The 144,179-nt window shown below is 34.5% G+C and overlaps 9 protein-coding genes and 3 non-coding genes across 23 annotated transcripts in view; 4 read left to right on the top strand and 8 right to left on the bottom strand.

Moving 5' to 3' along the window:
* Positions 1–33,641: 33,641 nt before the first annotated feature.
* Positions 33,642–34,401, bottom strand: LOC122301838 (TIR-only protein-like). Its single transcript, XM_043113208.1, has 2 exons — positions 33,899–34,401; positions 33,642–33,729 (listed from the first exon to the last, which is right to left on the bottom strand). The coding sequence occupies exons 1-2, from the start codon at positions 34,399–34,401 to the stop codon at positions 33,642–33,644; spliced, it is 591 nt and encodes a 196-aa protein (XP_042969142.1).
* An 18,398-nt stretch (positions 34,402–52,799) lies between these two features.
* On the bottom strand, positions 52,800–53,532 carry LOC122301837 (TIR-only protein-like). The gene is made up of 2 exons (XM_043113207.1): positions 53,033–53,532; positions 52,800–52,887 (listed from the first exon to the last, which is right to left on the bottom strand). Exons 1-2 carry the CDS (start codon positions 53,530–53,532, stop codon positions 52,800–52,802), a joined length of 588 nt encoding a protein of 195 aa, XP_042969141.1.
* Positions 53,533–62,136: 8,604 nt separating this feature from the next.
* On the top strand, positions 62,137–65,682 carry LOC122300621 (MDIS1-interacting receptor like kinase 2-like). Its single transcript, XM_043111408.1, has 2 exons — positions 62,137–64,974; positions 65,190–65,682. Exons 1-2 carry the CDS (start codon positions 62,316–62,318, stop codon positions 65,570–65,572), a joined length of 3,042 nt encoding a protein of 1,013 aa, XP_042967342.1. The 5' UTR covers positions 62,137–62,315; the 3' UTR covers positions 65,573–65,682.
* A 638-nt stretch (positions 65,683–66,320) lies between these two features.
* Positions 66,321–66,402, bottom strand: TRNAS-AGA. Its single transcript has one exon. It is a non-coding gene; the product is annotated as a tRNA-Ser (tRNA).
* Positions 66,403–66,798: 396 nt separating this feature from the next.
* On the top strand, positions 66,799–72,308 carry LOC122300619 (geranylgeranyl transferase type-2 subunit beta 1). 6 transcript variants are annotated; one of them, XM_043111402.1, is made up of 13 exons: positions 66,799–67,130; positions 67,382–67,455; positions 67,599–67,663; positions 67,801–67,846; positions 68,725–68,778; positions 68,885–69,035; positions 69,288–69,404; positions 69,658–69,724; positions 69,825–69,973; positions 70,983–71,116; positions 71,199–71,297; positions 71,483–71,558; positions 72,080–72,308. In XM_043111402.1, exons 5-13 carry the CDS (start codon positions 68,725–68,727, stop codon positions 72,172–72,174), a joined length of 942 nt encoding a protein of 313 aa, XP_042967336.1. In that variant the 5' UTR covers positions 66,799–67,130; positions 67,382–67,455; positions 67,599–67,663; positions 67,801–67,846; the 3' UTR covers positions 72,175–72,308. The 6 variants fall into 6 exon arrangements, with proteins under 6 accessions (XP_042967336.1, XP_042967338.1, XP_042967340.1 ...); XM_043111404.1 differs by lacking the exon at positions 67,599–67,663; XM_043111406.1 differs by lacking the exon at positions 67,801–67,846.
* A 2,771-nt stretch (positions 72,309–75,079) lies between these two features.
* LOC122300618 (beta-amylase 1, chloroplastic-like) lies at positions 75,080–79,545 on the bottom strand. The gene is made up of 4 exons (XM_043111401.1): positions 78,557–79,545; positions 76,547–76,757; positions 76,251–76,361; positions 75,080–76,171 (listed from the first exon to the last, which is right to left on the bottom strand). The coding sequence occupies exons 1-4, from the start codon at positions 79,171–79,173 to the stop codon at positions 75,368–75,370; spliced, it is 1,743 nt and encodes a 580-aa protein (XP_042967335.1). The 5' UTR covers positions 79,174–79,545; the 3' UTR covers positions 75,080–75,367.
* A 14,607-nt stretch (positions 79,546–94,152) lies between these two features.
* LOC122300616 lies at positions 94,153–105,216 on the top strand. 7 transcript variants are annotated; one of them, XM_043111399.1, is made up of 17 exons: positions 94,153–94,412; positions 94,981–95,142; positions 97,158–97,274; positions 97,379–97,463; positions 97,843–97,951; positions 98,093–98,160; positions 98,246–98,371; positions 98,462–98,513; positions 98,586–98,681; positions 98,754–99,402; positions 99,676–99,876; positions 100,002–100,062; positions 100,770–100,883; positions 101,027–101,140; positions 101,237–101,323; positions 102,052–102,126; positions 104,450–104,781. In XM_043111399.1, exons 1-16 carry the CDS (start codon positions 94,288–94,290, stop codon positions 102,076–102,078), a joined length of 2,193 nt encoding a protein of 730 aa, XP_042967333.1. In that variant the 5' UTR covers positions 94,153–94,287; the 3' UTR covers positions 102,079–102,126; positions 104,450–104,781. The 7 variants fall into 7 exon arrangements, 4 of the variants coding, with proteins under 4 accessions (XP_042967333.1, XP_042967332.1, XP_042967331.1 ...); XR_006240050.1 differs by adding exons at positions 104,219–104,327; positions 104,895–105,216 and having other exon boundaries at positions 94,154–94,412; positions 98,462–99,402; positions 104,450–104,481; XM_043111398.1 differs by having other exon boundaries at positions 98,586–99,402.
* LOC122302090 lies at positions 103,684–103,808 on the top strand. The gene has a single exon (XR_006240337.1). It is a non-coding gene; the product is annotated as a U6atac minor spliceosomal RNA (small nuclear RNA).
* Positions 105,217–105,589: 373 nt separating the features above from the next.
* LOC122300617 (golgin subfamily A member 6-like protein 22) lies at positions 105,590–107,686 on the bottom strand. Its single transcript, XM_043111400.1, has 2 exons — positions 107,055–107,686; positions 105,590–105,896 (listed from the first exon to the last, which is right to left on the bottom strand). The coding sequence occupies exons 1-2, from the start codon at positions 107,482–107,484 to the stop codon at positions 105,670–105,672; spliced, it is 657 nt and encodes a 218-aa protein (XP_042967334.1). The 5' UTR covers positions 107,485–107,686; the 3' UTR covers positions 105,590–105,669.
* Positions 107,687–110,331: 2,645 nt separating this feature from the next.
* On the bottom strand, positions 110,332–120,699 carry LOC122300615 (7-hydroxymethyl chlorophyll a reductase, chloroplastic). Its single transcript, XM_043111394.1, has 19 exons — positions 120,525–120,699; positions 120,265–120,370; positions 120,098–120,182; positions 116,988–117,099; positions 115,737–115,821; positions 115,575–115,616; positions 115,356–115,434; positions 114,274–114,325; positions 114,115–114,177; positions 113,511–113,608; positions 113,033–113,068; positions 112,889–112,950; positions 112,196–112,223; positions 111,691–111,770; positions 111,497–111,566; positions 111,354–111,411; positions 111,025–111,089; positions 110,847–110,941; positions 110,332–110,731 (listed from the first exon to the last, which is right to left on the bottom strand). Exons 1-19 carry the CDS (start codon positions 120,682–120,684, stop codon positions 110,641–110,643), a joined length of 1,467 nt encoding a protein of 488 aa, XP_042967328.1. The 5' UTR covers positions 120,685–120,699; the 3' UTR covers positions 110,332–110,640.
* An 8,644-nt stretch (positions 120,700–129,343) lies between these two features.
* Positions 129,344–144,179, bottom strand: part of LOC122300614 (protein BLISTER-like) — a 20,121-nt gene continuing 5,285 nt past the window's right edge. The window contains exons 5-13 of the mRNA XM_043111393.1: positions 143,261–143,326; positions 142,441–142,551; positions 133,595–133,671; positions 132,418–132,485; positions 131,794–131,907; positions 131,157–131,323; positions 130,915–130,983; positions 130,381–130,536; positions 129,344–129,947 (exon numbers count right to left, since the gene is read on the bottom strand). Of these exons, the coding sequence (XP_042967327.1) occupies positions 129,867–129,947; positions 130,381–130,536; positions 130,915–130,983; positions 131,157–131,323; positions 131,794–131,907; positions 132,418–132,485; positions 133,595–133,671; positions 142,441–142,551; positions 143,261–143,326 (909 nt within the window). The 3' untranslated portion in view covers positions 129,344–129,866. The remainder of the gene's footprint in view (positions 129,948–130,380; positions 130,537–130,914; positions 130,984–131,156; positions 131,324–131,793; positions 131,908–132,417; positions 132,486–133,594; positions 133,672–142,440; positions 142,552–143,260; positions 143,327–144,179) is intronic.
* On the bottom strand, positions 142,762–142,896 carry LOC122302072. Its single transcript, XR_006240320.1, has one exon. It is a non-coding gene; the product is annotated as a small nucleolar RNA snoR86 (small nucleolar RNA).

The raw sequence follows: 144,179 nt of genomic DNA, 5'->3' as shown, positions 1-144,179 counted from the left end.
AAAAAAATGAAAAAATAACACAAAAAAAAAAAAAAAACTAATTCCTTCGGGTGATGTATGTTTAAGGATAGGATAGAGAAACTGGTGATGGCCCTCTACGTGCATGAATCCATTAAAGATTAACCAGTTTATCCGCAGAGTGAATATCAATATGAGTGATGAACCACATAATAAATTGTGAAATAAGGGATTGAATTCACCATCCGGCAAAATCATTGGTATTGAAATTTAAACACACTACATTTACATCCTTACGTCTATGTTGAGAATTAAAATCATTTGAAGTCAAGAGAATCAGAAATCTGTTGCTAAATTGTTTGTGACACACAGCCTCTGCATAAATTTGACAGGAAAATCACTTCATGTATTGCTCAGGTGGGGATAATAGACAATAAGAAGATCAGACTCGATCAAGATAACCAACCACACTTTATTAGGACATGACATGAGACAATAAGTAGGAGAGGATATCTAGTGTGGATAGCCCGTTGACCTTGGGGGGAATCAACCTAAAGGGGTGAAACCGAAACCAACACTTTTGCCCTCTGTTTTTCCATATAATATTATATATAGGTAGAGGAGTGGGTTTATGTGTGTGTGTGTGTTGGTTGGATTACCATTCCCCAATTATAGATTAGGTAGCAGGTTCAAATACTACTAACCATAAAGTGTAAAATGAAAAATGGTTTAGGGTAATGCAAAAATGATCCAGCAAGTTAATGCAGAAATGATCCGGCATAGTAATGCAATAAAACAAACGAGTAATGCTAAACATGTTCCATGAACATGTAGAGTAATGAATCTCCCCACATACATGAGATATGGGGGGAGAAATAGCTCTTATTATATTATAAGAGCTATGTTAATCTGGGCCAATCCTAATAATACTAACCTTTTGAAGAAGAAAGTTGTGTATGAAGTACGTTAATGTAAATTTTCTTAAAGGGAGTACCTTCCAATACAGGGTTGAGAAGTCGATTGAGGAATGAAGGAATGAAAACAAGAAGGGTAATCTTCCATATCAACCACATGCTTTACTAATCCCATAAGAGTTCATACCCTAGTGTATGAGCAGCCCCATTAGAATATATATTCTTAGCTGACTTAACATACCAACATACAAAAGAAGAGAGATGTTGTTTCACCTAAAATCCAATCAACCCTGCACTATTAAGCTAACCGATTATTTTGACCAACAATAATCAGAACTTGTGAGGGATTGCTAGTATCAGAAAAATTGTCTCATACCAAGTTGAGAAAAAATGAAAATACCATTTAAAGCAAACCCCACTACAAGATGTTATAGTGGATCATTGCAGCAAATCCCACTATAATTGTGATTATAGTGGAGACATGAGTCTAGAAAAGCAAAGCACATCAACTCAATGTGAATTACGGCACATTGAGGTACTTACAATAAGGGCAATCTTTGCTCCAGAGAACCAGCCTTAGAAGATTGCCCATATTAAAGATGACAACAATCTGGTGCATTGGGAATACTAGTTGGGATCCTATTTGAACTGATTTTAGCTTTACTACATCATGAGAACAAACACTAAAAAACAATTCCACCTTCCAATCAATAGAGTATGGGTTAAAGGAAATTTAACCACGAGTCTGGACTTCACCCATTACCATTATAACAGCACCAACAACATTTCTGTTAAGGGTATGATGCAACCATACACAATATAGGCCCCTAGCCAGAATACCTATAATCTGCATTTCCACATACACTAAGCTATTGTGAGTAGCTGGGCATGTATGCATGCATGTCTGATAGACAAAAAAATCATGTGTGGATTCAAACAATAAGTGTGCGAAGAACCAAAGTGTAATGCTTATCATGAGCCAGCTGGTTAGATACAATCACAAGTGAGTATGTGACACCCTAACTGTATTTATGCTTTTAGACCATAGGTACTTATACTCAAAAAATTAAGCCAATGAGATTGTGTATAATTGGGAAACAAGAGCAATAAAGATCTCAAGGCAAATATAAAGGTTTGGGGCTGCTCACGACACGTCAACATCTTACCTAGTCTTATTCTCCACAACAATCATGTTCTCTGTTCATATGCTTTTTCATTACAAAGAATGTCCAAAAAAAAACTATGTTTTATTCATTGAAGGAGAAAATGATGATGAGTTATCATTTGTGCAATACTATTTATAAATTCCATACAAACTAATTAGCATGCTGAATTAATGGCATTTTAAGCAACTACTTTCATTTATTATAAATCTAAATGCTAAATCTAATACAGGGATATTTTCAGAACAGAGGGTTGTTCTACCATTTCGTTATTGCTAAAAAACAGTGCACCAAAATCTTATTGTTATCCTTCAGCTTTTTTTTCCTGTCTAAATAGCGGGCATATGCAAAAAATATAACTTCAGAAATCTAGATTCGAAGCATCAATAACCACTCAAATCTGTTGTGACAACCATATCATAATATTTTCCCACAAATCGTATACAATCATACAAAAGTTTCTATAATGGTACACAATCATACAACCAATAGATAGAGAACACGGAGGGAGAAGAGAGAGAGGCTTACTGTGTATATCAATTGAGAGAGAGAGGGGACGCACCCACTAATTTCCGGCTGAAGAGAGGGTTCTGGAGTCTAGGGCATGAACATAGATTTAATAGGCAACGTCGGTGAGGTTGCGAGGTGGAGCGGATCCTATGCTCCCTGCGAATTCGCCGCCCGTCTATAGGGAGAGGGCCATGGTGATTATCGGCATGGGGGGATGGTTGGGGAAGAAAGGAAAGGGCGTGCGGGGAAAACAAAGAAAGGGGAAAGGGAAGATGGGTCTTGCGGGGTAACTCTGAGATTATGCCTGGTGTCTATTATTTTTCTATCAATACCGGCCACTTTCAGTCGTCGCAAAAAGCATACATCATCGTGGCAAATAAATAACTACCAACGGATACATTAATGTGAGACCTCAATAACCTTTTGCGATTAAGTCCTTATCATGGCAAAAAAAAAAAAAAAAAATCTACGTTAAAGGATATAACCCATGAGGACCAAGTTTTTATTTTAGTTTTTTTCGCTACTAATACAAGTGGTGGCAAAAAATATATTTGTTAGTGATAAAAACTCCTTTTCCCACTAAATTATTCTCACCGAACTAAGCTCATGATAAAAAGTATGTTTCCTTCCCACGAAGGGTTTTGGAGAGAATTAGTGGATGTTTGCCACCCTCTTGTGTCATGGAGAAAGAATTCGTGGCAAAAACCTCAAATTGTTGTAGTGTCTCTATTGCATTAAATGTCTATAAAAATAGGTCTTTTAGATGGGACATTTTGGTGGATAACTTGGTTTGATTGTATCATGGTACGTGTTATTGCTTTGAAAGTTAGTGTTCAATTTTACAAGTATTACTATTGGTTAGGCTTCACAATATTGAAAAAATCTAGTTGCAAGCACAATTGTGTACTAATATATGCACCAATCTATTGTGATTGGACAAAAAGTAGATTTTATTAAAAATAATATTAATTTAAAATTTAAGTATGAAAGAATCAGTATTAGTACGCAAATTAGTACGCGACTTTGCTTGTATGTAGAAAAACTCCACAATATTTAGTCCAGCTTTGTTAGGCAATAAAATTCTCAAAATTGAATATCTAACTATCATTGTGAATATAGGGTTCCTTATATTACAAATTTCATATGTTACTATCCTTGTCAATGCAAAAAATAACAATCATTGCAAATGCTAGCCTATCTATTTGGTCTAGTCCTTTCCTTGAGTTTTAAGAGTTTTATTTTGTTGTAACTTTATTTCATAGGATTCCGAGATAAAATAAGATGGTTTTAGTTAAACCTTTTATGCCATTTTTTTGTTTTTAATATCATTTATTTTGATCAAATTTCTAAGGCTAGCTTCTTTTGTTTTCTCAACAATTTTTTTTATACTTGCACCTATGTTTTTTGTTATTAATAAAGTTTCAAGTTCTATATATTATAATTTGTTTTCACATCTCAGTAAGCCAAGAAGATTTCTTTGTCTCTTTTCACAATTTTTTTGTATTCTTATTTTTTTGGTGCCTATGCAAGTAAATTTTTCAGGTAAAGAAATCTTCTAGTAAATTTATAATGTTATTTTGCAAATTTTTTTACACTTCTCCTTTTAACTTTTTGTTAACCATTATTTAGCAATTAGAGTTCACTCTAATTGCTAAATGAATCTCTAATGGCTAATTGTGATTGTGAACAAGAAGTTGATAAACCATTGAGTACTAGAAGAGCGAATTGAGCAAATGAAGACTGATATAGAGGACTTCTTCAAGCTTTTATTGGAGGAAAAGTAGGCTTATGCTCAGCTACCAAACAACAATCCCCAAAAGGAATTGCTGCATGATTATGGCCTTCCATTCCCAGTTCTTTCAGGTAAGCTAACCCAAAAGTCTCAATAAACTAATACAAATATCACTAGATGTAACCATTTGATGGCCACTTTCATATCAGAATTGTTTAAATCCAAACGAGTCCATCTATGTCTTAATGGATTATGTCTCAAATATGGTTTCTTTTATCTTTTATCTTAAATTTTGGTTTGAAAGCTGTGATTGTGTAGTTAGATAATTATTTAATTTCTTTATGGTTTCGAATATAATGTAAGATGTGTGTGTGTGTGTGTGTGTGTGTGTGTGTGTTTTTTTTTTGGGTATCCTGCTTCAATACTTTTTTTTTTTTTTGTGATATACTATTTCCAACGAGCTTCTTTTATAAATAAGTGTTTGCGTCAAAACAAATCGCTATAAATAAGTATTTGCGATCATATGACTAGTCATTTTATTTATCACTGCCAGGTTGGAGTTAGAGAGAGAGACGTTATAAAAAATGAGACAATGAATTCTCTCCACATAAAGCAATTGTGATGAAGTTGTTCTACCCAACCCACAATGCCTAGGTGCACTTGGTCTAGATATAATTTTTAAATATAAAGGAGTAGGACAGTCGAACATATCTAAATGAATGTTAAGATTTTCATCTAATGTTTAGAAGCAACAATGTGTTCTATATATTTAGTAGTTTGTAAGTTGTAGATTCTTGGTTCCAATTGGTCCACCCCAATGTATAGCCCAACTACATTAATGTGAATTCCTAACTGGGTTTAGATGGATGAATATGTTTGATTTATTATATTAGCTGAAAATGGTGCTCTTTAATTTGATCCACCATATTCATCAGTGCATATAATGAAAGGTTCCAGGATTTTCTATTATGTTTACTAATTTCTAAGTACTTAATATTGGGTTTTGGATATGTGCAATTGTTTCATGTAGGTGAAAAAGTATTGAAAATTCATAAATTAGGTTATGATTTAAAAGTGTTCCATAATTAAGTGCAATTTAAGGTATTAAAACAAAGTTAATTTATTATTTCATCAGGGTCTTTGGGCATATAAATAATTAGGTATTTCAAGTTATTCACTAAATTGGGCATTTAAATAATTTAGTGATTTAAATAATAATAATTTAGCTCTAGTGTGAAAATGAAACTTTCAATTGGAAAGATACCAACATCTTTAGCCGAAGCGGGGGAAAACAATGTACCAAAAGTCATTTGCAGCTATTTTTTATTGCTACAAATAAGCTCCAGAAATGCTTTCCCAAGCGTTGGAAATGATAGCTTAAATTGTTGCAAATGACTAATTGTAGCGAGTTTTTAGCGTTGCAAAAAAATAAAAGCAACAAAAGAAGCAAGCGCTGCTTTTGATATCAAGTATTTGCAGCGATTTATGAGCATTGAAAAAAGGCTAAAAGCAACAAAAAATGAAAACATTGTTTTTTATGTTCTCTATTTACAACAATTTTGAGCAATTGCAGCGATTTTAGGGCATTGTGAAAAATGTTCAAAGCAACGAAAGAAGCAATTGTTGCTTTTGATATTCCTTATTTGAAGCGCTTTTGGAGTAATTGTAGCAATTTTAGGGCGTTGAAAAAAATTTTAAAAGCAATGAAAAAAGCAATTGTTGCTTTTGATATTTATTATTTGCAGCGCTTTGCAAGTAATTGCATGCAACGATTTTAGAGCATTGAGAAAAGGAGTAAAAGTAACAAAAGAAGTAATTGTTGCTTTTCATATTCCTTATTTGCAACACTTAAGTTAATTGCAGTGATTTTAGAATGTTGCTAAAAATATTAAAAGCAATGAAAAAAACTAACGTTGCTTTTATTGTTATTATTTGCGGCAAAATTTGTGGCTTTTCCAACTATTAATATCGATGAAACAAATATTTTTCTGCGATCCAACTAGGAATGTTGTAAACCATTCCCAGCGTGAAAATGAGTGAATTTACAGCGAAAATATCTCACTACAAATAATAGCTTTTGCAACATTGGTTGGAAATCATTGCAATTGATCAAAAGTGAAAGGATAATAGCGTCGAACATGTGAGGAAATAAGAAACGCTGCAATTGAGATATTGCAACATTTTTTAGTAGTATTTGCAATGATTTTGAGATATTTATAAGTTGTAATTGTAAGTGAAAGATGTTTTATATAACTTAGTTCAATATGACAATACCTTGGGTTGAAATTGGATTTGTTTTGAATTTTATATTTGATTTGTTTTGCTTGGTTTAAGATGATTTTAAAATATTTTAAAATATTCTCTAGATGGAGAAAGGTAAGGAGCATGCATCTCCTATAACATCTCCTACTGCAGATCCATCAACAAATCCATCAACCCAAAGATATTCATTAATTAAAGTTAAAATTAAGTTTTTGAGAATTTTCATGATTGGTTTTGTTCCGTGGGTGATACCAAGACCATTCTATCCACTTGGATCAATGCCTCCTACCGCAAATCCATCAACCAATCTAGCAACTCGGGTGAAGTGAATATTAATGAATAGGGGGGAGATCGGTCCGGTCCGGTCCGGTTCCGGGGGGTTTGATGGACCGGACCGGACCTATTCGGTCCAGGGATTCCCTACCCTGGACCGGACTGGACCGAATCTCAATGGAACCGGGCGGTCCGGTCCCATTCGGGACGGTCCGGTCCGGTTGGTCCAATCGGTCCGACGGGACTCCAAATGGGCCAATGGCCCAATTTTTTTCTTACATCAATTTCAGCCCAACAGTTAAAATCCACTAATAATTTATCTAATTTGAAGCCCAAAATACCAAAAAAATACTTAGAAAGAAAAATAAAAATAACCATTAAAAACATTTATCTATATACAATAAATTTGAATAAAATATTTTACTACCAAATGAAGAAAAATTTCTATATACGTTCCAAACAATTTAAAGATCAATCAATTATAGTATATACTATTTAATATTTATCATATATCTAAAAAAGGAAAGAAAGCTCTTCTAACAAGAGAAAAATATAGCAAAAATCGATTTTCATGTATCTTACTTTACATACATGATACATGGTACATCAAATGATTACAATCTGCATTCTAAAAGGCCAGAAAAATAAAAATCCATTCCCAAGCAATCTGCAAGCATATTTAAAAAATTCAAACCTGCAAGCATATTTAAAAACTAAAAATTAAAAAGTCTTAAAAAAAAGAACTATCAAAGATTAGAAGTTATATTTAATAATTTACATCAAAAGCACTGATGCACAGTGCACTATAACAGACTAACACTAGCATAAATTACGTAAAAAATAAAAAAAGACCAACAGTAGCATCTAAAAGTTAAGTTAACATAATTACATCAAAACAAAATACAAATTATACAATTAGGTAATTGTTTAATCAGTCCCTGACTATTAGCAAATTCCTCACGATCAATTTCTCCATCAAGGTTGAGATCACGATTCACAGATCTGCAGATAAAAAAGTAAAAAACCAAGGCGTTAACCTATTGGTGAACATAATAAAAATCAACCTTTAAACATTAGGTTAGTCTGTTATAAAATAAATCAACTCAGTTGGTGCAGCACTTGAGTTGGTACAAAACAAGATGATATTGGTGAACATAAAATAAATCAACCTTTAGTTAGCCTTTTACACAAGCTGTAACTGAGTCTTTTTACCATGCACTTCTTCAAAGTGCAGCAATTAATGACACAAGGCCTAGATAAGATGGTTTTAGGAGAGGATTAATGACACAAGGCCTTGATATGCACAGAATCACTATAAAACAAGATGTTTATTGAGTTTAACTTGTGAATTTTTCAAGTATTAAAGTCCAAATATAATAGAGAAGCAGATTTTACAAACAAATCACATCTAGAAAGAAATAAAACTGGGAAAAAAAAAATATAGATTTTAAACAGAATTCATATCTTACATCAACATTGGGTTAAGACTCGGTAGCCATTTCATTTGATCCTTCTGCAGAATAAGCCAATTCCCCAACAAGTTCTCCTTCAATCCATAAAAATTTAATACAAAACAAATGAAATAAAGTTAAAATAATATAGAAGATAAAACAAAATATACCACAAAATAAATCAAAGTTAATTGATTACATACCCATATCTATCTGCTTCTCAAATTCCTCCATTTCATCCATTAAAGTCCTAAGGCTTATTGGAGTAGAGGAAGAACGGAGCCAATTTTGTGCACATATGAGAGCCTCAACCATCATCGGATTTAAACTACTTCGGAAAGGGTCAAGTACACGACCCGCAGTGCTGAATGTAGATTCAGAGGCCACAATAGATACCGGTATTGCAAGTACATCGCGTGCAACCTTTGAAAGTATGCGATATCTAACTGAATTCACCTTCCACCAATTTAGTAGGTCAAAATTATCACCTTCATCCTCACATTTTTCAGCTAGATATCTATCAACCTCTGACCTGCTTTCCAAAGAGTCTTCTGACTGTAACTCTTGCTTAAATTGGGCCATCAATGCAGCATGTCTATTCGTAGACTGAGTTGTGGAAGGACTCGCATCTTCACGTGGGGAACTTGTGCGTTGAGGAGAACTCCCTTCTTCATTTTGGATGTATGCCTCATACATGCGGATAAATGCATTTTTCACCTTCCAACTCATATCAATGATTTTTGATTGATCATATGCATACATTTTTCTCAACCCAAAGTCAAGATATCGCATCTTGTAACGAGGATCAAGAACAATCCTAACGTACAACAACATATTCTGATTATCCATATTCTCCCAATACTTTTCAAACTTTCTCTTCATATTTGAGACCATTAATTCCACCACGGGACTTCCTTCTTCACACTCTATGTTAATGGCATTTTTAATATTCACCAACTCCGAAAAAAAGGTATTGCAAGTTACATACTCACCCCCTGAGAAGCGTAAAGTTGCATCCTGAAATAATGCAAGAAACTTCTCAAACAACCGTACCTTATCCCAATCGGATGCATTGGGAGGCCCTAACTTCTTTGACTTTCTTCTAGTTACCACATCACCTTCATCATCGTCATCATCATCATCTCCAATACTACTTAAAAAGCACATATCTTCTTCCTCCAACCGATCAAAAGCTTTTCTAAATTTCCCAGCCCTCTCCAACATAAGATAGGTAGAGTTCCACCTAGTCGGTACATCTAGGCAAACATGACTTTTGCATTTAATCTCTTCCAATGCCACACACTTCTTAAATGTATCCCACCTTTGAGGGGAGGATTTAACATACTTCACAACACCCCTCACCTTCGCAATAGACTCCTCATACTCTTTTAATCCCTCACGCACAATTAAATTTAGAATGTGTGCACAACATCGAACATGCAAGAATTCATGTTCCAAGACCGTATCCCTCCTATACTTGGTTTTTTTTTTTCAAATAAGAAATGGCCCCATTATTAGAACTTGCATTATCAAGAGTGATAGCAAGTATTTTCGGTCGCCCCCAATCATGCAAACACAACTCTATGCCCTTACCAAGTGTATCACCCTTGTGATTTTCAACCAAAGAAAAGGAAAGAATCCTCTTATGTAGCTTCCAGTCATCATCAATAAAATGTGTTGTGAGACACATATAATTAAGATTTTGCATGGATGTCCATGTATCCGTGGTGAGGGAAATTCGTTGCCCTCGAAGAGCACTTTTTAATTTATTTTTTTCACTGATAAACAAATTAAAACAATCCTTCGCAATCGTCCAACGGGATGGAATCCCTACCCACTTAGGGCAAACCACAAGCATAAACTTTCTAAAACCCTCCCCTTCAACAAACCTAAATGGCAACTCATCAACAATAATCATCTCTGTCAAGGCTTGTCGGCAAGCCTCAACACTAAATGAAATGGGCACAAGTTCCCCACCACCACTACCTCCCTCCATTTTCCAACCTAGAGTCGTCTGGGACTTATCTGTATTCTTAAATGGACCTTTCTTACATTGCTTCTCAATGTGATGCTTCATAGACTTTGTACCATTGATCTTTGTATCACACGCATACGAAGCACCACAGTAATTACATGCAGCCCTAGGTTTAGTGGGATCCCCTTTTGATATTCTTGTAAAGTGATCCCAAACCATTGACCTAACTCTACCACTTTGTGACCCACCAATGTTAGATTTATCACTTACATTGGATGGGGGTGGGGGCGGAGGCATACCAAGGCTTTGTATTGACTCTTGCACCTCATTGGTTGAAGTTGACGAATCCATCTAGAAAAATAAACAACCAACAATTAGTGTAATAAGTTTTTCTAGAACAATTGGCTGTCCGTAGCCTGGAAACAACCCTAATATCCACCACTATCCAGCACACAAACAACCCTAATATCCATCCAGGCATCCACATTGGCTTCATCAAAGCCATCTTCAAAAATTGATGAAAAGTACAAGTTTTCCATAAATCTAAGACCTTTCTATCCATAATCTCACATTGGATTAGCCATTTGATTCATCAAAAGGATAATATAAATTTATTTTTATAATAATAATTTTATAAAAAAAATAAGATTTTTCAGTTCGCTCGAGCGGAATGTCAAACGAGAGTCGAGCGCTCAACTCTGCTTGATTTCGCTCGAGCGGAATGTCGAGCAAGAGTCGAGCGCTCAACTCTGCCTGAGTTCGCTCAAGCTGAAAGTCGAGCGAGCGTCGAGCGCTCCACTCTGCCTGGGTTCGCTCGAGCGGCAAGTACGCGAGGCTCGAGCGAACCCATCTGTTTTCCAGAAATGGGCACAAGTCGCCAATGCTCTAAAATCCACAACTATCCAGCACACAAACAAGCCTAATATCCACAACTATCAAGCAAATTAACAAAAATAATAACTAATAGGTAAGATATAAAAATAATAGAGAGAGAGAGAGAGAGAGAGAGAGAGAGAGAGAGGGGCACCTCGTTTGAGATGCGACGGAGGGGCAAGTGGGCAACGGCATAGCGTCGGCAATGGGTTACGGCTTGGAGGGGATGCGCACGGCACGGGGCTAGGGTCTGTAGAATCAAGTGAGCGTCGAGCGTGTTTTTCACTTGAGAGTTGAGAGAGAAAGTGAAGAGTGAAGACTGAAGGAGGAGTGGAGGGAATCGGGGGGGGAGGGGGGGGGAAAGGGAAATTATGTGCTGAAACGGCGCCGTTTCAGCACATAATTTCAGAAAAAAATATATGGGTTGCGTGAAACGGCGCCGTTTCACACAACCCATATAACTTCTCCTAAAATCTAATTCTAAACAATAAAAAAAAATTAATAAGTTGGTAAAAATATATTTAAGTTAGTAAAAATAAAATTAGGTAAACTATTTAATGTGTATTATTTAATTAAATCATTAAAAAAATCACTAGTTAATTGTTAATTTAGTTAATTATTACTAACTTAGAGAGTTTTTTTTTTTTTGTTTTTGAAATTTACTAACTTAGTAATTTACTATTATACTAATACTATTAGTCTATTAGTAATTTAGTATATAGTAAATTAGTAATATTTATTAACTTATTTACTATAGTCTAATAACTAGATAGTCTAGATGTAATAACTAGTAACTAATAATATTAATATGTAATAACACTAGTTAGTAGTTACACTAGTACTAATAGATAATAACTTAAATATATTAATTTAATATATATAACTAATAGTATACTATAATTACTATTATATATATTAGTAATTTACTATATACTAAATTACTAATAGACTATTATACTAATATAGTAATACTATTAGTCTATTAATATATAGTAAATTAGTAATATTTATTAACTTATTTATTATAAGTTTATAAATTATAACTAATAACTAGATGTAAATATCATGTAATACTAATAACTAGTAGTCATTTATTAATATAGACGGTTAGTGATTTAGTCTTAGTCTTAGTAAGTTAGTATAAATATTATTATATTAGTATTATTGTATTAGTATAAAATTATATATATTAATAATTAGTATGATAAATATTAGCCTATTAGGTAAGATAAAAATTATAAATAATTATAGATTATATACAATTATAAATAATTATATACAATTATAAAAATTATAAATAATTATATATAATTATAATTATTATATAAATAATAAAATATATTAATATTCATTCGGTTCGGTTCGGTCCGGTCCGGGGCAAAACCCCCCTAGACCGGAACCGAACCGAAACCTATCGGTCCAGAGAAAATAGGACCGAAACCGACCGGACATTCTACCGGTTCGGTTCGGTCCGGACCGAAACTGCCGGTCCGGTCGGTTTTGCCGGTCCGGACCGGCCGATACTCTCCCCTATTAATGAAGTTCATTTGATTGTTCTAATAATGTCTATACGTTGTGTTGCTTGTTTTCTAATTTGATCTAATACTTACATACGGGATTTTAATGCTTATATTGTGTTTTCAATGCTAGGAAAAATTGTATGCTCAATGAGTTACTTTGATATAATATTTTTTATGTATTGTTAACTGCCTCAAAACACTACCAAAGTGTTGGACTTTAGTGCCATTGAGTTAGGTGTTGCAGTGATTGAGACTCAAGAAGGTGTAAACCATCTTGTTTAACTTGGTCATACTCTCTAAATGTTTCATATTTTATGGCACATTTTGGTTTTATTTTTAACGATTATATTTTGTTCACAGATGCAACTTGGAGTGGATGGAACCCAGCCTGATAATTTGCCTATGATACAATAGTGGATGTAAGTCAGTAAGTTTGATTGAGCCATTTTACCACTTGTGGGCTGTGTCTAAAACTTTTGGGGTTCATGATTTTAGTTCTCTTTTATAGTACCCCTTTGATTATGGAGAAATCTTGGATTTGATATAATTGGCTTGCCTATGTAATCTATTCCATAAATATGAGCTTATTTTGATCTATATAAAGAGTTGGGAGGCTAACATTGATCCCGTTCACCTCTTGAGGCTTGATTCTTAGGAAGTTTTTGTCTTTACCTCTAAAGTATTACAACTGCAGTACAAATATGGCTTTTGTAGGAGTTCTTGAAATGTCATTGCAAACTTTCCTATTTCATATGAAGTTGTTGAATTGTAAGAAAATAACATATTTTTGCAGCCACAATATCTGATCTTTTGATTATGCTATCAATTGAGCATATATAGTTGATTTGGTGATTGAAATATCTTTCAGACTATTTGTGTGTCTATTGTTGTGTGCTGTGATTTCAAACTAGATTTTGGATAGATTCATGGCACTTTTGTACAAAAATAAGAAGAGTAAGAGATGTATTGCCTAGATTTGTGGATCCAGTCGAGCAAGAGATGGGTATATAAAAGCAGATCAAAGTGGATTTTTGTTGGGGAAATCCTTTATTTGTTGTTGTAATTATTTTTTGATGGGTAACTTGAGCTGTTGATGCAAATCACCAACCATTTTGTTGTCAAAATCATTTATTTGATGTTGTAATTATTTGATGGATAACTTCAACTGTTTTATTTTGAAATGTGAATATACAAATATTTTGTCAGAAGATGGATTTCTCCACACCTAATCTATACAAAACATCACTCTTTTGCTATTGAAATTTGTTTTCTAGTTCGGGAGATGATCTTGATGTCATCTTGCTACTTTGTAAAGAACAAGAGGAACTATTTGTATGGATTAAATCTCATGGAGATGCATGATCTGATGGTGATGACACCAAGGATTTAGTGCGCTTAGAGTTATGAAGTTTTATATTGTTTTCTTCACACCAGTTTGCTATCATGGCTTTTACTATATAATTGCAATTGGAAAGAGGTTTGTGTTTAAGCATTTGACGAGTCTTTGGGCAAATAGTCAGCCTATTATAAAGCCACTTTTGGATGGAAGACCTCTTGTAGGTTTGATCTGAAGGGAGAATTACAGGATCCAACATGAGTTCCAATGATAAAGAACTGCCGAAATATGAATGTAAATATATAAATATAATATGATTTATTGAACTAGAAACAAAGGTTGAAAATACTTTTCACAGGTCTCATTTCATTTATGCACCTTAAAGAAGGCATCAACCTTATTGTTCACTATCAAGAACATATATACTAAATAAAGGAACCTAGAATGATACAATTTTGAGTCATGATCAGCAGTCACATTCATTGATACTTTGAATTGCATACAGTTTCAAAAGTAGTGTCCCACATGATCCAAAATACTCAACAAATATTTCTTACAAACGTGTAGTACATATTCTAAGCATTTCTAGAACTACTTGTCTAAAGCACAGATTAAAATGATCAAATTTATACAATAGTCTAAAGCACATATTCGCAGTACATATTAATCGTGATAGTGTCACGTACAAACAATTTAATATATAAATTGCCAAATAGATACGAAGAAATCTGCGTTTACGCCGGATGTCTGCTTGTTGCCTTTGACTATCAAGTTGGTCATTGTGGACTTCCAACTCCCTCTTTACAATCTCTTCCTCTCTTTTTCGAAGCTTGTCCTCCTTCCTTAACATCTGAATTTCTTTCTTAAGGAGTTCTTTTTCTCTATCATCACTACTATCTGCCTATTTGAAATAGTTACAAAGGGGTAACCCCTAATTATAAACAAACAAATGAAAAGTAAAATATCACAATTTTGGGTCAAACCCAAATGCATGTCAAAAAAATTTAAATTGTTTGTACCTTCGTATTGTAATTTGGATACCCAAAGAATGATCACCCCGGATTTCTTCACATATACAATGTTCAAAGTGTAGCGAGGTTCCCATAAGTGCACATTGGGTTGTTCCTCGAAGTTTGATTAACAAGAGAAGATGAAGAAACACACAATGATACCTTTTCTTCAACAAACATGTTGCCAATCTACAGCCTATAAACAATGTGAATAAAACAACCAATCTAGAATACTAAAAAAGTCTGCCAACTTTTTTAAAAAGAAAGAGTCTTTCAATCACTATTTTCTACTGAGGTTTAGAAGTATTTGAGAGAATGCAAAATAACTAGAATAGATGATAGGTTAGCATGTGGGTATTACAAGATTGGATTTGCAGATGCAAAGAAGAAGATCTTATCTAATGCAAAATATAAAAGAACCAGAATATTGGGAAGAAGAGAGAGAGAGGGTATCTCAAACCAAATTAATGATCTTTTGTCATTGTTGTCAAAGAAAAAGAGTTGCTTTTTACGGTAATATAGCTAAAGTTGCACACTGTCATGTGTTTTCAAACATGCATCGGTTTGAAGCCCATTATATATGTAAAAGTCCTTGCAAGTAATAATTGAATGGTTTCTCATGCTTTGAACTTTAATGTGAGGCCCCCAACTCCCACGTACGGATACGTGAAAATCGAGACATCGGGATGATAACAACACGGGTCACACATCCCATCGCTAAGTGCCAAGTATGTGTACATGCAACACGTGTACAATAAAACCATATAGCAGATAATAAAAGTCTTCAACTAAGTACCAGAATTTTGTTTAAATACAAATTCACTTAAAATAAATGTATCAAAATACTACAAGTTTCAACATTATTTCAAATCCAAATTACATAAAATAAAGGCAAGGGAAATATTTTCCAACAATATAAGCAACTTCAACTCAATACTCTGGCGGAGCTGTCTCACTCTGGCGGAGCCGCCTCCTCCTTCTCATTTGCAACAAAGTCTACGATACCAAAGATAGTACCACAGGTAAGTAATAATCCAAACATCCACAAGATTTTTAATATAAATATATTAAAACTCAACAATATGCATGAACAAGATGCCATATGAATATGTGCCAAAAATTCACACTTTTTTCCAAGCACGCCAAAAATCTCATTTTTGGCCCACAATAAATCCTTTAAAACAAAGCCTCGCCATTATCCTAAATAATGGCCCAAAACAAGAAATCTACAATTTTTTCAGAAAATGGTTCACGAAAATCCACTTATCAAAATCCCGTTATTTTTCCATAAAATGGCCCACAAGTAATCCTTTAATCAAACTCACCATTTTCCCATAAAATGGCCCAATAACCAACCATCAGAGAACTGCATGCTAGAATCATAGGTAGGACTCTACCACTATCCCTACTTACCACCATCCCTACGCATGCACCGTAGGCAAGAATCACAGGTGGGACTCAACCATCATTCCTGCTTATCACCATCCCTACAAGTTCGTCTGTAGGCGGGAATCGCAAGCAAGACTCTACCACTATCCCTATGCCGCATGCACCATAGGCAGAACTCTACCACCGTCCCTATTTACCACCATCCCTACAGTACCTCTGACTCAAACCAATTAATCCAATCATTCAAATATACCCAAAAATCATTTCTCACTTGAAAATCTAGTTTTCAAGTTCCAACACATGAACATGCATGCAATTACACGAAAACTCAGCTTTCAATACCTAACACAAGTACATGCGTGCACTATGCAATGCAAATGACAATACACAAATATCCAACATCATCCAAACATAAAAATAACTCCACCCTCAAATCCATCCGACTCCCGACTTCTTGGACTCAGTCCGACATAACCAACCAATTACAAATTATTGTTAAAGAAAAAATATATTTAAATATAAAAAGAAGTTTGAAAAATACCTACAGTGCTATATAATATTTTTTGAAGGATCAAAGGACTGCAAAAGGAAAAGGAAAAGTAACGTAACAGCGTAAAATACATTGTGGCCGTGGATTGTAAAATACCTACTTTTGAATGGGGACGAACCAAGACTTGGGATTGATAGGGAATAGTTTAGAGGTGTTTATGAAGCTAGTGGAAGTGAAAAAAGACCAAAATGGAGTTGAGCTCGTGGGAGTTACTCTAGCGACATATTGGAGCTAGAAATGGGTGAGTTAGGTCGGCAAAAGATCGATGATGAAGTGGTGAATAAGTGGTGGCCGGAGGTGGAATGACAGCGGCATTGGAGTACTTGAACGCCGCAGCTTGGAGGGGCTCATGCGGCTTAAAGGCGGCTCGGATGGGGCTGGGATTTGGTAGGAAGGTTCACCGGCCAGAGGGGAAGAGAATGGGAGGGGCGGTGCACTGCACAGTGGCGAATGGTGGTTGTCTAGGTGGGACGAAGCAGACAGCGGAAGAGTGAGAAAAGAAAGAGTGTGCGTGAGAGAGAGAGAGAGAGAGAGAGAGAGAGAGAGAGAGAGAGAGAGAGAGAGAGAGAGAGAGAGAGAAATGAGGGAAAAAGAAAGAAGAAAAAAAGAAAAAGAAAGAGGAAGAAGAAAAAAGAAAAATAGAAAAAGAAAAGATGGAGAAAAGAAATGAATTTTAGTTCTCACATCTATGGTCCAGAAACTGATCCAACGAAAGTAAGTTTAAAAGCTATAAATTGAATAAATTAATTTAAACACAATACCTTACTAAAATATAATAATTAACTAGTAGAAACTAATAACAAAATTTTAAATCCAAAAATAAACTAAATTAAATTAAATAGTAATTTAAACACAAAATAATAATTAATATTAAAAAAGTACCTCAAAATAAATTTCACAACTAATAAATCCAATTAAAGTTCAATAAATTTAAAATAAAAGAACCAATATTTTAATTAAATTAAAATACTCTTTCAATAAAAACACATGTAAAAATGGGATATTACATTTAATTTGATCATCGTACTATATGGATTTTTTCCTTAAAATGAGAGTGTTTTCAATAAAGTGTTCTTACAAAAGAAAAAAGGAAAAAACCATTCCACATTCAAAAGTGGTGATCAAGATCTTAAAGAAATATCATGATCAGAAGTAAAATCGTCATAAACTAACATAAAAAGGTCATATATATTATAATATGGGTAATATTGCTACTTGGCACCCCATTTGGCAACCATATTTGCATTGCCACCAACCGTCTAGAATATTAAAAAAATACTACAAAATTAACAAGACATGTACTAAAAACTAGGGACACTAAGCCGACAACAAATATTGATACTATCACCACAAACCTTAGCAATTACAATTTCATTTGGAAGTGGGGATAAGATTATGTACTAAAAACTACCTCTTTCAATGTTTCAGATCACACCATCAAGCAACCCAATTAGCAAGGCAAATACAACCCGTAAACAAATTACTTCAAATTATAGACTACTATATCCAGTCTCCAAAATCAAATCCCCAAGGTCCTTTAAAGGTTAAAGCACCACATGATGAAAATATCAGAGGCACAAGAAACATCATAATAATTCACTTAATTTTAATTTAGCATTTTAAATAAATTTTTTTTATTAATTTATTTGAAAAAAAAAATGAAATAAGGATGAACTATGTAATATTCTTCGACAAGAGGAACTAGAAGAAGTAGCAACTATAGCAAGGATGATTTGGCACAGATCGAAGAAATGATTTCATCCTTGGTAAAAATTTTGGGCATCCTACCTTCATCCTCAACAAAGCAAAAGAGAGTTGGCAGGCTTTTAAACATGCTCAGATTCCAAACAAGCCTCAACAGCAATAGATTGCATAGATTCAAAAGACATGGATAAAGCCTTCCTGATCGATCTAGTTTATAAAGTTAATTGGGATGTTGTTATCAATAAAGAGAAGTGAAAGATATATTGGCATATGAGTGACTATTCGTGATGGAGGAGGGCAAGTGATTAGTTCTCTTTGTGCTGCTAGAGCTGTAAGCCATAAGTGCTACACCACTTATGGTTGAGTCCTATGCAATTATGGTGGCAACTAATGTTTGTAAAGACATGGGCATTAATTCCCTCTTATTAGAAGGAGATGCTTTGCATGTTATGAATAATTTGTCAAGCGCAAACTCATATTGTAGCCAAGCATGTTGGTTAATTGATGAGACCAAAGTTTTGCTCAATTCATTTGCTAAATGGTCAGTTAAACACATTGGAAGAGTCAGCAATCAAGCTCCTCATTATATTCTTCTCAAGAAGCAGCTTTATCTCTATAAGAGGATCTTATAGGCATGGAAAAAATTCTATCTTGTATTCAATCGATTGTATCTCAAGAGATGTTATAAGACTTGTTGAGCAATAAAATTATTCCTTTTTTTATAAATAAAAAAAAATTAAAAAAAAAAACTCTTTTATTCATAATGAAAATATTTTAAGTATTTATATATATATAAAAGATAAAATTTTATTGCTCAACAAGTCTTACAACATCTCAAGAGAAACAATTGACTAAATACATGTTGGAATTTTTCTTCCAAACCTATGAAATCCCCTTGAAGAGATAATGCTTTCCGAGCAAGAATATAAGCAGCCTGATTAGCTTCTCTTCCTGTATGAATAACTGACCAAATATGATAAGAATTAAGCAAAGAAATGACATCTTCAATTAACCAACCTGCCTATGACCGGTCTTTGTTCTTCATTTAAAAATTATTCACCACTTATAAGGCATCTTCCTCCAATCTCAATGATTGAATGCCTAAATACTTACAAAAATTTGCAACAACCATAACAGCATAAGATCATTCAGCCACTTGGGGACTTGCATATAAAGTTCTAGGAGCACTAAGAGAACATATCACTTGACCTTGTCCATCCCAAATGATCAGTTCTATGCCAATCTTGTCATTCTCCTTATCAACTGCAGCATTCCAGTTAGCTTTAAAATACTAATCTGGAGGCTTTGTTCATTTCTACTGGATCTATATATGTATGGGTATATATAAATTATATAAGAAATATTAACAAAAAGTCAAAATTTGTAAATAAAGTTATAAGATATCATTATAAGAATATATAATCTATTTTTATATCAAACGGACTAATTAACATTTGAACGACCTGCATGCACCATCTGTAGCTTCCATGCCGATTAAGCTTTTCCAGGAGTGAAGTACTTCATGTTTTGCAATGCATAGTCAGTAAAGTTAATGACACTTGACAGTACCATATATACCATATATATAAACGTATAAAAATGCATGTATTTCCAGGTAAAAAAAAAAAAAAACTATTATATTGCTCTAAAGTACTTGAATGTTTCAAAGAAGAGAAATGATATAGTTGTAAATATATAAGTACCATGCAACACTTTGAAAAAAACAAATAAATACAAAACACACATAAAAAAAATTACACACAACGCTTGCGCACTCCATGACTGTATATAGAATTACTCACTAAAAAATATTATGTTCTTTCACATAATTTCCAAGAAATGAAGTTGACTCCTGGAAAAAAACTCTGATCTTCATAATTATACAAATTTAAATATTTCTCGAATATACTGGATCAAAGTTATTCCAATTATATTAAAAAGACACTGCTACAGGGACCGGAAATATTGACCGAAAATTTTGACAGATCAGTTATACAAATAATCTTCTCCAGCTATTCATATAAAAATAAAATAAAAATAAAAATAAATAAACCATGACTCGATCGGTCACATTTGTAAGTCAAATAGCAACTTCCTTTCTAAATTAAACTAGGTATAGTACATCTATCAAAACCAACATTATCTTTCATTCCACATATGTTTTACTCTTCGTAACAATCATCAATGTTTTTTTAACTTATATATATATATATATATATATATATGTTTTTGGTTTTTTAATTTGGTTTAGAAAAATTCTAGCTATCTACATGTCGGTATGGAGGATGCACATTCCTCACTGTTAATTTATAACTTGGCACACTATGATTTGTAAGAAAAGTTTAAAAATCAAATCTCTTGAGAATCAAATTTTGTCAAATGATGTAGAAGGTATATCATCGTAAGCAGAAGAATTTTTTAATTTATAAACATTTAAATTTATTTTGAATGATCGTTAAGAGGAGGGAAGTAAAGAATGTAAAATACAAATAAGATCACTAGCTTGACATACAGCGATCGATTTTGGGAAGCACTTCGGTCATGTAACCAAGCTTCGATCGGACTTGTTCTTGCTCTTGGTCACAATATTCTAAAGTAGGTACCCCATAAGCCAACGACACATAGATGCGTTTTGTTTTTTTTTTTTTTTTTTTTTTTTTTTTTTTTGATTAAAAGGAGGACGGAACCTCCACCAACTATATATATACCCTCACTTTAAGCAGAGGAAAACTTTTACACAAAAGAAGCCTTTACAGAAGAGAAAGACTTTACAAAAAGCTAACACAAAATATACACTATCATGTGCATCTAAAACAAGCAGTCCCCATAAAGTCAAGTCTCACCAGCCCTCTCGTTATCCTTGGAAGTTGCTTCCATTTTGAGAAGAAAGGTGACTCACCCAAGGCACCCCTTCTAGCCAAAGAATCTGCCACTTGGCTGCCTTCTCTATAGTAGTGTGATATTGTGAAGTCAAAGTGCTGTAAAACAGCCTGTAGTTCTTCTCAGTAATCCCAAAGGTACCAAGCTATGCATTTTTGCTTCCGAGACCAGTTCACAAGTACTAGAGAGTCACACTCAATGTCTATAGCTGTGCGTCCCAGTTGTTGACATAGTTTTACCCCTTCCAGTAAAGCCCTTAGTTCAGCTTCCACGCTTGAGGCATTCCCAAAATGTTTTGAAAAACCATAAACTATTTTTCCCCCACTATCCCTCAGAATACCACCCCCACCAGCTAGTCCTGGGTTGCCGAGGCTGCTTCCATTGACGTTTAGCTTTAGTCTACCAGCAGTCGGCCTCCTCCACTTGATAATCTTCACCTGTTTCTTTTTCACTATCACTATATGAATTCCTAAATTTCTGATCATTTTAGTATCCCAGCTGGTTAAATTCCGGGCTTTGATGATTGTATTGGCTATGGATCCTATCCAGAATTTAATAGCTCCCCATACCTCCATGATGTTTTCAGAAATCCCCTCCATCCTTGCTACACAGCGCCAACTCTATATTTTTCAAATTATTAAACATGGAGTTAATCCCAACAGAAAACCAAGCTGAGTTTTGTGTGAGGCTCTGTTAAACCAGATCTGAACTCTCTCTTTCCAGCTCTGTTGTGTCCGAAAAGGGACTCCCATCTCAGCTGATGCCCTTTTCCAAATATTTACTGCTAGTTCCCCTTTGCCTAGCAGGTGTTCTAAATCTTCATTTTGCCTATCTTTGCAGCAATTGCATGCCGAACAATAGGAATTCCAATATTGCGTGTTTGTTCATCAACACTTAGACAGTTAAAAGCTGCCCTCCACACACATATAGCTATCTTTTTGGGGAGAAATTTATGTCACACCCATTTCGCCCATTCGAATTTCGAGCTCTTTAATCTCACTTCATTCCAAGCTGATTTTGTGGAGAAAGTTCCACTCTTCTCTGTTAACCACACTAGTATGTCCTTTTCATCTTTTAATTTTCCTACAAGATGTATTACTTCATTTGCCGTCTGTCTATCCATCAGTCTTTGTATTCTCTCGTCTTCCCATCTATTTTTGTCTAGTAGGTCTTTTAATCTTGTGTTTGGCTCTTCCACTTGTGACACCATTTCCGAAATAGGACCCCCTGGTAGGAAATTATCAAACCAAAGAGAGATGTTTCCTTCTCGTACTTTCCACCTTGATTTAGCCAGAACTTCTTTAATTCCTTCCTTAACTTTTTTCCAGAAATTTGACACCAACTTGTTTTCTGGTCTCCTTTCTATATGTCCATTTTTCAAATATTTGGCTCTGAAAAAATTTGCCCATAATGATTTTTGGGATAGAATATTCCATCCGAATTTCATGAAAAGAGATTTTTGCACCTCAGCAATGTCTTGCATACCTATACCACCCTCATCCTCTAGGGCACAAGGCTTCCTCCACGACCTCCACTTTCTTTTACTCTTACCCCCTTGTTCATCCCAGAAAAAATTTGCAAAGAGACTATGCACCTTTCAGATCACTAGTTTTGGCATATGTATTGCTGAGAGCATGCCGGACACATAGATGCGTTGGTTTTATGTTTCCTCTTAAAATGACCAAACAAGCAGGTGGCCTGGCGTCACATGTATGGTGTGTATATATACCGAAATGAACATTCAAATAGATTATCACATATTGATCCAAAATGCAGGAAGGTCCCATTTTCTCCAAATAGGATAAAGAACACACACGATCCCACGCATGAAGAAAATCACACGAGGTAGATATATCTACCTCGCCAAACGAAAAAGAGTAAAAAAAACTTAAGACTTGCTAGCTGTAAATTAGAAGTTGGTGCATATATATATATATGGCATCATAAATATATGGTAGGTGGCAATATCATATCCAAGGTTGAATTCACAATACAATATAAGAAAAATATTTTAGTTACAAAGGAATTACATAAAATTAACAAAACCCACAAATTGACTTTGTTTGTATATCATATTATAAAATTACTTTTATTATAAAGTAAATCTAATTGATTCTATAAAACTACATCAGTTTGTAGTTCATTTTTCTGTAATCTCTTTATATATGTAACAAGTCTCATAATATATATATATATACACACACCAATATGGGTTATCTAGCGAAAATGAGGGCCCCTGGTTTAATTTTTTTCTCCAGTCATTTAAATATATATAAATTTTATAATATTGAGAAAAATATTTTATATATATGTACGTATTTAATGTATATATAATTTTAAAAAATTAAATTTGACCGGTCAATTTTATACGCCATCTTCGTATGGTTGGGAAGGGGTGCTAATTACCATATTTTATACATACATACATACATACATATATATGTGTGTACACACACTTGGAGGCCGGGCGTCCGGTTGAAAAAAAAAATAGCTGATATTAAAACTGTTTAAATATATGTTAATAAATAATAATTTCATCACTGCATAACTTCAAAGACTGCAGAAGCACTTTTTAATCATAAATTTTTATAGGAAAATGATAATTTCATTCAACAGAAAGAAACATGATTACAGACAATTATCAAGTCATAAGGCCTGAAAAATACAGTCTGGAATACAATCTTACTGTAAATTAATATTTTCAACCGTGAAAGCATTCCTAACCAACTTATGGGCAACCATATTAGTCTCCCGAAAAAACATGTAAAAAAATACAAGTACTAAACCGAGCAGAAAGTTTTTTTATTTCATGATAAAGCACACCGTACCTAACACCAAATTACTCATACTATTATCTTATGTATCAACTAATTTACCCTCAGCTTTACTTGCAGCCATTAATAGAATATTTCCTAAAGAATCCCGTAGAACAGCACCAATACATGTCTTCTCCATTTCAGCAAACACTGCATACCGGCCATCAACGTTCAACTTCAGAGAATCAGATGAAGGTAGTTTCCACCTATAATGTTGCTTGAGTTGGACATGAGATAGTTGTAATTAATCACATGTAAAATAATAAGAAGCAAAAGCAATATAATGTCTAATACTAAAATGTAACAAATAAATTCAATAATCACATAATATAAAAGTGAAGAAAATGACATGCTGCCCAAGATTAATGTTTTTTTTTTAAGAGTATTTTTCATAAATATTTTATGAAGACCTGGTATTTTTTATGATAACTTTTTTACATTGGCTGACTTTTAAAGTAGTATTTTTTTTCCACATATGAAGCCCAAAATTTAACATTAGAAGCCCATGTACTCCCCAAATTTGGCAAATCATTTCTACATGACCTTAAATATATTTTCTCTACTTCTTTTTCGATCCTCACTCTTTCTCTGAAATTTTGTTTGTCAATCGTTAGATCAAATCTGAAGAAATTCATATGGTTAAATCCTTTTAAATCATCACAAATTTGATCATATGTGGTTTATTTTTTTACAAATCCTAATGCAAATTCTTCTAATCGTATGAGGAGATTTTGTCATTTTCTTTAGATTTACACGTATTATATCTTCTTTTTAAATTTTATTTTATTGAGTGTCAATGGGTATGATTTATTTAGTGAATTTATATAAATTTGAAGAGATTTTCTTTTGCTCTATGTTAGTTTCCTCTCTCACTCTCTCTCTATATATATATATATATATTAGAAATTTTATTTGTGAATGGTTAGAAATCTGAACAGATTTCTTTCATTGCTCTCATATGGCTATTAAATCCTCCTTCAATCCTTAAAAAATTTGAATAGATTTTGTGTTTCTTTTCTTACGAATCTAACTGTAATTTGTTTAATGTGGCCGATTGGTTCAACTGGAATTAGTGTTTCGATCCAAAAAGATGAGACAAAAATTCTGTAAGAAATAACAAAAGGTAGCTGCTTTTTGGCGACCGGCTGACCACTTAGAAGCACGAGAAAGGGTTGTGCGGTGTCAGTGAGTAAGTATGTACAGTGAATCTTGTCAAGAGATAAAACATAATAGTGATTAAAAATATCATGAATAAAAAAGGTTTAAAGCTATTATATTAATGTTGTCCATAGAATAATGGGTTGATAATTCTTGATGATGGTTCAAGTTCATCACCACGTACGAATTTTTTTTATAATAACCGAATTTATTTATATGTTAAGCATATGATTTATAATTTTTATGATATTTATATGTTAACTAAATTTTTTTTTGTATTAATATATAATTTATTTATATAACTTCGACCCTGAAACAGTACACCAAAACATATCGATAACGAAATATTCCATTCGAATACCTCAACCACAATAGTCACCAAAATGAAATTCATAACTTTGATTCACACAGAAAAATACTTACTAAACAGTGCAATTTTTTTTCCTTTTTCTTGCTTTTTTCTTTAATTATTTTTTAAATCATTTTAAACATTTAAAAAAATAAAATTTACAAACTTATTAAGAAAATACTTCCACAATCATTAAATAAAAAGAAAAATTAAATAAAATAAAATTCAGTAAAAAAATTCGTTTGACAAATTCAGTGAGAGTAGTGTTTCTTAATGATCATGTATGGGCCATGCTAGAGCCACAAAAGAAATTCACCGAGAATTTCTACTGGTTGTGTAATTTTTATTTAAACATTTTTTTAAACCTCTTATACATTTTTAAAAAATCATAAACTCATTAAAAATTACTTACTTAACTAGTAGTAAAAAAATTTAAAAAAATTAAAAATATAAAGCAATTAGGCAAAAATTTCAATAGCTATTTTTGGTAAAAGTTGTGTTTTCCATGATTTTATATATAGAGATAAAGTTTGCAAAAGTTGATCACGCTATAGAATTAAGATTTGAACTTAAGATCATCTATACTTTGATTCTTTGTACAATTATCCTTTCTCAAAATATATATTTTAAGTTAATGGAAAGAGAGAAATTATTATATAAATTTATTTTAACTTAACCAAAGATGCAATCTATGGGATCCATAAATATGTTCTGGCCGGGATTTGTTGCGCTCGTGTGGTTGTGATCTGTTGATTTGTTTTTTTCCTCTAAGATTCTTGCAGATTTACGGAATATTTTTCTCTAATATGTATATACACACAGCTAAATGACAAGTATATACGAACGATTTTTGCATAGAAAGAAGACTCGGGGTGAAGAGTACGTTTCTCTTTCTCCCAAAATACCCGGGATTCATTGTCTCCATATTGGGTCTCATAAGTGTAATTTTTTTTTAATTCTCTTAAATAATTTTTAAAAAATTCATAATATTATTAAAAAAATATTTTTTAATTATTAAGTAAAAAAAAAAAAAACAACACCTATGGTCGGGACAACGTGTCAGAGCATTTTCCCTTCCATGTGAGACCTGACAATGTCAAGCTGGCATCGTGAGAATCAGCCACTACTTAGGTAGGAATTATGTATAAAGGAAAATGCTACTCTTATCAATGATTTTTATGGTTGGCTTTTACCGCTTTAATTTTTTTATTATTATTATTTTTTACTTAATGATTAAATAAGTATTTTTTAATAATATTGATAATTTTTTATTTTTTAAAAAATATTTAAATCTATTAAAAAAATATATATAAAAAAAATTTAAAAAAAATCTCAAAAATGCATAAGCGGGGCCCCAGTGAGAACTCCCAGAGGTGGGAGTAGCACCACTCATGTATAAATTATATTTCTTTCGTACTACTAAATAAGATATAATATATTTATTAAATGATAAAAAAATATGTCATAAATAATTATTTAATAATAATAATAAATATATCACATTTTATTTAATATAATAAAAATAAGATAAGATTATAATGTATATTATTATTTTTTAAATACTATGTTCATTAATTGCTGCTCCAATTGGAAGCTATGATATTATGCTGTAGCTACCATTGATGATATAATGTATTGTGATCATTCCCAGGAACAATTAATGTCAAAAAACTTTGAATTGAGTTCTCAATTAAATTCTCTATTACAAAAACTATATTTCAAACAAACATATATTTTATGAAATCATAATGCATGAGTAGGCCAGCTTCAGCTGATTAAATACACTCGATCAATCCAAAACTTTCGGGTTGGCCTTAAATAAAAAAGAAATTATATTTATAATTGTAAAGTACATAAACATTATATAATTTTTTTAAAAATATAAAATTTACGTAAAAAATTTAATTTTTTAATAATAAATCATATTTTATTTTAAGATAATTGTACAATGTTTATATATTTCATAACTGATGACGAGTAGGGGTGTTCAACTGGGTTTCGGACTGGGTATCCGGATCAAAACCTGGTTTTTTTTTTTTTTTTAATACTGTAAGTTATTATTATTTTTTTTTGTTGAAAATATGTTTACCAAAAATCTAATATTTATTGCAATTTTTTCAAGAATCATTGAGTGGATTCCTACCCAAGAATCATTCTCATCCTTTATCCAAGCTATAGCGTATACCACACCAACAGTTGGGTGGCGGGCAAAATCACATACTGGCCCTTGCGATTTGAGAACTTGAGATTCAAGGTTCGGGTTAAACATGGATCAGGTATTTGCAAAGAGCGTTGCATTTTCAGAAAGACATGAATTGCAGATAATTTTGAATGAGAATCACATTTCCAAAGACATAAATATTTATATATTTGGCATTTATCATATATACATATTACATTGAATTGGTACTTGAAACTGATATTTTCTTAGGAAAATGACTAGGTAGCCTCGCCATAAAACAATAGTCTAGACCAACACCAGCAAAAAGAAAGAGAAGAAGATTCTCATACACATAAACAGCTCCATCAAAAGCATGGGACAAGAAGCTTCATGTATTGAGTTCCAGAGGTGGTCCGCTTCCCAGCATAGCAAGGCCTGCATTGTGGGGATATACTTGAGTTCTTGCACCATAAATTCCTTTCACACAACACTGAAGTAGTAAATTTCATACATTTAACCAAGCCAAAAGCTGCAGACTGGAGTTTGAGACTTTGAGTCGCAGAGCAGAGAGAGAGAGAGAGATCTGAATTGGGGGGGGGGGGCGCTAGAATAGAAGAAGAAGAAGTGGGGTTTTTTTTTTTTTAAGTTTATAAAACCGGGTATCGGGTTTTAAACCCGGGTTCTGAATTTAAAATATGGTACCCGGACCGGTTTAATCTAATTTTTCAAATCTGAGTGTCGGCCCAGATTTGACCCGAGTTGAAAACCAGAATCGGAATTCAGGATTCTGGTTTACCAGATTCTGGTCCAGGCTGAATTTTATCCGACCCGGATGAACAACCCTAATGACGAAGGTAAGTGTGTATCCAGATCTTTGTCAATATACCTTAAAAACCACACACATCGTGTCTATATACAATCCCTCAAAACTTAAACCATGTGATTGATGCAGAAAATACGAACATAATTATAAGATTTTAGACAAAAGTCTAAAAAATACAGATCAGACTAAGAATCTGGCAGCTTGCAGCCTTTTTAAAAAAAAAAAAAAAAATTGAAACCGGGCAGCTTGCAGCTTGGTATGCCTTCCAATGCATGCTTTTGTCAGATTAGACTCAAATTAAGGTATAGAATTCTACTTCACATCAGCATGCAGGTAGGGGGCCGGCCGGGAAACATGGTTCTGTACGTTTTGGGACCATAGAAAAAGCTAGCTGGATTACAAATCTAGATAATTATAATATTGGATTTTTTTTTTTTTTTTTTTGAAAATGAAACCAACCTATTTAATTATATTGCAGCCGGGTGCATGGTACGTGCATGCGATCGTGAAAAGAGAAAAATCGAAAAACCCGAGAGCTCATGATGATCTCTTTATATAATTTTTATATAGGAAAAATATAGTTATAAGTATAATTATGCATTAATTTGATTTGATTAGTTAAAAAATAAATTTTATTGAAAACAGTATTAATTTAAATTTTAAGTATAAATAAATCAGTATTAATACACAAATTAATATGTAACTGTGTTTATATATAACAAAACTCTCCTATATAAATATACAAATAATTACATAATAAGGATTGAAGCAACAAGCATATATAATATAACTAGCAGGAACATGATTTCCTTTTACTTTTTTAAATACTTAAAATATTCGAATATAAGAATTGTGTCGTTTATGTATTATCCTGGTTAGCATGTCATCATGTACTGCACGTGGGGCTTTGTCCATTTTAGTTTTCCCCGATAATGTTGACGTGTGCTGACGATAGGATACATTAGTTAATTTTATTTATCTTGTTTTATTATTATTATTGGTTTGACAGTTCTTTATTTAAAATTGGTATAAATATAAGTTAAATATTGTTGATATCTACTTTGAATGGAGGTTGGGTTATACATATTATATTATATATATATTAATATCATGAAAGGCAATATTAAAAACCGTTATTTGGTAATAAGTTACGTAGAAAATATTATAATTACTTTATATTTAGACTAATCATTCATAATTATTAATTTCAAGAATAAATTTGAACTTAATTTTAGCAAGCGAGAGGATCGAATAACAGTTAATGAGCTAATGAATATTTCATTCCAAATGTACAAAAATAGATGCCATGCACATGACTATCAAAAGTTCAATAATATAACAAAAGCGCGTCAAAATTCATTTCAAAACATGCCACCAAACGAATGAGAGAAACTTTTTGATATGTTGAAGATTTTGTATATCAAGTAATTTCATTACTATCTTTTTTATGCTATATGTTAGATACATTAAACAAATATAATAATAATTTTGTTTCTTTTCTTGTAGCAACAAAGTACTATCAGAAAAGAAAATAGAGCAAATTTAATGATATACCATCATCCGAGTTCTAGATCTTCTTATCAACTATTAAAAAAAGAGTAATGTTAGGTACAAATCTCAAATAAACAAACCTAATACAAGTATTTTGTAAAAAGCTGGGGTTCCATGAATAAAGAATAGTTTCTTTTACACTTCTTTTAAGTAGGGTCCACTTTTTTACAAATGCTTATATGAGCCATGTCTATTTGAATCTTGTACAAACAATTTCTCTTAAAAAAATTGGTAACATTATACTAATTCCCTTTAAATATTAATATATCAACATTTGTGATTGAAGTTATAATAGAAATTTTCCTTTTGCAAGAACAAGATAGTCCTGACTATAATCTGACCTCAATTGTATGCTAAATTGCAAACAAATTGCGATGGTGTTTGGACTAGTCTTAAAGCATAATCAAATTATGTAAATTTTAATTTTTTATTTGTATTTTCTATTCATATTTTGTTATTTAGACTACCTCTAATGATTTTTCTTTTCTTCCTTTTTTTTTTTTTTTTTGTAGGAGAAGATATGATTTCATTTCAGAAAAATGTTGTTGCTGCATCTGATGAATCCTCTATGAATAATATTCAAATCTTTTCTCATGTTCTTGAACCTCATTCTGGATATTTGAGGAGTTTACGACATTACGTGAAACCTTCTTCAACATCATCTTCTTTTCGATTCAGATCGAATAACAACTCTCGAGATTTAGAGGAAGTAAGACTTGAGATCGCATAGTTGAGGTCCAAGCAATGATAGTTGGAGGCTCAAATACATTAGACAACGGTTATGGAGATGCGGAATTAAATAAAACATGCAGAAAAAGTTAGAAACTCAATCCCCAGAACAGATGCAGTTAATGATATTCCAAAACTCAATATAACCACTATCTTAGAGCTTATTTTCTTAATTTATGTCTTTTGACTTATTTTGACTTTATGCAACATTTGAACAATTGTGAGGTTTTAATTATAATATTTAAAATTAGTTTTCTTATTTTAAATATACAGTTTACTATATTAGGATAATCGTTGGAGCGTAACATATTCAATTTGAACAGTAAATAACAAATCATTGAAAAGTAATTTTCTTATTTTAAGTATATAGTTTACTATATCAAGATTACTTTTCAAACGTAATAGTATTCGAATGGTAAATTACAAATCATTATCCGTTGAACACATTTTCACAATCATTCAAACGATTAATCAAAAACCATTTGAATGAAATTGATAATCGTCACTACCGTTTGAATAGATTAATAATTGGTTCGAACACTCTACATGTTTGATCATTCAAACACATAATATTATTTTCTAATCAATTTTTCATAATTCGAATGTGCAATAAACCGTTCAAACAAATATTATTGAACTAAACGTTCAAACAGATTTTTTTAATTCAAACGTTTGTTAAGGATGTTCAATCAAAGTCTTTTTGTTCAAAAACTAATTGACGTGTTTGAACACAAATAGAGGGCTCGAACACTGGCTTCATTCGAACATGATCAAATAAATTCACTTTTTTCGAACATCCAAACAGCTACCCGACCATTCAAACAATATTTTGGGACTAAAACGTTTCATCCTCGTAAAGAATTTTACTCCAAATGGGTTGACCAGATTTTGTCCCTAAAAGTTTTTTTTTTTTTTTTTAACAAAAGATTTTATCTCTAAAAACCTTTTGAGATAAATTAAAGACGAAAACATTTCATCTCTAAAGCTCTTTTGGGACGAAGATAGTATTTTTTTTTAGAACAATATATATAATTTTCATTCCAAAAAATTCTTTCTCCTATAGTACTGAGAGTAGTACAACGCGTACAGTAAGCAAGCTAGCTGGGACAAATATTAATTGCTTAAAAAGAGTTTCAACCAAAAAAGACAATTATATATCTATCTGGATATTGTGGATGGGACTCAGTGGTCCTTCCACTGCCTTCAATCCTTTCGTTATCATAATATTATACTAGAAGAAAATTGTTTTTTTTTTTTTTTGTGACTACTTATTTTTATTAAAAATAATTATTTTTTATTAAAATGATCCGTCTATTTTTATTGTAAATAATAATTTTTGTCATAAATAATATGTCACAAATGATATTTTTCTAGTGTTATATATATAAAGAGTTCTTGTATATACATGTACGCCATGAGGCCATCAACACAACCTTAATATATAGAGTGGCTAGATACGAGCTTTCTGAAAGAGAACATACAAGAAAATTATTTATTTGTGATAAGTTATTTCTAGCTAAAATGAGTCTCTTTTAATAGTAAATAGTCATTTTTGTTATAAAAAATTAATCACAAATACCTATATATTTTTCTTGTAGTGTATATATATAAGTATGTACAGCCAACGAAAACAGGACTTAATTATTTTGAAAATCCACGAAACATTTTTTCACGTCATCGATCACGATGATCCAACTTAGATGCATAATTGAAGTCTTAACTTACAATATTAATGAAAGAACAATAAACATATCCAGCTCCCATGAAAGGGAATCGATGAACAGGCCAGCATGCAAGTTAGTTCTACGCCTTTCTTCGATTCTTTTAAGTATCTCGAACACAAGCAGGTGTTGGTGGTGTCACAATACGCTAGTATACTGAAATAAACATTGAAATAAGTTATCACACATTGATATATTGATATGTTGGGTAAAAACCTAAGCTAGGGGCTAGAAAATTAAGGTCCAAAGATAACTAAAGATATCTACCTTTGAGAAGCCTGCATGAAGGAATATTAGACTGTCTCAACATGATATATTTATATAATGATCTAGCTAGCACATGATTTGAATGACAAATTAAAGGAACATATCGTTCACTAAACACCAGCTTTGTGAGACTGCAATTAACATAAAGAAACGTGCAGTATACGTGACACAGTTTAATTAACTTCCAAGAAACTTGAAGTAGAACTTTCACCTGTGGTATTACAAACGAGGAGCTATGATCTTATAATGTCTTGCTATTTTCAAGTTTAATTCCGTCGTTTACACAAAAACCAAACAGGTTTTAAACCTTGAATAAGTGGAGGGAAAATGGCAAAAGACAGGCAATAATACCTTCGAATCATTCCTGAGGAAGCATATGGGAAGAGCTAGAAGAGGGGAACAAAAAAAGTATGGGCTTACTACTGTTAGTACACATATTAAAGTGTATATACATGATATACATACAAGCGTGGGTGGGAAAATGGATGTGTGTGTATATATATATCCGAGGACTGTGGAGAGATATCTTATAATCACAAACTTGAGTTTTCGACGAAAGTACCAGACTAGATTTCTGAAACACTTTCAGGACCACTCTTATCAATCTGCTCTGTGATGGCATCAGAAGCAATCCGTATGAACTCTGACCAATATCTGAAAACCGACAAGACAAAGATCGAACAAAATTAGAGACATTCTATTCTAAGAACCAGATAACAAAAAAAAAATGGGTGTGTGTGTGTGTCTATATATATGAACTATTAATTCGTTCATTGAAATGAGCATTCAAAATAAGAAAAAGGGAGAAAAATTAGAAACAGACCCTCTAGATGAATCAAAACGAAGTCCAACAATATTTTTAGCTTCCTCAAGTGCTCTGCTGAATCTCTCAAGGTCTTTCTCTGAAATACGGCAGCCAGTTCCATCGTATATATAATCCCCAACCCGAAGTTCGGACGGTTTGACATTATAAAAGATGGGCACAACACTTTTCTTGTATTCCATTAGAAGAGCCAATTCATGGAGACAAAACAAGGACTCACAGTATCTGGGCGAAAACACTAGAACACCAACTTTACAATCTCGAATGGCGCTATTAATCTTTTCCTGCAACTTCTCACCGGCTTTCATGTTTCGGTAGTCGAGGAAAGGCCTAAGCCCAAGCCGGAGAAGGTGGTCGTAGAGTAAACCAGAAATGTTTCTTCTGGTATCGGGCCCCCGGTGGTTTATGAACACTTGGTGTGGGTGCTGTAATATTGTTTGGACATGGTAATTCCTGCAGCAAGCACGAGCAAAGCTCTTGGTCAAAGCTTGAAAATGCGTCATGGGTAGATACTTCAAGAATCTATTAATGGAATTCCAAGTTCTTTGTAATTGCTGGTGCTTTCAACAAATTAATATATAAACGCGTCAGCTGAAGCGGATGCCGATCATCACCTGCTCTATTCTGGTCTCTTCCTTCTGTTCTAATTTATTATTATTATTATTATTACGATTATCAAGAAGAGGTTAATGTTTTGGCCTTGGGAGTGACGAATTAAGAAGAGTATATATTATTATTACTCTTAGCTAGGTACTTTTTTCTTTTCATGAAGATCAAGGGTAAATTAATATCATAAATGTTATATGTCCCGAATTGGTGTCTCGAATAAGTGTACCAAATCCTTTTCTTTTTTACTTAATAATTAAGAAAGTGTTTTTAAGTAATGTTGTTATTCTTTTATTTTTTTTAAATGTTTATAATAATAAAAAAATGCATAAAAAAAGAAAAAAAAATTTTTTAAAAAAAAAAACCTGAAATGCACCTTTGGGGAGGTTTATTCGGGAGTACCAACTTTACAATCACGAAAATGATGTTTTGGCCTTAATTTTGAGATATCAAAGAAGATTATATATCCCCTCATCATGAACTTGTAAATTATAAAATAACCTCAATTTAAAATAGAGTTGTAGATTTAGGGCTTTTTTCTCTTTTTTTTTTTTTTGGTAAAGTAATAGTTTATTTCCATATTTTTGTTTCTCCAATTGGCGCAAGTCTTCGTTATTATGGGTTTGATTTGTGGGTCTTAGTGATTGTGTTTTAAGTTGAGAAAATTATGTGAGAAATAGTGTTGGTGTTTATATATATTGATCATATGCGATGAATTTAATTGGGCGAGTTTTCACTATAATATTTCGATATAATGTAAATAGAGATTGGACCATTGTCCTCGAATCATGTTTGCATAAATGAAAAAAAAAAAAAAAAAGTTATAAACTTTGACTAGCTGTTAGGAGAGTCTTCTGCTTAATAAGTGGAATGAAAATTTTAAATTTAAGATGAAATATTAAAATATTATATTTTAATATTAATATTGTTTTAGAATTTAAAAATTTTTTAAAAAATTAAATTATTTATTATATTTTATATAAAAATTTAAAAAAATTATAATAATGAATTGAAAATTTTAAATTTAAGATAAAAAATAAAAATTTTATCACAAAACCATACTTTTAAGATACAGTTAAGTTGAGCTTTCTTCATTCCCATGAATGAACACACCTGGGACTTTTAAAAGCAGGTGGCTAGACAGCTAGCAAGCTTAACTCACATCTAGAGATAAAATTCCCAAGTGTAATTGAGTTAAAAAAAAACAAAAAGAAGATAACAAAAAAAATATATTTTATCTATTTGTTGGCCTCCCTATGTGGGAGTAGGACCACTCAATTATAATTCAAAAATGTTTAGAGCTGCTAGCTTTCGTGGAGGGTTACCGTTGGCCTTTTTTACTTTTTTTTTTTTTTTTTTTTTTTTTAACTTTTAATGAGTAAATAAGTATTTTTTTATAATATTATAATTTTTTTAAAAAAATACATATAAGAAAAATTAAAAATAAAAACACACTAGTAGCCGTAGCTCCGCTCCAGCGGAAAGTACAAGCTAGCCGTACTGCTGCCCATTATAATCAGCAGATCTGCAACAATCATAAAGAATCACGCACACGTGCACACGTCAACATCAAGGCAATTATTATAATCACATTTCTACCTGTTATTTTTTATTTTTTATTTTTATTTAGTAATTAAAAAAATATTATTTAATAATAATATGAATATCTTTATGTTTTTGAAAATATTAAAAAATAATGTGAAAAAAAAAATCTAGTTGTAGCCCAACAGTGAATGTAGACGCACCCGAAAATAAAACCATACATTTGATCTGTGATTGTTTGGGGGTTGGGAAAAGGTCCCGCTGTCCCAGGGAGAGATATCTTGAGTTTTCGACAAATAAAAGCAGACTAGATACCTGAAACACTTTGAGAAACTAATCTCTTCTATGATGGTATCAGAATGATCATTATTCAATTTATTTGTGGGAACGCTAGCCAATATCTTATCAAAACCGGAAAATCAAATGACAATATTACAAATAAGGTTGAGAATTGACCAGTCTGAAAAAGAAAAACCGACCGGATTAATTCGATCTAATTTTTAAGAGATCAAACTCATTCAGTTTAATTTTATTTTAAAATTTTTTTACTTCGGACCGGATCAGATTGAATGGAAATTTTTAAAAAATATTATTTATATAATAATTATATATAATTAATTATATAATTATATATGGTATAAAAAAATACTAAATGTTTAATATGGATTGTAGTTATAATTATACTAATATAGTTATACTAGATAACTATAATTAATACTAATATATAGCTATATTAATAGTCTACTATTAATACTAATATAATATTATATAATTTATATAGTTATACTAATCACAATTATATAATTAATACTTATATAGTTATATTAAATCTCTGATTCACCATAATTAATATTACTAATATTTAGTTATATTAATAGTCTAATATTGTTATAATTTATATACTTATACTAATCATAATAAGTTAATAACTAAATCACTATAAATATAACTATATATATTTAGTATGAATGTATTATTATATTATTTAATATATAAATACAATATATAGTAGTAGTATATATTAACATATTAACATATTATAAGAGTTGTAGTATAAATTATAATATACTAAATCACTATAACAGTATAACTAAAACTAATATATAGTTATACTAATTGTCTACTATTAATAATATTATATAGTTATACTAATAACTATAATTAATACTAATATATAGCTATACAGTATATTTATATAGTTGTACTAATACTATTACTCTATTATATAGTCTAAGACTCTCAATTCTAATATAGGCTATATAGTTATAACTAATACTAATACTTATATTAATACTAATAATGTAGAATATAGTTACACTAACTGACTGATTCAATATAACTAATATTACTAATATAATATAGCTATACTAAATTACTAATAGTCTAATACTAATACTATTATATAGTTATACTAATTATAAATTCATAATAACTAAATCATTATAAGTCTATAAATAGATATATTTAGTATATTAACATATTATAAGAGTTACATTATAAATTATAATATATCATATATGTATAAATTTATAATACTATTAATATAATTAACTTAATATGTAATATGTTAGTATTAAATCACTATAACTACATAGAGTATTACTATTATTTAATATAGTATTACATAGAGTATTAATAAATGTGTGGGGGTTTGAAGAGATATAGTAATATTAGTATATTACATATAGTATTACTATTATTACATATAGTTATTAGTTATGGTATTAGTACTAGTGTATTATTAGTTATAGTAAATAAGTTAATAACTATTACTAATTTCCTATATACTAATAGACTAATAGTATTAGCATATTACTAATATATATATAATAGTATACCATATGTATATATATTAAATATATTACAATATAATTACATAAGTATTAAATAAAATACCATTTGATAAAAAAAATATTTAAAAATAAAAGGTCCAAGGTTGACCAAATGGACCAACCAGATCGGACCAGCCCAGTCCTTAGGGAGTTTGGTCAGGTCGAGGGTGGGAATACCCTGAGGGGCGAAATTAATTTAACGGGCTTTCTATGTGAGAAGATGAGGGGGTAACAAAAAAAAATCCATTTAACATAATAGAAATATTTCAGGCCTTGTTTGGATACACAGTTCATATAAGATGAGATGAGATATTTTGAATAGTAATAAAAAATTTTAATTAAGAAAATATAAAATGATTTGTAAAAAAATATGTGTTTAGATAGTGAGATGAGACATGATAGTTTTTAATTTTTGAGTTTTGAAAAATATTTGGTCCCATAACTTTAATTTTTAGCCGAATTGTGCACTATTTATGCCATTGTTCATGTTAGTTTGGACTGTTCATATCAGTTTTGTATTATTCACGGACTATCAACTATCAAATTTTATTGTTTATTACTGTTTATTTACATGAATATTTTTAAAATTTAGAGATAAAATATAAAGTGCTTGGATATAAAAAATTGGTGTACGGTACATATAAGATGAAAACATTTTATCTGTATCTGGTAACCAAACTGGCGAACTTAAGCCTAACTAGATTTCTGAAACACTCTCAGAAACTTTGACCATGAATTTGTTTTATGATGGCATCAGAACAAGCACTTTGTGGGAACTCTATGTTGTGAAAAAACATCACAGCTGCACACAACAATATATATCGAGACATAAAACATGCAAGCAAATGCAGAAATTCAGGAATCAAGAGCGTACACACATACAACACACAAAATTCACCAATGTACCTATATCCATAAAGTTGCAAGAGATTTTATTCTAAAAGAGATTACAATGCATTGTGTTACAAAACTAATAGTTTTTAGACAACAATCTTAAAATACAGACATACGGATCAGACTTATACGTATACGGAGACTTGCCTGGAATGCCTTCCGATGCATGCTTTGGTCAAAGTCTCAAAGACTCAAAGGTATTCACTAATCACTATGGTCAAGGCCGGGAATCATGGTACTGTACATTTGGGAGACCATAGAAAAAGCGAGCTCGTTAGCTGGCTTACAAATCTTAACAGATTGGATTTTTTTTAAAACTTTTTTATGAATATAAAAACAAATGAGCTGATACATGCTTGGAATTGGGTCATGACCAGTTACCTAGCTATTATATATATCCTTATAAATTATTATCAGCAGACAGTGAATTAATGAAACCAAGCAGGCTTATTACAGCTGTCAAAAGAAGATCACATGCAGCATGCCGGCAAGTATCAAATTAAATATATATAAAAATATATGTACAAACTTCTTTCATGGGCTTAATTATCACAAAATGTGAAAGATAGTTAATATAGGATCAATTAGAGGTTACGATCGAGAATATAACTATTTTTTAGATATTTTTTGGTATTTTTAAATTTAACTCTTTTTTTTTCATTCTTCAAAATCTAATAAAATATCTTAATTCAAAATATTTCACTATTTTTTATAAATTATTTATTACTATTTACAAATATTTAAAATATAATTCTTAACATCCAAACGAGCTCTTAATTATCCTGCCATCTACATCCCATTAATTAATTACTACTTCTAAGCCAATTAAACAACTCCCCTCTATAAATGAAATTGCTTAGACTAATTCTAACTAACTGAAATTAAATTGGAATTGCTTAGGCTAACAGCTTCCACGTGACACCAATTCTCAAATCAATTTTCAGTGATGCCCCTTAGCGCACATATATTAGAGTAACTTCCCTTGCACGTACTATATATGATAAACTTCTTGAATTTGAAAACTAAGTGATCAACTTGATTAATTTCTTTTATAAGTGTTATTCATCAATATCGACCTTTAATCATCATCTTCAAACCATCCTTTAACGTGGCATCAAATTATTGGAGAATTATTTATTGAACTTTTTAATTTAATAGGTAGATGAAACTCAATCAGATTATAAATAGAAAAGAGGCATTTGATCAGCCATGTCATATAAACTACGAATTTGCCCGCTTCTATAAACTCTTGATCGGCATTGTTGGGGATAAATATGCCCAACAGGCGAATATAGGACTGTGGACGGCCCAAGGTCACGACCCGTGAGAACCATGTGACGAATGCTCCTTCCTCTTGGGTCTTCAGGCATTGTCCCCCAGAGTTGGAACTTAGAACCGGCCCCCCGAGATAAACTCCAAAAGCACATCTACCCAGCTAGCATCCACAGTGTAAGGTCTCGGGATGATCAATCCAAGCAAAATGGACGCCCAAATATAAACCTTGTGGACGGTTGAACCATCTCAGATCACGGCAGTCTTTAGGAAAAGAGGTGCAATGTTGCACTTTCCATGATATATAGACAGGAAGAAAGGTAAATAGGACACTGTTCTCCTCCTATCCCTTTGGCTTTTCTCTTGTGCATTACCACAAGTCTAACTTAGGTATCGAAGGACAACCTGCAAGACACAGGAGAAATAACAAGGAATGTCTTGTTTTCCAATCGCATGATAAAGGATCATATCAACTGGCATCTTCATTTTTTGGAAGAAATAAAAAATACATACACGGAATGGTGTGAGGGGAACGTAGAAGATATTTGGATGATAGGGTATATCAACTGGCATCTTAAATTTCTAGCTTAGTGTAAACGAATGGTAGGAAACGTTTGATGAGAGGGTTTTTCTCGTTTTCACAAGCACGAGTGAGACCTCTAGTGTTGGTAAGTCATCCTCGACTGAAGTTGATCTTTGTTATATATGGTATTATATCTAAGTACCTCATATGCGACATTCGTCACTTGTACTTCAGCAAACCAATTAATGATCTGAGTGCCCCAGAGCCAAAATTATCATGTCAGTTTTACAGCTTAAACAACCGCTTTCTAACCTGCTTATTCCGTTCAAGTTCTCGTTGTTCTCAACCCACATCATCCTCATCATCTTGATCTATTTTTTCCGAGTTGCTTCTGCACTAGATTCTTCCTCTGCGACTCCAGGAAAAGAACAAGCAGAGGCTCTTCTAACATGGAAAAGCAGCTTTGACAACTCAACTCAAATGCTCCTTCCTTCCTGGACTAGTCTTCCTCCCCGGAATTTTACTTCATCTTCCTACTTTTTTTCTTCTAATGCCCCCTACAAGTGGGTTGGAATCACATGCGATGAGGCTGGAACTGTCACGCATATAAACATCACAAACACTGGTTTGAGGGGTACGCTTCAACATCTCAGCTTCTCATCCTTTCCAAATCTTACCCACCTTGAGCTTTCTAACAACTTCCTTTATGTAACCATTCCCTCCCATCTCAGAAATCTTTCAAAACTCACTCATCTAGTCATGCGTCTTAATAATTTCTCAGGAAATATTCCATCTGATATGTGTCTGCTGACCAGTCTTCAACACCTTTATTTGGATGGGAATCAGATAAATGGATCTATTCCTCAAGGAATAGGAATGCTTTGTTCTCTAACTGAGCTGAATTTGCTAACAAACAATCTTATAGGGTCAATCCCAACTTCTATAGGAAACTTGACAAAGCTCATAGTTCTGGAACTTGATGATAATCATCTATCTGGCAGCATAACTCTGGAAGTAGGAAATTTGACCGAGCTCACTATATTGGATCTTGCAGTCAATCAATTTTCAGGAAACATCCCTCCAGTACTAGGGAACTTGAACAACCTCACAAGGTTGATGCTGTGTGTGAATCCTTTATCTGGTCTATTCCTCAAGAACTCGAAAAACTTACATCCCTTTCTGGCTTATGTCTCTTTATGAATAAACTCAGTGGCTCCATTCCTAGAGAAAAGAATAATCTTACATCTCTGCTTTTTTTATTCTAGTGGCCGAGAACAACTTGTCTGGTTATTTACCACAAAACATATGCACTAATGGGTTACTGGAACACTTCGCTGCTAGGGGAAACAACTTCGTTGGTCCAATTCCAAAAAGTTTAGGAAACTGTACCAACTTAATCAGGTTTCAGGTCCAAAGAAATCAACTGAAAGGTGATATATATCAGAATATTTTGGCATATGCCCACGTTTGGTTTACATCGATCTGAGTCATAACAAGTTGTATGGTAAGCTGTCGATCAATCGGGGGCAAAGCAAAAACCTAACAAGCCTGAAGATCTCCGACAATAGAATTTCAAGTACAATCTCAGATGATTTTTATAAAGCAAGTCTACTTGGATATCTTGACCTGTCCCGAAATCAGTTCATAGGAAAAACTCCAAGGGAATAGGGAGCCTGGAAGTTACTGTTCACTTCTTTTAAAAAAAAAAAAAAACAAACAAGCATTTCATATATTAAGGCAAAAAGAAGAGATGACTGTTCAGCAGCAGTTTTATACAAATATAGGGGGATCTTTCCCACTATGAAAGTTAAGGACGGTGGAATAAAAATAAGGGCATGCTTCCAAACATTTTTTTGGTTTTTGCCTATTATGTAATGGAATGCGCGTATCGATTTATAATTCATGTATTTTCCTCATATCCAAGCTTTGTAAGGACGTTAAAGCAAGCCTAATATCTTGGATGATTGGTTAAACTAACCAATCTAGAGTGATGCTTGTATCTTTGACTGCCAATAGAGTATTTAAGGAGTCTCTTGCAATCACAAGTTTTCCAATTCCTTTGTCTTTAGCTTCTTGAATCCCTAGAAGTAGTGCAGCAGCCTCACCATGGTTGGAGTTGGAGCTTTGGATGCAGTCAGTTTTCACAAAAATAGGGCACGGTACTGTCTATATTTCTGCATATTGCAATAGCTGTACTACCATAGTCTGTAACTGCTACATCGTATGTGCTCTCTATCTTACTAATTTTAAGCTATATTGTTCCATTCTTTTTACTTTGGTTATTTCCCCTAACTAGTTATCATATAAGAGGCATTGTTTGCATCACAATACAATGTGTGAAAAATTAGATGAGATCCAGCCTGATGAGCACACAGATGAGGCTACAAATACAATATTTAGAGATGTGCTAGGACATAGGTCTGGTTATACAAGAGGACTTGGTGGTTTAGTTATACCCGAGACTAAAACATCAGCTATGTCGGTACAAATTGAGCACCTAGCCCAAGAAAATGAGAAGCATAAAAATGAGGCATTGATGTACAAGACTGAATTGGATGAAATAAAAAGGGATGTAAGATAATTATTGGTTTGGCAAATGTCCTATGACCAGAGGATAAATAACTCAACATCTCAAAGAGAGTCTAATAGAGACACTCAAGGAGATATTTAGCTGGATAGGTTTCTAAACTGGGAGCTTTTTGATATTTTGGTAAGAAGTATTACTAACTATTACTAGCAAGCACTGTGACACCCCCAACTCCCACGTACGAATACGTGAAAATCGAGACGTCGGGATGATGAAAACACGAGTCACGCATTCCATCGCCAAGTGTGAAATGTGTGTACATGCAACACATGTACAACAAAAACAATGCAGAGGGTAATAAAAGTCTTTCAACTAAGTACCACAATTTGTTTAAATACAAACTCGCTTAAAACAAGCATAATAAAATATGAGCTTTGCTACTCATTAGCCTCACATACCACACACCTCACTTTTTTTATTTTTTAAAATTTGTTTAAAATTATTTTTGGATTTATTCTTTTTAAACCAATTAAATTTACTCATTATCCATATACCAAATATTTGGTAAAATAAAAAAATTAAAAAAATGTGTGGTGTGTGGTGTATGAGATTATGTTTAGAATTTTTCATAAAATATTACAAGTTCCAGAAATATCATAAAACGAAATTACATAAATTAAAAACAGGGAAATAATTTCCAATAAGTAACCAAGAGTACCAAATCAATCCTCCGGCAGAGCCGCCTTCTCTAACTTGGCCTCCTCGACATCTACATCAAAATTTATGGTACCAAAGACGGTACCGCAGGTAAGTAATATTCCAAGCAACCCACAATATAAAAATATATTAAAACCTCAACAATATGCATGAACAAGATGTCATATACATGAGCTCCAAAAATAACATTTCCCAAAAAAATCCTTTGTCCAATACACGCCAAAAATCTCATTTTTGGCCCACAATAATTCCTTTAAAACCTTTCCTCCTCATTATCCCAGATAATGGCCCAAAACAATAAATCTACCATTTTCCCAGAAAATTGTCAACAAAAATCCATTATAAATTCTCACAATTTTCTTAGAAAATGGCCCACAAATATCTTTTAATTAAACTCGTCATTTTTTCAGAAAATGACCCATATCCAATATCAAAACCAGTTTTCAATTTATTATATGCATCATGATCTCTTCTAGGAATCATCTGCACACTCTGACTCTTATGCCACACTGCAGGTAACGACTATACATGTGACATCTACAACGAGTGACACCCAGTTTCACACCTGCCGCGTATCATAACCAAGCATCCTCTAGTCCTCCCCAGCCAAGAGACCACAGAGTCGGCACGATAGCGTTATCGTATCGTCTGATGCTGTTGTCGCCCAGCGACAATCCAGGAGATGTCACTCAGTATTTTTCGCTCCCGAGTGACCAAAGGAGCTTCACCGAGATAATGCCTCATTTTGGCTTGGGGTCATGATACACAAGCATCCAAAAATCCATTTACACGTGAAAACCCATTTTTCAATTTTCAATACATATATATGCATGCACCATGCAATGCAAATGACATGACACAAAATACCCAGCAATCCAAATCATCCAAAGATAAATAACTACATCCTCAAATACATTCGACTCCCGACTCCTCAAACTCAGTCCGGCACAACCAACGAGTCACAAATTATTATTAAAGTAAAAATATATTTAAATCTTAAAGAAAGTTTGAAAAATACTTACAGTGCTATAAAATATTTTTCGAATAATCAAGAAGCTGCAAAAGGTGGCCGAAAGGTAACGTGACAGTGCAAAATACACTGTGGCCGTGGGTACCAAAATACCCAAATGTGAACGGAATCAAATGAAGATTAGGGAAGGGTAGGGTAGGGTTTAGGAGTGTCGATGAAGCTAATAGAAGTGACAGTTGGCCATAAGTGGCGACACAAGCCGCGGTCGAAAGCTAAAAATGCTAAAATGGAAAGTGAGATGGTCGGACTTTGCTGGTGACAGATCGGGGCTGATGAAGGGTGGTTTGGGAAGCTGAAGAGTTGGTGGTGAAGTGGGAAAAAGATGGTGGCCAATAGTGGTGCAATGGCGGCAGGAAGTGAAGAAAATCGTGTGGCTTGGTGGTCTTCGTGGGGGCAAATGACGGTGAGTTAGGGGTTGAGATTGGTGGAGGGTGTTGGCCGGTGGGAGGGGAAGAGAATGGAAGCAACAGCAGAGCTAGAAGAAAATGATGACGCAGCTTCAAACCATACGCGGCGGCTAACGGCTGCACGAGGTGGCATGAAAATGGAGGGAAAAGTTCACTGGCCGGAGGGGAAGAGAATGGGAGTGGCGGTGTGGTACACAGTGGAGCTATGGCGGCGCTAGGGGCGGACGAAAAAAACGATGGGGGGAGAGAGTGGGGGACGTCGCGCGCGGGGAGGAAAAAGTAGGGGGAGAGAGAAGGGAAAGAAAGAAGAAAAAGAAAAATGAAGAGAAAGAAATGAGGTCTAACCCTCACATCTTGGGTCAAGAAACTAATCCAATGAAAATTATTTTCAAAATAGTAAATTAAATCAAATAATTCAAACGCAGTAAATAAATAAAATAAAATAATAAAATCTAAAAACACAATAATTCTAAGGCCAAAAAATAACTAATTTAATTTAAAAAGTAATTTAAATACAAAACAATAATAAATGGCAAGAAAGCATGTTAAAATAATTTCACAACTTAAAAATCATAAAATAATACTAGAAAAATCACATTTAATTTAAAATAAGAAAATCACTAATTATAATAATTTAAATAAAATCACTCAATAAAAATACACGTAAAATGGGGATGTCAGAAGCACATTTTTTGGATCATAGTTGTCAAGGAAAAATGGTGTAGGTTTTATCAATTGGTTTTAGTTACTAGAATGGCATTACATCAGAGTCATGGGCATATAATTGTTGGAAAATGGGGCTGTGAATTATTTTATTAAAGGTTTTTCTAACACTTTGTAAGTATGCTTTAAAATCCCTTCCTACTGATGTGTCTTATCTGCAATGGTTAAGAGTGTTTAATACTACGGGGATGTTTGTGATGTTAAAACCTGCAAGGTTAAGAGAAGATAGCTTAATAAGTAAAAACTAACTTTTGCCTATTCTATTTCTGTAATGGATTATAGGTGATAGTTTATGTTTAATTAGCATGTAATTTTTTTTTACTATGGAATTTTTTCAGAATTAATTGGTGTGATCAAAATGCATGATTTGAACATCTTTTCGACCTATTGCATTTCTTAGCATATGAGAGGACTCTAGTTCTTCCATTTTTTTCTGATTTCTTACTCGGATTTTATTGGTTTAGTACAAATTAGTTCCATTTTCTCAATCAATTTACTTGTTAAAATTAAACAATCTTCTTTAGAAGGCATTGAAAAAAAAAAATTAATACTAGATGCAGTTTTAGGCTTTCATATATAACATTCCAACATGGTACTTACTTTTGTAATGCTTGTATATTATTCTCTTTTTCCAAGATACTCATGTGATGCCAACTACAAGTAGCAAGACAACCAGCCCATGATGTTTGTGATGTTAAAACCTGCAAGGTTGAGAAAATATACCTAATTAATAGGTAAAAATCAACTAAACTCGCCAGTATTTCTGTAATTGAGTATGACCCTGTTCTTGATCCAATGTGGAGACAAGGTATGTTTGTTATACCCTTCATGACTCGTTTAGGAATAACCAATTCATGGGGCGGTTGGAGTATCACAGGAGGGACTATAACGAATCCGGGTATTTGGAGTTACGAAGGTGTGGCCGGTGCACATATTGTGTTTTCTGGCTTGTGCTTTTTGGCAGCTATTTGGCATTGGGTGTATTGGGATCTAGAAATATTTTGTGATGAACGCACAGGAAAACCTTCTTTAGGCTTCTTTTGTTCTAGGATTCTTCCTATTCGTAGGTCATTTATGGCATGCAGGAAGAGCTCGTGCAGCTGCAGCAGGATTTGAAAAAGGAATTGATCGTGATTTTGAACCTGTTCTTTCCATGACTCCTCTTAACTAAGACAGGAGATCTGATGCTTGAAGTCGGAATCAATTTGATTTCATTATACATATTGGGATTGGGTTGGGTGGATTAGGTCATAGGTGATGGTTTATGTTTATTTAGCATGTAAGATGTTTTGACTATGGAATTTTTCCAGAATTAATTGGAGTGATCAAAATGCATGATTTGAACATCTCTTCTACCTATTGCATTTCTTAGCATATGAGAGGACTCTAGTTCTTCCACTTTCTTCTAATTTTTTACTTGGATTAAGCTGGTTCAGTAAAAATTAGTTCCCTTTTCAATGTCAATATACTTGTATCAATTAAACAATCTTCTCTAGAAGGCACTTATAAAAAATATTAATACTAGATGTAGATTTAGGCACCCATTTGTTTCTTTCCAACATTTTCTTACTTTTCTAAGCTTGTATATTATTCTCTTGGTCCAAGATACTCATCTAATGCCAAGTACAAGTAGTAAGACAAGGTTTGATGATGTTTGTGATGTTAAAAACTGCAAGTTGAGAGAATGATTTTTGTTTAATTGGGCAAAAATCAAATTTTATCTAGGTATTTTTGTAATGGAGTATAGGCGAATGATTTATGTTCAATATGCATGTCGAATGGTTTGGAGTAGGCTCTACACTTGTTTTGACTATAATTGTTTTCATCTCTGTAATATGCAGGTAGCTCTCACAAGTTGATATGAGAGAAGATGACAATTTTTTGATGCACCAATGAGCCTACCCACAGGATGCTATATATAGACTTCACTCCCAGGTTTAAATGTATAGCCATGTTGACAACTGAACCAATGTAGTGTTACATGATATTTTTAGTGGCAATATGTATTTAGGAATATAAGCTTGATTTTGCATGACATTTAATCTTTCTATGTGCTATAATGTATAATGATGTGAAAGTAAATGAGATGTTCATTCAAACTTGTATGAAAACTAGATGGAAATATTGTACATGAAAATGCAAGTAAAATATATGGTGTTTTAGTTTGCCATTTTGTCAATTTCCTACATTAAATCTAAAACAAAAAGTCTAGACTACAAAAATTACAGGAAGTTTATACAAGTCGGGCTGTTCAATTTGCTATTAAGGATTTAGGGACAATTTATTTACAAGGTTGTTAAATTGATACATTTTCTAAACATGGGTTGATTGGCAAAGGATCAATATTAATCAAGAAAATCTGTACAATAAATCTATTGTATGAAATGCAAATAGGTTAGCTGAGCAACTAGTTGAGATTGAGGAACGATTACCTGGGTTGGTTTATGAGATTCTGTTCCAGCCATAAGAATGTACGTACTAATGATGAATTTGAAAAAAGCATAAAAATCGATCCAAATATACACTTTCTACGTCCAACCAATTCTTGATCAGTTTCCCCCCACTACATCCAACATTATTCACTGCAAATATTCGATCTCAAATTTGCTATTTCCTACGGATTCACCCCTTTCCGCATGCACTCACACGCAATGAATTCCAAGCATAAGCAAATTCACCTCAACTATCACTAAAGGTTTATTTTAGTATGCCCCTTTGATCTTGCTTCTAGTAGTTTTTGTGGTGACCCTCCACTCATAGTATGTCCACAATGGTGGCGTCCCTCCATTTGGCAGTAATTGCCCTTCAAACTTCAATTGGGATCGAATCATTGATGCGAGAACAGTCAGCGGCAACATCCTGAGCAATTTCAATGCCCCAAAATTCACCGAATGGTATTGTTTGCGATGCCCCAAACAATGGCTGTAAGTACCAAGCTACCCCATGATTTTCCATCGAAATTGCCCTTCAAGCCCTCGTTATCCATCGACTGCTACTGCGGGAAAGATCGGTAGCAAAATCTTTAGCAACTGCGGCCCCCAACAAGTTTTCACCGAAATTACTCTAACCAGACGTATTACTCCCAACTGATTCTCAGTGAATGGAAATCCCCTCAATTCATCTAACTCTGCGAGAAAACAAGGGATTTACGGTGAGCTCGCACCCTGCAAAACATCAATTTTCTTGTAGTGACTTGAACCGACATAAAAATATATATATATATATATATGTAATTAATTCTTTAATCAGTTTTTTTTTCAAATTAATTCTTTAATTAGTGGAAGTGTTTGCTTAATAGCTTTTATATAATATTGTTTAAACCTCATAAATCAACTTTATATATATCAACAAAATCTATAAACAAGGTGGTCCCTTTCTCTTTTGCAAGAAAGAAAATCCACACTACTATTTAGAAGATGATAATGACAAATCATTTATCTTGATTTTATCATTATAAAAAATTGCATTGTTTATAGGAAATGTTAAAGCAAGTAACAAGGTCCCTCACTAATAAATCTCTACCATGCTTATTGTATGATCAATTGACAAAAGATATCCAAGAACATGATATAAAGGATACCATATCGATGCATAATATTTGAAAAAAAATATTATATGCTTGAACTTTTGTGGCTTCGGAAGAAATAAAAAAAAAATCTGGATCTCACATGTTTAAGCTATCACTTTTATCGTTTATTACACAGAAAAGGAAAATTGTGTTTCTATCTAACTAATTTGCTTGGAAAGCTACACTAATTGATATAATGATTAATGTAATAAAATACCCTTTGTATTGGAATCCAAGGAAAAAAGAACGATGACATATGTCAATGGTACAGTTTGCCCGTGCGTGAGTTTTTCTTTTCTTTTGTTTTCCGCGTGTGGGTCGTGTGTTATGATCATCACTGCCATAATACTGCACAATATTTAGATGCTTCAGTTGGCTGAGAACTTTGATTTCCTGAAGCCAATAGTAAAAGCAAGAAGAGACATAAGCCAATGGTAAAAGCAAGAAAGCCAAGTAAATAAACACAGATAATTTCTACTACAAGTAATAAGAATTTTATTATAACAAGGAGGAAACCGCAGGTACACTGATTGTGCACTAAGCTCTCACATGGAATAACAATAAACATAGAAAGAGAAATGATAAAATCAACAAAGAAAAACATAGACGTGGTGCCTTCTGCGTGTTGCGTCAACTCCCTTGCGTTTCCGTCCATGCCCCAAAACCGAAGGAAGCTGGTCCCGCATGCATGTGTTGTGAGAGAAAAGTGAAAAAAAAAAAAAAAAAAAACACTCCTACCCCAACTGCACCGCCCTGGTCTCGCGCATCATCCTAGGAATACATTCGAAAGCCTGGCAAAACCAAAAAAAAAAAAAAACAGAAGGAGAAGCTATGAGAGAGATATTCTTACAAAAAATATCTGGCGAGAGAAGACATAAAAAACGGATAAAAAACAAACTTGAAAAAGAAAATGAAGACATAAAGATCTATCACAACATGTAAATAAAAAACAAAACATCTTCGACAACATGAAAAAAAAAAATCTATATTTTCACAAAATATCCAGACTGCAGCGGCACCAAGAACAGAGAAGCTCAGCTCCTGCTCCTTGAAGAAGGTTGCTGGCTGATGTAGAGAGAGATGAGAGAGATATTCTTACAAAAGATACGAAGGAAGAAGTCTAAAAAGAGAGGATCTGAGGTTGAGACCGAGAGGAGTGTGCAGAGAGCTCATGGCAGGGGGCGGAAAGAGAGAGATATGCTAGGGGCTATGTTCAGGCCAGGACTCATATCTTGGATATCAAGACTCAGATCATCCATTGTTGATGATCATGACCTGTCGGCCACTTTTGATTATTTTAAGCTTAGTGGGGTTGGTTTTTGAGTTATTTGCATTTGATTGTGAGTAATTAATTTCCTTGGGTCATAAATGGAAGAAAAAAGAGTGTGAAACACAAATCATACAGGGCACAACCTTACTTACATTCAGTGATAAAGAGTTATGTAAATAAAATAAATAAAATTTATTTTATATTCATTAAAATTATTCTGAATTCTACTCCACTAATCTGCAGCGTTTGTCGGGACCCGGGAAACACGGTTCCAGAAGTTTTGTACATTTTGGGATCACAGAAAAAAGCTAGCTGACGTACAAATCTAGCTAATTGGATTTTTTATTTTTTATTTTTTGAGAATGAAACAAATCTATTTAATTATATTGCACGGGTTCGGAAACGGATGCATATATGGTAAGTGCATGCGATCATGAAAAGAGAAAAATCGAAAAACGCGAGAGCTCATGATGATCTCTTAATATAATTTCTATATAAATATACAAATAATTATATAATAAGGATTCAAGCAACTAGCATAATATAACTAGATAGGAACATGATTTCCTTTTATTTTCTTAAATATTTAAAATATTCGAATATAAGAATTGTGTCGTTTATGTATTACTACTCATCGCTAGATGTCATGTGCTGCACGTGGGGCTTTGACCATTTTGGTTTTTCCTGATATTGTGCCGTAATGGTAAACGATTATTCGATAATGGGTCATTGGGTGAGTCAGTGCCTGTTGACGCGTGTTGACGATAGATACCATTAGTTAATTTCATTTATCTTTTTTTTATTATTATTATTATTGGTTTGACAGTTCTTGATTTAAAACTGGTATAAATATAAGTTAAATATTGTTGGCGGCTGACTTTAAACGGAGGTTGGCCGGTTCTGCATAATATATATTAATTAATATTTATCTATTTTAATATTATTATATTTAATATATATTATACAGAATGTACCAAATTGGTATAATATAATTTATCTATATATATGTGTGTTGTTAAATTAAATTAATAGAGTAATTCAAGACAGTACCTAGCGGAACCTTGTGTAGCCGGATGACGTGGCTTTAACAGAATTTAAGATCTGAGCTAAATCACTCACTCTCTCTCCTCTCTCACTATTTTCCGAAAAACCAGAGTATTTTCTGTCTCGGGAAACGAAAACGAAGACCCCCACCCTGTTATGTCTGAGACAAAACCGGTGATTCTGTTTTTGGTATATACGTGGTTTTGGACGTTATAGAGATTTTTGTTGAGAAAGAATATAGTGGGGTGTTGCATGGAAAACAAAGAAGTCTGTTGCGGAGAAGAGTGCAGGCAACTCGTTTATGATATTGGCCGAGACGAGGACACTCAGGAAGGACCCTCTTGACGGGTTTAACCGCTGCACTGGTGGCTGGAATATCAGCAATGAACATTACTGGACTGAGATTTTTTTCATTCAAAGCACCTAAATATATTTAGGGAAGAAAATCGAGAAGACCATCAGACTAGAAGAAGAAAGAAGGAAGAAGGACTGAAATGGCTGGAATATCAGCAATGTATATTACTGGGCCTCAATGAATATGTTCTCCCATTTCTTTGCAATGTCAAAAGTACCAAGTTCTGCAATGAGGCTGGAATGTCTTCTTCTTCAAAAGGTTTTCCAAAAATTGAGCCACAAAGTACTCTAGCATACCGTTCCATTGCAGAAAGTTTTGATTGAAGAGGATCAGAAATGTAGGGCACTCTAAAAATGTTCGCGATGTGCAGAGGAGAGAAACGTAGAGGAAGGAAGAAGAGGGTCAGAAAAAAATTGTTAAGAGAGAGAGAGAGGGAACGAAATGATGAGGTGAGAAATGTAAAATAAAATAAAATTTTTCTTCAAAAGGAGCGCCGGTTACATGGAGGTTTCCCCGCCCAGTTGAAAGTAGAGTTTCTGTTTATCTATATATATGTGTGTGTTGCTTTCAGTTTTCGAAGAAATTACCAGACTAGATTTCTGAAACACTTTCAGGATCACTCTTATCAATCTGCTCTATGATTGCATCAGAAGCACTTCGTATGAACTCTGACCAATATCTGAAAACCGAAAAAACAAAGATCGAACATAATCAGAGACATTCTATTCTACGAACCAGATAACAAAAAATATATATGAACTATTTACTCGGTCATTAAAATGAGCATTCAAAATAAGAAAAAGGGAGAAAAATTAGAAACAGACCCTCTTGATGAATCAAAACAAAGTCCAACAATATTTTTAGCTTCTCCAAGTGCTCTGCTGAATCTCTCTAGGTCTTTCTCTGAAACACGGCCAGTCCCATTGTTATGTATATCCTCAACCCGGAGCTGGGACGGTTTGACATTATAAAAGATGGGTACAACTCTTTTCTGGTATTCCATTAGAAGAGCCAATTCATGGAGACAACAGAATGACTCACAGTATCTGGGCGAGAACACTACAACACCAACTTTACAATCTCGAATGGCGGTATTAATCTTTTCCGGCAGCTTCTCACCTGCTTTCAAGTTTCGGTAGTCGAGGAAAGGCCTAAGCCCATGCCGGAGAAGGTGGTCGTGGAGTAAACCAGAAATGTTTCTTTTGGTATCTGGCCCCCGGTGGTTTATGAAGACCTGGTGTGGGTGTGGGAATATTGTTTGGCCATGGTATTTCCTGCAGCAGGCACTAGCGAAGCCTTTGGTTAAAGCTTGAAAACTCACCATGGCTAGATACTTCAAGCCAGCAACAGGTACATTATATAGTGCGGCCCAGCAATGACTGCTGGCGAGTGGCGTTCATCCTATCACAAACTTCTCTTTTTATTTTATTTTATTATTTTATTATTTTTTTAACATATTTAAATATTTTTATAAAAAAATATATCAATGCAATAAAAATTATTTTTTTAATTATTAAGTAAAAAAAATTAAAAAATATATATATAAATACATAAATAATTAAAATGAGGAACAAATCCAAACCACATATTAACATTTTTCAATTATATATACAAAAACACCGAACGCATCAATTGAAGCGCATGCGATATTATACTCAACTCGTTCGGTAACTCTGTTCTAATTTATTATTATTATTATTATTATTATTATTATTATTATTATTATTATGCTTAGCCCAAACACTTGTATTATACTACTGCTGCAGTCAAGCTTAGACATGCTGCAAAAAGAAGATCAGAATTAGCAGAAAAGGATAAAGAATCTCTTATTCTCATCTACCTCTACTTCACTCGAATCAAAAAAACCGAAAAAAAAATAAAAAAATCCGAACAACGAAGGCTGAAGAGAATCTCAGCCCCAGTCCAAATCCAATATCCATTATTATTATTATTATTAATCATGTTTTGGCCTTGAGACGCACGTGACGATCGAAGAAGAGTACTATATTATTATTACTCTTAGGTATTAATTTCTTTGACTTATTACTCTCAGGTATTATTTCTTTTGACGTAGTAAATTTTTTTTTTTTTTGTAAAGTAATATATATTTGATTTCCTTATTTTTGTTGCTCCAATTGACCTAAGGCTTTGTTAATGGGTTTGATTTGTGGATCTCCGTGATTATGTTTTAATTTGAGAAGATTATATAAGAAAAAGTATTGGTGTTTATATATATTGATCATATGCTATGAATTTAACTTGCATTAATTTAATTGAGCGAATTTTCACTATAATATTGCCATATAATATAAATAGAGATTGGACCATTGTCCTCTCTAATCATGTTTGCATAAATAAATAAATAAAATAAATATTCTAATCATAAAAGAATTATATAAAAATAATGTATTAAATTGATATAATTTCATATGATTATCAAATTATAAAATTATTTTTATTATAAAATAAATCTAATCAATTAGATAAAATTACATAAATTTATGAAATTATTTTTTATATAATATTTTTATGAAAATAACAATACTCTAAAAAGAAAAACAAAATACGGCAAAGTTTTGACCGAAAAGAGCTTGATGACTGCCTTGACGCGCTTTCTGAGGATCGCTTCCCGAATGCTCAGATAAAGGTATAGTAAGAGCCAGAAAATAAGAAATAAAAGCAGTCAGTTACTCTGGTATTAGAAAACCTTCGTGTTATGCAACTTCATTCAAAAGATTGCTCAACCGACAAAAAAACCAAACACATTGTACGGTACTCTGGGAGAAGTTATAAGCAGATATCACATGATGATCAATGGAAACAACTGGAAACAAGTCTCTGAACAATGGAAATAAATATTGAAGCATTAATTAGCGTCGACTAATGATCAATGTTCGCAGATATCACATGATGATCAACACATGATGATCAACACGATGCCAACTTCAACAAAAAAAAGACAAAATAAAATCAATAGAGTCAAATGAGTACTAGAAATTGAAAAGCAGGCCGTCCGAGTTGAATGTTTTTTTTTTTTTTAACCCAACACCTATCACTTCAAATTTTCAAGGGGCCGGAAAGAAACAAAATTAAACAAATAGATATGCATCATGCATGTGCGGAAGAAAAACAAAATGGAAGGAAAGAAAAAGTACGTGGGAAAGACAAGAAAGAGTCCACATCAGCTCTCTCTGGGCTTGCCGGTGCCGTTCAATGGTGGGCAACCAATCGAAAATGAAAATGTCTGGAGAGAGAGAGAGAGAGAGAGAGAGAGAGAGAGAGAGAGAGAGAGAGAGAGAGAGAGAGAGAGAGAGAGAATAGTGGTCTGGGTCTGGGCGGGGTGTTTTGAGCACCAGAAACTTTGCACACTGGAAGTTTGGAAGCTTCTGATAGAAGCAAGACAACCCATCAATTGGCAGAGCAGAGGCAAGCATTTAGAGGAGGCAGGAGAAAATGAAAAAAAAAAGTTCAAGTAGAACGGGTATTAAACGAGTAATTATTAGTGATAAGGGTATCATTTTCCTTTGCTTTATATTTTCTTGCACCAGTGCCTCAAGTACGTTGCACGTACTGCACTTTTTTTATTACATCAAACTTCATTGTTCAATATCTTATTCTTTTAAATTTGAATCAATTAGAAATTGTTTGAAAGATTTAACACCAATGTCATAATTGATAAATGTTACTCAATGAAAGAGTGACGAGCTCAATTAACATAATTGCTTATATTTTATTTTATTTTATGCATTCAAATTTGTATTTAGAAACATGTATTTTTTATTATATACAAGAGTTTTGTCATGCTTTTTATACAAATTCTTACATATACCTTAGGCCTCTAAATTAATTTCTAGCTTAGTCCCTGGTCAAGGTAAACGAATGGTAGGAAACGTTTGATGAGAAAGTTTTTCTCGTTTTTACAAGCACGAGGGAGACCTAGTCTAGTGTTGGAAAGTCATCCTCGACTTAAGTTGATCTTGTTGATCTTTGTTATATATAGTTTTGTATCTAAGTACCTCATATGCGACCTTTTCATCACTTGTACTTCAGCAAACCAATTAATCTAGTACCCCGGAGCCAAAATCATGTCAGTTTTACAGCTTAAACAACTGCTTTCTAACATACTTATTCCGTTCAAGTTCTCGTCGTCCTCAACCCACATCATCCTTTTCATCTTGATCTCTTTTTTTCGAGTTGCTTCTGCACTAGATTCTTCCTCTGCAACTCCAAGAAAAGAACAAGCAAAGGCTCTTCTAACATGGAAAAACAGCCTTGACGAGTCAACTCAAATGCTCCTTCCTTCCTGGACTAGTCTTTTGTAGAGAGAAATCTAAATAGCAGAAACAATTATTTCTCACTTTGTGTGAATCTGTTAGGAAGCAATTGAATAGAGAATAATATAAAGCAAAATCACACTTACACAAAGAACAAAGAATTTTTACGTGAAAACCCTTCAATGCAAAGGAAAAAACTACAAGACCTAGTCCAGTTAAACCTTCTACTATCAATAATGATGTGTACACAAATATTCTCTCCAAATAGCATTAGAGGTATACAATCAACAATGATTTCAAGAAAACACTTTCTTGGCAACCAAACAGTAGTGTGATTATAAGAGATATCACCAAAAAGATGCGTTAATATTCATGACCTTGAACACTAGAAATACTGGTCCAATTCTGATCTTCACCGTTCAGATTATAGAGCTTTGAGTTTTGAACATGCCTACACAATTTCAGCTTAATTGGACCACAGATGACTCCAATAAAAGCATTTGATAGAAGCTGGACAAGCTCCCTTGTTTTTGGCTATCTCTTCCCCTCCCCAATCTCTCACATGTTTTTCTCTCCTTTTTTCACACACTCTCTCTTTGCTTCTATACACAAAAACATCTCTTAGGTTTAAAACCTAATTAAATTGGGCCTAAACCCTCTGTTCATGTGGACTTAATGGACTCACATGGGCCATCCTCCATATAGGAGGAAACCCAACACAACATCTTCCTCCTTGGAATTTTACTTCATCTTCCTACTTTTTCTCTTCTGATGCCCCCTGCTAGTGGGTTGGAGTCACATGCGATGAGGCTGGAACTGTCACGCATATAAACATCACAAACACTGGTTTGAGAGGTATATGCTTCAACATCTCAGCTTCTCATCCTTTCCAAATCTTACCCGCCTTGAGCTGTCTAACAACTTGCTTTGTGGAACCATTCCCTCCCGTCTCAGAAATCTTTCAAAACTCACTCATCTAGACATGAGTCTTAATAATTTCTCTTGATTTGCAAAAAACAATCTTCTAGGGTCAATACCAAATTCTATAGGAAACTTGACAAAGCTCATAGTTCTTGAACTTGATGGTAATCATCTATCTAGTAGCATGACTCTAGAAGTAGGAAATTTGACCAAGCTCACTATATTGGATCTTGGAGTCAATCAATTTGGGCCACTGCCATGCGGCAGCACAATAAGAACGGAAGACAGCTAGAGACTGAAATCGAAGAAGCGAGACATGGGGGTGGTTCTCAATGCAAAGGGCTCAGTATGACGGGCCAAAGTGGTGTAAAGGCTTGACTGAGGTGGCCACTGCAACGAGGAGGTGCAGAGAACGAGAATGAGAGCACGAGAGAGAGATTAACAAAGAGTTAGAGAGAGAGAAAGAAATGGATGAGTGAGACTTACGGGCGGCGAGGCAAAGATGGATGGCATGGAGCCGAGCAAGATGGCAAATGACAGTCATAGAGAAGATAAGGAAGCGACCAGAGATCAGGAGGCGGGGTATGGGGGGTTATCTGCATAGGAGGGAAAAAGGGAGGGGTAGGGGTAGGGGTGAAAAAATAAAAAATTGGTGAACCAGTAAATCAGATCAGACCAAACTCAATCGTTAGGTATCAGATTTGGTTCGGTCCAGTTCTGGTTTCTCTTTTTCTAACACCAGATTGGACCAATTCATATATCTATTTTTAAATTTTTTATATTGTATAAAATATTTTTTATATGATTTTTTATGTTATATATAATTTTTATATATAATATATAAAAAAATAATTTTGTATTATAGGATAAATTACTAATTAATATAATATTAAATTTTAAAATCCTATATCACTATAGTGATCTATAATACAATTATAATATATATTATAATATGCTACAATATATTATCATCATATTATAATATACTATAATATACTATATTATATACACTATATAATATATCAAAAAATCTAGAAAAACTAGATGGAACCATACGAGAACCAGTAAAACTAAAAGTATCGGTTTGAGGGTGTAACAAGTGCGGTATCGATTATTCAAATCTTAAAACCGGTATATACCAATTCAGTTTTAAAATATGTCTAAAATTGGATCAAACCAAACTAGTTACATCCCTAATCAAGATATCGAGGATTGGGAGAAGAAAAGAACGTGGGAAAAAAATAAACAAACTCAATGAAATGGTGTACTTTGCACCTATATATATATTTTTTAAAAATAAACATGGGCGTGGATTATAACATCGGTCGGGTTATCTCATACATATACATATATGTATGTATATATATATGTATACAAGAAGTACAAGTAGAAGATGATACTGAGTCAATATCTCTTACAGTTTCAGATATGGTTGCTTCTATCCATTCCAGTTTAGTGGTATTGGATAAAGCACTTGATGATTCTGAATTGCTTGTATTTGATATGATTAATTTACATGCAAATTTTATGTCTAAAGAAAACCACGATAAGCGAAAAACTTATCATAGGATTTACTCAATTTCTGAGAAATAGAAAATTCGAAAAGAATGGAAGAAAAAGATGTACAATGATAACAAGCACATCTTACATACATATACATACATATATATATGTTACATGTATACATATACATGTATATGTATATATGTGTATATGTATGTGTATGTACAGTATATGTAGTATATATATATATATGTAGTATATGTACATATAGTGTATATACATATATATGTATATATATATGTATATTATAATAGGAAAACGCTAATTTGCCTCTCTAATTGTACTGCTCACGAATATCGCTCGGCAAAAATAAAAATAAAAAAATTATTTAATGATTAATAAATGATTTCAAGTGTAAAAAATATTTAAATATATTAAAAATATGAAAATAAAAGTAGAAATATACTAACGGTCAAATGAGGCATTGCTACTCATGCGCTCATTATAATATACTAGTTGAAAACAACGTGCAATGCACGTTTGCTTAGTTTAAATTTAATTCTTTTTGTTAAGAATGAATTTTTATTAATAAAAATATAATGTTTTTAGTTAATTAAATAACTAACGATATAATATTTATATAATTAATAAATAATTACATATTTTGGTATATTATAAAATAATAATATTAATAAAATCTATAGTATGGTCTTATAAATAAACATTGTTTATAATTTTATAAAAACTATTTGAGATAATTTTAATTTTATGATGACGATTTAATATTTTTTTCATCTTATATTATTTTAATGAAGAGGACATTAAAATACATATATTTTTTTTCATTTCCCCCAATCCCAGGTATCTCTCTCTTTTTCCTTGTGCAATACCACACGGTGGGCAAACGGCCTTAGGATCAATCTGCTCTCGACATCCAGATGGAAGCATCAGCCTATGGATCGAGGGGTTGGGGCTGCCCACCATGGAGGTGTGGTTAGCACCCGGCCTTAGGTATAGCCAAAAAAAAAAAACGAAAAAAAAAATATATATATATATATATCTGTATCTTGTCTACATGTAGGGTACACTTTATCCGATAAGACAAGTTGCTAACCCATTAAGTGAGGATAGCTAGGGGGATTTTTTTGGATTAAAGGAAGATAAATATATGTGTGTGTGAATATATATATATATATGATTAGGAAGGAGCTGCAGTGTAGGTAATTCAAAGATACTTCTTTACCATAAAATGTTCAAAATAAGAAATACATGACAAGGCAGGCCGGTCACATGTCATTCTCCTACGTCCCTTCAGAGATTATCTTAAGACTTTTTGATAATGCCAAATCACCCCATTCTTTCAAAATAAATAATATATACTTTCAAGCCACTCCATCCGATATCCATCATCCTATCCAATAGGCTCCTTCCACACAAGCCAAAAAGTGGCAATAAAAAGAAAAAAAAGAAGAAGTTTCAAAACGTGATAAAACATGAGGTATTCACACAAGAGAAGAAACATCTCGGCAAACCGATAACGTGGTTAATTTTCAACCTTAATGATTACAGTTTACGCGTCAGCTGACCAAGATTAACACTGGGACCAGTTTTTTTCTTGATATGATGCGCCTAACCCTCACACACAATATATCAGAAAGTACCTTCCAGAAAGTTGCAGCCTGCTATCTATCGATCCCCACAATCTGAAACCCCACACATAGACATTTTCTCTCTCTCCGTGGGTGCACAGGTCCTGCCGATCAAAAACGAAGCACCGACAGCCTCCCTTGTTTCTTCTTCTTCAATCACTGTTCCGTCATTTCCACTTCTTCGCAGACCAAGAACCGAAAGCCCTATCCCAACTATACGGGGCTTTTTATGTGAGGATGAGGCTTTTGTACAACAAAAATGGCAGACTCCAAGAGAGGAGCTTGTTTTACAAATACTACAAATGGGTCACCTGGTTCTCTCTCTCGCTCTATCTATACGGCTCCTATTTCGTAACCAACAATAACCTACGGAACAAACCGACAGCTCTGTCCAAAACCCATGTCCCTATCTCCGAATCCACCCTCGCTTCTTGTGCTCTCTTCAAATCCACCATGCCGTGTCGCGGTGAGCATCCCTCTAATCTCTCTCTATTTTCGTTCTCCCTCTGTTTCTCCTATCTCTCAGTCGCCAACCACGCTTCCAGCTACCATCACTCGACGTTGCAACTAAGCCTTTTTGTTTGCAAACTCTTGTTCTGTACAACAATAACAATAGCATTAGTAAAACTACGAGCAAATGAAAAAAAAACTAACGTATAATATAAATTTATACATGAATGCCATCTACCAATTTCTCTGGTTTTCTGCAAACCAGTTTAGAGTCTGGGTTCTTTTCGTTTTCGTGTTTTCTTATAGTCCTTGTTAAGCAAACGTTTCACTGCTTGGAAAACTGAGGAATTAAACTCTTTGTATTAGGTTCATGTCGTTTTGGTTTCCAAGGAATTAAAATTAAAGAGCTGTATTGGATATGAATCGTTAATTTTTTGACTGTATGGATGGCATGGCGTTAACTTTAACAAAAAATAATAAAATCCGTTAAAACAAGAAAAATCCGTTTAATAGCCACTTTTTATATAAAGAAGATATATATATATGTACAATTAGTGAAACAACTTAATTCATTTTCGAGCATTACGAGAAGACAAATTAGTACAATTATATATATATAGATATTTCAAGAATAATATACTGTCTAAGAATGTCTGTAATGGAATGGGACGGTAGCATACCATATAAACGCGTATAAATGCATGTATTTTTGCAAAAAAAAAGAAAAAAGAAAAAGAGAATAACTTTAAACAGATGGTGTGTAAAGAGAGGATCTATCCCTCCAATAGAATTATAACACATCAGCATTCTATGAAATGAAGAATAGAATTAATTCACTTAACCAAATCCTATCTCTCTTTCACCTCTCCAACTCTCCCTCTCTCTTTCTCTCCCCCTCCCGAGAAAGAGAGAAAGAATGAATTTGTTTCTCGTTTGAAACTCTGAAGTTTAGACCAGAATGAATTTGTTTGACCGAAATTTTTTTTCCTAATTGTCAATTGTTGATATAAGGAATCCACGCTTTGAAAAAAAATACCCCTCCCGAGTTATTCCCGGCTACTAACATGTGAACAAGAAGAGCTAGCGTATGCTCCTTTTCTTCATCTTTTTTCTTTTTCCTGTTTCACAGGTCAATATATAGGTCGGATTCTCTCCATTGGTCGAGATGGTACACGAAAGGTAGGAAGTGTTTGATGAGAAGGGTTTTTCTCCTTTTCACAAGCACGAGTAAGACTCTATCAAGCGGCCTTTTTAATTTGTCACTTGTACTTCAGCAAACCAATTAATCTGAGTGCCCCAGAGCCAAAATCATGTCAGTTTTGCAGCTTAAACAACCACTTTCTAACATGCTTATTCCGTTCAATTTCTCGTCGTCTTCAACCCACACCATCTTCATCATCTTGATCTCCTTTTTCCTCGTTGCTTCTGCACTAGATTCTTCCTCTGCGACTCCAGGAAAACAACAAGCAGAGGCGCTTCTAACATGGAAAAACAGCCTTGACAAGTCAACTCAAATGCTCCTTCCTTCCTGGACTAGTCTTGCTCCCCGGAATTTTACTTCATCTTCCTACTTTTTTTCTTCTAATGCTCCGTGCAAGTGGGTTGGAATCACATGCGATGAGGCTCGAACTGTCACGCATATAAACATCACAAACACTGGTTTGAGAGTTACGCTTCAACATCTCAGCTTCTCGTCCTTTCCAAATCTTACTCGCCTTGAGCTTTCTAACAACTTCCTTTATGGAACCATTCCCTCCCATCTCAGAAATCTTTCAAAACTCACTCATCTAGACATGCGTCTTAATAATTTCTCTGGAAATATTCCATCTGAGGTGTGTCTGCTGACCAGTCTTCAACACCTTTATTTGGATGGGAATCAGATAAATGGATCTATACCTCGAGGAATAGGAATGCTTAGTTCTCTAACTGAGCTGAATTTGCAAAAAAACAATCTTATAGGGCCAATCCCAACTTCTATAGGAAACTTGACAAAGCTCATAGTTCTGGAACTTGATGATAATCATCTATCTGGCAGTATAACTCTGGAAGTAGGAAATTTGACCGAGCTCACTATATTGGATCTTGCAGTCAATCAATTTTCCGGAAACATCCCTCCAGTATTAGGGAACTTGAACAACCACACAAGGTTGATGCTGTGTGCGAATCATTTATCTGGTCATATTCCTCCAGAACTCGGAAAACTTGCATCCCTTTCTGGCTTATGTCTCTTTATGAATAAACTCAGTGGCTCCATTCCTAGAGAAATGAATAATCTTACATCTCTGCTTGGTTTTCTAGTGGCCGAGAACAACTTGTCTGGTTATTTACCACAAACCATATGCGCTAATGGGTTACTGGAACACTTAGCTGCTAGTGGAAACAACTTCGTTGGTCCAATTCCAAAAAGTTTAGGAAACTGTACCAATTTAATCAGGTTTCAAGTCCAAAGAAATCAACTGAAAGGTGATATATCAGAATATTTTGGCAGATGCCCACGTTTGGTTTACATCGATCTGAGTCATAACAAGTTGTATGGTAAGCTGTCGATCAATTGGGGAAAAAGCAAAAACCTAACAAGCTTGAAGATCTCAGACAATAGAATTTCAGGTACAATCCCAGATGATCTTTATAAAGCGAGTCGACTTGGATATCTTGACCTGTCCCGAAATCAGTTTGTAGGAAAAATTCCAAAGGAATTGGGGGCCTTGAAGTTACTGTTCACTCTTAAACTGAATGAAAATAAACTTTCAGGCAGTATTCCAAAGGAAATTGGAAGACTATCTGAGCTTACTCAACTCAACCTAGCAGCTAACAATTTAAGTGGATCAATACCCAAGCAATTAGCACAGTGCTCAAAACTCTCGGACTTGAATTTGAGCATGAACCGATTTTGGGAAAGTATTACCCCCCAGATTGGCAGTATACGCTCTCTCATGTATCTTGATCTTAGCCAAAACTTGCTCACAGGAGAGCTTCCACGGGAGCTTGGACAATTACACTACTTGGAAGTATTAAACCTCTCCCACAACTATCTGTCTGCCTCGATACCATCAACTTTTAGTGAAATGTTAAGCTTGACATGGGTGGATATATCATACAATAGATTGGAGGGTCCTCTTCCTGAAAACAAAGCTTTCAGCAAGGTGCCAATGAGAGCTCTAGAACCTAATAGAGGTCTGTGCGGCAACAACACTGCTCTGAAAGGTTGCCCCTCGTTGACAAGCAAAAGACCTGATGGAACGATAAGCCTCCGAGTTGTTATTTTGGTCACTGTCATTCTATTTGGCGCTCTCTTTCTTTTTTATATCATTGCAGCAATCTACTGTGCTTGCTTCCAGAATATGAGAAAGCCAGATCATGAGCCAAGGGATGCAGAAAATGAAACTCTGTTCGAAATTTGGAGCTATGATGGGAAAATGGCACATCACAGCATCGTTGAAGTGACTGAAAATTTCAACCCACAATATTGCATTGGAGAGGGAGGATCTGCAAATGTTTATAAAGCAGAGTTGCCAACCAGTCAAGTTTTTGCAGTGAAGAAATTTCACCAATCTGAGGATGGAAAAGTGGCCAACCGAGCCTTTACAAGTGAGATTACTGTTTTAACTGAAGTGAGACACAGGAATATTGTAAAGCTTTATGGGTTTTGTTCACATGCAAGATACTCATACCTGGTGTATGAGTACTTAGAAGGGGGAAGCTTGGGAAAGATTATAAGTAGTGAGGTGAAAGCAATGCAGTTCGATTGGATCAAGAGGGTTAACGTGGTAAGAGGGGTTGCCAAAGCTTTATCCTACCTGCACCACGACTGCTCACCTCCAATTATTCATCGAGATGTATCAAGTAACAACATTCTGTTGGATTTGGAATATGAGGCTCACATCTCAGACTTCGGCACAGCAAGGATTTTGAAGCCTAACTCATCAAATTGGACATCATATGCAGGCACCTTTGGGTATTCGGCTCCAGGTAAGCTTTCAAATGGAAATGACCAATTATTTGTGATCATGGACTCACCCATACATATTGCATAGGTGAATGGACAAGCTTTTGCCGCTCTTTTATCCCTAACAAAACGCTAGTGGGAATGAACCATGTTCAAAATCCTACATATAGAGAATTAAAATCTTATTTTATGTTTAAAGTATATAACATATATAGATGTGCTGATATTTTCTTCGCAGAGCTTGCTTACACTATGGAATCGAATGAGAAGTGTGATGTATACAGCTTTGGGATGGTAACATTGGAAGTGATGATGGGAAGGCATCCGGGCAGTTTCATCTCCTTATTATCATCATCATCAACGACAACAACTACCCAGAAAATAACACTGAAGGAAGTGTTGGACCAACGCCTCGCACCTCCTGGAGGTCGAGTAACTGAGGAAGTGGTCACCATTGCTAAGCTAGCATTTGCATGCCTCAACGCCCGCCCACAATCCAGGCCAAGCATGCAACAGATCTCTCACAAGCTATCAACTCGTAGCCCTAGAGCCCCTCTGTCAGAGCCCCTAGATGCCATTACATTAGGAAAACTATTTGATATCACAACTTTAACTCCGTGAAAGAGATCACTATCTTCCACCTGCTATATACAATACATCTCATGCAACTCATGCTTTTGCATCATGTTCTTTTATCAGATATGTATGTATGATTATATCTTGTACTTTTATCTCTGTTCTTTCCTTCTCCTTTTTTTCGTGGCATTCGATGTATATATATGCTTAACATGTATGCTCAGATACCATATAATGTAAACGATGTAACGGTCAATTCTAAGAATTACTGCAAAAATCTCTCAGCCACTTCAATTGATCTTGGAATTAGAATCCAATCATCTTTATATAAAGAGGTTATGGATTATTCGACAGCCAGGAAGCCCCAAAAGTTTCATAAAATAAATTTTTTATTATTATTATTTGATGAAAGATTGATCCCAAAAAATATTTCATTCAATTATTTGTTCGAGAAGTACCCGTGGACACCTTGATCGGCATTCCCCAGGCAAAAACTGAAAAACACCATTTGGAGTTCCACGTAGGGTTTAGATCTAATTTTAAATTTAAAACAAACAAAAATAAGGAAGTTGATTAGGACTGAAGTTGTAATTGAGAAATGATATATACAAACCCCAAGTCTCAAATGTACAAGCACCGCACAAGTTCTTTATAAATAAATAAAAAAATTAATTAATTAATCCACAATAATAAAATTTGAAAAATCCACATTTTTATAAAATATTTGTACATGAAATTTTACAACGAAAACGGATAAGCTGAATTCGCTGCAAAAGGCCGTAGAAAGGGGAGGCGTGAGCAGCAGGATTCGAACCTGCGCGGGCAGAGCCCACATGATTTCTAGTCATGCCCGATAACCACTCCGGCATGCCCACTGTCGATGTATCCCGAAGCGCTTTAAATTAATTTCAATTCTGCCATAGAACTTTCTGCGTAATTTCAGTGGAAAGTTATTCCTTCTTCACATTCCGATTAATCGGAATTGAAGAGGGAGGGTATCTAGCAAAGTTTTGAAATTCGTTCTGTTCTGGTTGAAATTATCGAAATTTTCCATTCTAAAACAGTAGCCAAAACCGAAACACTATATATTTCATTCCGCTACAAATTCCGGCCATTTCGTCATGTTCCGGTCCATTCCGGCCGGAATACACTTTTCGGTCCGGAATTTAATAAATGGTGGCAGTTTTGTAATTAAGGTTAACTTCACACCATTTTCGTAATTTACATTTTTTCTTCATTTTTCCGCACCTTTTTTCTTTCCCCCGGTTTCTTACTTTTCTTTCTTTTGTTGAATTTGTTCTTCACTTCTTCTCCGTGAGTTCGTGCGCCGTCTGAAGACTCTGAACCTCTTCTCCAGTTCTCCCAGTCCCGATTCCTCATTTCTCCGGTTCTCTTCGCGTTTCAGGTTTCAAGTTTCTCTTCCATTTCTCTTCCAGATCTGATCTCCTCAGGACTCCAGGAGCACTCCGACGACGCCACCTCCCCGTTGCAGCCGGAAGCTCTGTTCGTGAGTCTTGGGCCTAGCAGCAACGACCACGTCGCCGTCGCCCGCAGCCGGCAGCTCTGGTTTTGGCCTCTGATTTCGTCCGTCCGATCTGTGCAGGTATACCGATTACCGTATTTCATTTTCCCTTCCGATTTCGTCAAATGATGCTAACTTAAAATTATATTTTGTAAGTAGATTTTAATTTTTTGTATGAAGTGGCATATATATATATATATACATGCAGCTCTCAAGATCAGTTAATTTCTTTAATTTTCCCATTGGATATTGACAAATAAATTGGCATCCTTGTATCTCTGATTCTCTACTCTTACATAATATTTATGTAATTAAGTTGATCCTGATCTCAGCTGGTACAACTTGATGAACTCCCAGTGTTTGATATTATCGTGCAAGCCCATTTTCTTAAATTTTAAGTTATCAGGTATGTATAAATATTATTAAGTTATCAGGTATGTATACTTTTAAGAATTGTATTGATTTTATTTTGAAATATAGTTATTATATATAATTTATCTATATAATATCTATCCCGAAACGTACCCGTACCGAAATATTCCGTTCCAGTGCCTCAACCGGAATGGTCACCGGAACGGATTTCAAAACTTTGATATCTAGAACAAAGATTCATTGTAAGTTCTCTCTCTCCCCTTCCAAAACTTTGTTGACGATCTTTCCCTACCAACTACATAGGTCATATTACTCTTTATTTTGAACTGACAAGATCTGTTGGAACTTGGAACTGACTGATTGCTTTTTCTTGATGAAGACTCAAATCGATACGAGGAAAACGAAATTGAGTTTTCTGTGAATTGGTAAAGGCTCTAGATTTCTCTACTGGCTTTCATTTGTTTCCCGAGAAAACATTTTCCATAAAGTTTTATGGTATAACAGTATTTTGGGTGTGTTTGTTTTGATTGGAAACAGTTCCTCCTGAATTTTCTGGGGAAAAAATATTTGTTTGTGTGATAGCTTCTTTATTTTTTCATGCTTCGTTGATTGCTCATCATGTCTTTAATTGGCATTCTACTGGAGCATGTAAACCGGGGGCTCTTTATTATTTGAATGGAATTTTAAGTGTGAAGCTTTACAGAAAATCTTGTCTTATATTTTCAGTTTGCTTTGAAGGTAATTATCTCCTTTCCCTTGAAGTTCATAGTTTTTTATATGATAAACTTTTCTCGATGTTAAAATCGTGACTGAAATTCGCAATGTGAGCTGAGCCTTGGAATTGTTAAGCAGTTTCCAGCGGCTGGATAACTTGCCTTAGCTTCTTTTTAATGCAATAATTATCAGTCGAAGATTTTACCTCTGTTAATGCAATAATTATAAAAGTTCCAGATCGCTTATATTCTTTGTCAATTCCAGTGCTTTAACAGTCAATTTGTCGCTTGTTGCCTATTACTATTCATCAATCTCATTGATGACTGTTTGATAGGGAATTGAACTGAAAATGAAATTTTGTTCTCCACTAGTCTTTTTCAAATGAGTTGGTTACTCTGAGCTTCATATGATCATATCTATCCTTAATTTATGAAGCAACTCTCTTTGGTTTGAGTGGTTTTGTATGAGACAAGAACAGATAAAGAACCCAACTCTACATTTTTCAAGAGATGTTTAGTTTCTAATTACTTCTACATTCTTAATGTTTCCAACTGTAAATTCCTAGATTAATGTGCTTAGTTATTGGCAGATGGGGGAGCTTGCAACTGAGAAGCATGTCCAATACATTTTGTCAGTTGAAAAGGTATCTCTCGTTTATGTACCTTTTTTATGTTATTCAAGTACATCTTCAGTTGCTGACATGACTTTGTTGTCATTTATACCAAAAATTCCTGTTTCTTGCACTCAAGAGGAAGGATGACTTTATATCTGTTGCAATGGAATATCTGAGAATGAATGGGGCATACTGGGGATTGACCACTCTAGATCTTCTAGGGAAGCTTGATGCTATAGATGTGGATGAGGTTGTCTCATGGATCATGAAATGCCAGCACGAATCAGGTTTTCATAGATGCTTACTTTTCTTACTGTATATTATGAGTGAGAAACTGTTGGGTGATGCCCCCAACCCCCCAAACTAGAAAAAAAAAAAAAAAAAAAAAAAAAACGTCTCTTTGATGTATTTGATTTTTCGGATGGTTATAACCCAAGACTAAGTAATGATTTACATTACAAATAAATAAAAATAAAAGAAAGAAATATGGAGATAACTCTCTAGTAATGGGGTAGATGACGAGACGTTCGGTTTTGCAGGTGGGTTTGGTGGTAACATTGGGCATGACCCTCACATACTGTATACTCTAAGCGCTGTACAGGTTTTGGCCCTTTTTGACAAACTAAATGTTCTTGACGTTGAGAAGGTCACTAATTGTATCCTTTGTCTTTGTCATACGGACTGCTGGATTTTCTGAGAAATTCTCCACATCATATCATATCAAAATACTTTATTTTTCTCAAAATTTGCTGTAGCTACAATTATTAAAACGATTACAATTTTTTCTACATTCAGGTATCCAAGCTAGTTAACTTCTAGTTTAAAGTTGTGTATCTTGTTGATATTCCATGCTGGGTGTTGTAAAATTGCATATAGCTTTGTTTTCTTCGTGCTAAATATTTAGTTCAGATATTGCTGGGTTGCAAAATGAAGATGGATCCTTTTCAGGGGATGAATGGGGTGAAGTTGATACGCGGTATTCTTTCCACTGCTGCTTTATTATTTGGCATCTCATGGTTTTGGAAGTTAGCATCTTTGGTTGAATAGTTTTACCAAACCGAGACTGTTTCCTATAGGTTCTCTTACATTGCTATATGTTGTCTCTCAATATTACATCATTTGAATAAAATCAATGTGGAGAAGGCAGTGAGCTACATCGTGAGTTGCAAAAATTTGGACGGTGGATTTGGATGCACACCTGGTGGCGAGTCCCATGCGGGTCAAAGTATGTTTGACATTTAACTTAACAGTCTAATTATGAAGTTTTCTATTTGACTTGTCCGTTATAAATCAAGTGTGTGTTTTACTTCCATTGTCTTCTGTATTTCTTTGTTAATTGTTATCTTTATCTGGTGAAAAATATGTTCAGGTTTTGCATCTGATAAAAAATTCATTGAGCTTTTTCTCAGAAGTCTTGCTCATTTCTCAAATTCAATTGTTGTCTATCAACTGAGAATTTTGCAATTTGCCTCTTGGTTGCCCAAACCTCCATGCTTGATAGAAGCTCCCCACCTCCCTCCCAATTCTTTTATTTCTCTCAATACATTGAAGTGGAGGTTGCTTAGGCTTGCATTCAGCAAATGAGTTGAGTAACAGGCTGCTCAAGCTCACTTGTTTATCTCATATGCAACGTTGAGCAAGCTGCTTCTTGAGCTGGTCCTAGTTGAGCTTGACTGGTTCAACTTTTCAAGAGTAAAAATTAAGCCTTATTCTTAAGTTAACTGAGTGCTACCTACCAAGCTAATATTGTACGAAGTTTGAGTAGCTTTATTTGTTTTGTAGCCTTTTTCCGTTTTCCTTTTGAAGTGCCTAACTTTTCACTAATGTTAGAAATTTGCAAGTCACTCAAATGCTTGAAGCACTTCATGCCATTTTACAAAATGGGTAATCTTAAGCTATTTGAACTAGTAAGTTGATTTACCAGTGTTGAATATAAATCAATTCAAAGTGAAGCTGATTATTAGTGGTAGATATTAGTGTTCACCTACAGAATTAAATATTTGAACAACTACCTATCAAAAAAATATTTGAACAATTACGCCCTTGTGTGATCTGGATATCAAATTTCGACTTGAAAATATTGCTTTTGGTTGTCTGCATGTTGAACCCAACAGTTACATTCACTAACTCTGTGATATAGTTTCTCAAGATCCTGTGAACAATTTATGCCTTTTTAGTTCTCTCCATATCAAATCTAGACTTGGAATCTAGTGAAAATTTTATGTCCTCTGCAGTTTTCTGTTGTGTGGGTGCACTTGCCATAACGGGATCATTGCATCATATTGACAAGGACCTTCTTGGGTGGTGGTTATGCGAGCGGCAAGTTAAAGCCGGGGGTCTTAATGGCCGTCCTGAGAAACTTCCTGATGTAGGTGTATATAGAAATTTGAGACTCGGTCATCCACTCCATGTTTGTAGTCTTCCTCACTAATTTTGTTACATCACTTCAGGTTTGCTACTCATGGTGGGTTCTTTCTAGCTTGATCATGATAGACAGGGTTCATTGGATCAGCAAGGAAAAGCTTGTTAAGTTCATCTTAGACTGCCAGGTCTGAACGAGATACTCTGTAGATTCAGATTATACCGATTGCAAATTCTGGGGTGCTGATCCTGTATTTTAGTTATGCATTGTTAGTTTGAAGGATTTTAAATTATCTTACTACTATTCACAAAATTCTCATCTCATCTCATTTCCCAAACCTGCCCTAAGATGTTGTAGTTTTCAAAATCACAGGATACAGAAAATGGGGGTATTTCTGATAGGCCAGATGATGCTGTGGATGTCTATCACACCTACTTTGGAGTGGCTGGTAATTAATTGATGCGTCACTACCTTTTTAAATTCCTCATTTTTCCTTTTTGACCTATACATATGGCATGTGTTATTCTTCAAATTTGTCGTTGATGCTCATGTTGAACTTTGAGTTACATCACCCCCTTCCTGTCCCCTCCCCTGCCCCATTCATTACAGACTACCAGAACGTGCTTAAAAAGGGGAGATCTTTAGGGCTGGAAACTGCAGCAGTGTATGATTTTAGAATATCTACGCACTGTCTTCTTATTTATCATTTTCGGGGGTGGGGGGCCGGGGGCGCTGGGTAGTGTTGTGAGGGAAAGAGACTGCAAAGAATGTGGCTTCTCTTACAGTGGCGGTTTTTCTCTTCTATTTATGCTCATTGTTTATGTGGTGCTTTCAAATCCAACATCCCTAGGAAGCTAATTGATTATGTGTGTAACCGATTTGGTTCCATTTTTCCTACACATAATTTTGCTTCTTTATTAGAGATTCCTTGATTTTACAATTAAAAGTCCTCCTTGTTTGTTGTTGCAGGACTATCACTTCTTGAATATCCAGGATTGAAAGCAATAGATCCAGCTTATGCTCTTCCCGTTGACGTAGTAAATAAAATTTTCTTTGGCAGATAACTGAGTCTTTTAGATTTCCTTCTATACTTGGTACTTTTTTGTTTCTCTAATAATCTATATGTGAACATTTTGTAATATGATATTGTCACTTGATCAGAAATATTTAATTTTTTTGGTTTGAATTTTACATTTAATATCACCGCTTCCCATTTAAAATAAAATTGATAGATGCTCTTCTAGTTCCCACAAGTGTTGCTGCCCCCATCTTCACGTTGCTCATTTCTAGCATCCCGGCAAGATCTAATGACTGTTCAAATCTTTTAACTAATGCTCCAGCCGGTTACAAAAGTTCATTGTTCAACTAATTTTTCTAGAAGTGTGATCTTCGGATCGATATGTATTGCGGGTCGGGTAGCAACTACCAATTTGAGAAGGTTCCTGCCTACCTGATTCTGTGTTTCTTTAATATTAGCATGTTTTGGAAGTGGCAAATGTTGATGTAATGATACTTTAGCCATCTGTAAGTAATGCCATTTCTGGGGATCCTTATCCAATATATAACATGCTACATGATAAACCGGTGTTTGCAGGGCAAATTAATTAGCTATGGCTTGCATCTAGAGAAAGCTAGAGTAGATATTAACAAGGTGAGGCAAATTAAAGCTTCTTATTTGCATTAATATTGTAATTAAGCCTTATTACATCTCCCGCTATGGCTATATATGAATCGAATAGGAAAACGAATGAAAAACAAAACAAAAGCTTTATTACAACCACCCAGACTCTTGATATACTATCAGAACGTACAACGGACTATATGTATATATAGATCGAGGAAAAGAAAAAAAAAGAAAAGAAAAAACTAGTTGCGTAACATTTATATAGATAGGACTGTTCGCCGACCCAACCCGACCCGATAACAAGTGTACCGACCCGAACCGATAAAACGAGTATACCGTTTACCCGATACCAACCCGACAGGAAATTCGAAATTAGTTCCGACTCGGTTTTTTTTTTTTTTTTTTTTTACAATCATTTCAATTAATTATATGTTTAACATTATTTTTTATTTCTTGTAGAGATAACTTTGAAGAATATTTTGAATGAGGTTGATTGAAGATTTTTTGAAGAATACACAATTTTTTGGGAGTAGGACTTATGGATGCACAAGCCACTTGTGTATTTTAAAAATTATTGGTTTGTTAAATGAATAGTATACATGAACATTATTACCTATTAGTTTACTTTTGGTATTTGTTGGTTTAGAAAGTATTGGTAGGGAAGTTGTAGGAATGATACTGATACAGCTACTTCAAATTATCCTTTCTTCATTATTAACTCTATCAACTCTGAGAAGAAAAAAAATAGGCTTCCTTTCATTTTCACCCTTTTGAATATTTTCATGGGCAGATTCATTTTGAACTTTATGAGCAATGCCAATTTGTGTCCATGAATTACAATAATAGATTATGGTCGTTCAAATGATTATCTAGAACAATGCCAATTTGAACTTTCTGAGCAAAAGATTATATATCAAGGTTTCTGAGCAATGCCAATTTGTGTCCATGAATTGCAGTCAAAAGGTGCTCAAATTTATATTAAAAAAAAAAAAAAAAAAAAGGGGTCGGAACTAATTCCGAATTTCCTGTCGGGTCGGTATCGGGTATCGGGTAAACGGTATACTCTTTTTATCGGTTCGGGTCGGTACACTTGTTAGCGGGTCGGGTCGGGTCGTCGAGCAATCCTATATGCATGTGTATTGCATGCGCTCTCTCATTCGTAAATAACTGAAGTTTCATGATGCATGTGAATGCCTTCCAAGGGCATGGCTGAGCCGAACTGGCCAGCCCGTAGGGCCCCAACAGGCCTAATGGCCCAAGTGGATAGGATGGGTTGGGCCAGGTCAACCCAAAAAGCCCAGGAGGAGAAGCAGTTAGGCAACACGTGTTGGTTAGGGGCTGGAAGACAGAACGTCTGACACCACGACTAGCCGACAGTCCTAGTGCGCGAGGTCAAGAACCTTGTCCCTGAACCCCGACAGCTAAACAGACTTGAGGAGTGCACCTAACTAAGGCTATGCTGTATTTAATGGAGAGCGGAGACAGACGTACCACAACGAAAAGCCACACCGCATTTTATGAAGGATGGAGGTGGGCACGCCACAATTGGGCCTGGCACGCCTGTTGCACAATAGGAGGCTGGCAAGGGGAACGTGACCCGAGTACAAAGCGACACCTCCACGATCTCCTTTCCAGGAATCATCCCTACCAAGTATATATATACCCCAAGGTGACTGAAATTGGCCAAGTACTGCACATACTCTGCTTTGTATGGAAGATTAATATGCAACACCCGCTGTAGGGGAAAGCAAATGACTTCCTGAAGCAATTTTTATGAGTTGTATGAAATAAAATTACATCCGATTGATGTCATGAAGAGGCCAAGGGGAGAAGCTAATCAACGAATTTGCGAGAGAGCTCCAAGTTTTGTCAGCATATCCTCCTTTATTGGAAACATGTACTGAAGATGACCAAAATTATGAAGTAAAAAAAAATCAAAACAATTAAATCACAATCAAAATTATGAACCAAAATTAATTAATTAAATGGGTTCAATACATTTTTCACCTCTAAATTATAAAATATTTTACGTTACTTTATAAGGAATTAAAATTAAAATATTGTACTCTTGAACTATCAAGAACCGATAAATAGGACTTTTCATCCAAGTTTCATCTTTAAGATGGCAATGAATAGGAGCACCCTTACACTGTATTGACCGTGAGTTTTTCTTAAAACATTCTATAGCAAAGCACCGAAGTAGTGTGATGGAGGATCCATGGACATGTTTAAAGTGGTGTGATGGAGGATCCATGGACATGTTTAAAAATTATGTATTACTTGATTCGATTGAACATCACTCTCAAGTCATTATCCGGAATGGGAAAACTCGGAACATCACGAAATGCATCTTCAATGGCAGTCCAACTTATATTCAATATCCATGTATTACATATTACTCACGTATTATCCTGTCAAGAGAAAAAGAAAAAAGTTCTGGTTTTTGGTTTTTTTGGGCATTAATCCACACAACGAACCCTATAACTACCATCTTGTAATACGACATCATACATCTCCATAGCCACTGTATATAAAAAGAAGAGCTATAGAAGACGAACAGGAAGACACCATTATTTGCAAATACATATATATATGTGAACTTGTTCTGTCCCCTTGACTTTGATATAAAACTCCTAGTGCATTAGAGCAACAGCAGCTTCCTGTAAAGGCTGGGTAACATGCACAAAATGCTCGGCTTCCCGCTCCACCTGTTCCCAGCACCTGTGATCATCCTTTCCTTCCTTCATCTTCTTCACAAATGCCACAAACCGCCTCCAGTTATCCGCCTGGAACAACTGCGGATTCATTCTCAGGTATGTGAATGCACACATCTCTCTGTCAACTGAATCGCTGTCTATATTCAAGGAGGATGCTTGTAGGATCTGCTTATGTGCATCTTCATCATAGCGAGGCAATGCATTTTCCCCAGCAAGCGGGACCTGTGCTTTGTGTGTAGCTAAAGCTACTTGTCTAACAAGTTTCTCAGGTGCACAAAGGGCATCCTGCGGCTGCTCATGATCACGCATCTCAATGCAAGTAAAATTGAATACAGCATCATGACGCGCCAACATCTGGGCAATAGGAAGGTAACCATCTTGGAATCGAGTGTTATAGTACCCGGCAGTGAGCTCAGGGGCATGGGACCGAGTTCCATAGTGCCAGTGGATGCCTGCAACCTTGACAGAAATCTTTACACCTGTATTCTCAAAAATAGACTTGGCTGATGTAAGTATTCTCTCGCCGTGGTCAAGGAGCATCTGGGAGTACCAGCTCAGGAAGAATTCACCATAAGGGCCATTCCAACCTCCACCTTCTTTCCTGAAAAATGTGGCATCTTCCGGCCAATTGTTGTAGTGGCCAGCATCGGTGGGGCCTGTGCTACCCCAGTCTGGCTTACCAGCAGCTTCAGCAGCAGCCTTCAAGCCGCTCAGCATATACTACATTTTTTTAATGTTAGCAAAGAACTAGAAATCTAAATGTTATTGGCATAAAGAAGTAAAAAGAGATTGCAAATACCTTGTCATAACACTGGAAAGCACCTATTCCTGGGAACTTCCATGTCCCATTCTGCTCTGGATACGAAGGATATCGGAGCTCCCCTGCAGGACCCATTCCAACTTGGATTTCCTAATTGGAATAAATTACAAACCATTTAAGCAAAAATCTTGATTCTATGGCACGACAGCAAATATCAAGTTTTGTTTTGAACAAGTCAATTCCATTGTGCATGGCACAGATCAAAGTTGACCCAAAACCACACCAAAATAAATTAAACATAAAAGTTTAAAACAATTATGGGGATGAATTATTACCACGATGGTGTCCCCGAGCAAGTGCTTGAAATTGTCCCTGAAGGCACGCATGAAGTCCCCATAACACTGTACAGGTGTCCGACCCTTAAGGACAGGCAGGTTGTCGCAGCCAAGTGAAACATACTCATGATTCCTCCTTCCCCATTGATCGGTGTATGCAAGATCCGGATCTCTGTCAATCTCTTCCACAGCCCAGTTGGGCAGAGGGATACTGTACGCGAGGAAACTAATCATTCAGATGGGTCTACTATAAAGCTCATAAACTATATATAAAATATTTTATAATGGTACCTTTTTTTTCTAATTTTTTGCTTAGAAAAGAAAAATACCCTTATATCATAAAATATCAATCAAGTTAACTGTACCATCAACGAAATAAAATAAGATAAAAGAATAGTTAATAAAACAAACAAAAGATGAAGAGAAATATTTAATTATAGAGATTTTATCCAAGTAAATTTATAAATTAATTTAAATTAATACAGAAGATTAGATTATAAAATTATTTTTATTTAAAATAAATTTAACGAATTATATAAAATGTTGTATATTTAACTTTATATAATCTATTGTATGCTTAATACTTATATTAAAAAATAAAAAAGGAGTACTGTGCTATAAAAATAACCCTCGTAATACTCCCGCGAGTCAAACCTTCTCATGGACCTTACTAATCCGTAAACACTTGACAAGATCCGGGAACATGGCTCCTTAAAAACCAGCACCAAAGGTGAGTCCTAGGCTAGGAAACTCCACTGGAGTAACTAGTAAGCAAACCACAGTTCACAGAGTCCCAAGCGTTAAACGTAAGCACTACTTTCTCACAAATGCATTAACGTATCCCCAAGTTGCAGTGAACTGGTGAGGATGCAACCAATATCCCAGAAAGGAAAAGGAGTGAAAGAGAGGAAGATCAAGGGGAATGGTGGACCTTTTCTGTTCCTAGACTTCTCAAAGTTTCCACCTTGGCCCATGATATATATTTATCTACAGAAAATCTTTCATTTCTCGTGCAGATTTTTTTACATAATTAATATTCACTCCGTTAAACAGTGATTTTCAATCCAAGATGCACTCCTACGATAAACAGGAAATTATCACACCAACATGCCATATAATTTGGGTACCATTTATCTTTCTCAGTAGATGACTAAATTCCAAACCAAAGCGACGTAAACGTAGGAACACTGCAATTGCTGAAAAGCAACATGCCTTTTCGTATACATAATATATTGACTCTTCACACATCTGTACACAAATCAAAAGCCCAGAAAGCGTGTGCCCACTCTCCCCACACAAAACATATTTAAAATAATTAAAAGGAAATAATCGAATTGAATGCTACAAAAGTTTGGATGGAGATAAAAATTAAAATTAGAATAAAATATTATAAAAATATTATTTTAATTTTAATATTTAAAAAAATTAAATTATTTATTATATTTAATGTAAAAATTTTAAAAATTTATAATAATTAAATGAAATTTGATCAATTGAGATGTCTTAATCCAAACAGACTTAAAGAGTATTCTCATTTAATTTTTTATATTCTCTAAATTTTTAAATTTTAGAAAATTAACTTAAATTTTTGACAAAATAAGGACTTCATCTACTTTTCTATTTTAAAATATAAATTTAAAATGTGAAAAGTAATTTTCTATATTTGAGGAGTCACTATTTATTTCTTAAATTAATTTTTATATATATTTTGATAAGGAATAGTTAAAAATATAAAAATTATGTAGTAGAAAAAATAAATAAATAAATATTTTAATAGAATAGAAAAATGATAAGAAATAAAATATATGAAATATTTTAAAGACGAGTAAAATTTAAGAAAAATTATAAAAAAACCGAATTTGGGCTAAAATGAGAGATCCAAAATGAAACGATACGCACGTGCCGCACGTGCTTCTTTGCTATTTGAAATTTGAACACTTCTTTACTTCTTAAAACGAAAAGGAAGACGCAAAATGAAATCACGCAAAGGGAGAAGATAACGATACGCACGTGACGGAGTCACCGACGTTTCCGCCACATTGGTGAAACGACATGACTGCCTGGACCTTGAGGCCGTGCTTCTTGGCCATCTCGAGGAGCTCGGTGTAGCCGCCCCAGTTGTATGCACCGGGCGCGTCCCTCTCCACCAAACCCCACCACACGTCCATCATCACTCCCTCAACCCCAGCGCTCTTCAGAGCCTGCAAGCTTGCGTTCATTGCCTTCCTCCGGTTCACCGTGTTGTTCATCGTCACGCTATCCAAAGGCATCATCACGTAAACCGGCACCCCCTTCCCCTTGTCCTGCACACCCCCCTCCCTGTACACCCTCGCCGGAGCCTCCATCATTGGTGCTTCCAGCTCCGTCGCGAACGCACGGCAGGCCACGGACAGATCCGGCCTGGTAGACCCTATAATTGGCGACCGGCAAGGGCTCACTGGCGGAGATAACGCGTCGAAGATGCCAGTGTTTTGGACCCTGCACCTGAGATTCGACATCGGAGACTTCCGCACCGACGCTGAACTTAACGTCGGCGTTGACTCTCCGGGTATGGAGCCGTTCTCAATCGTAATTGCTGCTCCGGCTAGGGCCCCTAGCTGGTGCGTCATGCTTAGAGACATTTGCATAACAGTCGCTGAAAAGATCGAACCGAACAGAAAATGGAAAGAGAGAGAGAGAAAAGTAGGGGGAAGTTTTGAACCAGAGGGAGAGATGAAGAAGGGGCGCGCTGCAATTTATAGGTGTTCAGATCGGATAATAATATTTAAATCTCGTTTCACAACCGTAACTCTTGCGCCACGTGTATATGCCTCTACGTGGTGGAGGAGGCGAAGGCTACAATAGCTCGATGCACGTGAGTATGGACGGCCATACGTGATTGAGCGTGAAGGTTCCAACCTCCAGCGGACGTATTGAGTTAAAGATTGGCAACGCGTGCGAGAAAGAGAGTGATCACATGTCCGGCCCTTTCGGCTGACGACATGCTGGTTTTGTCGTGTTTTCTTCTACGCCTGCTTTGACGTCCACGGAAGCAAGATAATGGGAAAGCAAGGGAATGCAGACCTGGTTCACACGTGACGGCAGTGATTGGATTAGGCCGGTGGGTTGGGCCTCTCTGGCTGTGAAGGTTCAACACGTTAGCCGTAGTTTCATCATTTTTGTTTTTTTGTTTTTTTACATATAAGATAAGATAAAATATTTTAAATAATAATGAAATTTTTAAATTAAGATAAGATAAAATAATTTTATAAAAAATATATTTAAATAATGTGATAAAATAAGATTATTTTTATTTTTAAAAATTTGATAAAAAGGTGAATCCTATTAATAATTAAAAATTATTTTATAAATATATTAATAAAAAGTACTATTTATTATTAATCAGTTCAAATGAGATAAAACATCTTCTAGGCATCCCAAACCAGGCCTAAGTTAATAGAGTGATATGATATATTGAGAAGTGTTACGTGCGTAGAAAGACTGTATAAAAATAATTTTATGAATTGACATATCATCTTGTAATTTATTATATCTATTTTATAATAAAAAATAATATTATAATTTAACAAGTTATATCATGCTATATTAATTTGTGAAATTATTTTTAGATAATTTTTTTATAACTTAAGTATTTTTCTTATATATTTTATTCTTATTATATTGTATTAATATAATTTAGGAAAGGTTTAGACAGTAAATTAAGTTGAGATAAGATGAGAGTATTTCTTAATTCAAACAACATCTAAACATCTTATGGTTATAGAGTGTGATGCTTTAAATTTTTTTTAAAACAAAATGCAAGTAATCAAGAAAAATGCCTTTCAAAAATTTTTTAAAAGTAATTTACTAGGAAAAAAACTAATAATTTTTTAAGACGAATAAAGCTAGGGGTCCCGCAAGTGGATCCTATTGGGAGCTACAGCACTTAATTTTATTTTTTTCTTTTTCTTAGTGATTAAAAAAAATTGTTTAATATTATTGTAAATTTTTTATTTTTATAAATATTTAAAAATATTAAAAAATAATATGAAAACAAAATTAAAAAAAAAAAAAATTCTAAACCTAACGGGAGTGCTCTAGAAGGACCCTTTGTAGAACTTTCAATGACAAAACAAAACTTTTATTTTTAAATGGAAGATAAGACGTGTATCTTTTTGGATTATTCCAGAAATAGATAATCCAAGGGTTGGAAAATCTTGCACTGTTCATTGCTTTTATAAAAGCAAATTAATGACCTCGTCGAAAATGAAAGTGGATGCGTTAGTTTTCAGTTAAACTGTCCTTGATTTAAGGGTAATTTGACACATCGGATAGCTAAAATGGAAAGAAAGTCTTATGTGGTAGCCTCTCTCTTTCCTAGCCAAAATGCTCCATTTTAATTACTTGATAACTTGGCCGATTGTTTAATGTGATAAGCTAAAGAATGCGCGATACACATTAAAAAGTTAAAATATTATTATTCCGAGGAAAATCCAAAGCATGTTAAACTATAATTAATCCATGAATTTAAGGGTTGGAAAGTCGGAAGGATGGATGAAAAGAAAAACAAATAAATTAATTAAACAATAGAACCTATTTAAACAAATATCAATACCAAAGGAAATATATATACGAGAGTTATACACTCACTCACATACATTGATTCAAATTCTATGAAGATTTCTTAACGTCCTATTTGTATTTGTTTTTTAAATGAAGTTTTCATCATTCATTCATTAGATATAATTATATCCATAACCAAATATATATAGACATATTGTTAAGGATAAAAATGCTAATAAAGTAAGCTACAATTACTCGGTCAAGCACTGAACCGAAGTATAAAACTCTGGCCAATACAATTGCTGAATTCCAATGGCTTCAATCATTACTACAAGAACTTGGCTTTAGAGCCTCAACACCCCCTATCTTATGGTGTGACAACATATGAGCAATATATTTATTATCAAATCCTATATTTCATGCTCGTATAAAAAGCATGTAAAAATGGGCTTTCACTTTTGTTAGAGATATGGTGGCCAAGAAGTTTATTGAAGTTAAGTTTTTATCATCCAAAGAATAACTAGAAGATATCTTTACCAAGCCTTTGTCTTCATCCAGGTTTGCAACACTTCGTTTCAAGCTCAATATAGTTTTCATTTCATTAGACTTGCGGGGGTGTGTTAAAGATAATGATGTCAAAGAAGCCCAATGAGATTAGAAGACTTTCATTTGACTTTGTCATTTATAAGATTACTTACATTAGAATTTGTTTTGTTATTAATCACTATCTTAGAGTTTGTTATGAGTCATACTGATACTATAATTGTATCGAACACTTTCTCTATTAATAAGATAATCAAGAAACTAAAACGATGTGATTGATATTTTCCTTAACAAATATCCACATTTCAACCATTACCTCATAAAACAATTAGTATATTAAGAATTCACCAATATACTATTTTCCTTTCATGACTGGTCTGATCTTCACTACTGTTTATACATTCTACAGACAAATGTCAAAAAGATATCATTTTACTTAAACAGAAACTCAACCTCACCCTTCATAAAAATAGAAGATTCAACTTCTACTAACAAACGTCAAAGAGATTAACTGTTTATTTTTACTAAACAATAAGAAAGTAGCAAAACATATGCAAAAAAGTACATATTACAATTTAGACTAACTCCATTAGATTTCAAATTTTAAGATGGTACATGAAAACAACACTCTTGTCTTTTTTCAACCACAGAAGTCAAATCTAAAAGATATGATTGTGGCTATTCCGGTGATCAAGCACACATTACAAGAAAAGCTACCGAAAGGGGTGGCACATGAGGATCACACATAGTTGCAAACGGCACGTGAAGACCATGCATAGTGATTTTTGCAAAATTGTCACTATCCTCCAAACAATTTATAATTTAAGAGTCTTCTTGTGTTGTGCGTATATTTTGAGAATTGCTGAAAAACTATAAATCTGTCTTTTTTGGCCTTGAAAGAAATAAAATAAACTAAGAAAAGAGAAACACCTTAATAGACAAAATGGGTAGATGGAGAAAAGAGGGGAGTAGGAGGCTCCTCCTTCTGCAAAAATCAAATCTAGAGGCTTTTTAAGAGAGAGAGAGAGAGAGAGAGAGAGAGAGAGAGAGAGAGAGAATTAGCAACATCTTGTTAGTATGATATCTCTTATCGTTGTTTAATAATATGAAAAATTAAAAATTACAAAAATGAAGATTTTTATCACATCAAAATGGTCAATTGTAGATCTCCAACGACAATCAGTTGTTTCGCCAATTGAATACTGAACCATAACAAAATCCATCTACATGTTATGGATTCTTTGCCATCATCTATATGTGCGCGACAAGTTTTTAAGGATTTGTAACTCACTTTATAACGACCCATACACACAATTTATACGAGTTAAGCTCTATAAACTTGGGAAAAGGAACAATAAAAGAATATTGTGAATGAACAAGGGAAGTTTACTACCCTTTTTACTTTTCTTTTTTTTGGTCTCTAAAAAGGATAAAGTTTTTGAAATATAATGACTATAATTTAAGAGTTTTGCTAAATACAAATACATTTTATACACTAATTCGCGTACCAATAATATTTTTTATTTAAAAAAATATAAAAAAAAAAATTGAAAGAAGAAGAAAATCTTCTATCTTATGAAAATTATTTTTATTTTCAATTTACAATCTTTCGTTAAATATATGCCTTGTATATCAATATCGATATGTGAATTGATGCACAAAATGTACTTGCAAAAATATTTTTCCATAATTTAATTTTCGATCGAATAGGGACAACAACATTTACCTAACAAACATATCCAAAGGGCTAATCTCCAAGGAAAATCACATGTTATAACTTATACCCCAAATCGTATACCCTTTCTTAATTTGAAATATAAATAGTAACATATCTCCTCATTAAAATGTGATTGTTTATGTGTGATGCCCGCATCGATAATGAATGTTATTTATAAAAAAAATAAAAATAAAAATGTGATTGTTAGGATGAACAGAAAACAAATAGTATGGTACAATTATAAATTAAAATTTGATAATATAAATTTTGAAAGAGTGCATGCGATTCGCACATTTTGTGATTATAAATATCATTTTTCTTTATAAATAGTGGGCGCTTCTAGAGCCACCACTGGGGGCTACTGTTAGTTTTTTTTTTTTTTAACATCATTTTTTAATATTTTTAAATATTTAAAAAAATAAAAAAATCACAATAATATTTGAAATTCCCAACGTACCCTTGTAAAACTACGAAATTGTCTACCAATTTCCTTAAACAAATAAGTTAGATCTCAATTATCAAGATTATGAAACGAATCAGATACTTTAAAATAAATAATCAAACTTGCAAGACACAATGATTGGTTACGAAGGGAAACCCTTTAAAGAACTCTTTAAAGGTAAAACCCTACAGGGCAGCCAAATTCAGGAAAGTCAATCTTATTATTTGAAGAACAATTACAAGCAATAATCAATTACAAAACCTTTGCAATTCGACTCTTTTACTTGCCTAGACAAACGACCCGTTTGTCTTCTACCGCAGTAGCAGCCAGAACCTCTGGCGATTTTCAAATGTTGACTTCCCTTCTAGAACTCCAGAGCCTAAAATCCAATCGATGTTTCCTCATACTCAAAGCATAATCATACTCAAGAAGATATGAAAAACTCCATGAAAATTTTCAAGTGAATTTTCTCTCATAAATTGTGACGCCCTCAAATTCCATTTGGGATTGGATGGACATTTGAAGCGTCGAGATATGCAACACAAGGTTACCTGCCCCCGTTCATGACATATAAGATGCAATGTTCCTAACATGCATCTAACAATATGCAATATTCGCAGCGGATAAATTTTTTTCTTTAGCAATACTATGCACCAAATTGAAAATATCCCAAATGCTTAAAACATACTTCATACATAAAAACCCATTGAACAACTAAGATCACAACACTAGTCTAAAATAGTTATGATCCAAAAAGTACTAGAGATGCAACTCAATCGTACAATTAGTAATTTACGTTAATTACTATATTAACATTGACGTCGCATCGTCGCTTAGTCAACTGTGTCTAGTTGATCAGCTCCTGATTCTCCTTTAGGTCCTGTAACAAGATCTACCATTCGGGGGGAATGGTAGTTGAGACTACCAAAGTGAGATTTGATTACAAATCTCAGTAAGTTAACAAAAAACTTCCACACAAGCTAATAATGCATGGATGACAGAAAAAGCATAAATGCATAATCAAATTCATAAGTAATTAAAGCATAACTTGGCATACAACATAGCATAATTGACATAACTTAAATTGAAACATGAACTGAACTTGACTTGACATGAACTTGATCTGAAACTTGACGTAGCATGAACTTGTTCTGAAACTTGACGTAACATGAAAAATACATACTCCACAGTTGTTGTGGCCCCATGTATTTTACGTGTAAATACATACTCCACAGTTGTTGTGGCCCCATGTATTTTACACAAACTTGACTTAACATGAAAAATACATACTCCACAGTTGTTGTGGCCCATGTATTCTACGTGTAAATACATACTCCACAGTTGTTGTGGCACCATGTATTCTACACAAACTTGACTTAACATGAAAAATACATACTCCACAGTTGTTGTGGCCCCATGTATTCTATGTGTAAATACATACTCCACAGTTGTTGTGACCCCATGTATTATACGGAAACTTATTCTTTAACTGCTTAAATACATACTCCACAGTTGTTGTGGCCCCATGTATTCTACGTGTCACAATTGCTGTGTCTCACGTAATGCATGCGTCACAATTGCTGTGACCCCATACATAAGTAATCAAGATGAAACGTGACTGGAATACGAAAAGACTGAAACCCTGACGTAACATAACGTGACTTGAACATAACTTGAAATACATGACCAACTTGAGATAGAAACATTTCGTAACATGGCATAACGTATAATAGACAACATATTTAACATGACATATTTGTAATGTACAGTAATACATGACAGAATATATTATGTAACAGATAAAAATTGATGACAGAATAAATTCTGTATAATAGATAATTACGTGATAACTTGGCATGGCATGACATATATGATAACATACATACATACACTGTAGTTCCTTTACTTAGCACACATACACAGTAGATTGCTAGTAAGTTAAAAGCTAACTTACCTCGATCTCCGCGTTTCTTATAAAACTTCAAGTGCGATCACGAGGAACTGTAATTAGTGATTCTAAAAGTTAGAACTAAATCACTAATAATTTGAAATATGGAAAATACTAACTTAAAGAGTAAAAGTTTCATTTTACTCTCTACATGTGGGAAAATGACCGTTTTACCCATAACTTAAGGATTTTGCATAATAACTCCAAAAGTTTCCAAAATTTACATTCCTCATGTAAATTTTGTCCTAAACTTAAATATCAACTCAGAAAAATTTAAAACAAAACACAACTATGAAGAACACACTATGGCCGAAACATCCATAGGTCATTTCCCTTGATTTTTGTTGCAATTCCTTCCAATTTCAAAACTCATGCTTAAACCAAAATTTTGCAACAAACATCTTCCAATCCTAAATTTAAAACCATACTTAAAACATCCATTTAGAAAAAGCTAATAATTAACACCAAACTTTTTTGTAAAAAGATCTAAGCACTTGAATCACAAGTTTTGACCTTAGATCAAAACATCTCCAAGAATTTCAAAAATCAAATCTTACTTCTAACATATTCATAATATCATCCTAACATCAACCATGCTTTAAATCATCAAACTAAAGTCACCAAAATCACAAAATAACATTTGGAGTTTTTGGTTTTACACTTAGTCCAAAAACAGAAACTTTTTCCTCAACTAGTTTTGATAAATATCTTGATCTATGACTTATAAATATATGATCTTCAAACCAAACCATCACATGGTTTAAAAAGATGTCCTAAAACATATATAAGCTTCTAATTCAAGATCACATGGTTAGAAATTAACCAAAACATAAATTTAGCCAAGAATATCCACACTTTGGCTTATTTGAATATCTCTTTGCATAAAATTTCATATCTTTGAAACTAACATCAAATATCTTCAAAATAATAATATAACATGTATATAAGATACTTAGGATCTTCCAATAAAATTATTAAAATCATTAGAATAGGTTTAGACTACCAAAGAGTTAAACTTTCTCAAAACAGAAACTGTTTTTCTTCTTCCAGTTTCTAAGTTTCTAAATCTAAGAAAATCTTTCATCAAAACCTTTAATCATGCAAAAATCCTCAACCAATAGTCACATATACATGTTAACAATACTCCATAAAAATTTCGGACCAATATCTATCCATTAGCTTGGTCAAAAACTCTAAACTATAACATATTCTCCAGTTTATCTCCCAGAATGACCTTTTTATAGTTTACACAATATTTGACTGACTAAATGATCTTCAAATGGGGCAAATAAGATATCCATGTAAACTAGACTAAAAAAGGAACAACTTATATGAAGGAGATTTTATGATAAAATACTTACAAAAACTTCGAAATGGGTGTGCAAAAGACCTCCTAAAAGCTGTCCGAGAGAGAGTGTTTGATATTCTTTCAATGGAAAGTGTAAATGAAGATAATTTCGTGGGGAGAGGTGGCTGGAGATATTTATGGATGAGATATGGAAGAGATGAGGCTGGAGTTGAGAGTTGAGTGTAGTTTTCTCCTACCCAAAATATCTATAAAAGATTATCTCATAATATTATATCCAATAGTATCTACAAAAATCAACTTAAGATATTTTTATCTAATAATATCTTTAAAAATCAACTCAAAATATTTTTACCCAATAATATTCATGAAAATTACCTCAAGATATTTCTTTTTATCCAATAATATCTACAGTTTTGAACAGACGTTTTGTCCGAAAATATGAAAAAAATGTTATTGCGTCATAAGACTTTAAATAACCTTACGAGTCTAATGGCACAAACCATAATACATTTTGACACTTCTAACTATCTCCAATAATCAAAAACATACTTCTAATACTATAATAAATAATAACACTAACTATGTAGTTAGACAAAAACCTATACGATTAATGGATTCGTGAAAACTTATGGGGTTTTTACGAGGTTCCTAAAGTTAATAGAAATTTCACAATTGAATTTCTAGCGGGCTGTTACATAAATGCTCGAAATATGATCTCTGAAATTCGTGACTCAAAGTTCTTGAAAAAATACAAAACCGAATCCCTTTAAATAGAAAGTTTGGAAAGAGTTCTAGTCGCAATAGGACTCTGCTGACGGTTAGCAACAGATGCGAAAACGTGTTCCGACGGACTGCTAACATTTCGCAATAACATCTTCTGTTATTGACTAAACTCTATTCAGCTTTTTTCTTGATAAATACCAATCTTCCAGAACTCTATTTTAATCTCAAAGACTTATCTAAACAACACCTAAGACTTCTAAATAGACTCAATATTGTTTAGATACAAATCAATACTTATTTTACATTCATCCAAATTTAATCAAATAATGATAAGATAAACCTTATCATTTAGTCGTCTAATCCTAACCAATTTTTGCCTTTACAATCTCCCCCTTTGGCGGATTGATGACAAAACCAACTTGATGAATGTCTTACATATACAATCTTCCTTTTGGCGAATCGGTCACAAAACCAACTTGATGAATGTAGTGTGTACCTAAGACAAAAACAACCAGCAGACCAAGATCTTGTGAAAAATATCTTAATACAGTAATGATAAGAAATGACATAGAACATTTCTTGAAACTATTCTCAATAATAATCAAAAGGTAGATGTAATGTAAACCTACAAAACGAAAGTGTTCTAGTCATCATCAATAACCATGTTCAATACTTAGTTCTCCCCCTCAATATTCTGCTGCTCCCCCTAAAATATATAGTTCTCCCCTTCAATATTTTGTTGCTCCCCTTTTTATATTTTCAGCAAATTCATTAAACTCTCACTTACTCAAACTCTCCTTAAATTTCACAATATCAAAATTTTTCAATTTGCTCTTCCAATACTTCCCCTTTTTGTCACTAATCTGACAAGACACAAAATAGAATAAATATTACTTATGTGTGCCAAGATGAAAACACTAAGAAAGACATGATGAATAACTCCCATGTGTCTCAATTTTTCATGGATTAAATACACATGATGTATGAGCATGAATGTATGTTAAACAATGAACAAATGATTGAGACAACTTGGTTGAGATAAAAAAACAAACACTTGGTGGGCATACCATGAAAACCGAATGACAAAGATTAAGAACCCACTCAAAAAACATCCTCAATATATGCATATAATAGATATAACAAAAAATAACCCATTTACGGGCAACTCAGCTCAATAAAACAGCCCAATGCTTCTGAAAATCAAAACCATCCACACATACTTCATCTATCCATATGTCGAACATGAAACTGGAAACAAAAAAAAAAAAAATCAGTGAATTCGAGTATACTTACCTAGATGATGGAAAATGAAGAGAAGAAAATGAAAAGGACACCATGAAATGGATCTTGCATGAAGGGGCCAAGAGACTATGAAAATGGGTGTAAATAAGTGCTTAGTTACGGGGGCTGGAAGCAAATGAAAGAGGCAAGAGATGGGTTTTAAGTCTTTAAGGCTTAACTCTCCAGTGCACGTGCTAGACCAAAAAGTCTCACTAGGACTTATACACTTTGTTTAAAAAAAAAAAAAACACAATACACCATCTTGACCAAAAAAAAAATTATATTTATATTTTTGTATTTATTTTATATAAACCAAAAAAAAAATAGAGATTAGAAAGAAATAAAAAAAAATTGAAATTTTTTTTTAAATTTTTTTATAAAAAAAAAAAAAGGGCAAGTAACATGCTTAGATGCATCTTAATTCAAACATAGTGTAACTCACAAAACAAATTTAATAGAGTACACCCTCTTATTTGCAACAATCACTATGAATGTTCACTTCTCATAAGATTATCAATGTCAAAGTTCATGTGAGTGTGTGAGTGAGTATACTTATAACATAACATTTTTATGGACTCCTTTCTTCAATATTTTTTTTTATACCTTTATTCATGAATGATTGCTTCTTATAGATGCTCACAAGAGTTTGTTGTTTTTCCTTAAAAGTCAAACTTTATGCTAGGGCCTAGATACATGAGCATCTCCTCTAAATACTAGTTTGTACACCCCCTTTTTGTGTTTATGTTTGTTGCTCATCTTTTTCCATAATGATTAGAGCAATGATTTTTTCTATAAGAACTTTAAGGTGGTAGATCTGTGTAGGGTGTTTGTCTTTTTTCGCAATGAATTAACACCGATTTTTTCTATATATATGGATCAACTCTTTGTATTTGGCAAGAGGAGAGCTCTTTATTTATGTACTAGGTTCAACTAGTATTAGTCAATTCAAGGTATGAACTCTCTCTTTAATGAGCATCTCATGATGTGAACTTTAATTATAAAAAAACATACATATAAGTTTCTCACTGTGCATTAAAAATGAATTTTGCCCAGATAATTCATAGGATTAGTATGCACAAAGTGAATTGCACAAAGTAGAGAGATGCATAGGTTCAAGAATTTATTAAGTGAGAACACAAATGCTCAAAGTTTGACATATCAAGCATGCATTTTCCTTAAAGAAAAGTTTTGAACCAAACTAGAATTTTTTTATATTATATTTTTCTTATTTAAAACTGAAAAACAGAAACATAAAACAAAACAGAAAAATAAAATACATGTCCTAGGCTAATGTAATAATATAAAGGATGCAAAAACATGCAAGTAGTCCTATCAATTAATGTAACATGACATCTTTTTTAACCACCCATTTTACTTTAAATTTTGGCCTATTCTTTTCATCAACACCACTTTGTATGATCTTTCTTTTATTTTGAAAGCAAAAATCTACTAGTTTACCAAGTTTGAGACTTAAAAAAATTTATCTGTTGATTCATATCACAAACTTGATTCTCTAGACTATTTCATTTCATTTTCGGATTTCTTTCACATCTATTTTTCTTCACTTTATTCAAGTTAAAGCAATTTGGCCTTATATGACCAATAACACCACAATAATGACAGGTAGGAATAAACTTACATTTGGACTTACCTTGGTTGGACTTCTTTGTCATTGATCTATCATGTGAGACTCTTGGAACATGAGTTGTAGACACGGTCTTCTTTGGAGTTTCCTCATCTTGACTTCTTTTAACAAAAATGATATTTTTTGATGAGGTGGTAGCGGATGATGGGTCTCTAAGTTCCATAACTTGGGAAGTCATATACCCCAAACCCGTGCGATCACGACTAGATTTTTGAAAACTCAACATCTCTTCTAGTTTCTATGTTGCTATTTTTTCTTGAACCTTTTTCCAATTCTTTTTCTAATGCAATATTTTGATCCCTTAATCTTGCTATTTCAATATCAGAAATTTTGAATGCCTCGGACAAGTTATTTTTCTCACTCTCCATATTAGTGAATTTCTTGTACAGCTTCTTGTTGAGTTTCTTTAATTTGATCATTTCTTCACACACATCATTGTAAGCTTCTTGTAAACTCAATTCATGATCATCTACAACTAGAGTAACTTCTGAATCACTATTGTCATCATTACTTTCAGATTTTGTTAGCTCAATATCAGAAAAATCATTAACGGTAGAAAAAGCTACAAAAGTATTGTCATAATCAGATGATGAACTTAAAATTTCAGATTCTGAACTATCACTAAGTGTGAAATTCAATGATTCTCTTTTACTTTTCTTGAAATTTAGACATTCAATTCTTATATGACCATAACCAGAACATTCATGACACTTTATTTTATCATATTTTTCTTTATTCCATTTTTCAAAATAATTTTTCTTTGCAGAAAATTCTTTACCTCTTTTTTTCTTTTCACTATACTTTTTATTAAACATGAATTTTCTGAACTTTCTTACTATGAGATCTATATCCTCATTGTTAAGATTTTCTTCATCAAAAAAATCATCTTGATTTTCTTCTATAGTTTTTAAGACAATAGACTTACCTGTTTTTGCTTGAGGAAGTGAAGATTTATACGTTTGTAAAGAACCTATCAGTTCTTCTACCCTTATTGCATCAAGATCTTTACTTTATTCAATAGCGGTAACTTTGGGTTGAAATCTTTCAGGTAAAGACCTTAGAATTTTCCTCACGATCCTTGAATCCTCCACTTTTTCGTCGAGATTAAACCTGGAATTCACAATATCATTCAGTTTAGCATAAAAGATCATTAAAATTTTCGTCTTCCAACATTTTAATCTCTTCAAATTTTGAGGTTAGCATTTGCAATTTCGAATTTTTTACTATTCTTGTGCCTTCATGTGTAACCTCCAAAATATCCCAAACTTCTTTAACAATCTCACACATAGAGATTCTTTTAAATTCTTCGGAGGATACGGTCATAAAAATAACGTTAAGTCCTTTACTATTAAAATTGCAATTGCCGATTTCATCTTTTGTCCAAACATCTATAGATGTCTCGGGTTTAGTCCATCTTCATTCAACCAAACGCCATACACGTTCATCCAAAGACTTGAGAAAAGCCCTCATACGAACTTTCCAATAAGTATAGTTTTCCCCATCGAAGTATGGTGGAACGTATAATAACGTGGACATGATCTACAAGGGCATGGATCACACTCGAATGAGTTAACCACGCTCTGATGCCAAATAAAATTCCCAACGTATCCCTGTAAAACCACGAAATTATCTATCAATTTTCTTGAACAAATAAGTTAGATCTCAATTATCAAGATTATGAAACGAATCAAATACTTTAAAATAAATAATCAAACTTGCAAGACACAATGATTGGTTACGAAGTGAAACCCTTCAAAGAACTCTTTAAATGTCAAACCCTATGGGGCAGCCAAATCCAGAAAGTCAATCTTATTATTTGAAGAACAATTACAAGCAATAATTAATTACAAAACCTTTGCAATTTGACTCTTTTACTTGTCTAGACAAACGACCCGTTTGTCTTCTACTACAGTAGCAGCCAGGACCTCTGGCGATATTCAAATGTTGACTTCCCTTCTAGAACTCCAGAGGCTGAAATCCAATCGATGTTCCCTCACACTCAAAGCATGATCATACTCAAGAAGATATGAAAAACTCCATGAAAATTTTCAAGTGAATTTTCTCTCATAAATGCTTAGAATATCATCTCTGAAATTTATGGCTCAAAGTCCTTGAAAAATCCCTTTAAATAGAAAGTCTGGAAAGAGTTCTAGTCGCAGTAGGACTCTGCTGACGGTTAGCAACAGATGCGAAAACGTGTTCCGACGGACTGCTAACATTTCGCGATAACATCTTCTATTATTGACTAAACTCTGTTCAGCTTTCTTCTTGATAAATACCAATCTTCCAGAACTCGATTTTAATCTAAAAAACTTATCTAAACAACACCTAAGACTTCTAAATATACTCAATATTGTTTAGATACAAATCAATACTTATTTTACATTCATCTAAATTTAATCAAATATGATAAGATAAACCTTATCATTCATCCAAATTTAATCAAATAATAATAAGATTATTATTTAGTCATCTAATTTTAGTTAATTTTTACCTTTACAATATTAAACAACATTTTCTTAATTACTAAGAAAAAGAAAAAAAAATGGGAGCGGTAATCCATAACTTTTTTCATAAATAATAAGTTTCGAGTAATAATTGTATGTTTGGGTGTTGAAAATACATTAACACTTCTCAACATACGCCACTACTATTACTTACTTTATTATTACTTTTTACCATTATTTATTACTTTTTACTATTATTTAATATTCTATTATTACTATTTACAATATATCTCAACACTTTTCAACATCCAAACTAAAAATGTTGATTTCAACTAAAAACTTTAAAGGGTGTGATTTTTTTTAAGGAAATGAATTGACCATATCTACAATAACTTTAAAGTTTTTTTAAGGAAATGAATTGACCATATCTATAATAATAGATTAAAAAAAAGAATTTATTTTTTAACAAAATATATCGTAGTGAATTTTTTAGATGATGTAATCTAGCCTCATTTGTTTTCACAGATAAGTTGAAATGAGTTAAGATTAAAGTTAAAAATTGAATAAAATATTATTAAAATATATATTTTTAATATTATTTTTTTAAATTTAAAAAAATTAAATTGTTTATTTTATTTTATGTAAAAATTTAAGAAAGTTATAATGATTATATAAGATGTTGTGAAAATAAATGAGACTGCACATAAATTATATAATATAATATTTATACATTAAGAGTGATTTTAAAAAAATGAAGTATTAAATATTTAATAAATATTATAAAATGTAATTTCTAAGCTTAAGACAGGAATTTTCGTGAGTAATTCTTCCCCTTTTATGGTATTCTTTCTAGTAGAAAAGGGAAAGGAAAAGGAAAGTGTGAGGTGGGCCATACGGCGGCTAGTCGTTCCAGGAGCAAACGCGTGGTGCCTATAATTTGATAGTTTATACGAGGGCATTTCAGTCCAATGGCGAAAGGGGTAAAAAAAGAATTTAAAAAAGAGAGAGAGAGAAACGACGGGGGCCAACGGATCGTTCTTCAAGTCCTACTGTCCTAGGCCCCGACTGCTCGCTCCTACCTCTCAATCGATTCCTTTCGGACTTTCCCGGAAAACCTCGGGAAAATGCTGGAAATTTTGCGATCATGAGTCCTTCGGAAACAAAAATGAGGGGATCTTTACGTGTAGATGACGCGAATGTTCCGTCCACCTCAGGTCCACAGATACTCGCTCCTCAGGCTGCGCCGAGCCACCCGAATTCCAAGCACAGGTGAGATGATCACCGATTTGCGCTCTCTCTTTTTTTTTTTTTTTTCATGGAGTTACTGAATTTTCTTCGAATTTTCATTCCCACAATTCTCAGCTCTTGGGCAAGATCTGAAATTTTTGATCGAATTCGAAGAAGTCGTTTTCATTTCGACTCGCTCTGGCAGATTTTTGTCAAATTTTGATGAATCTTTGAATTCAACCTTATAATATCACTACAATTATGTATTGGATTAATGTTATATTGTGATTAGTATATCTTTTTCCGTGCAATTTCTTCCAAATCAACCTGAATTTCCTTATATCATTTACCGATGCTAGATTTATTTATTATCTTGGTTCAGTTGGTTGAATTTGCAAAAAACCACAATCCTATAATTTTCAATCTGTGGGTTTGTACTCAATGGATTTTTACTGTGTTTATTGCTCAAATTTCTGCTTACTAATCACTGATTATTCAACAACGTAGTATGCCATTTCTTATTCTGATGTAGTCAAATTGGGCTGGTATTAATCAAAATGAATCCGATTATGATTGGTACTTCTTTTTCTATGTTGATACTGTTTTGCAGTTTTGCCTGTGGTGGCAATGTTTTTAGACTCTTGGCACGGAGAGAGGTTTCACCTAGAACGAAGCACTCATCAAAACGGTTATGGGGAGCTTCTAAACCGGGACTTGATTCCTTTGGGTCAAGGAGTGCAGTGCAAGATGCAAGAAGAGGTCTTGTATCATGGTATGTTCTGCATTCTATAATTGTTCTTCTGTGATATAAATGCTCATGCACACTTTTTGTTGATCAAATTATTTTTTGGTAAGCCAAAGATAACAAATATATTATATGTATGTGTGTCTGTATTTGTTGTATTCTGTAACACCCCGTTCCCGTAGGATAGAGACGTTACTAACAAACATGATAAAAGGCCCGGTAAAGAGACTCATTACTCTGAAATACCTCATTTATTGAAAGAAACTTAACTGAAAGGATATAAATAGTCTTGAAACTTGAAGCTGATTAACGCAAAACATGAGCTAATCTTAAACAAGACTAGTTATTGAAATGACATAAAAGAAACTTAATTCTTGTGTAAATGACACTTATTCGTCTCTAAGTCCTTATACTAAATCTACTCCTGGCCATCCAGCTCTGCATCATCATAATCACCATCTGTGGCAATCAACATAGAAGAAAACAAAAAGACAAACAACAAAAATGAGTCGAATACTCAGTAAATAATACATCATACCGTAAAATACTATCTAGCTTAGCATAAATTTGATTTTTAAAGCCTTATCATAATTTTCATATAACATTCATGGATTAACATGAGCGGAAACATTCATAATCATGGCAAACATGAAGCGTGAATGCATGAGTAACTTGTTTATCTTGAATTGTACTTATTTCATAGTGAACCACGCTTGAGTCCATGGCACCACATAACTTGTCATGTAGTGAAACACGCTTGAGTCCGTATTTCACTTAACTTGCATAACATGAAGTGAAATACGCTTGAGTCCGTATTTCACTTATCCTGCTTGACATGGAGTGAAACACGCTTGAGTCCGTATTTCACTTATCCTGCTTGACATGGAGTGAAACACGCTTGAGTTCGTATTTCACTTATCCTGCTTGACATGGAGTGAAACACGCTTGAGTCCGTGTTTCACTTATCTTGCTTGACATGGAGTGAAACATGCTTGGGTCTATGTTCACTTAACTTGCATGACATGGAGTGAAACACGCTTGAGTCCGTGTTTCACTTAACTTGTGGTAACCACGCTTGAGTCCGTGGTACCGTCTTAGCATAACTGTGGTAAACACGCTTGGGTCCGTGTTACCTTAAAATGTTTATCTTTCTTGATGCATGATAATTTTCTTGGACTTCTTAGACTTTTCTAGCATGGCATATTCTTGTACATGGCATGGCATAACATAATATATTCTTGTACATGGTATAGTATAGCATGACATGGCCTAACATGATTTAATCATTTTATGACATTTCATGGCATGCATGATCTGAGAACTAATGAACATGTCATACATGATCTGGCTATTTATTACATGGCATGCTTGACTTAAGTTATTGCATGAACAATACATTGCATATATGGTCTAAGTACTACATGAATGAAGCATGCATGATCTGGCTATTTTAATTCATAGAATACCTATCTTAAATTATTATATGATCATATCATGACTTCCATGTGATTTTAGTAACATTCAATCCATTAATCAACAATCCATAAAAGCATAACATATATATAGGCTTACTTTCATGTAAATCATCGTAATTCATAGAAATTCGTGAAAGCGATCTAACCTTGACTTGGCTCTTAGCGCAACGTAGATAACCATCAAAACCATATCATATTATCATACCCAATTATAAAATTTACATTACGCGTACATTTATATGATCATACTATTTACCTCTTAGCGGTGCTTCCGAAATCTCACGTCGTAGCTCGTGACCTATACGAGGCACTAGACGTTACTAATCTTTCTAGAAAACGTGCCGTAGCAATCTAATTACTTAAAATCTTACCATAGAGATAATTTAATAAATAAGTAATTAATAAAAAGAATAAATATAATCAGAACATAACTAAATAATTTCTAACTGAATTAACCTAAATTATAGGTTCGTATGTTACATATTCACTCTCAATCTTTTATTGGTCTTGGTGTTTGTTCCTATTAGTATTTTTGTTTAATATTGCAAGCTTTGGTTATTCTTTCAGGGTAGAGGCAGAAACGTTGCGGCATTTTTCAGCCAAATATTGTCCACTATTGCCTCCTCCAAGGTCGACTATTGCAGCAGCCTTCAGCCCTGATGGAAGAACAGTTGCCTCTACACAGTGAGTTACCATTTCTCGTCTTATCTTTTAGCTTATGCCAAAGGTTAGACAAAGATTTTCCTAGAAGTGCTTCTTCAAATAACATTGGGTTTTTGGTCCTGCAGTGGAGACCATACCGTAAAGATTATCGACTGCCAAACTGGGAGTTGCTTAAAGGTTTTGAGTGGTCACCGAAGGACCCCTTGGGTGGTAAGTTTATGTTATATGCTTTATTCACATTTGTTAATTTCTTAAGGCTTATAGAGTATGTTTTAAATATTATTTGTTCAATGAGACTTGCTTCAAGTTCTGCTGTCTTGATCTTGTATTTGGCTTTTGAAGAAGAAATTATATCTTAAGCTAGTGCTATAACGGTCATCTCAGGGATGTTTACTGTATGGGAATGTATGTTGTGGCGATTGCCTCATTAATTGTTAGAAAGCAAATCTTCACCAAATGAGTTCCTTTTCATGCTCCTCACAAGAATGCATGCATACTGTTGTATGGTGCTTTACATAACAGACACTTCTATGAATATGCTATGCCTACCATGGAACTTGCTTCTCACGTTCTTGTGGAACTTTTGCAGGTTAGGTTTCATCCATTATATCCTGAAATACTTGCAAGTGGAAGTTTGGATCATGAAGTTCGTTTATGGGATGCATATACTGCACAGTGTATAGGATCACGCGATTTTTGTAATTACCCCCTATGGATTTCTATATCTAGCATTTGGAGAATAATGTCATACTGAAATTATTACCTACCATACCTATCAAAAAATGTCTTGCTGAAATTATATAATTTTTTATGGTGGATATGTCCTTTCCTCTACGCAGGTCGTCCTATTGCTTCTATTGCGTTCCATGCACAGGGGGAGCTTCTTGCTGTGGCTTCAGGTCACAAAGTGAGGACTTCTTATCTGTGAATTTTAATTAGTATCTTATGTTGACTTGTTCTTTAATGATGTTGGATTATGATTTCTTTGTTAGCTATACATGTGGCATTACAACAGGAGAGATGAGACATCCTCGCCAGCCATTGTACTGAGAACACGCCGGTCACTGCGGGCTGTGCATTTTCACCCACATGCAGCCCCATTTCTTTTAACTGCTGAGGTAACCACTTTTGGTGGTATCATTTTACTTATATGCCTTTTTTCATTTCATATTATAGCCTGTTGGTTCTGATATTGTGCTGATTTGCAGGTCAATGACCTTGACTCATCAGATTCCTCAATGACACTTGCAACTTCACCAGGTTACTTGCACTATCCTCCACCCACTGTGTTCTTGGCCGACGCTCATTCCAGTGGTCTTCCTTGTTTGGCAGATGAACTTCCTCTCATGTCTTTACCCTTTCTGATGTGGCCTTCATTTGCTAGAGATGATGGGAGAACATCTTTGCAGCCTACTCATGGGGATGCAGGTTTGAGTACTGTGCAACCGAGAGTGGATCCTTCTGCTTCAATGCGGCTTCTGACATATTCCACTTCTTCAGGGCAGTATGAACTTTTATTGTCTCCAATTGATCCTCATAGTTCATCTCCTGTGCCAGAGGATATGGGGAATGATTTTATAACGAGTGAAATGGGTAACACGATTTATCAATCTGCTGTGGATACCATGGAGACTATGGAAGTGCATCCCGAAGAGAGAAATACTCGCTTTTTCCCTTTTGGTGATCCAACGTATTGGGAGCTACCCTTCTTGCAAGGGTGGTTAATTGGCCAGAGCCAAGCTGCACAACGCTCCATGAATTCTGTCAATGGTTCAGCCCACGAGAATTCATCAGCATTTAATGAAATGGAAAATCTTGCGGCTTCTTCAGTTGTGCCTACTGTTGTTGGCCAATATAGGGCTACCGGAAGGTCCAGCTCGCGACAGCGTTCTTCACGTTTTCGCATGAGGTCCAGGACCGTATCTGGTGACGGTGCTGCTTTCAATCATGTTTCACGTGATGAAGGTGATCCTCGAGTTGCTGTAAGTAGAATCCAATCTGAACTTGCAACCTCATTGGCTGCGGCGGCTGCTGGGGAGTTACCGTGCAGTGTCAAGCTAAGATTATGGGCACATGACATAAAAGATCCATGTGCTGTTCTTGATGCAGAAAAGTGCCGCCTAACTATACCCCACGCTGTACTTTGTAGGTATGACCTTTGTCTAATATTAAATAATAGCAGTCTCTTGCAATTTCAGGTAACTTGTTACCGTGTAGGGTAAACATTCAAAGATTTATAATGGGAAGTAGTACTTGTTGGTACTTGGACTTATCTAAACATAGCTCTTCATTGGAGTAATGTTTGGCTTGAAATCGGAGATATTGATAATAATCTTTCTTCTTTTTGTAACGTTAACGTGTAGGCTATATAATATTATGCACTAATTTTGACATATGTTTACGTGTACGCAAATGTTTGTAGTGAAATGGGGGCTCATTTTTCACCTTGCGGGAGATTTTTAGCAGCTTGTGTGGCATGCGTGCTGCCTCATCTAGAAGCTGATCCAGGATTGCAAGGGGTTCACCATGACATCCCAGGGGCTGCAACCTCCCCGACTCGGCACCCAATTTCTGCTCACCAAGTTCTGTATGAGCTTCGGATATATTCCCTTGAGGAGGCAACGTAAAGCTCAAACCTATTTATGCGGTCATTTTTTTAAGATTTTCATTTATGCTTTCCTTTGTTGCATTTCTTCCTGATGTTCTCTCTCTCTCTCTCTCTCTCTATATATATATATATAAATTTAGATTTGGCTCGGTCCTTGCATCACGGGCAATACGGGCTGCTCACTGTTTAACCTCAATTCAGGTCAGTTGCTTTCTGATGCCTTTCTTTTTTTTTTCTTTTTTCCCTTTTGTGGTGTTGTTCTTTTGGAGGGGGTTGACTGGGTATAGTTTCATTTGTGTCTCACATGATACATATAATCCTCTTCCTCTAAAAAATGAATGCATTTCTTATCATTGTTTAGATTAATGTGATTTTAATGAACTTCTCTTCAATTTTTTTGTTCAAATATACTTTGCACAAAAAATAACTCATTTGCTAAAGAGTATTTTGCATTTCTCTAAGTTTGGTGATGTCTACAACAGAAAGTATTCTTTCCAATTCTGAGAAGTACTTATATTTTATGATGTGTATAAGAAATCGCACTCTCAGTTATATTAACATTGATTTTTTTTCTACCTTTTAATTTTGAAATGCATATTTTGAGCAGTTTATTCATCAAAATCGAAGGATAAGTGTGTGAAGATTATATTTTCCCTGATGTTAACTTTTTTTTTTTTTGCATATAAAGATTTAGTTTTCTGAGTGAAAAGTGAAGCATATAAGCCTACAGATTTTACATTTGATTATCTTTGTTTTTGTATCTAATGCCAAAATTATAATGTGAACTCATGTTGGGACACAACAGTGACCTATCATGCATACGTTAAAGATTCATCAGTTATATCCATTAACAAGATGCTTTTCTTTGTACTCTTGTATTGAACATGGATATTGTTCCATGTCCCTAGTTCTCTCCTACATCGGAGCACTTGTTACTTGCTTATGGTCGACGCCATAGTTCACTTCTTAAGAGTGTTGTCATTGATGGGGAGACAACAGTGCCTATTTACACAATTCTGGAGGTAAGAGTTCAATGTTTTCTTTTGGGTACTCTTTCCAATGTATGTTTACAGAACTTCGTTACCCAAGAATATAATTTTTAGGCCATGTACATCACTCGGGTTTATGAAGTTCTCTTCATTAAAAATCATTTTTCAACAATCAGGTTTACAGAGTTTCTGATATGGAACTTGTGAGAGTTCTTCCTAGTGCTGAGGATGAGGTCAATGTAGCCTGCTTTCATCCATCAGTTGGATGTGGCCTTGTCTATGGGACTAAGGTAAACAAGATTCGCTGTTTGCATCTTTTTACTTATTTGTTTATAGCCTAATATTATCCTTTTTTGTATTTTTCATTGTTTTTCTGTAAAATCCAGGAAGGGAAACTTAGGATCCTACATTATGATAGTTCTCATGCCACGACTTGTGCGGCATCTCATTTGCTTGATGAAAACATGCACGAGGTAGGTTTAAGTACGATGATGTACTTGGTAGATTAATATTTTTTTATTAAAATTTAGGGTTTGCAGCCTGAATGATGCTACTTCTTTTTCAGTCACACACTAAAATCTTTCCTATCCTAAAGCAATATTTGAAAAAATGATAGGCAGTTTTTACTCATTTATTGGAAGTTTTCTTTTATTATCTGTTCTCTTCATTTTGTTTTTGTTGCTGTTGATAAATGGAAAAAAAAATGGTAGCTTCGTATAAAAACTATTCCGTTTTTTCTGGTAGCATCCAAATGAAAAAGGTAAAGGAAAGGAAAAAGGGTGTCCCTTACTCCATTCAGTCTGAATGGCGGGTTGCAGCCTCCATCTCAACCAAATTTCATCAATAAGATCTTGAAGTAATAAAGATATTCTTCAAATTTGAAACTTATGCTTTCATTATTTGCAATATAGAGGCCGGACTTGTTTAGGATGGGAAAAATAAGTATGTCAATTGAAATGTTAACAATGAGCCTATTTCTCATCAATAAAATTCTGATAAAAAAAAATGTTAACGATGAGGATGTGAATGAAATGATATTGTCCCTAGTAGCATATGCATGCCAAGGTCGTTGCTTGTGTTTTGAATTTATTAATTTTTGCAATGAAGTTGGTTCACTGATGATGGATCAAAACTAGTCTGCAATATGGAGTTTTATGTTAGTAATTTGGTTTACTTTTCATTTTTCATCTTTTTATTGTAGGTCCCAACATATGCTTTAGAATGCTAATAGCTAGTGATCATTACCTACATTGATGTGTACAACTCCACTGGAATGGTATGTTTCTCTTCACATTCACATGAGTTTGAACTGCCTGTACTTTGTTTATTTATTTATTCTTCTTACCATTTGGGATATGATTACTCTATTGGGACTGAGTCATTAAAAAATTAGGCATTTTCTTTTCTTTAAAATCTTATTGAACCGAGTCTTTGACGTTATTGCGTCTATTTTTCTTATTTATATAAACCAAAACGATTATACGTGATAAAGCAATCCCTGTTGCTTTCATGAGACTATTGATAGTCAATATTTTGCAAGGAAATTTCATTATCATTAAAACCTCGAGAAGCATGTTAGGTAGAAAGAGAACAATGGCATTGTTCTCATTCTTATTGCCTCCCATCTGTCTTTTGCCACCCTTGACTGATTGTTGGTTTATAACTGGCTCTATCTAAGTCATTAAATTCCACAGCAGCATGCATTAAAAGTTCTATATACTTAAAAAATTCCAAATATGAATGAGTTATTTTTGAAATCTCAAAATAATAAAGGTAACAAATCCTGCATATCAAAATTAAGGAAAATCGTAATGCCATAAAAGAAGCCTAAACGGAAACCCTAATAGTGTATGTGATCAACACTTAGTTTTTCACTAGGTCAGTGTGTACTTTACTAACTCTGGCCTGGTCATCATTACCTGGGTAATTTTAATCCAGGCTTTGCAATTAAGGATTCCTTGAAAAGCATTCAGATCATTGTGTTTCTTACCTCAATGTTGTGGCAGCAAAATGAATTTCTTTAAAGTGACGGGGGTTTGATTTAGGTTCGGTTTGGCCATTGAGAATTTTGAGTTTTAAGATGAAAGATTAAAATATTATATTTTAATATTATTATTTTATTGAGATTTGAAAAAGTTAAATTAAAATTTGAAAAAATTGAATTGTATATTATATTTTGTATGGGGATTTGGAAAAGTTGTAATGATGAGATGAGAATTTTGACTTGTCAAACCGAACCTTAAAAATAAAATTGGTGATAATCTTTTGGTGCCGGATACCTTAGGCTGGTGGCAGCTCTAGGGTCTCCTTTAAGCCTCCAGATAGTGGTCTAGGCTTTATAGGGCTCATGAAATCTCTCCTACAAGATCTGATTTTCTAGCCAAAAGAGGATTCCTATCCCTTTTAAACTTCTTAACAATGGTCAATTCAAAACTTCCTTCACAATGTTTCCTCATCTTTTCCTTATGACAAAATTCCGAAAATTAAACTATCAAATTTCACATGCAAATCAGGCAGAATTTTTCAGACAACTAATCACAATTGAACTTACAACAAGCGTCCAATAACTGGAATATCAGTTTAGTGTGCAGATAAAAAGAGAGAATTAAAACATGCAGAATCCAACTGAAATTAATAAAACTCGAGGAGATATTGATCATTTTTGGTATCACGGCTCGCCCGTAAACTTGGACTATTGCCTACTCTTTTGATCAATAAAAATTTGTTTACCAATAAAAAAAAAATTAACGTCTGTGGCTATTCCTGATCAATGGTTCCTTTCAATGTTAGTTGATCCCAAAAAACACATGTATTGTTACCAACATTGGAGAAAGCGTTCGTAGAAATGAGAGATGGTTGGCATCTACCTGACGGGGACGGGAACAGCCTTCAGGCTTACCTGTTACCGACACATCCAGTTAAGGCTACGCACTTTGGTGGATCTTCTGATCCAATTTTAAAACTTACCGGGAAGAAAAAGAAAAAAGAAAAAGATATTGATCACTTTCCCATGATTTAGGCTATATGTAGGAAAAGCCTAAAAGGACAATCAAGGAGAACAAGGCCTGGAAGATATAGCTCACAGCGGAGCTGAATGGCACAACGGGATTTTTTGTAACCAACAAAGTCATGGGATTAGGGCCAAATTGACATAGGTCCGTTGTGTACCCCAGTATAGTGCATTGTAATGCAACCTTCAAGTGCCATACTATACACATAAACAAACTTCCTCTGGGAAGTTTTAAATCTTCAGATATAGTTAGTGAAAACCCTATCTTCTATTAAGTTTGTCGATTGGAGACCCATACAAGTAATATGTTTATAGGGTTTATTTTGGATGACTCGTCCAGTTCTCCATCTGTTGATAGGACAATTTTTACGGACATGGATTCAGCTGAGTTTGGAAGATCCACTACTGATTTATTTGGAAGCACTTCATTACATTTGCATGCATGGCTACCCACCGCTTATGATTTGGTAGTTGATTTTAGCCTTACAATCTTAAAACATGCATCTTACTTTTTCTTGTTGGTATATATCCTGGTCTACCTCCTTGCCTTCATACAAGTAATTATTTGACTGTGTTACTATGCTTCCAGGTGAGACAACATACCCCATGTAATTTATACAGGTGCGTGTTCGAGGTCATCAGCCTTTCTTTACCCTTCATAGTAAACTCTTAAACCACACTATTTTTTTTTCCACCATCAGAATGCTTGCCAAAGGCTCCTTTCGTGCCTAAGATTTTATTTTCTTTGCCTTGTTACTGAGAATGTTCTATAGCATCTGGATTCATTCAGTCTAACATGAAAATTAGCAGGTTGGTGCCTTGCCTTGTCGTATAGTTGTATTTGATTGTCTAGTTTCAAATGATTGTAACAGCAACAGTGCTAAAGCCGTTGATATCAGAAAAAACTTGTTATTGATTTGATTGCGGCCTACCTCCTATCATGTTGTATGCTGTACTTTTGCTGAACTCACCTCTCTCTCTCTCTCTCTCTCTCTCTCTCAATGAACAAGCACACGTTATCATTCCATGAACAGGGGCAAGAAGTATTGTTTCATTAATGGATTGCTGAGTCTGAGACAGCATATCTATTTGGCCATTCAGTCCTTGTGGAATCCATTCAGGACGGAGTAGGGACTAGCAAAGATGATATTGCACACTACTCATTTTTACAACACGATCGTGTAAAATTCAACATTCAATTCATACAAAATATAGTGTATTTGATGAAGTGCCTGTGGTAGGGTTCTTTGCAACATATTGGTAATAATTATAATCTCACATCCTATTCATGCATGGACTGTGGAAGACTATAAAGAATCTTTCCAAAATAAAAAGAGCTGGAAGCTTTTCTCGTGAGTTGTGGGTATTGTGTTTCAACAAGAACAGTGCATCCGTTATCCGTCGAGGATTTTATTTATTTATTTATGACTTGGATCTTTGATTTGTACATACATTACAAAAGTTTTATATGCAGTCACTTTTACGTATTTTTTTACGTATTTTATTAATGTGATTGGTTGGTCACTTCTTTTTAATATAGAATAATTTCTTTAGTTAATCATATTAATGAAGTACGTAAAGAATATGTGAAAGTGATTGTACGAGCAAAATTTAAATTTTATTTTTTCTCTATTGAAAAAATTATATTTAAAACTTTGAAAAAAAAAAAAACAAACAAAATTATTAACAACTTTATCATGTACGCAAATAATCTTCACTAGTTATAAAATTTCTTCAACTACGCCAATTTTTGCATTAAAATGTATTGTACTGTAGAAGTAATTTACAGAGCACCGACAAAATACAATATTATGATATATGCTTGTTGCCGACATGCGATTGCGATTTTTTACTGCTCATGATTCGTAAGCTTTGCCTCAATATGTCAATCTCCCTTTCCTTCTTGTATTCTTCATGCTCCATAGAAGACATTCGAGCTTTCAAACCTCTGATGGTCTCTTCCTTTGCATGAAGTTCCCTCTGCAACTCTTGTATCATCTCTTCTTCCTCTGCTTTCCAATAATACTGTACCTCCCCTGCAGAACAAATTGTCAAGTTATTCATATGTCGCCAGTTGTGTTTGAGTAATATTGTGTTAAGACTCGGATTTGAGGGTGGTTGTGGGTTGACTTTGCTCAGAGATGTGTAACTTATGGTATTTATGGATTTTTGGGAGGAAGTTCAAGGGCAGTTGCAAGCTCTTAATGTTCAAGTGAAAAATATGTTTAGAGAAGCGAATATGGTAACTGATTTTTTGGCTAAGGAAGGAGCCAAAGAGTGTTCCGTGGAGTTTTTTGGAGATAACTTTGGACAAGGGCCTTTTTTTGAGGGCTGGTTTGTACAGATAGATGGGATTTGCCTTATGTTCGAAATCGATAACAGTTTTGTTCCGCTAGGATGTTCATAATATGGTTTGGATTTATTTTGATATATGGGTTTGGATGTTTTGTTTATATGTACTACTCAAGTATCCGGTTTGTTTACAAGGTTTTCCTCCGCCATATTAAGGGTTTCAATAAAATTGGAGTGTAAAAATAAAAAATAAAAAATGTCATTACAAATCACTGGTACATAAATTTTTTTCTTCTTTGAGTTGGTTTCAAACCTATCTACGCTGTGGCTTCTGCAAAAGATTGGGACCCAGGTTAGTGAAAATTATTTCAAGTACAAGAATGGAGTATAACAGTCCCAATTTCACTATGTCCCGCTTCTTTGTCGAGGGTAAAGGATCTCTATGTAGTTTTGATGAAAAGTGCATATTTTGGTAACTGATACGGCTCTTAAACTAAAAGTGGGGTTAAAAAATTGCATTTGCAGTCGATGATTTTGTATTTCCTGCATTCCAGTTTTCACTGAAATCGTGGTTATTTAGTAGATGATGATCTCCAGCAATTAGACTTGGGGTATGAACAAGATGAAGATTACATCTAGACAGGCTATAGATTAGAATCAAGACCACTGCATTAAGGTGATAATTTCATCCACGTTTTTGTAGATAATGCATGTCATATGCTTTATCAACTATCAAGAGACCAGAGATGAGCTTAGAATTAAAGAAAGAAAGTTCTGAAATTAAAGACAAATTGAAACGTACTTACAAATTGAAACGTACTTAAAAAGAGTTGCAGAGTGCATGCATTTCTGCATAATGTGTGTGCATGTGTGAACCTTCACTAAAAGAAAGAGAGAGGTACCATGATGTGTCCTCTGAATGAGATCATCGAGCTCCATCTTAATAGCAAGATAAAGCTGCTTCCACTTCTCCACAGCCTCATCTCTCCTTGCTCTCTCCTTCCTCATTTGCTCCACCAAGAAACCACTTCCCATCAACAATTCCCAACCTTTTTTCTCACTCTTCTCCCCCATTTCTTTAATCCTATCTTCTTTCTCTTCCACTATCTTCCTCAGACTCATCACCTCCTCTCTTAGCCTCTTCCTCTCTTGCTCCCACTCAGCCTCCTTAAATGCAAAAACCATCATATCTCGCTCATAAGCCTTACTCTGTTTCTCCCTCTCACTCGTCATCTCCCTCATTGCCTTCTGCAGAAACCTTATATTCTCCATCAACCCTGTAACATTTCTGTCACACAGATTGCTCTTGTTCTTGCTAGCATTTACGCCCATGTTGTTGCTTGAACCCTGTGGGGGGACTTGTTCTTTTATTCTTTAAGAAAGGAAGAGAATAGCGTGGGTGTCACAAATTCTCCCCGGTGGCTCCTCCATTAATAGACCTGCACATAGAGCTTGGCCTTATTTATCAACCCTTTGGCCTAATCATTAATGGAAGCATCAAATAGCCTCGTGAAGAAGTCTGTCTTCTTATGATTTTACATACACAGATTTGACACACACGACCTGTAAGCAAATATAAACAGAGATATGCGGGGTCACATGTCATATTTGTCTAAGAGTGCGGGGTAGAAAATGACATGCAGTTACAATGCAATTTATGACGGAAAAATCTAGATGTAAGCAATTCTGCGTATCAATATGTGCATCCATCTAACGTAATTAGTTAAAAAGTAGACTTTATTGAAAATAATACCAATTTGAATTTTAAATATGAAGACATCAATATTGGTACGCAGATTCGTACATGAATTTGCTTGTACGTAACAAAACTCTTTATGACCAGCTTCCAACTAGTTCCGACAATGGATTTACTCTACAATTAAGTTATATATAGCGATTTGTACGTGAAGCATCCTTTTCCACAGTCTACCCTCTTTAATGTGACTTGGGTACTGTTTTCTTCCTTAAAATAAAAAAAATAATTAAAAAACCCTCACTTTGACGGAGGGAAATCATATTTACAATCAAACACTTGGGAGATACAAATAAACTTGAAAAACCAAAACCCAAAAGGTAAAAAAAAAAAAAAAAAAAAAAAAAAAAAAAAAAAAAAATTGGTCCAAATACAATACCAAGAAGAAGGACAAAGAAAAAATACAACAAACTAAACCAAGGCAATCAAGAAAACTTGAAAGAAAAGTCCAAGCACACAAGGATAATAAAATAATTGAACCAAATAAAAAAAACTTACCAAGCACAACATTACGAGACCTGCAAATAAGGAAGATCAATTTTGTACATACGAAGAAGACATCTTAAAGTACTATGCAACACAGACCAATCAATCATACATGGTAAGAAAATCAGCTCCATACTTGGCAAGAAAATCAATCATAGCATTTCCTTTACGAAAAACATAACAAAGGATGCAAGTCATGTTCTTATCTAAAACATTTATAATTTTTAAAGAAAAAGCTTCGTTCTTATTGAACTGTGTCATCTAGTCTTGCATTAAATAATCAGAAAAAAAATAGTGAAATAAGAATAATTGTTTCAAATGCTTGCTGCTTAAATTTGCCAAATGGTGAAATAAGAATTAACCAATCCACTCTTGTGCTAGCCTTACAATGTTACCGCTGTCAACTTCCATCCCTTCTCAAAGTAATAGCCTGACATGTATTCATGCACGACAAGATTAGCATAAACCAGAGTACAGACTAGTGTCTGTCTTTTTGTCTGGCCGTCGGTACTGGAAACACTACCTGGTCCACCATCTGGTATGAGCCCCATTGAGAATACGAGACATTCACATAGGAGTTTTGCGAATTTTTCTATTTTTTGGAGGTGATGTTGTCATTGTTGTGTAATTGGATACCGAACAAAATGTTCATATGGGAAATGTCCAGAGCTTACCCATATATACAAATATAGTATAGTTGTTGCAAACCTTTGGATTCTCTGACCGACAACGACTCGCAGTTAATGCCTTCGGAAGTAATTTTGGGTGTATGCAGGTGGGTCCATTTTCATTCAGTACACAAATGAGCATTTTTAATCATTTGTGCTGCTAATTTTATTTATTTATTTATTTTTAACCATGGTATATATGCCTATAGAAAATACTCTAGTTATAAATGGATTATATCAAAATAATTTCATAAACTAATTTAACGGATCAAATAAAATCACATCAATTTGTGAAATTATTTAAACAAGAGCTGTTCTACGGAACAACAACTGTAGCAGCTGCACACTTGCATACCTTACGTGTAAAATATATTTTTTTTTTTTAAACACAGCCGACGTCGTTTATCACTCCCCCTACCCGATTCCCCCTCTCAACTCACCTAACCCCACCGTGCGCCACTTGTAGCGCCACCGACCACCTCACTGGCTCTCCCTCATACCGGCGACCCTCCAATCACCTTCGACTGTCCACGACAGTCCCCACACGCAGCCCCCCCTCTCCTCTCCCGAAATGGGTCTTACATGAATTTAGCTACCATGCCGCCGCCGTACGCCAGCCCAGCCACCACCATCGAGCCCCACGACCTCCAAGCAACCCTCACCGTCGAACCCAAGTCACGACAACCCTTTCCTCCCTCTCCATTGCATCTCACAACCCGAAAATGGGTCTCTCCATCGCATCTCTCATTTGGCCTAGATGGACGCCGGGTGGGGGTGGGGGAGAGAATGCCGACGCCGGGTGGTGGGGGTGGGGGTAGAGGAGGGGCAGGGGCAGGAGGGGCTTGGGCGACACACGGGATAGAGAGAGGGAGAGGTTTTGTTGTGGGGGTGTTTTTGGTCATTTTATCCTATGACACCTAAGGTGTGCAGGGGCTGCTCCCAAACAGGGACTGCTCCGAATACTTTTCCTTTAAACAAACTATTGATGTGGGACCTATTACAGTGGTTAAAAAAGTCAAAATACAAATACTTTCTATGTTAGTAGATGTAGAAGGTTTTCACATAAATGATGTGAGGAGTTTGTCAATTAATGGGCTTATTTTAAAAACTTCGAACTCCCCGATTAGTCTTGGTCATCTTTATGCTATTACACACAGCTTGACTGCATTGTGTGAGCCCATCCCAGAAAATAGCCTAGAACTGATAACAGGGCCAGGGAAAACAAGTACAAGTCCTCTCAATTTCTCATAGCAGTGAAAACAGAAATGGGTATGAGTTTCAAAATCTGTATTTGTTTCATATCAGAGCAATTTTTCTTTTTATTGTTCATCAAGTGAAATAAAAATGACTATATTTTCATTAATTTTGCCTCCTCTAAGACTGGGAACATGACGCTTTTGTGACCAAGCTAAAGTTGGAAGCAAAATCCCAGAAACATTGGTCATCTATCTACACCAACGTTCAAAGAGAACATGTGCTATAATTCTTGATCATACATGGTACTGATCTCTTTTACAGATTGGAAAGGGGGGATTTCCCACTCATGAAGCACCCAGATGTTATCTTCACCTTCTAATGCGATCACTTGTCAGACAACATCCCTTCAATTTCACCATTCTGGTTGTACATATCCACAATTTTCTTCGCGTAAGAAGGCATGTGTCTATCAGCTCTGCGTGTAATCAATAATTTCACACATTAGAAAAAAATAATAATAATAATAAAAAAAAAAAAAAAAGGATACGATGCACCCTATTATAAGCTCGTCAGATGTTATTATAAGTTACCTTGCTTTTCCCCAGGTGCGGTTTACGTGCAAATAGTTCCGAATGGTATGGTAGTCAAGAGAGTAACGAGCAAATTCCAGACCCTTTGGGCCAATCTGAACCACAAGAACCAAGTAAGAAACGAAACTTGTGTATTGATACTTTTGTCACGGAATGAACAATGAAGAGAAAACTTCACCAAGTTTAGGATAAAAGCTATCAAATCTCCAATAAACTTTGGGGCAGGCTGAGAAGGACCTCTCCCTGAGAAAAAGAGAGATGTTAGCCGAATGAAAAATTACCAAGTGGCATAGTTCACTCAGGAACTTTTCCTATATGCAGAGAGTAAAGGAAAATATTAGTTAAGAGCATGCAGAGCAATATATACATTTGATTTCCTTTTTGAACATCGACATTATACACTAAGTACATACAAGAGTCCTGCATCTCCAAACATGTGCAGCATGTCCAGTTAAGGAGGCGCCATATATTCAAATGAAATAATAACAAAGACGTCGGCACACTTACCTAACTTAGCATTATCATCTGCCTTGACAGTCTCGATAACAAATGGTCGGCGGTCACCCTGAAGCAGTGTATTTGTTTTTGTAAAATTATTAATTTAATATAACTTCAGAGCCAACCAAATATGACAAAGCAAAGAGCTTTACACTGCTGATTGTAGGAGTAATTTCTAGGAGGTTTTCGACGAGACTGAGCATTTCTCTTCCACGTTCATTTCTGTCGTATAAAGTATGGCATCATGAATTACAATATTTGGTAGAAGAGAATGATGAGAGAGAGAGAGAGAGAGAGAGAGGCAGAAACAGGGACAAGGCACAGAGAACGTCAGCAATGATATTACCTGACAGTAACATACTGTGGATGTTGTGTCATGCTGATTCCAGAATATTTTGGCACACCCATGTATCCAACCACCAGATCCTGCAGTACAAGAGACTGTATTATACTACCAAAAGGATAACAGTGCTTTCTTGTTTCTTTACAGAATAAAAGTTCAGATCTGAAGTGGACATACATGTAACCATGATTCATGAGCCAGGCAAGTTTAATTGATGATTGAAAGGTTAAAGGCATCTGAAAATTACTCGTGCGTGTAGAGAAAGAAGTAATAGTTCACATTAACACATACTTAACAAACCGAGGGAAGGCATATACAGATGTGGAACCGTGCAACACAAATTTAAAAATGCACCCACCGGGTAAGACTTTCCGCATTATGAATGATGTCAAGCACTAAGGTTCTTCAGAATATACAAATGATTTGAGTGAACCAACAGGCCAGCTAAAATCATATGAGATGATGCATCTTGAGATAAATTACTTGTAAGAGCAATAGAAAAGCTTACCGCTAAGGCATTGGTGTAGTCAAAACAGCTGTAAACAGAACAAAATTTGACTGGTTAGGACGGTTTTTAATGATTGAATTGACATGTATTTATACAAAATCTATTACAATATACAACACGTGTCTTTTAGTTTTCATAACTCATGCCTTTTAGTTTTTGAACCAATGGATTCATATTTACAATTTAGAAGAAATTAAAGAGTTTATTAGTTATGCCTCGTAGTGGATAGAGTTCCTTTAACACATTCCATGGACTCTTGGTACTTCACTCGAACAAAGTGTTTGATATTTTTTATATAGGTAATAAAAATATTTGTTGATAATTAAGTACAAGGGTAACTCAGGTACATGGGTGATATACGGGATTTTTCATCACTAACATACAAACATAAAATAAGTAAGGAGAGAGAAGACCTCAGTGCTCAACCAAATTTTGGAAATCAATGTGCTAACACTGGGACTCTCTTAAATGCTATATTATTAGATAATGGTCCATGGTATGTTAGCTTAATTACGAATATTATTTTTACATTTCCCACGCATCATGTAAGTCTGAGACTGGTTTATATACATTTTTTCCAAACAAATTGTTCCCATGGTTCTCCAGAAATTACTCTTTTTCTTTTGTCCATTTAACCCTAGCAAGTACTCTCAAGGAGTTATAAAAATATAGAAAAAAAAAAGAGTAATTTACCTGTAGCACGAAGGGGCAATAACATCAACCAAATCATTTGCTGGTAGACAGAAATAAGGAACCTGCTTTAGTAAAATTTGAAACCGATGAAGCAGCTTGATTATATGATATGTAAGCCAAACTGGAAATACGGGACTGCTTTACCTCCTCAATGTGACCATCCAAATGCTTCAAATGAACCTATCGAAGAACAAGAAAAACTTCAAGGAATACTGTTGTTCACAATAACTAACTAACAAATAAATATATAAATATATATGTGCATATGTATATATAAGTAGCTCATTATAAAACATTAAAACAGTTGAAATAGTGGAGTTGAGATATACAATATATTCAGCATAACTATTAAATACTAAAATATCTGGCAAGAAAACATAAGCTTATGGCGTATTCTTCAAATAGCAATATTGTCACTAAATTACACTATTAGAAGAATGACAAATCCAAACCCATGTTATTTCAAGAGCTTTTGAGGCATACGCCTTGAGGCTTGGCTACAGTGAATGAAGTGCATGCCTCTATGGTAAAATAGGTGATTTTAGATTAAATTTCCAATTCAGACTGCCCAATAGGCACTAATGTTTAACCCCAACAGAAAGAAAGGATTCTCAGCACAAACCTTGTAGTCTTGCATAAACTCATAATGAAGAACTGTTTCTGGTTCACTACTTGCAGCCTTTAGAAACTTATCCAGTCCTTCTCGGGTTCCATTATCAACTGTTTGAAAAAAGTTTTAGTACTGATCCAAATAATATTTTTTAATATGTAATTATATTTTTTTGATAATTTAGTTTTTTGATAACTTAATAAATTGTATTTAAATCATTTACTTTCATAATATAAAATTATAGACTACCGCACATGGCTTAAAAATTATATATGATCAGCCATGTATGGCATTTGGGTAAGGATTCATGAGAAACAATTTGGAATGGTAGGTTCCAGGTGGGAAACTATTTACCAAAGAAAAAAAGTGTTAACTTGCTTCACCACTGAGTTTCAAGGTAAAGTGGAATAAGATTTGACCAAAAAAAACCCTTAGGGTACGTGTGTTCATGTAACAACTTTTGCAATTATCTGAGCCATATCTAACATGATATCCCATCAAGCGCAATATCAACATATTTTTATGCGATGTTGCATAACAGTCTTTCAACTTCATGGCCAGAAGACTAAAGTTAATAAATAAAAATGGCAAACTAAATATAAAGCTTTTTGATTACCACAGTTAGTGCCTAATACATAGAGCTTGTCCAAATTCAAGTGGTGCTCCACAGATCTTAATGCTGCAGTTTAAGAAATTACTCTGCATTACAATGGTACAAGTCACAAATGAGAAAATTACTACAAATAGAAATTTCAGATCATAGTATAAGCCATACCTTGCACTTGGCAACCCACACCGCAGAAAAGAAGACGCTTTACACCTGCAGCCTATTGTGATAAGAAAATGAATAGATTTCTCTCGCTAGCTTTTTAAAGCAAATTACAAATTTAGGCCAACAAGAGCTGAAACCGAGAGAATAAACTGATTATAAACCAGTGATACATGCAAACATGCCACACCATTTAAATAAAAAGCTAGCAAGTCAGCAAAAACCTAAAGAGAACCCAGAAATGTATCTAGAGAAAGTTTGTAAAATTTGGTAGAGATAGAAAGGAAGGCACGGTGATATTATTTGGACCCAGAAACAAAAATGTGAATATCAAAGTATGATAGAGGGACAAGCGTGTCTTCTTTTGTTATTACTTAAAAAATCAGAAGTTTTAGATTTATAATCAGATTTCACATTAGGGTTTCTTTGATAGGAACAAAGAATTTCATTAAAAAAAGAAAAGAAAAGAAATGGCAGCAGGACCAGGAGTCTTGATAAACCGAATTACACGGAAAAGGAAAAGGAAACCAAAATATCTCGCAGTTCAGGGTGGGTATTCACCTTCCCTCCCCACACAGACAGTGCTGGCCACCCTAGAAAATAGGAGTTCCAGATCTCCAAGCGCTAGAGATTGAATCTATAAAAGGCCAGGGCAATTAGCTCTACCGACGTGATGCTCAAGGAAGCCCCACCTCAATACACATGTTATCTGATCTTATGAGAAAAGCTAACTGCATCTCTATATCCAACTAAATAAAAAGTGAACAAGGACCCCTTTATGAGCTACAGTTTTTGAATGCACCAGTTTAAATTTTGCCTTCTTTCAATTCCTTTCTTTGCCCAAACACACGAATACACATCACACCTAAGCATTTCAACAACTGGTATACATGTGTACTCAAGCTTTACTTGTTTAGACTTTAAAACCTTTCCTTCCACCCAAAAATTTTTGCACACGTCTTGTTGAAGATGTATAAAAAATCAAGCATAGGTGTCACAAGAAGAATGAAATGGTAAAAAGGGCATTTCTAGGTCACTAATGAAACTCTTTAGAAAAAAGGTCACTAATGAAAGAAAATACCAGGTACCTCAACTAGGGCAAGAGTATTCAGATTAGGAGATAATGTTGGCTTAACACCTTTAGCAGCTAGAACTTCATCTGGTGTCCTATTCAAAACAAGATAAACTACAAATATCATATTATAGATTAAAAAAATAAGCAACAAGCAAAATTGACTCTCGCTGAACAAATTAAGAGATCAAGAGTATCTCAGATCAAATGTATGTAAAAAGAACCAGATGCGAACCTTGCTAGGACAGGCCTTGGTCCAAATCTGTCCTCCGGATCACTGTGTATCCAAATAACAAGACCACAGAAGTTCACAGACAATGCACATTAAAATTGGCATTGGCAATGAATGAGCTGCTACTGACATATACCATCTACTAAATAAAATTGGTGCCACTACCTCTGTACACAAACAACAGCTTCTACCATGCCTGATTTTAGCATTTCAATGGCAATTGTTGTTACTATCCCTGTCCATTGAGCTCCTACAATTATAAAAGTTGAAAAGAAATTTAAGGTAATCAGTATATACCATTTTTTCCCAAAATTTCAATGAAATTTACCTACAACATTGTGAAATTGATAAATAACCGTTTTATATGAAAACATGGAAGGCGTCTACATAATTTGACCAAATATGAATGCAAAGCCCTATTTCATCCTTTGGCACCATCAAAACATAAAATAAAAAGACTTTGATATGAAGTTTAACATTGTTTTGATAAGCAATATGAAATCTAACATTTTTAACAGCATTATTTTTTTGATAAGTAAACAGACAATTTTTCTGCATAACAGACTGCTGAGAGACAGAGAAACAGAAACCTGACAGTATGTATATTGCAATTAGTTAGCTTCTTTAAATTTTTACTATCTAACAGTCCTCCCTTTCAAGTCATAGAAATATGTTTTTTTAATAAGTCAAGTTATAGAAATAAGTAAGATGATTCAACACCTCAAAACAGATAAAATAAAAGCTAGTTAATAATTTAGATATTAGTTGGAAAGCTTTAGGTAAGAGAGAGAGAGAGAGAGAGAGAGAGAGTATGATGTATTGGAAATTTCGGAAATAATTATAAGAAGTTTAACACTATAATAAAGCTAAATGACTATTGAAATCGTTATAAATCAAAATCACCAAAGAAGAAATAGTATAATTTTATACACAATTGAATGAAAAGATAAGTCAGTAAAATGGCTCTCACAGAAACCAGAACAAAATTAAGGCTCAATCTACATATGGTTCCAGTTGTTCCCATGAAAAATAATGAACTAGAGCATACAATTTCATTCCTGCACACTAATCTCATATCACTATGTATCCTCTATGAACTATTTGAATCGTGTATTGATGCTCTCTTTTCATAAGGTATTTGTCACTACACACAATCAACAAAAAGGGTGGCAAGAAGAAAATGTTGCTATTCAAATTACAATAGGAGAGCAATAAACTTCCTAGTGTAAAAGATACTTATTACGGTATAATATTGGTATCTTTATAACAAATTAAAACCATTTCAAACCCCAAACAAACTGTAGACTAGTTGTCAAAATCATTACGCTTGAAGTCTCAAGAAAGATATAAGCCAGCAAGAGAAACCACGATATAAGACAGACAGAAGAACAGTGGGGAATCAGGAAAAAAAATTACCTTCTACAGGCTCTACTTTACGAGCATATAACAGTTCCTCATAGACTCCCATGTATATCTCATCTAAGGAACTTGATTTCCTCCCTCTACCATGAACTATGGGTTCCAAGCCCTGAATGGGGAAAACAAATTAATATGGGGATTATGTGACAAGAGAAATACGATACTCATATATATGATATTTATTTGATTAGAAGAATTATATAAGCATAGAAAAGAATAAATTGAATTCGACAGAATAAAAAGCACATTGGCCTACTCTACTGCTAAAGATACATTTTATCCTACAACTCAAAAGAGTTATGACTGTCACATAAAGTAAAGAGGGTGACTCAGGCATGTGAGAGTTTTCCAAATTTGATGGTCAAAGAGGCAATAAATCACACCCTTATCACTGTGTCATAATAGGCAGAGCATGAGCCCAAACCATAGATTCTTCTAATGAAATGACTAGTTATGTGAAATCCAACATTGATCATTTTTTTTTTTTTTAAAGGAAGAGACCCCAATTTTATTGATGACCTCACTTATGGCAGAGGAATACCTTGGAACAAATCACACACCTATAACCGGCTAGTTTGGAGCACAAAACTATATCAACAGCACAATACTGGTAAGCCTAGTTTGTCAGTTCTAAGAAAACCAAAAATTTCTCTAGTAAAAAACTCGTCATTTCGATCTTTAGCCCCCTCCTTTGCTAAGAGATCTGCAACTGTATTAACCTCCCTGAAGATATGGTTGAAAGACAAAACCGAGGTTCGAGTGAGCTGGCATAGCCTCTTCTAGTTGTCCCTTACTGCCCAGTAAACATCACCCTTTCCATGCCACCAGTCTACAATGATCTTAGAGTCAGATTGAACCATCACCATTGGAAGTTGCAATTTCACGCACAACTTCACACCATCCAAGCATGCTTTGACTTCTGCCATCATATTAGTTCCATATCCATAGTAGGTAGAAAATCCAGTGATCAATTTGCCCATATCATTTCTGATAACTCTGCCACAACCACATTCACCTAGATTCCCTAAACAACATCAATCAAAATTCAATTTTACAAAACCAGCACTTGGCTTTAGCCACCTCAGTACCTGAAAATGTGGGGCTTTCGTTTTGATAATGGCTAATCCAAGCTAATTCAAAATGTGTGTATCAGACTTGCTAATTTTCTTCATAGAACTAAGCTTTATCATACATTCAACAATCATAATTTTGATACAGAAACAAACACTACCTGCAGCCTCGACCTTATCCTCCATACGAGCCTTGCATCTTCTAAGCCACAAGCACCAAGAGATTATAGAAGGCATTAGGCCTACAACAACACCTAATTGAGAGACTGCTCTGGCCTTGCGGAACCATTTCCCAACCATACACACCCAACTTCTGGTATGTTCGAAATTAATACCCAATATGCCTACAAAACTTCTCCAAACTTCAAAGGCAATCTCACTAGACCATAAGATGTGGTCCAAAGACTCAATGGCGGGACACCTGCAACAGTTACATTTAGAGGCAAGAGGGATGTTGAGTTTCTGGATATTAGCATCAACAGGCAAACTATTCCAAAAGCATCTCCACATGAAGATCGAAACTCTAATTGGAATGGCTTTGTGCCAAACCCATTTAGCCGAACTAACACTTTGAACATGGCCATGAATTGAAGACCAAACAGGTTTGGTGGTAAAGACACCTAATCTGGAAGAAAGCCAAATCCACTTGTCCCTCCCTTCCCTCAACCATAGTAGCTAGGCCATAATGCAGCTACTTACCTCCTCACCCACCAATTCCTTAAGCAAGGTTGAGTTCCAGCCATTGCCCTCCCAGACCTCCTTCACTTTCAGCTGTTGTTGTTGCACATGGGTCACTTTCTCAGCAAGGATGCCTACATGAGACCAGTTATCAAACCAAAATGAAGCATTACCCTCTCGAAGAAGCCAACCTGTGCCTTGTATGACCTCTAAAATTGGTGGTCTAACGACTTCTTGAAGCTAGAGTCATACCAAGTGGGGGAGAGAAGGTAAGAGTGGGGTTGGTTGAAGTATTTCCCACGGAAAAATTCTGACCATTTAGAATCTTCATACATAAACTTCCAAGCAAATTTCATGAGTAGTGCTTTATGCATCTCACTCAGGTCCCAAATACCTAAGCCTCCCTCTTCAACAGGTTTGCAAACTTTTACCCATGCTATCCACTTCTTCTTTTTCTTCCCTTCATAATCACCCCAAAAGAAATCAGCAAAGTGTCAATTGAGATCTTTGATCACCAGTTTTGGGACATTTAAAACTGACAGGCCGTGAATGGGAATGCTAGAGGGTACATGCCTGATGAGGGTCAATTTTCAGCGACTAGAGAGAAGGGTGGATTTCCAACCGGCCAATTTTTTCTTTACCTTCTGCAGCAGGGGCTCAAACAACCTGGTGTCAAGTTTGCCGGTGTGTAAAGGAGCTCCTAGATATAAGCAAGGAAACTTCCCTTCCTTAAACCCTATAGCTTGTAAGGCAATAGATTTCCTTGCGGCAGAGACCTTAGCAGAGAAAAAGAATTGCAGACTTGTCTCGATTTATTCGTTGGCCTGAAATGGACTCATACAGTTGAAGCACCTCCAAACAAGCCTTGAGAGAAGACTTAGAGCCATTGAGAAAGAGAACCAAATCATCCGCATACAGAAGGTGAGATATCAAAGGACATCCCCTAGTAGTTTTGAAAGCACAAATGGAGTTCAGCCTTCCGCTGTTCCATTTTAGCATTCCAAATGAGTCCTTCCAGTAGTATATTGCGCATGTTTAGATTAATTTACACCCATTAACGTTACTTATAAAAAAAAAATTTACACCCATTAACGTCTAAAATCATTTCAAAGATTTCACGATATCACACCATTATAAATTCGCAGCCATGACGAGCTATAGACCCGCTCACAAGAAGAACAAGAATAGAAATCTACAAATCAAGTGATGTAAGAACGAAGGTTAAGAACACTCAGCTAGAGAAACTGAGCGAGATGTTTAGATAAGTGATTGGTTGTTTGTCGCGGGAACATAAGTAATTAAGTTTTTGTCGAATTTGTGCAACTAAAGAATAGTGTCGTATTTTAAAAAGAAACTTACTTCAATTTTAGACATTCCATCTCCCAGGAAAGCACACGCGTTCTTCACGTGCGCAATGTAATACGTATCACACAACCCGCAATGACTGCACCGAATTTCATCAAAATATAATTTTCAAGATAATAATATGCCAACGAAAAAGCCTTCAAAATGGAAACACTATTTACCTGCAGTGGTCTTTGGCCGGGTAGGTACCTCCCGGGGGAATGGGTCTGGAGCGTTTCCTCCAGTCGTCTCTGAGCTTCCCCGAATTTGAAGAATTGGAGTTCCCATCTGTTCCACAAAAAGAAGCATGTATGTAGTTATGCCAAACAAAACATCCTACTCGCACTCACACTTGGAAACACACACACACACACACACACACACACATATATATCACACACACACTCTCGCAGCGCATAAAGGGAGAAGGTTTTTTGTGCACCTTTAGAGGAAGAGGATGTTGAAGCAACGATTGAGTATGAGAGCGGAAGCGAAGAGAGCTTGCAAATGAAGGACGCCATAGCAGCAGCAGCAGAGAGACAGAGAGATGGCAGCAACCTGCAACCGGCAACGATCAACGAGACGATGGCTCTGCACCACATATTTATGTGTTGTGTAGGATCAGGTGGGACCAATGACCATTCTGTACGCTACTCGTCAATTCATCATCCGACTAATTACGTACTAAATATTCATGACCTCAAATTTTTTCACCCCAATCATTTTTATGACATAATGTCTCAAAATTTTTCTCGTATTTATTAATACTAGGTGGGAGCAACGTGTAAAGCACGTTTGTCTAATTTTATGAAATGATTATTTGTAAAAAATAATATATATTTTATAAAAATTATTGATGTCACTTAATAATTTAAAGCATATTGGAAAAGATAAAAAAATTAGTTCAAAATATCATATAATCGAATACATATTTATAACTCCATAATTTTAATAAAAATGTATACGAAAAATTTAATAAAAGTCTAACACAAACGGTAGTTCAAAATATGTGTCGTTTGATGTTTGTATTATAATTCATCAATTTATGTAATCATGTAGACGATCAATAGAGACAATATTAAAATTCTTATTTTGCTGTTAGTTGAATCGATCAAGATCAACATAAAGTTAAAACATAATCTTTTTATAAAATTTGTGGTATAATATTTTTTATATATAGCATATATATAAATCCTAAAATATATTTTGAAGTTGTTGGTCGAATTTACTCTTTCTTGATTAACTCAATGATCACGACTTTTGTCATGTGCCCATCATAGCAAGCCCACGTGTGGAATATGACTTAGTGGAAGTTACTTCCTACTACCATGGAAAAAAAACACTTTGATTAAACACACTTGTATTATATATTATATGAGATTTTTAAATTTAGAATACTTAATAATTTGATTTAATGAAATGTATAATACACATGTATTATACTTAGGAATTCACGTCTTATGCACCTAATACACGTGTATATGTTAAGGAGAAAGAGAAAAATATAATAACTAATATTTAATTACTTATTATTATATAAACTATTAAGTATTGTAATTATTGTGATTAATAAATTATATAACAACATTGAATATTATCTCTCTCAACATTTATGTCTTCATTCTATATGCCAATTACATTCACACGTATTTAAACAAACGGTGTTAATTTTAACGGAAAAACAAGAAAAACCGTTAAAACAAGATTTTCCGTTTCATACACACTTTTTATATATAGAAGATATTTTAAGTGACTTTTCTTTAAATAACTCGTAAAAAAAAATGCAAAATAAAATAAAACATTCAACAAAAACGCTTCTGAGATACTTTTAAGTACAGAGTTTTTCCTCTTAATTGAGACACAAACAAAACAATTATAATTAAAAAAGGGGTAAAATCTAGAATAGTTTAATTTTGTTGTAAAATAACATTGTTGTAAAATAAATTGTATGATCACCTTGAACTAGCCATCAAATGCATAGTGCATAGTACTAGCATAGTGAGTTGGCCGACATATGCATAGTGCATAGTGCTAGCATAGTACTAGCATAATGAATTGGCCGACATATGCATAGTACATAGTGCTAGCATAGTAAGCTAGTATAGTCCATTTTGTACGCCTATAAATATCGTTGAATTTTTTAAAAAATTCATAAGTTTCATAACTTCTCTGAACTCTATCTCTCTCCTTTCGATAGTTTTATAACACGTTATCAGCACGAAAGTTCTGACGATTTTGAAGCTAGTAATCCTCTACTTCAAGTAAGTCTTTCAATATATTTTTGTAGTTTTCAAAATGAATATGAAATATTAAACATACTTATGTTCCTGATTTATATATGTAGAAAATGTCAAATCTTACAAAATTGGAATTCGTTGCTCTTGACATTTCTGGGAAAAATTATTTATCTTGGATCCTTGATGCTGAGATCCATCTGGATGCAATGAACCTGGGAGATACAAATAAAGAAGGAAATCAAGGGTCCCTGCAGGACCGTGCTAAGGCAATGATTTTCCTTCGGCACCATCTTCATGAAGAATTAAAAACTGAGTATCTAACGGTGAAAGATCCACTTATTTTGTGGAATGATTTAAGAGAGAGATATGAACACCAGAAAACTGTAATCCTCTCAAAAGCTCGTCATGATTGGATGCACCTGAGATTGCAAGACTTCAAGAGTGTTAGTGAGTATAACTCTGCACTCTTTAAAATTAGCTCGCTATTGAAATTATGTGGTGAAAAAGTCACTGATGATGACTTGTTAGAGAAGACATATACTACTTTTCATGCCTCGAATGTGCTCTTGCAGCAGCAGTATCGAGAGCGAAAGTTCAAGAAATATTCTGAACTTATATCTTGTCTTCTATTAGCTGAGCAAAATAATGAGCTTTTATTAAGGAATCACCAGTCGCGTCCTACTGGTTCTATATCATTCCCTGAAGTGAATGGTACTAGATTTACATCATTCCTAGAAGCGAATGGTGCATCTTTTCAAAGAAAAATGGGGCGTGGACGTGGTAAGAAAAACTATAGAAGTGGAGGTCCTAGAAGTGACCATACTAAAAGGAAAAATAATAGATATACACTGTACCACCAGAAGTGGTTCAACTCAGAGAAGGGCAAATGTCCTCAAAATAAATTTTTAAAGAAATATGAAGATGAATGCCATAGATGTGGTATGACTGGACATTGGTCTCGTACCTGTCGTACAGCTAAGTACTTGGTTGACTTATACCAATCTTCTATAAAAGAAAAAACAAAGAAATTTGAAACAAATTTTGCTGAACCATCATATACTTTAGATTCTATAGATGGAGAAGATATTACAAGCCTTGATATTTCTGATTTCTTTGAGGATTCTAGTGGTAGAGTTAATCATGGAAGTGTTTCTTTTTAATTAATGTATTTCCTTCATATTATTGTAAAATATTTTTATTCTGCAATGTTTTGTAGTAATGAAAGTTTTATATATTTTGTAGAATCATGAGTCTTATTGATGAACTTTCTATCTCCGAGATGAATAATAAAGATGTATGTCTGGCTGACAGTGCTACAACTCACACAATTCTTAAGGATAAAAAATATTTTCAAAATCTAACATTGAGTAAAGCCTATGTTCATATCATTTCCAGTTCATCGAATCTAATTGAAGGCTCCGGAAGAGCTTATATTGTGTTGCCTAATGGCACCAAATTTTATATTGATGATGCTCTATTTTCTTCACAATCCAAAAGAAATTTATTGAGTTTTAAAGATATACGTCGTAATGGTTGTCATATTGAAACCATTAATGAAGACAAGAAAGAGCATCTTCTCATTACTAAAATAATTTCGAGCCAGAAGCTCGTATTAGAAAAACTGTCTGCCCTCTCATCTGGATTGTATTATACAGAAATGAGAACAATTGAATCACATGTTGTAATGCACCAGAAGTGCATTGATCCCAAAATATTTATGACTTGACATGATCGCCTTGGACATCCGGGATCAATAATGATGAGACGAATAATTGATAATTCGTATGGGCATCCCCTAAAGAATCAGAAGATTATCTTACCCAATGAATATCCATGCTCTGCATGTTCTCAAGGTAAATTGATTATCAAACCATCTATCTCAAAGGTTGTTTTTGAATCTCCATCTTTTTTACAAAGGATTCATGGAGATATATGTGGGCCTATTCAACCATCAAGTGGACCGTTCAGATATTTTATGGTTTTAATTGATGCATCAAGTCGATGGTCACATGTTTGTCTACTTTCCACTAGAAATGTTGCATTTGCTAAACTTCTTGCACAAATAATTAAGCTACGAGCACAATTCCCTGACTATCCAATTAAAACTATTCGATTGGATAATGCAGGAGAATTTACATCTCAAGCTTTTGATAATTATTGCATGTCAATAGAAATAGATGTTGAACATCCAGTTGCCCACACACACACTCAAAATGGTTTAGCTGAATCATTGATTAAAAGGCTCCAGCTAATCGCTAGACCTTTACTCATGAAATCAAATCTTCCTATTTCTGCTTGGGGACATGCTATAATTCATGCAGCATCATTAATTTGAGTTAGACCATCAGCATATCACAAATATTCACCATTACAGCTTGCATTTGGTCAGCAACCAAATATTTCTCATCTTCGTATTTTTGGATGTACTGTATATGTTCCAATTGCACCTCCACAACATACAAAGATGGGCCCTCAACGTAGACTTGGGATATATGTTGGGTTTGATTCTCCATCTATTATTAGATACCTTGAGCCTCTTACAGGGTATATGTTTAAGGCACGTTTTGAGGATTGTCATTTTGACGAATCCATTTTTCCAACATTGGGTAATGAGAAGTCGGTGCCTGAAGCACGATAGGATATTACTTGGAAAAATAAAGCTCTTTCCCAATTTGATCCTCGTACAAAAGAATGTAATCTAGAGGTTCAAAAGATTATTTATTTGCAAAGTGTTGCAAACCAATTACCGGATGTATTTACTGACACTAAAGGTGTGGTAAAATCATATATTCCTGCTGTTAATGTTCCAGCAAGGATTGCAGTCCCTAAAGGACAAGTTGCCAAAATAGTAATAGGTGAGTCTAAGATACGCCTGAAGCGTGGACGACCTATTGGTGCTAAGGACAAAATTCTTCGGAAGAGAAAAATACAAAATGAATTTGGTGCTCCTGAAGAGTCCATACCAACACAGGCCATAAGAGTAATTAATGCTCCTGAAGAGAGTAAATCTCCTGAGAAAGAACCTCTTGAAGAGGTATTTCATGAAATGTCTTCCCTTGAAGAGGGACAGGTACCTGAAAATAACGAGATCTCGATACATTTCATGAGTACAGGAGAAATTTTGAATAAAAATAAAACTGTTGTCGACAACATATTTTCATATAAAATGGCTCTTGACATTACCAGAACTAATGAAGAAATTGAGCCAAGAACTGTCGAAGAATGTCGACGTAGAGATGACTGGCCAAAATGGAAATCAGCTATTGAAACTGAATTAAACTCGCTAGCAAAGCGAGAGGTCTTTGGACCAATTATACAAACACCAAAGGGTGTAATGCCCGTTGGATATAAATGGGTATTTATACGTAAGCGTAATGAAAGCAATGAAATTGTGCGATATAAAGCACGACTTGTTGCACAAGGTTTCCTGCAGAAACCGGGGATTGATTATGAGGAAACATACTCTCCTGTTATGGATGCAATCACATTCAGATATTTGATCAGTTTGGCAGTTATAAAAAGATTGAATATGCAATTGATGGATGTGGTCACTACATATTTATATGGATCATTAAATCATGACATATATATGAAAATCCCTGAAGGATATAAAATGCCTGAAACTTCTAATCTGAGTACATCCAGAAGTATGTATTCTATTAAGTTTCAAAGATCTTTATATGGGTTAAAGCAATCCGGACGCATGTGGTATAAACGCCTTAGCGAATATCTATTGAAAGAAGGATTTAAGAATAATCCAATATGCCCATGTGTTTTTATTAAGAAATCAGACTCCGGATTTGTTATTATTACGGTTTATGTTGATGATCTAAATCTTGTTGGAACTCCTGAAGAGATCAGAAGAACCGCTACATATTTAAAGAATGAATTTGAAATGAAGGATCTTGGCAAAACGAAATTTTGTCTCAGCCTGCAGCTCGAGCATTTGCCAAATGGAATTCTCATTCATCAGTCAAATTATACAGAGAAAGTCTTGAAACACTTTTACATGGACAAAGCTCATCCCCTGAGTACTCCAATGGTTGTTCGATCACTTGATGTGCAGAAGGATCCATTTCGTCCTTGTGAAGACAATGAAGAAATTCTTGGTTCTGAAATACCTTATCTCAGTGCAATTGGAGCCCTAATGTATCTTGCAAATTGCACTCGGCCTGATATTGCACTTTCAGTTAATTTACTTGCAAGATATAGTTCCGCACCAACTCGAAGACATTGGAATGACATTAAACATATCCTTCGATACCTTCGAGGTACGGTTGATATGAGATTATTTTATCAACATGGTTCAAGTCCACAATTAGTTGGATATGCAGATGCAGGTTATCTTTCAGATCCACACAGAGGTAGATCTCAAACTGGATATGTATTTACTTATGGAAATTCTGCTATATCATGGAGATCTGTCAAACAAACACTATCTGATACCTCTTCAAATCACTCAGAGATCATTGCAATTCATGAAGCAAGTCGAGAATGTATTTAGCTAAGATCAATGATCCAACATATCCAAGAAAAGTGTGGCCTTCCAGTGATTAATGATAGTCCAACAACTTTATACGAAGATAATGCTGCTTGTATTACTCAAATTAGAGGAGGATATATCAAAGGTGATAGAACCAAACATATTTCACCTAAATTCTTTTATACTCATGAACTTCAAGAGAAATGTGAAATTAAAATCAAGCAGATACGATCAAGTGATAATCTGGCAGATTTATTCACAAAAGCATTACCAACTGCAACATTTAAGAAGATTGTGCAGAACATTGGAATGCGGAGACTTGAAGACCTTTTATCATGCACTTTTCAGGGGGAGTAATGTCTTGAAGACTTATACTGATTGTACTCTTTTTCCTTCGCTAAGGTTTTTTCCCACTGGGTTTTCCTTTGCAAGGTTTTAATGAGGCAATCTTAAAACATTTTACAGTACACATGAATATTGTACTCTTTTTCCTTCGCAATTGATTTTTTTCCCACATGGTTTTTCTTTGGCAAGGTTTTAACGAGGCATATTCATTATGTTGTCATCCAAAGGGGAAGTGTTGTAAAATAACATTGTTGTAAAATAAATTGTATGACCACCTTGAACTAGCCATCAAATGCATAGTGCATAGTGCTAACATAGTGAGTTGGCCGACATATGCATAGTGCATAATGCTAGCATAGTACTAGCATAGTGAGTTGGCCAACATATGCATAGTGCATAGTGCTAGCATAGTGAGTTGGCCGACATATGCATAGTGCATAGTGCTAGCATAGTAAGCTAGCATAATCCCCTTTGTACGCCTATATATATCGTTGAATTCTGTAAGAAATTCATAAGTTTCATCACTTCTCTGAGCTCTATCTCTCTCTCTCTCTCCTTTCGATAGTTTTATAACAAATTTAAGATTCTTGGGGTAGTGTTTTCTTATTTTGGCCGATTTGATTAACAAAACTAAACATCTCATCTCATTTCATTTTATATAATCATTATAATTTTTCTAAATTTTCATACAAAATATAATAAATAATTTAATTTTTTAAAATCTCAAAACAAAATTAATATTAAAAAAATTATATTATAACAATATTTTACTTAATTTTTAACAAAATATATCATCTCGTCTCATCTGAACTGTATAATGTTGATTTTCGCAATTTGTTAAAAATAGCACTTGCATCTAGCTCGAGATTTTAGAAGAAAAAGAGCATGGAAGTTATTTCTTCATCTGATTTTCTTCAATCAAAAGCACTTTAATAATGCAACTTTGAAAAACTCTATTTATAAGTTGGTGTGGATAAAACACTTGACGAAATATTTATATGAGATGATATGATTTTTTTTTTTTTTTATAATAACATATCAATTCCATTCATTAAAGGAGGACATATAAAATTGACTTCAAAATAAATCAGTTACAAACTTTAATAGCTTTCCAGCACACTACTGTGGCTGACATGGTCTAGTCTTGACGGAAGATCTCTAAAGACCTAAGTTTAAGAGATAGCACAACTTTGTCACGACAGAATTACCAGTAACCGAGTGACAAAACCCCATATCCCGACAACGCGGAATAGGGGACACCAACTCCACCATAACGCCGCCTAAGCGAAGGGGGGACCACTCCATTCAAACTAAAGTTTGAAGGCACTATTTTTGAATTTTTATTTTTCTAGTAAAGACAAGACACGAAATAAAATACAATTAGAAAACCATTGCAAAAATTGAAACAGTACTCCAAGGGGCTGTTGTGGCGTGTGCAATCCACTCTGGGAGGAAATCGAACAGTCGATCTTGAAAATCCCGAACTCACAGATCCTATAATCGTCGTGAATGGCGTCAACAAAGGGCTTCTTGGTGGGAGAGCCTCAGACCACATGTGTGGGCTGCTTGCCACTCCATTCGGCGTTGTATTTGGTGGTCTTGAAGATCGGCGGTTGGACAACACCGTGGAGGGGCGCATGCTGATCTATGGTCGTCGAAGAGTTCTAGATCTGTAATTCTCCTTTATTTGACCTGAAAAATACAAAAATACAAAACACAAGATGGAGCACTACACAAAGGGAAAGCGAGGGCGAAGAGAGGAGAGGAGGGAGAAGGGAGCCGACGCTCCCAACCCCTCTAATCAGAACTGGAGTGAAAGTTCAAAGAGAATGAAAAGCGTTTGGTCTAGAGAGAGAGTGGAAGGGGATACATCATAGATAGCATGACATGATTTGATAAAATTTTAAATTTTAAATCTTATAATTCAAATCTTGTAACATAAGGTATGTTATGTGAATGGTGGGTTCTATTAAACGGTTTGCACATGAAATAACTCTCAGGACTTGATTTTACCAAAACATTTCTTGCCTGAACGCGAGACTACCCTACGGCCAGGGTGTCCTGTTTACGAAAATTCTAATCTATTGAATATCGGTTCTAAATGGGTGTACCTAAGAATTTTGGGAAGATGCAGAAAGAAAGAGATGAGAAATCTTCGTGCAAAACTTCAAGAAATGAAGATGGAGGGAGAAACTCTGATATCACAATCATTCTTCATTCTTGTATAACCAAGCCAAGCATGAAGTCCAAAATACAGCAGGACAAGAACCTGTGGAAAACCAAAACTTTGATCCATTTCCTAGGCTTAAGCCCCTCTTTGATCTCAAATACAATTGACATGAGCAGTAAAAACAACAACAAAACAGTATGAATGTTACAACCTGTAATATTTGTATATATCAACATCATCTCTCTCTCTCTCTCTCTCTCTCTAACATCATATCCAACAAATGTCCCATTACACTTTGATATCCAAACACAAAAGAAACGGTGCCATTTACGGGACATTTTTTTTATTGTCTTCTGTCTAATAAATGATAATTGAATTTTCCAATCGATGGGAAGGCCTCTCAAAACAAAACTCATTTCCTTTCCACAAAGAATGGCTGTATAGTTGACTCAAGATATACAAACTACTACCTTTGTTGTATCACCAAATACATCATGGGGGGATGACCAAATCAGATCTGAATTGCAGACAGCTATTCTGGTTTGCGTATTACAGAAGCTTGCTGGTTCTCCGTCTTGATGGCCCTCCAGGAAAGAGCTTCATGATCCATCCTAAGACCCTCTCTACCACCTAATCAAGCAAGAAATAATATTAAAAACAGAAGTAGAACCGTGAAATATTTTAGCTTCCAATTCATAGATTTGGGAACTGTAAAACAACCAATAAAAAGCTATTGCAAGGCAAATTCTCTTGCACAGCACTGGTCTCTATGCAAGTCTATTGTAATATTCCTGGTTTGGATAGTGAATTGAGATGAGATGAAAGTTGAAAATTAAATCAAATATTATTAGAATATTATTTTTTAATATTATTTTTGTTTTGAAATTTGAAAAAGTTTGGGAAAGTTGTAATGACTGGATGCAAATTGAAAAACCATTGAAAAACTCTTCTTGCTGGTTTTAAACATTAAAAAACACAATCACACACATCCCACACACACCTACACACACAAAGACCCAGCCAACATAGAATAAATTAAAACACATAAAAAGATAAATGATACCTCATCACCCTCATCTGCATATGGGGTATTCTCATGCATAGCACGAGAATCAGGTTGCCTAGCTGGTATAATCTCATGGGCCATACTTTGAGCAGTCAAAAGCTCTAGCCTTTGAGTTTGAGCTTCGAGCTTATGGGACAACTCCTTGTTAATCTCCTTCATTAATGAAAATCAGGACAGGTAAGTAAATAATATTCAAATTAATAACTGAACAAGGCACCAAATTTAGATGTACATATGACCTACCAAACAAACACGTAATTTTTAACCACTTTGTATACAAGACAAGAGTAGGACGACAAAATTTAAACAAAGGAATGAACAAAGCCCTGATTGCAACAAAGGAATGGACAAAGGTATTATAATACCACAATACAAAGGAATTATAATGGTCTTGCAATGCATCAAATAATACGCCAATACAGAACAATTCAAAAGTGACTTTCTGAAGAGATTAAAACAAGACTAAATATCTATACTTACGATGTAATTTCTAAAAGCAGCAAGTAAAGCGTACTTCAAGTTAAAAATTACCTTTAGCTTGGAACAATGAGATAACTCGGATGCCAAAGCTTGCATCAACTCTTCTTTCTCCAAAGCTAACTGCAGCATGAAAAGGCCAGTGCTCTTGTTAGGTCTAAACTGCGATCTACTTTACAACATCAAATAATTAAAAGAAGAAGGAAAAATCTGATGAGAGAATTGAATCTCAAGACATTTCCATATAAACTAGCAATGAACAGAAAATATATAAAAAAAACTAAGCCAGACTATACCTCAGAGATTAAAGTGCTGATATTGTTAATCATTCTCATCTGATCAGGAGGAATATTCACTGATGAAACTTCAAGAGTTGACTGTCCATTTTCAGGCAGCAAGTTAACACTGGAGGCATCACTTCCAAGCGAAGATGCATTTTGATCCATTTCATGGAAGGAAGCATCTGGAAGAATTGAATCAATGAACAGATACCCGCAAAGAGAAAATTGAATATCATTGAGAATAAGAAGAAAAGATTGATTCCTTTCCCTTTTTCCCTTTTTAATAAAGATCTTTTACTTGCCGAAAAAATAAAGAAAAGAAAATGAATGAAGACAATTTTTTAAGAACCAATCCTGTACCCCTTAATCAGTAATATGAATACACAATATCAGCATAATGCCTATTTTCAGATGTTAAACATTGTTTTTGGTGAGGAAACAAAGGAATCATTTGGCATCTAAAACACAGAAATATAAACAAATTTTATATGTAATTACTATATAATTTTTTTGTATTTGTACGAGAACTTTATCAGCGATGAGAATGACATGGCAAATAGACCTGATTTAGCTGTCTAACAATGATTTTTATATAAAGCAGTATCAAAATTTTTGTGAGCAGCAACTGAGCCATGAAAAAATGCAATCTTACCTAAATCTTCAGTAGAGGTAGATGTATCTCTCTTATTAAGAGTATTATTGCTAAAATCAATAGACTTTGCACTTGTGGAAGCTTTCCACAGCTTAGACTGCAACAGCTTCTTCTCTGTGTCAGGCAAACAAAATAGGATAGAAACAAATTAGGGGCAGACATTGCAAACGTTATATGCTGACATGCCAATGTGACGAAGTCATTTTTGTTACATCAACAGTTATAGGAGAAGAAACAATGGAAATTTTCAACAATTCGGTATGTTGGATTTCTATTCTTTGAATTTATAGAAAATATAAAAAGAAGGCAATGAGACAATAATTGAAGAAATACATTTTAATAAATTATCCTCGAGGTAGAGCACAAATTTTCAACCGGGTTTAAATGGAAATTCGGATACAGATGTTGTGGACTCGAGATTGATAAAATTACTTCCTTATCATCCCCAACCTAGCTCCCCAAAATCCTCCTCATCCCCCAAAAAAATGGCACAAAAATAACCAATTTTATATGAATGAAGGCCACTCAAACCCTAACATTCTGATAAAAAAGTCATTGAAGCTAGAAGATAAATTATTAACAGAATCTAAACCTTCTGTAGAAAAGCATAAAAAGCATGCTTACCTTCTTGAAGAGCATCAATAGTTGACTGCAAATCCTGACGATCTTTCTCTAAGCTAGACATTTTCTTTCTGCAAATTATTCACTATGATCATCATTTCCTGACATCCCATAACTAAAAGCTTGCAATTGAAAACATTATGCAGGATTGATCAAATTTCTGCCCACGTGAAGAGACAAACAAGTTCCCAAAGCACTATTGTAAGAAAGAGTGTTCCACTTCAACATTTCACTCAGTGCTCCTACAATGATTTACTCCCAATTAATAAGAAAGAACTTGTGATATGAACAGTGGTAACTCGGGCTATACATCTTGCATCATTTTAAGGTCACAAATAGAACTTGGAACAAGTGCTACAGGGAGTATAACACTAAATGCAAGTAAAAGTAGGCACACCATAAGCAGAAGAGCCATCTCCCTAAAATGAGTCACCAAGATTATGGGCTTCCAAATGCACTATACAAGAAAACTCCTCTTGTGCCTGCAAATAAAAGCAACCCACATAGTTTCTCCACTCACAGAACACTAGTCCATCACCATTATGCATCTCTTCCTTAAATTACCCACGGTCAGATTTTCCCTAAAGTCGCTGTCTATACAGAGAAGCCACTCTTGAGGGAGACTTGTTCCACCATATACATCTCTATGGAAAGAAGTGTTCCACAGCAGGATGTAGAACTTGATAAAACAATATTGAATTTCGAACTTCTTCTTTCTGATCTTTGCTCCCATTCCACTCCTTAACTAGGCATTCTTCGATGTAATACTCCCACTGTACTTGGGTTGTGCCTCTATCACTCTTTAATAAAATAATGTGACTTGGCTTATAAAAGAAACTATAATATTGGATTTCAGTAGCAAATCTCTTACATTTTTAAAAACTATATTAAAAAAGTCAAATTAGTCTTTAATCAATAATGACAGTTTAGTTTCATTTTCGGTAATTTTTTCTATTATTCATACCATCACAGATTTCAAAATTAATTTACAATTCATTATTCCCTCCATATAAAATTTATAGAAATTACAGAAAATTCGTTTTCATGGCTTTAGATAACACTGCATCAACAAAAGAGAAAACCAACACAAACAGAAATCCAGCGATAGTCATTAGAATAAGTGATGCTGAAATGCATGCACAGTTATTTGTCTACAGGAAACTTATAATTTAAAGCATACCTGTATGAAGAGATTTCAGCTTGGGAGTTCTCCAGTTGCCTCTCCAGCTTTAGCTCACTAGATCTTAGTCTGAGTGCCTACACAAATTAATCATAGAACGATTTCAAGAAACAAAGCAGTGAATGGGAAATGTAAAAAATCCAGTATACAATACAATATACTTACTTTTGCATAGAAGTAATTAAGCATCTGAGATGTAGTAATTTTTAAATCACGAATAAACAGGGATGTTTAGACTAATCTATCATCACTCACTAGATTCAGAGAAGTGTATACTTGAAAATTTTTTACATTACTTAATCCATCATCTTTTTATCATCAACTGGGATTCAGGGATAGAATGGTCAATCTAGATTGAATCAAATAATGTAACCAATAGAATGGCCAAGCATCCTAAGCCACTAATATCTCAAGCTTATTATCACAAGACAAACAATAAGACTAATCAAATACTAAGGAAAACGAATATAAAAAGACCCAAAAAGAAAAGCCAACTCGTCTAAATCAAAACTTCCATTTTGTAAACCTATTACTATCATGACATTTTTCAGATCAAAGGAAATTTGATTGACTACATTGCGTAACCTAACAATTACATTTAACTATACCACCAAACCTGACCATGGTACAAAAAACTTTTGAACCACAAGTTAACTGATCAAAAACAGTCTGCATGTAAAAGCACTAAAACAGTATACTAATCACGATTTTTTTTTTTTTTTATAAGTAAACACTTATATTGATAATAATAGACACAGCCCAAGTACACAAGATGGTATACAAGAGGTAACACCTATCTAAGAAGAAGCAATGGAAACAAGAAAATCATGAACATCAAGCCCATTAAAATCTATAGCTATGGCCCATAGAATTAAAGTCCTAACAAAAAGAGATCTAAGTTCCTCTATCGTGCACTCCTTGTCTTCGAACGGCTGGTCATTTCACTACTGCCACAAGCACCACAGAATACGAATGGGAACCGTCTTCCACACAGCTTTGATTTGTGGAATACCTCCTAAGTTTGTCCAGCTGGCCAACAACACAGCCATTATGGCGGGCATTATCAAAGCTAGCCCTAATATGCAAAACACTTCATCCCATAACGCTCTAGCAAGCTCACAATGAAATAAGAGATGATCCACAGTCTTGCCATTTTTCTTACACATGCAACACCAATCTACCATGATCACCCTGTGTTTCCGCAAGTTATCCATCGTCAAAATCTTACCCATAGAAGTTGTCCAAGCAAAGAATGCCGCTTTGGGAGGAGCCTTATTTCGCTAAATCCTTCTCCATGGAAACTAATTCTTCTGCGGCTGTGTGAGAGACTTATAGAAAGAGTGAACCAAGAATGTACCTTTGCCTGTGGGTATCCACCACAACAAGTCAACTCCTTGAGTGCTCGGTTTCATGGAATACAAAAGACTAAAAAAGTTTTCAAAGCTACCAACTTCTCAATATTGGGCCGCCCTAATGAAGTTGATGCACCATTAGACTTGATCCCCAAATATTGTTATAAGATCAGCCACTAAAGCTTCTTTCTCGCATGTAACCTAGAAAACTAAAGGGAACGCATCCTTTAGGGCATTATTCCCACACCATAGGTCGCTCCGGAATTTTATTGAGCCATCTCCCAACACGGGTCTTGTATGATGATTAAAAACCCGCCACCCTCGTCTAATGTGCTTCCACACTCCCACTCCATTAGCCCCACTTATCTCTCTAGTACCCCCCCCCCCCCCCCCCAGCAAAAAAAACAAAAATAAAAACCTCCATATTTACAGCCAACCACCGATTTCCATAGGGCTTCTGGTTCCATATTATATCGCCACAACCATTTCTCGAGTAAAGCTCGATTGAAAATAATCCTTAGGTTTCTAATTCCTAGCCCTCCAAAGGATAATGGAGAGCATACCTTGTCCCAACTGACTGAATGGAATTTGAAGTCAACGCCCATGCCACTCCAAAGGAAAGCACGATGAAGTTTCTCAATCCGGATCGCCACACATGCTGGAATTAGGAATAGAGATAGAAAGCACATTGGTAAATTAGTCAGAATACTCTTGATTAAGGTGATCTTGCCACCATTCGACAAGTACAGTCTCTTTCAACCTGCCAATCTACATTTTACCTTCTCGATCATTGTATCATATAGGGCTGTGCAAAACTCCGACATTTCCGATTCCGTCCGAACTCCACTCCGATTCCGACTCCGACACAGTCGGAATTTTCGGAAAGCGGAATCAGAGTCGGAGTAGCTCTGAGTTGATGTTCGGAAGTCGGAGTCGGAGTCGGAGTGGTGAGTTGCTCTGATTTCTGACTCCGACTTCCGAATTTTTTAAAATTAAAACATATGCAAAACGACGTCGTTTTGCATCTGTTTTAATTTTTTTTTAAATATACCTCTTTATTAAACGACGCCGTTCCATTTAAATAGGAACGGCGTCGTTCACTGTGGCCCGTTGGCGTTGCATAATGTCATTTCTTGATTTAGCCCTCCCCGAGTCCCCCTCAGTGCAGCCTCACCTCCTCGCCCCGAGACCTCACACTTATAGCCTTACAGGCTTACGGCTCACACCGTCACACGACTACCCTCAGCCTCACACGATGGCCGTCATTTGTCTTGCCCATACACAGCTCACAGCTGAGAGTCCCTGAGACGCATCCTGCCGACTGGTCACCACTTACAGTTCCCAATTCCCAATCGGTAATTACTAATTTTAGGTTGTAGTTTTTTTCAAATAATGTAATGTAATGGTTCCTTTTTTTGCAATTTAATTTGTTGGTTTATGAATTTAGTTCGTTGTATGTAATTAGGATGGAAATGCAGTAACGGAATCATTGTTATAGGAATGTAAATGTGGTTGCATGCAAACTGTTTGTGAAAATGCCTCAGTGAATCATTAGTTTGTTTTTTGAAATATCAAGAACGAGAACAAGTGAACAACACTAGTCTACTACTTGTGTTTAATCTTTTTTACTTAATTAAAAAAAATCTAACATCACATTAGATCATTAGATCAAGGAGCAACACCAAACAAGAGAACAAGTGAACAACACGTTAGATCATTTTTTCTAACATCTCTCATAAGTATTTAAAACAACATTTGGATCTCTTTTATTTTTTTATTCAAATCAAGGAAGTTCTATATCCTAATCATACTGTATAGTGTATTGCCAAGGTATGGATCTAGCTTTAAATTCAACTTTAAGACTCTCAATGCAAATAAAAAATGATCAGTTCATGATTGAAATTAATTCTCTATGTATATAATAAAAGACTCAAATAATCCTTTTATATACATATATTAAATATATATATATATATATGGATTTAGGTTCATAATGGCATGTAATAAACACATGTTGGTATATATCTGGCCATGTCATATTGATAAACAAGTGCACCCTTCTTTTTGAAACACAAGGGCCACTTTAGTTTAGTCATGAGAAAAGCTACATCCGATATGCTTTGGGATGCTAATTCATTTTTTCCATCCAAGTAGGTTCTTTATGATTTCCCTAAGTCCGGACATGAATAAATGCTGAAATTATTATCACTATATCATATTATTATATATTATCCAACTGATTATATATATATATATATATATGTATGTATGTCTATATCATTGATCAATTTGATCCTCATTCAGGTTTACAAAAAGCAGCTTTTAATTAATATTGCTTGTTATTTTCTACCAACTTTTACCAGACGTAAAAGATGGAGAATTGTATATATATGCAGTGCTGCCAAAACAGCATTAATTTGTTCCTGTTTGTGAGAATTATATATTGAGCCTCTTCTTTTGATAAATTAAGAAACTTGACAAACGAGAAAGTAAATATGTGAAAAGGTTTCTCTAAATAGTAAATTCGACTGTATTTACAGCTTTGTTATAATTTTATTTTATTTACAGTACTTCTAATTTTTTATTTAGCAATTAACTCCCTACTTTTAATTTAATTTTTCAGATTCTTTGATTTCAAATAGTATGGATGCTAGACATAGTGGAAGTAGAGATTTTGGAGACAATGCTAGTCCTCCTACACTAGCGAGGGCTTCCACCCCGACGATGGCGGATACTTCCACCCCTAAAGCCCCATCTAGGGCAGCATCTAGACCAGCATCTAGAGCGGTATCTAGCGCAGTTACTTCTTGTGCAAGTAGTCGACTCCCAGTAGATATAGAAGGAGAAGATGAAGATATGTTCAATGAAGAGGAGGAGATGGCAGATGTGCCCATTGAGCCTAATCAACCACCACGGCCTTCTAAAAAACGGTCGTGGACTTAGGAACATTTCAATAAAATTCCTGGTGATCGTGTGAACCCTCAGGCAAGATGCAACCACTGTGGGCAACTTTGTGGTTGCCATTCGAAGAAGCAAGGCACCAGTGTATTAATAGCACATCTTACTGGTTGCCAACGGTATAAGATCGTGAAGGGATTGGTGGCCACTGGCACTGATCAAACAAAGCTCATTTATGAAACTCAAATGGCAACTGATGGTGGCCATTTACATGTTAAGAAGCTTATAATCCCTCAATATAGTGAGAAGATGTTGCGGGAATTACTTGCAGAGATGATCATTACTGATGAGATGCCTTTTACCACAGTTGACAAAAAAGGCTTCAATAAATTTGTGCGCTGTCCTGAGCCACGTTTTCCCATGCCTTCAAAGTATACGGTTATGCGAGATTGTATGAAGAGGCACGTGAGGGAAAAGACGAAAATGAAGATGTTTAGTCGACATGGACGTCCATACAAAATGTGGGCTACATATGTATCACAGCCCACTTTATTGACAATGAGTGGAGGCTGGATAAATGAATAATTGAATTTAAAGAGATTGTTGATCACAAGGGTGCATCCATTGGTGCAATGATGGATGATTGTATTCAGGACTGGGGTATTAAAAAAGTCCTTTGTATCACAGTTGACAATACCAGTGCCAATGACACTGCAATTGAGTGGTTCAAGAGGAATACAACGGTAAAAGATGATATCCTTCGTTGACACGAGTTCCTACATGTTCAATGTTGTGCTCATATCATCAACCTCATTGTATCTGAGGGGTTGAACGAGGTTGATGATTCAATTACCAAAGTCCGCAATATTGTGAGATATGTGAGGGCTTCCCCCCAAAAGCTTGGCAAGTTTAAGGCTATAGCAGAACAGCTTCAGATTCCATCTTCCGCGATGTTGTGTTTGGACGTTCCGACTCGATGGAACTCGACATATATGATGTTGGAGGTGGCGCAAAAGTACGAAAGAGCGTTCCAGAGAATGGAGGTCGAGGATGGGGGTTTGAAGTATGCTTTGATGGAGTCTACTGGGGGGAAAAGGGGGCTCGGTGCGTCGGATGCAGTTGATTGGGATCGTGTAAAGTCTTTTGTTGATTTTTTGAAATTTTTTTATGATACAACTATGCGGATATCTGGATCAAAATATTGTACTGCAAACTTATACTTCGATGAGCTTTTGAGGATTTATGAACACCTGCAACAGAGTTATGCTAACAGTGAGGGACTGTTATATGCTACGACTATGAGGATGAAATCAAAATATGATAAATATTGGGGGAATATTGTGAAGATAAATAGATTTATTACTTGTGGCTGCAATACTTGACCCCCGATATAAGCTGGAAAGTATACAATTTTTCTTTATTGACATCCTTGGGGAAGAGAAGGCTGAAGAGTTTATTAGAGAGCTGAGAAAGGATATTGATGGCTTATATAGCCACTACAACAATAATGGTCATCCTGCTTCAGCAAGTGGCAGCCGTAGCTCCTCACACCCGACTAGTTCGACATCTTCCTATGATTACACTGCTTTTGCTGCAGCTATTTCATCACCATTGGTGCAGCGATATCATCAAAGGCGTGCATCGCGAAATATTATGCAATGTAGTTCCGAAGTTGAATGCTATTTGATGGAAAATGTCGAGGCACCTAGTGATGCATTTCAGTTATTAACTTGGTGAAAGGTTCATTCCACCAAGTTTCCTATTCTTTTCCAAATAGTCCGAGATCTGCTAGCTATTTCTATTACTACGGTTGCATCTGAGTCGGCGTTTAGCACTGTAGGTCGTGTGTTGGATGCTTATCGGAGTTCATTGTCAGCTTCAATTGTGGAGGCCCTCATTTGCACAAAAAACTGGCTATGTCAAATGCCCATTGGAGTAGATATCATTGATCCAGAGAGCTATAGGCTTGAATCAGGTAACTTTATAGTTTATATGCTTTTAAATGATAATTTAAATATTTGTAATGTTTTAATTATTAAACTTCCAATTGTTATGATTTTGTAGACATACTTGTGAACCCTAGCATAGTTGTGGATGAGTGATAATTGCGGATGAGTTACAAGTTACATGGATGAGGAGTTGTGTTCATGCATTGTAGTGATGCTATTCAGGTACCATATTAGTATTTTTAAATCATTTAAAAAATTATTGACCATTTCATAATTCATACTATATTTTTTAAAAATATTTTCATATGTATTATTTTGCAGATAAAAGTTTATGAGAACGAATGCCGAATGGTAGTGGCTACTGGCTTCAACTCCAAGAATTAAGACTTTGTTCCTTTATTGATGTTCAAGAATCAAGACTTTATCAATGTTCAATTACTAATTTACTACTTTTTGGCTTTGTAATGTATGATTGTATGGAATTTAATCAATGTCATTTGTATTTAAGTTTTTTTATTTATTTTTACATTAGTTTTTTGAAATTGGAAGTCAATTAGGTTGTTGGATCTTGAATTTCGCATGGGCCTTCGAAGTCGGAGGTGGGCTGAAGCCCAACAATGCTCCGATCGGAGTTCCGACATCATTTCAGAGTCAGAGTGAAAATTTTTCTCCGACTCCTGTTGGAGTCGGAGGTCGGAGTTGACCATTCTGACTCCGTCGGAGTCGGAGCCCACCCCTAGTATCATAGATTGATTTAGCCCTTGAGGCAGCCCCTAACGAAACGCCAAGGTAATTCATGGGAAGAGATGAAACCTTACATCCAAGAGTGTTAGCCAGTTGATGGATGTTACACACATTGTCAACTAGTACCAGCTCTGATTTGTCAAAATTCACTTTCAAACTTGGTGCCGCTTCAAAAAAGAGTAAAAGTGTTCTCAGTGCATGAATTTGGTTTTGGTTTGCCTCACAAAATGTTAGTGTATCATCTACAAATGGTAAGTGAGAAATTTTAAAAGTACCCCCGTTGGGATCACCAACAGAGAATCCAGCTAAAAATCTATTATTAACCAAAGCACTATCATTCTGTTAAGCGCCTCCACAACAATGACAAAGAGGAGTAGGGACAATGAATCTCTGTCTTAGGCCTCAGGAGTTGTTAAATAAACCAACTGGACTGTCATTCACCAAAATTGAAAACTTCGCCTTTGCTATACATCATTTGATCCACGAACACCATCTCTTCCCAAATCCACACCTCCCAAGTAAGTAATGTAAGAAATCTCAGTTAACATGATTATAGGCCTTTTCCATATCCAACTTACATAAGATCCCTATACTGCCAGCTTTTAGTCTACTATCTAGGCATTCATTGGCAATGACAACTGAGTCCAATATTTGCCTACCCCTTACAAATGCATTTTTGGTTTTGTAATGATCTTCCCCAATACCGCCCCTAGGCTATTTGCAAGCACTTTGGAGATAATCTTATACACCCCATTCACAAGACTAATGGGCTGATAATCCTTAACCTCCGATATCCCGATCTTCTTAGGAATCAATGCAATAAAAGTTACATTAAGGCTTTCCTCAAATTTTCCAATTGAGAGCAATTCCTGGAATAGCTTCATTAGATCCTCCTTCACCACCTCCCAACATGATTGGAAGAAACCCATAGAAAATCCGTATGGACCTGGTGCTTTGTCTTTTACCCTTCTCCTCACCACATTGTGAACCTCAATCTCCTCAAAAGGCCTCTCCAACCAAGAGACCTTATGTGACTCAACAGACTCAAAAGCTAGTCCATCAAGCTTTGGTCACCACCCCTGTTGCTCGGTAAGCATGTGTTCAAAAAAATCAGCAACATGTTCTCAAATCGCAAGGGCCTCCATACAATCCACACCATCTATATTCAACATCTCAATGTTATTGGTTCTACTATGAGAGTTAGCCACTATATGACATAACTTTGTACCCCGATCCCCTTCTTTCAGCCACAATCCTCTAGATTTTTGGTGCCAAGAAATCTCCACCAATAATGTAACCTCTCTAATCCTAAGACCACCTCTGACTTCCGTGATAATTCTTCTAAGATAAGGACTAGGCCCTCCTGTATCCTCTATAACTCCTGCAACTCCTCCAACATAGATTTCTTACATTCACCTATATTGCCAAAAGATAGATTATTCCAAAGCTTTAAATCTTTTTTCAAAACTTTTAGTAGATGAAGCTAGGGGACCATGAAACTAATATGAAGACCACCATAGCCTAACCCTACCCACAAAACCTTCAAATTTCAACCACATATTTTCAAATTTAAAATATCGACACCATTCTTGGATCCCAACTCACAATCTAGCAATATAGAAAAATAATCACGATTTTGCCATAAAATTCTCAAGGACTCATATTTACAAGTCTACAAGTAATATGTAAGTGTGATTTTACATGCATGTGTGTCCACTACACACACATATGGGTAGATAAAAGGCATGATTCCAATAGGTTATTTTTCTGTGGAACACACCTTTCAAGGGTATATCAATTTATGTTCTTTTTTTTTTTTTTTTTTTTTTTGGCATCATATGGAATAGCATTTTTTTAATAAAAGGCAACAACAAAACTTAAATATTCCAATAAATCTAACTACCTTCTCCTCTAAACCGATAACTTCAGAAGCCAGCAACTTGGCGCGCTCATCAGCAGCATTGCATTCTAGGTGTGCATTTGCATATTCAATCCTAACAGACTCAAGTTCCACCTGGATCAAAGAGTACCCATATAGCAACAAAAGTAAAGGACAATTAAACAACTTTAAAACAATTTGAAACCATACATGCCATGCTAACGCCAAAGCAGGAAATAACATAACTTCTATCCAACATGAAATCGAATGAGTATTCTATGTCAGACTTATGTTAGTTGATGAACAAGCAGAAATTTTTTTTATAGGTATTATCTATTCTAATTGAATGTAGCAACTTGTTTGAGGCCATTATCAAAATGAAAGAGAGAGATTTGATAGGCATAGAGAATCACTTGGATTTTATTTCATATCACCAACCTTCAAAGAAATTCGGGACATCTTTTACCGACACTCTTGCTCTGCTAATTGGCTTCTTTTTTTTCACACACACAAACACACAAACAAACAAAAAAAAATGAAAAAGGGAATAACAAATGAAGTTTTTTTTTTATTGGCACTGGGTGTCCGAAAATAACATCCAGAATAATCCCAAGGTTGCAAAAGCCCTCGACAAAGAGTTTCCCGCAAATGCACCTCATGTAATTCAAGAGGAAAATCCCCCAATCCGATAGCCCTTAGAGATTGTTTGCACCCAATGGGATTTGAAACATGGGCCTAGAGGGAGCATACCACCAAGACCAAAGCCTTTACCACTTGAGTCAACCCTTAGGGGAAGAACAGATAGAAGTAACAAGCAGCAAATTAAGAAAAAATGGATACTAACCAGTTTGGCCTTGATTTCCTCCTGTAAGTTTTCCATGTCAAATTTAAGTTGATTAATGACACTTCTCTGAAGAAAATATGGATGAAAAAACAGATGGATTAGAACTGAAATGTGTTACCATCTCTGAAACCTGTCAGAAATGTCAGAGAACAAACCATAATAATTTTACATCAAAAACTGGAACAGCCAGGATCACATGGAAGATTGCATTATAAATGCATAGGCACTTGGGAAAAGCCTTTGGAGTTCAGACCCGGAGGTCAGTTTCCACATTAACCGACTGGTAGTCAGCAAGCTAACCATATTTCTGTCAACACCAACTACCATGTCATTCGCAGCATTCTCAACACCATGTGTTACCCAACCTAACCTTTATATTCCCAGACTAATACAACTAAAAACCTTGTTTTGAGACCTTTTTTTTTCCTATTTAATATCCATTTGAAATAGACACCAAAATATGAAAATGTACTACCAACCATGCATTCACAATGATGTTTTGAACTTTTGTGTCTAAGTTGGTCACCTTTATTTTCTGAGCATACAACCTTGTTATCTACCTAGAAATGGGCAGAATACAAATTTTGAACTCAACGCTTAACCCACAGAAGCTCCTAAAATCTAAAACCTGATGCAAATATCCATATCATTTAAGAACATGAAATCAAATCAAATTAAAGAAAGGGAAAAGGAAAGAAAAATAAGTGTCATTAGCTTCATTATCCTTCATGGAGTATCACTATCCCATTAAGATAGTTCTTGCAGCACGTACATCTTTAATTATGAATGAGAAAGAGGAAATAAAACAGAAATATAAAATAGAGATCACGAGCCATGGAAGAGGTCATGTTGAAACATAAAAATTTAACAAGCTCTCAAGAATAAGTTGTAATGCCACAAGTATAATAAATTCAGAACC

Source organism: Carya illinoinensis, chromosome 2 (assembly GCF_018687715.1).
Source record: "Carya illinoinensis cultivar Pawnee chromosome 2, C.illinoinensisPawnee_v1, whole genome shotgun sequence".
NCBI classification, from domain to species: domain Eukaryota; kingdom Viridiplantae; phylum Streptophyta; class Magnoliopsida; order Fagales; family Juglandaceae; genus Carya; species Carya illinoinensis.
This window is presented reverse-complemented; position numbering and strand designations above follow the sequence as displayed.

What these genes read in the sequence shown, in the direction of transcription:
- LOC122301838 (XM_043113208.1), bottom strand. Translation starts at nt 34,401, where the DNA reads ATGACGCATTTTCAAGCTTTGACCAAGAGCTTTGCTCGTGCTTGCTGC. An exon ending in CGTTTTGATTCATCTAGAGG is followed by an intron (nt 33,730 to 33,898) that starts GTCTGTTTCTAA and finishes GTCGGTTTTCAG; the next exon opens with ATATTGGTCAGAGTTCATAC.
- LOC122301837 (XM_043113207.1), bottom strand. Translation starts at nt 53,532, where the DNA reads ATGGTGAGTTTTCAAGCTTTAACCAAAGGCTTCGCTAGTGCCTGCTGC. An exon ending in TGTTTTGATTCATCAAGAGG is followed by an intron (nt 52,888 to 53,032) that starts GTCTGTTTCTAA and finishes TTCGGTTTTCAG; the next exon opens with ATATTGGTCAGAGTTCATAC.
- LOC122300621 (XM_043111408.1), top strand. Translation starts at nt 62,316, where the DNA reads ATGTCAGTTTTGCAGCTTAAACAACCACTTTCTAACATGCTTATTCCG. An exon ending in CTTTGGGTATTCGGCTCCAG is followed by an intron (nt 64,975 to 65,189) that starts GTAAGCTTTCAA and finishes TTTTCTTCGCAG; the next exon opens with AGCTTGCTTACACTATGGAA.
- LOC122300619 (XM_043111407.1), top strand. Translation starts at nt 68,725, where the DNA reads ATGGGGGAGCTTGCAACTGAGAAGCATGTCCAATACATTTTGTCAGTT. An exon ending in ACATTTTGTCAGTTGAAAAG is followed by an intron (nt 68,779 to 68,884) that starts GTATCTCTCGTT and finishes CTTGCACTCAAG; the next exon opens with AGGAAGGATGACTTTATATC. An exon ending in TGGGGTGAAGTTGATACGCG is followed by an intron (nt 69,725 to 69,824) that starts GTATTCTTTCCA and finishes TGTTTCCTATAG; the next exon opens with GTTCTCTTACATTGCTATAT.
- LOC122300618 (XM_043111401.1), bottom strand. Translation starts at nt 79,173, where the DNA reads ATGCAAATGTCTCTAAGCATGACGCACCAGCTAGGGGCCCTAGCCGGA. An exon ending in AACGTCGGTGACTCCGTCAC is followed by an intron (nt 76,758 to 78,556) that starts GTGCGTATCGTT and finishes CCTCGCGTACAG; the next exon opens with TATCCCTCTGCCCAACTGGG. An exon ending in TGCTCGGGGACACCATCGTG is followed by an intron (nt 76,362 to 76,546) that starts GTAATAATTCAT and finishes TATTCCAATTAG; the next exon opens with GAAATCCAAGTTGGAATGGG.
- LOC122300616 (XM_043111395.1), top strand. Translation starts at nt 94,288, where the DNA reads ATGAGTCCTTCGGAAACAAAAATGAGGGGATCTTTACGTGTAGATGAC. An exon ending in TATAGGATCACGCGATTTTT is followed by an intron (nt 97,952 to 98,092) that starts GTAATTACCCCC and finishes TCCTCTACGCAG; the next exon opens with GTCGTCCTATTGCTTCTATT. An exon ending in CTATTTACACAATTCTGGAG is followed by an intron (nt 100,884 to 101,026) that starts GTAAGAGTTCAA and finishes TTCAACAATCAG; the next exon opens with GTTTACAGAGTTTCTGATAT.
- LOC122300617 (XM_043111400.1), bottom strand. Translation starts at nt 107,484, where the DNA reads ATGGGCGTAAATGCTAGCAAGAACAAGAGCAATCTGTGTGACAGAAAT. An exon ending in CATTCAGAGGACACATCATG is followed by an intron (nt 105,897 to 107,054) that starts GTACCTCTCTCT and finishes TTTGTTCTGCAG; the next exon opens with GGGAGGTACAGTATTATTGG.
- LOC122300615 (XM_043111394.1), bottom strand. Translation starts at nt 120,684, where the DNA reads ATGTGGTGCAGAGCCATCGTCTCGTTGATCGTTGCCGGTTGCAGGTTG. An exon ending in ACTACACCAATGCCTTAGCG is followed by an intron (nt 111,771 to 112,195) that starts GTAAGCTTTTCT and finishes CTTGTACTGCAG; the next exon opens with GATCTGGTGGTTGGATACAT. An exon ending in AGATGATAATGCTAAGTTAG is followed by an intron (nt 111,090 to 111,353) that starts GTAAGTGTGCCG and finishes TCTTTTTCTCAG; the next exon opens with GGAGAGGTCCTTCTCAGCCT.